We start from the raw sequence: 144179 nt of genomic DNA on the forward strand, positions 1-144179 counted from the left end.
GAAGACCATCGCAAAGTGAAGGTCTCTCCTGGGAGGCTGGGGAAGAGGAGTGATAAAGAGGGAGGGAGGTATAACCGTGGAGATCTTTTCTACTCTGACTAGTCTATGGGCAGCAGCCTCGCTCTCAGCCGGGAGCACTCCTCATGTGGAGAATCTCAAGCACTACCCAAGGCCCAGGAAACCACACTTGGCACTGATCCCTGTTTACGGTAGAGGTTTAATTGTAGCCATGTGGGCAGCACCTGCGCCTGCACAGTCTAGTTCTCCATGTGAGCCCTGAAGGAGTTCAACTGGTGCCAGGATTCCCTTCGGTGGCTTTGGTGTCTCCCTCCAGAGTTTTGCCGAGCTCAGCATTCTTCTACTGGGTGGGCCGATACTCTTTGGAATTCTAAGACTTCAAGGAAACCTTAGCAATTTGTGGTTTGGCCCCAAGGAAGCTGAGTTGACTTCTGTGATCTCGTCTAAAACCTCCTCTGGGGGACCTGCTGGCCTCCAACATCAAGCACCGTACCATCAACACCATCTTTGGCTCCTCGCCCACCCGGGAGGTACCATTTTAACTAGCCAGAGACCAGGTAGCAGCAGCGAGAACTCCAGTTCTTTGCAGCACACAGGGAACTCAAGGACACTTAATTGGTATTCTGAAGAGACTCTAGTCTCTCAACCCCTGGCGTGCACACTCCTCGTCAAATGTGGACTCTAACATAGTGTAAACTGTAACAGGATCCAATTTTGGCATCAGACTCCGAGCCAGCTTGCCATCCTGTTGTCTACCTTGGGCTACAACTGGTCTTAAGAGTTCCCACAATGCTTTGCAGGGCTGGATTTCAAAGGAATTGGAGCCGGACAGACTTCAGCTGAAATCTTGGCTTTGCCCTCCGGGGGAGCTGCCATTTCTACTTTGCTTCTTTTCCAGGCTGTCCTTCCCAGATGGTGGGGCTATGTAGGCCAGCCGCATGGAGCTGCTGCAATGAAGACTCCTCAGGTGGGGGGTGACCTCACCGAAGTCAAGATCTCCAACCACTCGAGACCGTCACTCGTGATGGCGACAGCTCAGGTCTCTCACTGCAGCCACAGTGACCCGCCTACCCACTACTCCATAGTTACTACAGGCTATAGTCAACTCCTGGGCACTGACCCAGCTGGCGGCATACGTGTACAGCCAGCACTGGACACTGGGTGCTGCCTAGGCATGAAAAAGAGAGATTAAAAAGACATGGAGAGGAAGATTTTGTGACTCCTTTCTCCACAGACCAAGTCATCAGTTTCTGAGAAGGAAGGAAGAAAGGAAGGGAGGAAGAAAGAGAGGAAGGGAGGAGAAAAAGGAAGAAAGGAAGGAAGGAAGGAAGGAAGGAAGGAAGGAAGGAAGGAAGGAAGGAAGGAAGGAAGGAAGAAGCATGCTTCTGCATAAGCCCTGGGGGCAAGGTAGATCAGATTGATTTCTTCTGTTTAACATGAAATTGCTGGAAGTCGATTCTACTGATTCCCATAAAGATACAGACTCAGTATTTGGGAAGAAACAGAAAGGATAAATATGAAACATACCCATCCGTTTCAAAAGAGAAGACAGTGACAATACTATATAGCCAGAAGTAACCAGATGCTGACAGGACCAGCTGAACGCCATCACACACAGTGTGAACCAATGAGAACCACAGACCTATTCTCGTGATCCAGTCTCAGTACCTAGAGAACTTATTATTAATCATCCAAGCTATGAGTGTTTGCCGGGTGGACTGATGACCCTCGTACTCAATAAATTAATAAAGTGGAGAAGATGATCTGTGTGAACAAATGGCATGTCTAAATGTTTAAATGCGCCAACCCATAAAAATGTGCAATAAGACCTTGCCTGAAATATGATCTAAAATAAGTGTGTTTCTTATAGTTTAAAAAAAATTAAAAATCTACAGTTGTCCTCAGTTTTCTCAAGTATTTGAAGGTTTACAAGAGTTACCATTCCACCATATCAGCTGTGCCTGCTTCAAAGACCCTTAGGGTCAGGACTGTGGGCTCCTGATGTTCCTTCTGAATATGAGACAGCAAGGACAGTGACTCTCAGCCAAGACTCTGGATCCTCCCTTCTGTACCTGGTGCCCTTTGTGTACAGTTTGGCCTTAATGACACATGGCCTCTCGGGTGCTAGAATTCAAGTTCAAAGGCTAACTGGAGAGAGATCCACCTATGTGGCCATCAAGAAGCTCTCGTTCATGCTGAGTGAAGACTTTCCTGTGTGGCAACTGCAGGTCACCCTTGCTCCTACAAGCAACCCCTCACCCATGCTCTGTAACTAAGCCCAAGAAATGGATTGATCTCCCAGGCTGCACTTTGGTGCAGTCATACTTGGGTTTATTGTTGTGACCTTTTAAGGGGGGGGTTACATGTTGTTTAATGGTCCCAGCAAAATAATTCTCAAAACACAATGTGATTTCTTTTAAGGAGGGGGATTACATGTTGTCTAATGGTCCCAGCAAAATAATTCTCAAAACACCGTGTGATTTCTGTGTCCAGGGCTGAGGACTAGACATCAAAGGGTTTGACACTAGTCCCAGATGCCCACATTTTCCTGCTGAAGACCTATTCAGAGTAACATCTCTGAAAACTGCTCATGGTGGCCCACGGGCCAGGCTGACATCCCCAGGAACTTTGAGAAGGGAGAGTCACAAACCACACCCCCAACCAATGAAACCAGAATTCACATTCTAACCAGATGACTTGCCAGAGATTAATATGGTCATGATCTGCTAAGAAGAGTTGTTTTAGAACCCTGGAAACCAAAGGGGCTGTTACTGTACCCGGCTTGAGGTAGTCGGGGCAGGCAGGTTCATTCCATCATATCCATAGGAATAAGTGGAAAGAAACAACCCTGATTTGCAACATTGCGCACAAGGGAAAGAAAAAGATGCATTTGTTCAGTGTTGTACAGTAATTTTTTTTAAAAAAAAATAAAATGTTCCGGCTTAGTGGGAAGCACCTTAAGATTCAGGATGTTCTATAAGTAGGAAACATACCTTTCATCCTGCAGGGAAACTCCTTACATTCTAAAGGAGTCTCTTTAATACTCAGGAAATAAACAACTCAGATGCCCTAGAAAGTCCCTGAAACTGAGCAGATGCAGTAGCCCCCTCACCCACCCTAGCTTACATAAGCAGTAGGGACTGCTGAGAGGCATTCTCAGACCAGCTGAGTTACATGAGAGAGGCTGAGAGACCAGCCAAGCTGCCCTTAAGAGGCCCAGACCAGCTGCACTGCCTAGAAGAGAGATTCTCTGACCTGTCAAGTGGCCCGCCGGTCACATAGCTGTCACTCATACTGGGGTAGGCTTTTGGCGACTCAGTTGCCTGTGAATCACTCTTGCTCCGGAAAGTAATCCCTGACTCATGCTTTTATAACTAACCCCAGCAAACTCATTCATTCACCAAGTTGGACTTTGGTGCCATCCCTACTGTGGCCTGTCAGTAGCTCCCTATCTGGAGTGAGTAGAGGCTTGTCCGCTTCTCCCCAGGAATAGCGTCACACAGCGTGATAGACTCCTGAAACATTCCTACTCAGATAAGTTGATAGTCACAACCCAGAGGTGAACTCCAGGCAGGAACAAAACGTTCTCATGAAGAGTACCCCCACAGACACGTGACCTCTGCAGACATCCCACCAGTGTATTTCAGGGCTCACAAGGCCTGTGGGGTGGCAAGTTCATCTTAGTCCCGTTCTCTTTCTTTATGGCCATTCTCATTAACCTTCACCCAGCAGCAGCTGCACAGCAGGGGAGGGCTGGAGAGCACAAGGATAATAGATTATGCAATGTCCGTAAAACTGAGATGTAGACAAAGACCAGGAGAGGAAAGGAGCGGGGTTTCACAACACGCCCAGCAATCACAACCAGCATGACGCGTGGAATCGCAGGCTTGTGGCAGCGATGGGGAAACATAAAGAGGGGTTACCAATGAAATGCTGGTCTCAGGCTTTCGTGAGATACGTTCAGCTGGGCTCCCAGAGCCTTTTGAATTTCTCAACACTTCTGACAGTCTGTGATTAGGGTGTTTAATGGACCCGTTTAAACGGATAGAAAGGCTTCCATGCTAGAACATTTTTAGCAGACTTTTTTTTTTATTTTAATACATCCAAAGCCTGTGTGTAATGAATAAGAATAGGCAAGGTTATTTAAAAGTGAAAGTGAACCAAACTCCATCTATGTAGCCAGCAATCTTCCTTGGCTCTCCTTGTTTGCCCCCATTGTGATCTGCGTCTCAAGGAACAGCCGGAAAAATCACACTGCTCAACTTCCTTCAAATCTTACTACGGAGAGAGAAATTAAACACTACGGAAAGCTGTGGCTAAAGACAAAACCAACCAAACAAACAGAAAACTTTTTTAGAAGGCCTGTAGTACATTCTTTCTCCCGAGTTCATTTCCATTCATTGACAGACGTTAAATCATAAGACGATCAATCAGTGGCACTGTTTGTCATCCGTCCGTATTTTATTTTCTATATTCACACGCATATCTTCCAGTCCAAAGTCCTCTCTCAAAATTCCCAGAAGAAAAAAACCTCTGCTCTTTCTCCAATGGCAGGCACCCTTACACCACCCCCTCCACCCCCACACACCCGCTCCAAGAAGAAAGCCCAGCCTACCAGCGCAGCAGACTTGAAAGACTCCTGACTGCGATAAGGGGGCCGGAACAATGTATGACAACATGTGACATCTGAACAGCCTGGCCCTCGTTTGCAGCCCTCCTTACCATGCATCATCTCAAGTTTCTGAAGAGGTATGGATTGTGTTTCATCAAAGCCTGAGTGATGGGAGCGGACAGAGAGTTATTTCAACCCCTCTTAGCAAGTTTTCAGGGCTCCGTTGGAAAAGGTTAGGGGGTGGGAGGAGGCAATTACCTCCTTCTCCAGCAGCTGCCAGAGACTACTGCCGTCAGAGTAATTATCACCAAATAATTGTCCCCTTTCTTCCCTGCTGACAGGGCAGAATGGGAACAGGGACTGAACTGAAATAGATTTTGTGCTTGCTGAATGCGAGTTGGGTGGCTCAGGTCAACGAGCATCCAGAGACGCTTTCGGCATCCGCGCCTGTTGACCTTCGAGAGAGACTAAAATTCACATGGTACGAGAGACAAAGCCGTCAAATGTCACCTGCTTGGGCTTACACGGATCTCTTAAATTGAGCAACCGTGGTCGGAATGAGTGCTTATTTTAGTCTAGCGTAAATTGTCCTCTTCTGAGGGTGATTCCAGGAGATGGGAAGAAGAGGGGAGTTTTTCCTGAGTCCTGAACTGGAGAGGACCCCCTGACTTACCTCTGTAGTGGTGATTGCAAGAAGACAATGCTCCCACCCCCTCCCCTCTGCTTGGCTTTATGACACTCACCGACGGGTTATTAAATCTCTGTTTGGCTTGTGGAGATCCAAACTGTCCACAGGACTTCTTAAAGTTGCCGTGAGACTGACAGAATCTAACCAAGTGAACAGTCTTTCAAGATTTAACAGAGTCATCTTTCAGGCTACCGTCTACCCAGGAACGGCCTGAACTGTTGGGAAATAATTTTTACACCCTAAAAGATATGTGGGTCCCATCCTACACAGGATGGAGGTGTGAACAAGGCAGAATGAACTGTTGTGGGGTTCTGTAAAGTGGAAGCAAGGAGAGGTGAACGTCTCTTCATTTCTTTTCCTTGAGGGGGATTTGACTCACGTGTGCTCATGAATACACATGCACATGTGTGCCAGTACACATACATTTGTACATGTGTGGAGGTGAAAGACAACTTTGAGTACTTTTCCTCCAACACCACTCACTTAAAAAAAAAAAAGGTAGTATTTATCACTGGCCTGGCGCTCACCAAGCAGGCTAGGCTGGCTGACCAGTGAACCCCAAGGGTTTGTCCACCCCTCACCATCCCTGCACTGGGGTTACAACTGCTCCCTGCCACATCTGACACAGGTTCTGGGGATCCAACTCAGGTTCTCATGCTCACAAGGCAGCGCTTTATCAGATGAGCCATCTTCCCAGCCGAGGGGTCGCTGTCACTTCCTGTAACCATCCTAAGCCATCGTCTGATGTATGTCAGACATCATCAAGAAGCTCTGTGGGCAGGGAGAAAGGGGCCTTGGGGTACCAACACAAGCTCTGCCCACTGGGGAGTCCACAGCGGATTCCTTAGTCTTCTGTAATGGTACAAAGACTAAGGAGGAGAGTCATGAGGGCTTGGGGCTTGCCTCTACTTCCTGCCTCTACAAATTAGGGCTGGGGATGCTCGCTGGCCCCTCACTGATCTCCCAGGGCTGCTGTAACGAGGAAATAAAACCGTTCACGCACAATATCTTTCTAACTTGCAAATCATTATGCAAATATGAATATTATGATAATTATGGCTCCCAGGGAGAGCCACGAGATCCCTACCAGCAAGGCCGCCTGCCTGCTACATAAACAGTAGCCCCACCCAGAAACTCCCATCTCCTAAATCCCCTACAACTTAGCACAGAAGAAAAACAGGCTGGCTCTCCTCACAAGGCAGGGTATGTTCTAAGCATGTGTGTGCGCCCAGCACCCAGAGTACATGTTGACAAAGGGGCTCATTTAGGTATCCCACCATCCCACCAGGGAAAAAGAAACCAGAGTGGCCCCTATCACTGCCACTAGGAAAGCTGGCCTTAGACCGCTCTTGCGTTTGTTGTTGTTGTTGTTGTTTTTTTAAGGGATGGTTGGGAGTGGTTGGGACAGGGTCTCCATATGCAATGCAGGCTGAGTTTAAAATCATGCTCTGCCCATGTCAGCCTCTTGAGTGCTGGTATTGCAGGCATGCAGCTCCACAGCAGCATTCAACTGCACATGTTAGTGGCTGCGATTAGTCAATTGTCTTATGTAGTGTGAGCAGGTAAAACTTGCAGTGGTTTACCATACACCTCAGCCAGAAGAGGATCCCCCATCCCTCTTCTCTGAGAATAGCATTTCTTTAAATTTTATAAACATGTGTGTGTGCACATGTGCATGTGTGCAAGCGTGTGCATGCATGTGTATGCATGTGTATGTGCATGCGTGTGTTCTTGTGTGTGCATATGTGTGCGTGCATGTGTGTACACGTGTGTATATGTGTGTACATATGTGTGTATGCATGTATGTGTGTATGTGTATGTGTATGCATATGTTCTTGTGTGTGCATGTGTGTGCGTGCATGTGTGTACATATGTGTGTGTTTGCATGTGTGTGCATGTGTATGTGCATGTGTGTGTTCTTGTGTGTGTGTGTGCATATGTGTGTGCACCGGCCATAGACACGTGTGGAAGTCAGAGGATAGCTTGCTGGAATCAATTCTCTCTTTCTACCCTGTGGGTTCTGGGGCTCAAACTCAGGTAACCAAGCTTGGTGGCACACACCTCTATCCACTGAGCCATCTCAACACCACCCACACCACAACTTTTTTCTTAGGAGTTTTCATTATTGTTATGTTTTACCCAGACCCCCTCCCCCCAAAAAAATCAAGACTACAAGAATTTTGAATTTGGGCATAAGTCTCAAGTCAACTTCAAGTGTGTAAAACCTAAGTAGAAGAAGAAGTTACTGTCGGATTCCACCTTGTGAAGAGACAGCACAGGGGCCCCAAACACATAAACACATGGCAGCTTCCACTGCATTGTTGGTTTTTTTTTGTTTTTTGTTTTTGTTTTTGAGGAGGGTAATGATGATGACATTCTTTTTTTTTCTTTTGATCTTTAAGAGGTAACTTAAATTCTTTCCTCTATGTTTTCCAAACCTGCCAAGTATATATGTCAACTTTCTCAAGGCATGCTCACACTCCCTCATGAAACGACCGCCTTCTCCACCAGCAAGAGCAGTAGCAGCAGCAACAACAACAGCATCATATCACCACCACCATGGCCATCACACAAAACAGGATTCATGAGAGCCGAAACGAGCGCTCATACCTGTTCATTCCGACACCTCCCACACTTGTCAGGAAGGCCAGGGAGCTGGGCTTGAGACCTGGAAAGAGAGTCCAGTTGACAGCATCAGTAAAGAGGTCCAGAAGCTGTGTGACAGAGACTTTTACTTTGAAGACTCAGCTCCAGACTAAAGTGGGGGTCTAGGGAAAGAGTTCAGTGTGAAAAAGCATTTACTGCATAGACACGAGGAATGAAGTTCAAATCCCCACAATCCACAGTGCCTGGGACTCTCACCCTGCAGTCTTCCACAGTGGCAGGAGACTTACTGGGACCTGCTGGCCACCAACCTAGCTCCAGGTTCAGTGAGAGACCCTGTCTCAAAAGATTAAAGGAAAAGTAACAGAGCAAGTCATGGGAGATCCTCTTCTGGCCTCTGAGCTCACACATGGGTTCATGCACTCTCTCGCATGTGTCCCTGATACACACACACAACCCAGTGTCTGTGAGGAGTCCGTCTACCCTGCAATGGCCAACAGAGAAGCCCAGTTACATGTGTGAGAAGATCACTAGCAAGGAAAGAACTAAACTTGTGCACCAAGATCTAGAGCAGCACTGAGCAAATCTCCCCGACATAGAAAACTGGAGATGTCTAAGGTCAAACACATGACCCACACACATCCCCGCTCTCCCTTCTCAAGTCCTCTTCTTTTCAGCTACTCTCTGCAGCATGAAGTTTGTAAAAAGGGAATTTTAAAAGGGAAAACTCTCCTAAAACAAAAGAAATTCATTTAGTCTTGAATAAAGGTGATTATTTGGGGGAGGGGACCACAGGAAAAGAAACGACTATGGAAAAGTGCAGACGAGGCCGTGGAATCAGACCTCAAACAGTGTCGACAGGAAGGCTTTCAACTCTCACATTTGGTCTCTGCAGATGTCAGCCTGGCGCCCTGAACACACACGCCTGCTGAACATGCCACAATGGACAGACTCCTGCCAGCAGGCAGTACAGCCTCCTGACCCCAGCAGCATCACCAGAACACCAAAACTGTAGCAATGGCGAGCCGTGTCACTAAGAGCAATGGCAAGCAGTGTCACCAGGACACTAAAACTGTAGCAATGGCGAGCTGTGTCACTAAGAGCAATGGCAAGCAGTGTCACCAGGACACTAAAACTGTAGCAATGGCGAGCTGTGTCACTAAAAGCAATGGCAAGCAGTGTCACCAGGACACTAAAACTGTAGCAATGGCGAGCTGTGTCACCAGGACAGTAAAACTGTAGCAATGGCGAGCTGTGTCACCAGGACACTAAAACTGTAGCAATGGCGTACTCCTTTGCACTCTCCTGGTTCTGCAGATAAGGAAACAGGCAAATGCTGGAAGGACTCACTCAGACCTGAGCAGCACCTCCCATCCGCTCCCACACATAAGTCAGTAGATGGTGTCTGGTTTAGCTTTCCTTTGCTCTGGGAAGGACCGGGCTTTCTTTCCAAATGGAACTTGCCTGCAAGTTACCAGATTGTCAAACCAGTGGGAGAAATAATGGTTGATTTTCAAACCTGTGCATTAATTGTGCTTTTTGTTAGGTCGCCAAGAGCAGAATGCCACAAAGGTGACCCCAGGAGTGGATGTGGACCCAGCGAACCCCCGGACAGCTATGCACACAGCGGATGTCTTCCTCCCTCCTGCTGGCCTCTGTCCCTCTCACTCCCACAGGCCCCCTCACTCTAGGAGTCTGCCACACCCAGCCACCATGGCTGAGGCTGAGGGCACACGAGGACTTCGTGTTACTCACATGGAAAGGGATAGAATGGGTTTACTGGTGTTCTAGTTGGCGTCTCGGCTGAACAAGCAGCACCTGTGGGGACCCTCTGCACAGGTGTGCACGCACAGACACACGATTTTACTAAGAGTTTAATATAAAGCTGCTGAAAGCAGATTAAGTCCTAAATCCCTGGGGCTTTAGGCCCAAGCCTGACGCTGCATTCCTTATGGGCTACGTTGCTGGTGGAGACTCAGCTCATCTCCTGGCCCTGACTGTCCTCTAGGATATGCCCCATTGCAGCCAGGCTCTCTCTCAGTGCAGGTTCCAGACTCTCCTCTGCCTGGTGGTAGGGGCCTTCTTCCCCTCTCCTGAAGAGCACTACGGCTGTGACCTGGATGCACATCCCTCCACTTCACAGTCCTCCTGGGACTTGTCTGGATTGTCTGAGACTTGGTGGGTCCGGTCCTCATTGAGTTCCCTCTCTTGCTGTTGGAGCTTTGCCCTTTGATTTATTTGCTTTGGGCTTTTCCTCAAGGATCCATCCTTATTGCTCATCTGATGACTGAGCTTCACTCTGTCCAGTTCACAGGCTTAGCCACGGAAGGCTGCTTCCTACTCCTCCCCTTTCCAGCTTGCTTCCTTTAAGGAGTACAGGTGAACTGTTCTCATTGATAGTCCCAGTTCACACCAGTGGTCAGGTATTTACCCCTGGCAGAGAAGCGGGGGTTGCTTAGTCTATATCTGAACCTTGGGAGTAGCCAAGGGAAAGCAGGTGGACCAGCAGCAGCCCCTGCTCCAAGGACAACCATTGAAACTCCTAGTCATTTGCTCTGTGTGGTCTTCCAGGGTTTAGCTTGACATGTATCAAGGGCCTGCCATATAGAATAAAGCAGACTAGACTCTAGACTCAGCAAATACAAAGATGTATTTGCTGCACGTATTATCATGCAGAACTTGTGTGTGTGTGTGTGTGTGTGTGTGTGTGTGCCTCTGTGTGTATTCATGCTTCTCTCTGTGTGTATGTGAATGCCTGTGGTGTGTGTGTGTGTATGCCTGTGTATGTGATGTGTGTGTGTTCACACATGCCTATGTATGTATGCCTCTCTGTGTGTATGTACACCTCTATGTGTGGGGGTGTGCCTGCCTCTATGTGTGTGTACCACACATGTATATATACATATGGAGACCGGGGGTCAACATTAGATGGATTCTTCAGTTTCCTTCAACCTTACCTTTCGACAGGGTCTCCCACTAGACCTAGCCCTCACTGACTTGGCTAGACTGGCTGGCCACCAATGATCAGGGATCCTCCTCCCGACCCCACTGCTGTACCCATTTCCCCAGGGCTGAATCTGTCGATACGTGCTGCCACACACAGGCTGTACGTGAGTGCTAGATCAAACTCAGGTCCCAGGCTTGCACAACCAGTCCTGAGCCATCTTCTCAGACTTCGCACGCTTTTGATATGATATAGGAGACCAGCTGAAATACAGGCCAAAATAAAAAGAAAGAGAACATGAGAAGGGCCATAGCTTCCCCTAACTGTGTGAGCCAGGAGATGATGAGATTGACTTTGACCAGAGGCAACAAACTATCAGTGTTCTTTCTAGTGTCAAAATATTCTCAACATATGCCAAATTGACAAAGAGCCACTTCCCACCAAAAGCAAGAAAGGGAACATTCTTTCACAGGGCCCTAGAGCTAGGAAACAGCAAGAAAATGGCAACCATTTTATCTCCGTCCATAAAAGGAAACAAGCCACGTTTTTGCTATCGCTCAGCCTAGAAACCCTTATAACCGAGCCATGAGAACATCATATTTCTTCTGCTGCTTATTTGATCATGATTTTGTAGCCTATTCCCACGTGTAGAAGTGAGTTGTTAGCTGATGTGTGCTCACTCAAGGAGCAGGGCCTTTTCCTGCCGCCCCATAAGCCAGCCGGTCTCTGTGGCCTCACCCTGGAAGGACAGCAGTGGATTGAGGCAGAATGAGACCTCAGCACTTTTCCAAATCCAGGTGTAGAAAGTGGGTAACTCCACCGTGAAAGACGAGGGCTGCGGGCAGGGGGTGAGAGCAGAAAACAGACGGGTGACTCAGCCCGCATTCATGGAAAGCCGGGGCTGTGTTGGGAGAATCTAAAGCTTTCATTTTGTGGTATTTGGAGGCTTAATTCCCAGCTTCTAATTAAACGTATAAACTATAATCACAAAGGTATTTCACAATTAGTTTCTTAGATCTGGAAGAAATTCTGTGAACCAACTTGAGATGTGGGGGGAGAAAGGGGAGGCATGGAAAAGGGAGGAGGGGGAAGAGCGAGCAATGTGGCATCCGGGAGGCTGCTACCGGACTCAGGGCTGGGGTTCCATACCTACGCCCCATCCTAGAGAATGGCAGATGAAGAAGAGTGGAAAGGAGGTGAGCGATTTCTTCATTCCACCCCGCTCTTGCTTTCCCGACCCTTCCAGCTGTCTCCATCCAGACCAGACTCAGAAGCAGCATCTGCATCTCCAGGTCACTCAGGTTCACCCGTGGGCATGCTCTCGCTTGCCACCTTCTCCAAAGGAAGAGGCTAGTGGGGATCGGTGTGGAGCAGGGCTGTGTGGGGCTGGAACTCCCCGCCCTTGTCATGTTCTCCCAGTCCTGAGAAGAGACCCTGGAGTACTAATATGTCCAATCTACACAAGTCTCCCACTCCAAGGAGATGTTCCCACATAACCAGTCACTATAGTGGTATGGATGGGGGAGGGCATGTCAAGGTTCAGGGGAAAACTGTATGCTTTCTGAAAGAGAAAAATATCAAGGCCCAGCTCAAAATGACATGTGAGGTCTCGGAACCTCAGCCCAGTCTGCTCCGTAGCCACCTTCCTGACATATCTTGACAATCCCACAGAACAATACAGTACAGACAGACCTTAGGTCCCTGGGGCTCGACCTTCCTCCCCAAAGAAATAGGCTCTTGTTGCTGACATTTGAAACTAAGTCTGGTCTCTCTCCTTTTCCATACCCTCCAAACATTTAGGGATAAGGAAGAACAAAATAATAACATATGTGATGTACAGAAGGGCCCAGAGTGCGCTGGCTGCTTCCAGGTCATTATCTCAGACCACAACAACCATGAAAGTGTAAATATTGGCCTCCTCCACCTTGCAGATGGGCTCACAGTCAAGTCCCAGGAGTGGCCTGGGTGCTCTGGGTGGAAAGAAGTCCCTAAGCTCCTCCCACTCCAGCACACGCGCACTGTCTGGTCTTGGAACCCATTCTAAAAGATGTTGGGACTTTGTGTATGAGAGCTAGCGGTGAGGGCGCTTTGTCGGACAGCCCGAAATCTGGTTCTACACACTGCCCTGGGATTTGGAGAAAGTTATTTAGCACTTCTGAGACTCGGTTTCCTCATTTTCAGAACAGGAAAGAAATAGTACTCCCTACCCCATAAGGCCTTGACAAGGACCAAGGGAGATTCTGTTTGTGAAACACACAGTTAGGTCCCTGGTGTGTAGTCACACGTGATATGTTGTTGATTATTAGTCTTAGTGTCTAGACTTAGAATTATGCTGAATCTCTTTTTTTGAGTGTGTGTGTCCAGGAATGATTGACCAGCACACACACATACACACACACACACACACACACACACACCTCAACAATATTTTTTGTGTGAACATTTTTGTCTTATTATTCTTTTGTCTGTTTTGATTTTGTTTTGTGGGAGGGTTGTTGTTTGTTTCTTGGGTTTTTTTTATTTCTCTTGTCTTGCTTTGCTTTGTTTTTGTTTCTTAGGAGTTTTGGTTTCTGTTTCTTTTGAAAAGAGAGAAGGAAAACAAAGTTGGCCGCTAGGAAGGTGGGAAAAATTTGGGAAGCACTCTGAGAGGGATAACATGGTCAAGATATATGAATTAAACACATACGTGAGCGTGCACACACGAAAGCCGTCTGGGAGGAGTCATCTCTCTCCTGCCATATAGGTGCTGGGATTGAACTCAGCTTTTCAGGCTTGGCAGCAAGTCTTATCCCCTCTGGGACTGCTATGAACATAGGGATTTCATCATTATCTAACGCTTATTTTTACATACAATCCTCCTTGCATGCTAAATGTGGTGGCTTTTTGAACAAACTCAGTGTTTATGAAATAAACATTGCATCAATGAATACAGGACTTTTTCGTTGATTTTTGTTTTGGTTTAGTTTGGTCTTTGGTTTTTTGAGACAGGGTTTCTCTGTGTAGCTTTGGAGCCTGTCCTGGCACTTGCTCTGTAGACTAGGCTGGCCTAGAACAGCGATCTGCCTGCCTCTGCCTCCCAAGTACTGGGACAAAAGGCATGTGCCGCTACTGCCCAGCTCATTGATTTGTTTTGTGCTGAGGAACCAACGGATGACACCCGCCCTCTAAAGCCGGAAGTGAAACTACACAGCAGAGTTGTCATGGCGATATCCATGCATAATTCATGCTGGCTCCTTGCTGTGACCTTCGGAAGTTGTCAGAGTTATTTGGGCTGGGAGCATCCAGCGCAGGACACACCTGGGGCTCTGCACCCACACCATACAGATGTCATGTGACAGCTAAAGTTATGTCTTAAGTTTAAACCACTGTGCTTAAGAGATCCAGAAAGCAAAAATGCCTTTAACCTGTAAGCCCCAGCGGCCCAAGGATGGATAACTTCCTGGAATGCTGAGGGCTCTTCTTCGTGGGAGATAACAAGCCACATGTTTTCACTTCTGTAAAAAGCGTGGGTTGCCCCCACTGCAGCAGATGTGCTTAATCATGCCTCAGCAGGAAGTATGTCAGGATATATGTTTGCCCCGGCTTGGATGAAGGCAGGAAGTAAGTTGCCTTGTGGGTTTTGCCTTTAAAAGCACTTGACTAACATGGTTCACAGTTATTCTCTGGGAATCCCAGGTATGGTCTTGGCCAGCGTTCATCATCCTGGCCAGTATTTAATAAAGCTTGCTTCAAATTTGGCTCAAAACTTGTGGTAAGGGTCTTATTCTCTCCCGGTGGGATTCACACTCATCGCCAAATCATGCTGCAATATGGTGGAAACCCAGTCCCTCGTCTCTGCTGAGGTGACATAGGCAATCTAGATTTCACAACTGTCTGCAAATTCGGCTACCAGTGGCACTTGTCTGAGATCACCCATTGCTCCTTTTCTCCTCTGAGCTGTCTAGTCCCCCAGTTTCTTAATCGTTTCTTCCCAGAGTGCTTGAACTTACTAAATCACTTGCATTTGAAACCCTCATCTCAGGTCTGCTTCCAGAAGCGCCACCTGAGACAAATTGTTAGGCTCCCTTTGTTTTAGCAAACTGTCTGCCTTATTACTCTGTACAGTAAACAAACCAGGAGGAGACAGAGTTGTCCCTCAGGAGGGCAGGAATGCAAGTTACAGGCATGAGTGGCTCCGTGAAATGTAACCCAGCCTTCCCAGAAAGCAGCTCTGAAGGAGACCACCCCACAGCAGGGGCTTCCTCTCAAACCCTGAATTCCTCACAAACAACACCCCAAATCCTGTTTTCAGAGAGATCCTTTATTGGGGGGTAGTGAGGCTAAAGTGTCTGCCTTCTGTCTCAGGCACAAAAACAGGAGCAGATGACCTTATAATTTCTAAGAAGAGAAAAGGGGGCGGCCTGTGTCAGAATGGGCTAGGATGTGGTGGCATATGTTAATTAGGTGAACCAAAGAAGACTTCTGGTTGCTGGACTTTAAGACCTTGGTGGATAGCTTTAGGAATGCAGGGGAGACCCGGGAGAAGAGCAAAGCCTGCGCGAGTCACATGTTCAAGGGGGCTAGTGTCCCTGCAACCTTCATTTCGGGACAGCAAACCTCAGAAGGGAGAGTGGCTCCTCAGGCCTCTTACAGAGGCTGCACTTAGGGACATTTGTCATAGACATTTATTCAAATCTGTTTTCCCTCTCCCCTTGGCTTTTAAAATCTCTGTTGACTGCCATTCACCATTAATCCTGAGGAGATTGAACAAACAGTCCCGTGAGAGCGCACTTTTTAAATGCAACTACCCCTGAAAATTCAGAGACCACAGATAAGGGACAAGAAGCCTAAGATGAAACTGAGTGAAACCTGTTATTTTATATAAAATGGGTGTAGAGCAACTGGCTTGGACTAAAGACAAAGCAACAGTCAACAGAAAATGCAATAGAAGTGCTTAGTCCACCCATTTAAAGGGCCATACCCAAAAAGAAAAAAAGAAAACAGAGAAAGACCTAGCCCACCCTGCTCACTGCCCTGACACAGTGGGGAGACGGCAGGTGCTCAGTATCCTAGAAGGAGGGGGCTCTGAGGTTGGGTGGGTCACAGCAATTTAGACGCGAATGCTACTTCCTGACTGTCCATCCGAGAGCAGTGACAACCTCTGTCCCCCTCTCACTTCGCACAAAGAAGGGCAGTTTTGTGGAGGGGACGATAGTAATGACGTCACACATTTCTGTTTAGTCCGGAGTTACCTTCTTCCAGTTTGCTCAGCACCACCAGAGTCCACGTGAACTAATCGCCAGGTTCCTCCCCCTACCCTATCCCTGAACTCTGAGAGTTGACATCATGGGGAAACCTTTATCTTAGAGGTTTGCATCGTTGGGGAAGGGAGCATCAGCTGGAGGACTCTAAGAAGCCAAACAACTCAGGGAACTCAGGGAAGGGATTAAGTGGGAAGGAAGCCAGGCTGTCAGTTCAAAGCCACCAGCAGCTGATGGGCACTGTGACTCTTGGGCCACATTCCTGCACTTTGTATCCCTCCCTTTCTTCATCCTTCAAGGTTAGGACAGTGATAACTGGGACTTTATTAGGATCGCCAGGCTGCATGCCCGGCTCACGGCAACCACTCAGCAAGCATCATCTGCCTTTCTACTGGGGCACTGTCACTCCCTAAGGCACCCTCGTCTTCATCCTCATCATCCTCTTTGTCGCCATCACTGTTATCAGCAAACCCTTCTTTAAAAAAATTTTCAAACAGGAAGCGGTGCATTTTAATTGAAGAAGAATATCTGCCCTGTCCCAAGGCGCCCCCAAATCTGAATAAATCCCTCAAATTTTCTTTACTGGTATCTTGATCAAAAGACTTATTCCATAGCAGTATTAAATGATACGCTACTTACTTTTTAGTCTATGCAGCTCCCCTGAGGCACTCAGGAACTCAAGAGGTCTGAGCTAGGAAGACTGTTTCTATTTGAATATCGAACAAACGGTAAATCAGTTCAATGCCTTTTTCCCCTTCCTGTGCTCTTCAGCATTGGCAGAGCCGAGAATTGATATCTTCACTCTACTTCCCTTCCTATTGTTCTACCAAGCTAAGGAACTTTTTGACATAATTTTTATTGATTCTTTGGTCATGGCACATCATGCACCCCAATCCTACTCATTTCCCAATCCCTCCATATCCATTCTTCACCCCAGTAGTGCCCCCCAAATAAGAAAAATTTAAAAATATTAATTAAAATCAAAACAAACAAACAAACAAAAGTCCCTTTTCCCTCCATCTTTCCCACCTCTCCAGCAGCTCTTCATTCGTCTTAGGTGGTGTGGGGAGCTGCGGCTGTCACACATGTTCCCCTAGTCTACTCTCAGCTTTACCAGCAAATGTTCACAACAATGAGTGGTTGGTCTAGCTCAAGCCTTTCTGGCTTCGTACACCATCCAAACCTGGACCCTCACCAAAACTCCTCTTGGTTATCCTGTTGCCCTGAGTCATGGCAATCCTGTGGCTATGGTTCTGCAGAACCAGTCCCTTCTCACACCCCAGCAGGTCATAGATGGGGTAGATGTTGGGCTGGACCAACTCAAAGCCCTAGATGTGGATCTGTGTCGTAGCTGATTTGGTCAGTCCTGGATGCAGGGACTGCACCCCCTCAGGTAAGGGGCAGAGTCAGCTCTCCTATGCCTGCTTTGAGGGGTGAAGCCCTCTCTCCTGTGTGTTGGGCCAGCTTTCCCATGAGGGGCAGAGCCGGCGCTTCTGCAGCAATGGCCATTGAGGAGCAAGGCCAGCTCTTCCAGGGTCACCAAAGAGTGGTATCAGCTCAGTATGGCCCTCAGATTTCAACATACATGGTTCCTATGGTAACATACATGTTCCTGCGGTAACACGGGCCATGGGGATTGACACAGACACCAGCTGCCGCAGGACCACGGGCCCAGACATGATCATAGGCAGCTTAGACCCAGACATCACTATGGCAGCACAGGCCACCCACAGCAGTATGGCCCGGGCAGCAGCATGGCCCTCTGACACCATCGTGGTCTCAGGTGGCTGATCAGACCCTAGGCATCTGCCTGAATCTCCGTGGTAACAGGAGCCACAGACGTCAACTCAGACCGTGACTGTAGTAGGGTCGTGGACTCAGGGACAGCCCTCGGCAGTAGCTCAGACTGGCATAGGCCCAGAGATGGCACAGCCCTAGGACATCAACATAGCCACAGATCCCCGGCATCCATGTGGTGGCCTTTGGTGGCAACACAGACCATATTCATCAACATAGACCCCAGCTGTGTCCAGAACACGGACCTAAACATGGTCTTCGGCAACAGTCTAGGCCTGGATGTCACTATGGCCCCAGGTGGCAGCACCGGGTACTCAGAACAGTATGGAACAGCTGCAGCATGACTCTCAGGCACCAACATGATCTCGGGTGGCAGGCTAGATCCCAGGCATCTATATGGCCTTGGGTGGTTACAAGGACAATGGACATCAACATAGATCCTGGCTGTAATAGGGCCATAAACCCAGAGATGTTCCTCGGCGGCAGCCTGGGCTCAGACGTCAGCATGGTGCCGGGTGGCAGAGTAGGCCACTCAGATTGGCATGGCCCCCAAGGTGGCACAGCTGGCAGTCCAGACCCTGAATATCCGTGTGGCCTTAGGTGGCAACATGGACCATGGATGTCAACACAGACTCTGGTTGGGGTAGGACCACGGACATAGCCCTTGGCAGCATCCTGGGCTGGACACCACCATGACCCCAGGTGGCAAGCAAGTCACCCACATCAACCTTGTCGCTACCCCCTTCATTCTTCAGTTCCCTGGCACATGAACCAATCTACTTCTCTTTCCCTCCTGTTTCTCTGCTATGTGTTTACTCGTCATAACGGTGCTGTGGCCTTGTGGATGTCTTTGCCCAACCCGGGGCCATCAGCTAAGGAATTCTTTAAAGTCAGCTGATGTAGAGGGAAATATTTCCTCTCCTCCTCTGCCTTCTCCTGGCAATCCATCACTTTAATACCCATAATTCCACACACTGCTCTAATGCTCCATTATTCTCCTAACACTGGCACCCAGGCACCAAAGCTGCAGAAACAAAGTAAAGAACCTGGCCAGGCCCTGCCCATTGTTACAAGGGGCAAAACAGCAAAACACACAGTAGGGCCTGCTGCCCAAAAGAAAAGACTCCCAAGATGGCAGCAGCCGAGCATTCATCCAACGGCTGGAAACGCTGAGCATGGGGCTCCAACAGATGACTGAGTTGAGTTGGTGACCCTTCTAGAAGACCCGCCCTGCTCTGGGTCACAGAGCAGCCATTCACATTGTCACTTTGCCCTAACCCACTTAAATCTGCCCGCATCTCTTGCTTTAATCCGTCCTTCTGTCTTCTTGGCATTCGTGTGGAAGGGCACTGACAGGCCAGCCACTATTCTCATCCCACTCTGCACAAGAAAGGGCAGTGCTGTGGAGGGGACAATGGTGACACCATCTCCCATTCTACTCAGTCCTAAATCACACATATATGAATATATAATGATGAGAATGGATATACATGCATGTATGAATATATGCATATATACACATGTACATGTGTGTATGTATGTATGTATGTATACACACACATATGTGCTCATTTTGTTTTTACCGGAATTTTCATATTACTTCCTCACCCTTCAGTCTTTAAGATGTAGAGAAGAAAGCCGCGCCATAGAGACACAGCTTTTTGGTTCCTAATCTTGGCCCTCACCAGCTTTGGCTCTAAAGACCAGTAAGTTGGTTAATCTTTCTAAGTTTCAATTTCCTCATCTGCCAAATGGAGTCATGGATGCATACCCTGTATCACAAGACTGAATAAATCCCCAATGAGGTGTGGTATTTGGACGCAACCCACAGTACACAGGGTCTCTACTCGCAACCCCTTATTCTGATCTCTCTAAACATAGCTCTGTGCTAGTGTTCAGTACGCTTGAATGGATTCAAACCACTAATAATCTAGGCAGGCAAACCTTGTGAGAACAAAGATTGTTTATTTCCAGTTGAAATGCGCCAGATCGCAGAGCTCCTTCGTAGAGGCCTAAGAGCAGGCCCTCCTTAACACAAACAGCCACTTGCTCTTCTCTTTCCTTTGGTTTTGGAACAGTAACATGAGTTCACAGTCACTTTGCTTTCCCATTCTCTACTCTTGCTAATTACACGGTGTCACGATCCAAAAGATAGACCGCGAGATCTCGACGCTGCTACAACTTGCAAGTGACGCAAATTATCATTAGCAAACTACATCCGAAACCGCGCGAGAGCGCGGCACCCAAAATGCTCCCGGGCAAAACAGCCCACTGTCATGACAGGGCCAACGTGGAGGCGGAGGTCACAGCTCCTGGGGCACGCCAACCTGGAGATGTTTGGAGAAAGCAAATTATTGCTACTGCAGGTCTTGGCGGAGGACTAAACTAACTGCACTTATCCGTAATCAGTTTTCACGAAAATAACGCTACCAACGCAGTTCACACACATAGTTGCAAACTCTGGGCTAAGCCGGCTTCCAGACACAAGGCCGTCAGCGCGTTCGGAGAAACAGCCACGGCAATGGCAATTACGACTAATTAACTGGCCTACACAGTCGGGAGCCGGTTGGAGAGGTCTGAGCTGAAATGTAAATGAGGAAGGAGGGGATTGCTGCAAAGCGACGTGTGGCACCTCTGCTTTGTTTTGACTTCTTTCCAGACATATTTCAGTTTGCATAAGTATTTGAAGGTCGGATCAGACAGGATTTACAGCACAATGGTATCAGGAATGTCTTTATGAAAACTTTGATATGGTTTAAATTAGGTTTCAAGAAAGGGTGGGGCAGCCGTGGGAGCACGAGTCTACATCAGCGTCACCTCTGCGCCCCCACAGGCACCTCACACCACTTCACCAATCCCGGTGCCCAGTTAGCCTTGAAGTCAACAAGTGAGCCTTTGGGAGCCTGGATTCCAACTATTGATTTCTGCAGCAGCAGAGGCAGCCTGGAGGGAGCTGACCAGTGCTGCCTGTGTGACCTTTGGTTGACCTTGGGCTCTGTGAGTGGAGGGTTAAAGTTGTCTTTTGGCTTGGGACCCTGACTTTTTCTTTTTTCCAAATGTTATCAGAGAAATCAGAGAGAACCCCACCCCTCCGCAGTGGGCAAGCTGTATGCGGTAGAAGCAAAGAGTTAGAGGCTGTCCCACCTGCTCCTGAGAAAAGAGGTTCTTCAGGACAGAAATCCCTCTGCCTCTGATTCCCCAGAGGGCTCCCTTGGAGTCTTCTCTGTGAAGACAGCTAAGACAGAGCAATGTGGAAAGGGCCAAAATCTGTGTGTTTGGTAGGTGAGCTGAAGCCAAGCTCTGCACCTGACAGACTGAACCCGAATAGAACCTTCTCCTGCACAAACTCAGATTTATGAGCAATTGGTCCCCCGTGAAGGAGATGGGTGAGGGGCAGGTGAGCCAGGCGAACTTTAGACGGCAGGAGCATCCCTTTCATAACGCCTGTTTTCAGCGCTCCCGGTGGTTATTTTGGGGCACACCGTGGAATGAGCAGGAAAGCCTCCACAGAGAGGTTTAATTGTTTACATTCAGTGAAAGGAAAAGTCTGACTTGACGAGCTCAGATTTAATCTCTTGTGGACTCAAACGGTACTATTGTGCTCTGACCAATGGCTCTGTGAGAAAGGTGAGGGCAGGCCTTTGCCCAGCCATAGGCACCCTCTCACACAAGGGAGCTATACATGCGGGCGTGGACGGACAGACATGCCTGGTGGCTGACAGCCATGCTCATTGCAAGAGTTTATTTTCCTTTAGGAGCCCACAGCTGAGCAGTGTTCTGCTGCCCGAGCGGTTTCATAACTTTCCATGTAATTAAGCAGCTGGCATGACCTTCCGCAGCAAGATCAGGAGCTAGCAAAGACAGAGCTGGTACACAAGAACCCTTTGGGCTGCTCGAACATTCCAACAAACGCAAGGCCGCCTCTCTAATCCAGAGCTCCCACCGCGTGTGCACACGTACACACAACCATGCCCACAAATACTGCAAGTCAACATGACACTATTTCCCAGAACTCAGTAACTACGAGGTACAGGTCAAGGACCGAGGGGAGGTGCCCTGTGCGTCATTTCTTAAAAGCTACCAGATGACCTTGAAGGTGTGCATCAAAGTTAGCCGTTTACAAAAGGCAGATCACTATAGATTTCCAGAAACAAGTTGGTTTAAAAAAAAGTACATATGACTTAAAAAGAAAGCACATCAGGAAAGCACAAATTACACCGTCACAAAACACTGAGTGGGTTTTAATGGATGTACAAAAAATGTGTACCTTCCTGGAAGGCACCTGACTTTATCTGTCTGCTGAGCAGCACAGAAAGCAAGCAGCAAATGGGAGAGGGGACATCCTACAAAGATGTCATCCCTTCCTGGGTTCATATGCGGCTTCTGCACTGGAGATGGAGATGGTGCATTTGATGCTCTGAGCCAAGCTGAGCTGTGTGCCTAACTGGACAAGAACTATGGCAGAGATGTGTGTGTGTGTGTGTGTGTGTGTGTGTGTGTGTGTGTGTGTGTGTGTGTGACTTCTGAGGCTTTCTGAGTACCAGCTGTTCACATTCTCCCAGGGTCTTTTGAAATATCGGCTGGTAGGATGCTTCTGCTTGGACCTAGGTTCTATGCTGCGTGAAACCCGAGCCTCATATAAAACCACAAGTCATTTCCAGCAAGCAGCCAGAAGCAACTGCAGGCTGAGAAGGAGCCTTCACAGGAAGCGTACACCCTCACTTCCATCTGCCTGCAACTGCAAAAGGATTCTAAGTGAGAACTGCCCGTCTGAGCCCGGTGGAAAAAGCACCGAAAACAACTGATAATTTCAATTTTGAGCATATGTGGGACTGACATATGCAGAATCTTGGGGTTTTTGTTTTTGTGTTTGATTGTTTGTTTGAGACAGAGTTTCTCGTAACTTTGGAGCCTGTCCTGGAACTTACTCTGTAGACCAGGCTGGCCTCGAACTCACAGAGCTCTGCCTGCCTCTGCCTCCTAGGATTAAAGGCGTGCGCCACCACTGCCCGGCTTCATTTTTTTTCTTCATAGATTCATAGCAGCCATCTGTCAATGAGGGACGGTAATGTCTTACTTGACATTTTAAAATATATTTTACTAATTTTTGAGAATTCATACATGTATACATACAATATATTTCAGTCGTATTGACTCTCACTTCCCCTCCCCACCAACTCTTCCCAGATGCACCCGACAACTCCCTGACCTTTTAAACCTTGTGCCCTCTTTAAACAATAATAAGATTAAATTATATATACAGTGTGTGTGTGTGTGTGTGTGTGTGTGTGTGTGTGTGTGTGTGTGTATCCACCAAGTCCAAGTTCCCAAGTTCCATTTGTGCTGCCATATACCATATACTCCTGGGTGTGGGGTCCTCCACCAGAGCACAAGGACCACACTTTTAAAGAAAACCTGACTCATTTCTCGGAAGCCATGAACTGTTGAAAGCTCCTTGGTCAGGGGTAGGGAATCTCCATGCTGGAACGCTGACTGGCCTGATGCTGTATAGGGCTTGTATAATTTGCCTGACATTTTACTGTATTTTTTCCCATTTTCCCCATTGCCTTTCCTCTTCCATACAGTTACTTTTGGTTGGGTTGGGCTGTGATATAGTCAGTTTTCCCATATTTGTTTCTATGGCTTCTGCTTTCCTATACTGTTTCATAGGCCTACTCTGTGAAAATTCATTTATTTGGCCGTATATGTATATATGAAGTTAACAAATACTCATTACTGGGCACCTCTTTTGTGTCAGGTACTCTCCTGGTGCTAGATATATAGAGGATAAGATAGAAGAGTACCGTGCCTTCAGTGAGCTCGCGTTGACCCACGGCGGGAGGAATCTGAGCACAGACCTCCTATTAAGAACAAGAGGGAGGCAGCGGTGGTACATGTTTATTGTGTGTTGGTTTTGCTCTTTTCACTCTGTGGGGGCCTGCCACCCAGCTCACAAATAAATTACATACACGGAGGCCTATTATTACTTATGAATGCCCAGCCTTAGCTTGACTTGTTTCTTGTCAGTTTTTCCTCTCCTAAATTAACCCATCTACCTTTTCTCTCTGGGCTTTTTTTCTTTCTTACTTCTATATATCTTACTTTCCTTCTTACTCCGTGACTGGGGCTTGGTGGCTGAGTGACTAGCATCCTCCTTTTCTTGTCCTCTTGTTCCTCTTTCTTCTCTCCTTCCAGATTTCTCCTTCTGTTTATACTCTCTGCCTGCTAGCCCCGCCTATCCTTTTTTCTGCCTCGCTATTGGCTGTTCAGCTCTTCATTAGATTCGGGTGTTTTATACAGGCAAAGAATCACAGCTTTAAAGAGTTAAATGCACCATAAACAAGAGTCACAAACCTTAAAATAATATTCCCCAACACATGCCTTTAACCTCAGCACTCAGGAAGCAGAATCATGTGGATCTCTGTGAGTTCGAGGCCAGCTTCATCTACAGAATGAGTTTCAGAATACCTAGGGCTACACAGAGGAGCCTTGTCTCAAAAACACAAATCCAAAAATCCCAAGCAAACAAACACACACACAACTTTAAGTAGTGCTTATTCTTCACACATTCCATTCCCTTTGTTTTGTTTCTAACATTTTTTTTCAAGTTGAATCATTCAGTATGTTTTTTCGCTGTACTTCAAATATATGGCCATACCAGTTTGATTGCACCATGTATCTTTGCTTCTGTAATTTCCTTTTATGGTTCTACATTATGCAGTATGCGTGTGTGTGTGTGTGTGTGCGTGCATGAGTGCACACACAGAGATATTCAGATATACATGGATAGGTAGGTAGTTGAGATGATAGATGAAATACTCATTTTCACTGGTTTGTAGTATTCTGTGTGCATACTTCATCTTTTTTTAGCCAGCTGTTGATGAATATTTGGATTGCATAGAGATTTTCATTAATAGGAATAAAGCTTCTGTGAGTATGTTCTGGTTTATAAATAGAAGTTTCTCTGAGATACATAGGACAAAAATTGCTGGGTCATAGAGTATGCATATATTCAGTTTCACTAGTTGAAGCCAAATTGTTTTACAAAGTGATCGAACCATGTTATCATATCCCAAGCCAATTTTAAAACCTCCAGTGGTCCATATTCTTGCTGACAATTAATATTAGCTAACTTTTAAATTTTGGCTAATTTGATCTATATGAAGATGTTATTGTACTTTTGGGGGTTTTTAAAAACCTTATTCAGACACAGATTTAAATTAGTCTTAGAAGGGAGAAACTCCCACTGATCCCACTGAAATCAGGAACAAGACAAGATTGTCCACTCTCTCCATATCTATTCAATGTAGTTTTTGAGGTCCTAGCTAGAGCAATAATGCACCAAAAGGAAATCAAGGGGATACAAATCGAAAAAGAAGTCAAACTCTCACTATTTACTTATGATATGATAGTTTACATAAGTGACCCCAAAAATTTTACCAAGGAATTTCTACAACTCATAAACACTTTCAGTAAGGTAGCAAGATACAAGATTAACTCAAAAAAATAAGTAGCCCTCCTGTACAAAAATGATAAATGGGCTGAGAAAGAAATCAGAGAAACATCACCCTTCACAATAGCCACAAATAGCATAAAATATCTCGGAGTAACTCTATCCAAACAAGTGGAAGACTTGTATGACAATAACTTTAAATCTCTGAAGAAAGAAATCGAAGAAGATACCAGAAAGTGGAAAGATCTCCCATACTTTTGGGTAGGTAGAATTAACAAAGTAAAAATGGCATCTACAGATTCAATGCAATGCCCATCAAAATTTCAACAAATTTTTCACAGACCTCGAAAGAATAGTACTCAACTTCAAATGGAAAAGAAAAAAGAAACCAAAAAACAGGATAGCCAAAACAATCCCATACAATAAAAGAACTTCTAGAAGCATCACAATCCCTGACTTCAAAACTCCACTACAGAGCTACAGTACAGAAAACAGCCTGGTATTGGCATAAAAACAGTCAGGGGGACCAATGGAACCGAATCAAAGACCTGGATATTAATCCACACACCTTCGAACACCTGATTTTTGAAAAAGAAGCAAAAAATATAAAATGAAAAAAAGAAAGCATATTTAATCAATGGTGCTGGCATAACTGGATATCAACATGTAGAAGAATGAAATAGATCCATATCTATTACCATGCTTAAAACTCAAGACCAAATGGATCAAAGACCTCAACACAAAGCCAGCCACACTGAACCTCATAGAAGAGAAAGTGGGAAGTACACTTGAACACATTGGCACAGGACACTACTTCTTAAATATAACCCCAGTAGCACAGATACTGAGAGAAACAATAAATGGGACCTCCTAAAACTGAGAAGCTTCTATAAAGCAAAGGACATGGTCAACAAGACAAAATGACAGTCTATAGAATGGGAAAAGATCTTCAGCAACCTCACATCAGACAGAGGTCTGATCTCCAAAATAGAAATAACTCAAGAAATTTGTCATCAAAAGAACAAATAATCCAATTTAAAAATGGAGTATAAACCTAAAAAAGAGAACCCTCAACAGAAGAACCTAAAATGGCTGAAAGACACTTAAGGAAATGTTCAAAATCCTTAGCCATTAGAGAAATGCAAATCAAAACAACTCTGAGATTCCATCTTATACCTGTAAGAATGGCCAAGATCAAAAGCACTGATGACAACTTATGCTGGAGAGGATGTGGGGTAAAGGGAGCACTTCTGCATTGCTGGTGGGAATGCAAACTGACCCTTTGGATGTCAGTGTAGCGATTCCTCAGAAAATTAGGAAACAACTTTCCTCAAGACCCAGTAATACCACTTTTGGTTATATATCCAAAGGATGCTCAATCGTGCCACAAGGACATGTGCTCAACTATGTTCATAGCAACATTGTTTGTCATAGCCAGAACCTGGAAACAACCTAAATGCCCCTTGAGCAAAGAATGGATAAGGAAAATGTGATACATTTACACAATGGAGTGCTACACAGCAGAAAAAAAAAATAATGACATCTTGAATTTTGCAGGCAAATGAATGGAGCTAGAAAACATCATTTTGAGTGAGGTAACCCAGAATCAGAAAGATAATTATCACATGACTCACTCATAAGTGGCTTTTAAAAGTAAAGCAAAAAAAAAAAAACCAACCTACAAATCACAATCCCAGAGAACACAGACAATGAGGACACTTACATAGATCTAATCTACATGGGAAGTAAAAAAAGACAAGATCTCCTGAGTAAATTGAGAGCAAGGGGACCTTGGACAGGGGGAGGGGAGAGGTACGGAGGAAAGCAGAGAAAAATGTAGAGCTCAGTAAAAATCAATTAAATTGAAAAAATTATTCTCATATATCAATGGGTCATTTTCATTTCCTCATCTGGTAAATGATGGCTCATAGCAATGGGCATCTTATATTTGTGGGTTGAAGTTTACAGAGAGGAAAAATTAGGTAATGGTGTTGCTTAATGTTTCTATGATTGAGGGTATCCTCCCTCCTATCTATCTCTCTCTCCCTCCCTCCCTTCTCTTCTGGTGTGTTACTTAACTTCATCAAGAGTTGCCCTGACTTAAGTTGTAATTTATTAAATGTTCTCAGGTCATCATTTCCCTAATGCATTAGGGGTATTAAAAAAAAAAAACACTGTTCTTTATCAAAAAAAAAAAGAGTTGTCAAAGAGCAGCTTATGCAGGCATGCACAGGAGGAAAGTTAGGGAAGCCAGAGTATTTTATATTCTTAGAATATAAATGAAACACTAAGAAATCCCAGCACCCAAGGGCCCTGTCTGTATGCGAGTTATCAGATATCCCTCCCACCACACTGGGATGTCATAGCTTCTGCCCTGAGAATGAACAATCCCAGCCATTCCATGACCAGTCCTCTTTAAAACTGGAGAATCTGAGATGCAGTGGAGGGGAGCAAAATAAAAACGTCAGCCAGAGAGTCGTGTAGACCAGAACTCCTGTGTCTGTGTACTTTAAAAACCCATATGGAACATGCAGTGGGGAGCAGGGGGAAGAACTAGCGCAGAGTTGCCATTTTCCAGGGAAAAGTGTGTGGGCAGCTTCCTTTATGTCTGGACAAAGCAGAGCTGCCTGGGTTTCAATAATTAGTATGTGGTGACGGCTCTGTTCAGTTGCCTCAAGGCTCCGATCAGAGCAACACAAGAATCTTGGAAAGTTTCTTTTCCAAGTATAATACCTGAAGAAAAGACGAACAGGATTAAAATTATTTGACATGGACGGGAGAGTTCTGAAGACTAAATTTGTTATTGCCAAACAACTAGAAGAATGACATGTCTGTGTGGTGCACAAAAGAGAAAATCAGATTATGGCATCAGGGACTGTCTACACAAATAAGAACTTCCCAATTATAAGGTCCAGTTTAAAAAAAAATCAACAGGCAAATTACAAAGTAATAATGACAGTATCAATAAGAATAGGGATGAATTGCTGGACCTGCTTGGTACCATTTCAATATAATGGCTCTATAAATAGACATTCCCCCCCTTTAATGTCATAATAATGCTGCAGTCGATAATGTTGGTTCAATTTTAGATCAATTTACCTCAACAGAGAAATGAACGCTGTTCAGTACTTTTTTGTTGTCATTTTTCTATCAGTTCTCACTTCCTACCCTTGAAAGAACATTAGAAATTAATTGTCCCAAATATCCAGAAGTGTTCTGTGTTGCAGCCTTCCCGCAGACCCAGCATTGATCTAGCATATTCCTCTATTCAGCACTAAGGTATTGTCTATCCTCAGTGGTGCATTTTGTACTGCATGCTGTGTGAAGCTCTCTCCTGGAGAGCATTGCCCGAAACTACTCACCCACAACAGGCACAGGGGCAACAGAAGGGCAGAGTTCTCTGGAAAGTTCTTTTGTTAATCTCATCTTGATATCCATACTGCAGTGTCTTTGAGCTTAGTAGAAAAGGTTTATTGACTGACATTTCAGGCTAGTTGAACATTAGTTTATACACAGAAATGCTTTTCAAATCATCTCCAAAATACAGGAACACAGCCTCCTCTAAGACAAACTCTATACCAGACTGTCAGGAACCCTCTGCCTCCCCACAAGGCTTGACACTTTAATCTAGAGTTTACTGCTGGAGGAGGGTCAGAAGCAGACAGTAGTCCTGTCTAAGGTACAGAGCACATGAAAGGCTTCAAGTTGAAGAGGGAACTTTTAAAATAGTTTTCCATTAATTGAGTCTCTAGCCTAAGCACAAAATCATATTAGAGAAACTTGAGGCCAGTGACATTCTAGTGGTAACCATGACAACATTAAAAACGGAACATAGTTTAGTTTCTGACTTCAAATTGATTAAAAAAAAAACAATACTCTCCTACACACAAAGGGCCTAGTAGAAGACACAAGTCCTCTTTTTTTTTTTTTTTTGACACAAGTCCTCTTTTGGTCAGAAAGTATTTACTTCAGTCTTGATTCTTTTACATATACATATAGTTTCTTAAAAGTTAGAAGATATATATTTTTTTAATAAATATATGTACCTCTCTCAAAAAAAAAAACTCTCAAAAGAAGAATTCATAAAACTCTCAAAAGAAAAAGCAACCAAGAGAACAGGATTTCGAGATGAACCAGAGGTTGGAAGTCAAAGAAAAAAAGGTTAAAGCAACTGATTAATGTCTTAAAGGCAGTAGTCAAGGAAAACAGATGAGACATTTCAGTACAATGATGGATGTGATGAGGAAAACATTTAAATGCTGAAAATGACACAGTGTAAGAGTATTAGAAGTGCCTTCACCTAACTCATCCGTGCACTCAGAATGTGGGGTTGTTCAGCGAGCATGGACGTATGCCAGCATATGCTGCACACACTGGAACACACAGGATAGAGTTGAGGAAGGCCAAGCACATAAGCTTTGTCTGAAATGTTTATATAGATAACAGGAATATCTGAATAAATAAAAACTGGCAGTTTTCCAAAAAGGAATAGATTAAACTGAGGGAATCGCAAACAGGTTAGATAGCAAAGTTAAACTTTGTTATCTAAAAAGAAGAGAGAGTAAGCTCACAAACAATTAGGCCAATAATAGTCAAGTGGCTCAGAAAAAGAAAGACAAAGAATTAAGAAATTGCATACAGAGGAACAAAGCTAAGAATGATGGTAGGTTTCTCATCTAAAGCTAAACAGGCTAGAATGTGCTGCTGTGACTGGTGTAATAAAAAGCTGTACAGTCAGTAGGTAAGCAGGAGATATAGGCAGGACTTCTGGACAGAGAGGGGGGGCGAGGAGAAATCTATGTGTGCAATTTAACCAGCAGACTTGGAGCAAGTCAGATGTGGCATACTAAGAAGTGGTAACCAAGTCACTGAGAAGAATGTAGATTAATATAAACAGATTAATTTAAGTTATAAAAGCTAGTTGGGAAAAAGCCTAAGCTAAGGGCAAGCTTTCATAATTAATAATAAATCTCTGCATCATTATTTGCAGGCTAGTGGTCCCAGCAAAAAAAGTACTACTACATATGGCACCCAACATGGGGCCATGCATATCCACATAAGGCCTGAGAAAGCTAAAAAAAAAATTGACTGCAGTCTCTTGGACAGGCTCAGCATACAGAGGCACTGCTTATTAAAGAGGTTCTGCTGTGCAACTGAGCACTTGAGCAACCAGCACTGAGTGAGTACAAATGCCTGGCTAGGCGCTTATGGAACTGAGGGGAGCAGAGCCAGTTTCCAGAGTTGTGCAGTGTTAGCCTAGCAGTTTAGGATTTGGCTCATGCACTCAAAAAAATGTTAGAAATGCATACACATACAAAAGCCAGGCTCAGGCCAATAAAAACCTCTGAACATGTTACAGTGTGTTTAAAATGTTAGATGAGAAAGTAAGAGAAAGAGAGGAAGAAAGAAAGTGGGTATAGACAGTTATAAAAAATAGTTTAAATAAGTAAAGTCTTTTTTTAAATGAGTAAAATAATATTTTAAAAAATAAGCCATGTAAGGATGGGAAGTACGCAAGACATCTGGATCCTGTATAGTTCTTTGCTGACTTTGAATTGTTTGAATGCTGATGAGTGAACAACAACTGCTGAGAGGTATTGGATTACAGGAAGGATTTCTTAATTAAACCAGCCTATCCACTTTAGAGATGTCTTAGCTTCAGAGTGGAAGTTGCAAAATATGTTGGATTGGAGGAAAGGTTATGCCTTTGTTTCCACAGGAACAAAAAAAACGCTATGGATTCCTTCAAAGTTAATAGAGATCAGATTTGACCAGGGGAGAACTCTTGAGGATTTGGGCTACAGACATGAGAGAGAAAGAAAAAGACTACAAGACAGGTGACAGATAAACTGATTCCTCTGCTTGGGGATAGTTCTGTGACTATATAATAAGATAAATCTTATTGGCTTGAAAAAACAATAAAACTCATCTTTCCATTGTCAGATAGTGTCTTCCTGAAGATCAAATACATGGTTCATCATCCCCAGAGGATTATAAGAGTAAAGAAGTCAGAAAACTGGTACAGAGTCTTTCACAGAAGATATTTTAAGAAACACCAAATAAAAGACTTTCATCGCTGATCCAACACGGAAGGCCTGCTTCATATTTGTTTATCTTAGATATTAGAGGAGGGTCTGCAAAGACAGCTCAACTGTTAAAAGCAGTTGCCCTTCCAGAGTTGAGTTCCCAGCACCCACGTGAGAAGGCTTGCCAATGTCTGTAACGTCAACTTCAGAAAATCCATAGGCATACACGCTGATAGTTATATATCAACAGGCACATGCACACACACACACACACACACATACACACACACACACACACACACAAATAAAAATAGATTTTTAAAAAGAAAGGTTAAAGAATTCCTTGTACAGATTTTTCTTTGAGCTGCCAGCTCACAAGGAAAAAATGACACAGAGACTTATTAATTAGAAAAGCTTGATGTATAGCTTAGGCTTGTCCCACTTGTTCTTATAATTTAAATTAGCCCATTTATATTAATCTACATTTTGCCCTATGACTTTTTATTTCTCTTCCATCTTGCACCTCCTGTTTTCTCTCTGTGTTTTCTGATGTCTCCCCACCTGACCTAAATTCATCTCCTCCTCTTTTCTCTCTACTTGAAAGTCCTACCTAACCTCTTCCTGCCTAGCTATTGGCCATTCAGCTCTTTATTAAATCAATCAGAAGGAGCCTTGGCGAAGACACACCTTCACAGTGTACAAAAAGTCTATTCCACAACAGTTCCCAAAGTGTTATCCTAGAATCATTTCATCACTAAATCTTTGTATTTATTAATGGAGAAAGAAGTATTTGTCAGCGTTCTAGCTAGACATTACAGGAATGTTCAAGCAGGGAGTAATGTCACTTCGTGCCAGTACTGAAAGTACACATGAGGGCTGGTGAGATGGCTCGTTGGGTACAGGTACTTGCTACTAAGCATGATGGCATGTTTGATCCCTGGGGCCCACATGGTAGGAGAGAACAGACCCCCTCAGGTTGTCTTCCAACCTCTACATGGACTATGGTACTCATGTGTTCCTCACACAATAACTAAATAAATGTGATTTAAAAAGCAAATGTCCAAAATAATCAACTTATAAAGATAAAGCCTTGTTCTTCCCAATAAGGTCCTACTCCCTGTCTAGTTGATATTATTGTTTTGGGATCTGTGGTGACACAGCCCATCATGGTAAGAACACATGACAGGGTAAAAACCATGAACCTCAAAGCCAGGAAGTGAAAGAATTCAGCTGAGGTCCCTTCAAGGACACACTTCAAAGGCTTCCCACTAAGCTTAATCTCTTAAAATCCACGCTACCTTCAGGTAACGCCAACCTGGAAACCGTGCCTTTAACATGGACCCCTGGGGGACAGCTAAGATCTGAACTATAGCAGTCATCAAAGAGCGCAAAGGCTCACAAACTTGGTGTGATGGGTACTTCGTGGTCCAGCTAATCCACTCTGTCTCTAGTGGCCCACAGTCCTGATATGACTGGTGGCACAGGCTTTAGCTACAAGGTTAAAAGACTTCCCCATCTGTTACCCAAGGCAAATGCATTCGTGCATTTTCTGCTAAGCTCCAAATTCCTCTAAGGTTGTGAGAGCATCTTGTCTCTCTGCTGTCCTGTATCTTCTGGCAAAGTATTAATGATGCAAGGGAATTTTGTTGTCACTGAATTAGAGATAAGCGACCCCTTAGGAAAGGCTATATTATTCCACTGAAGAAAGTACCCACATGCTATTGAAGACAGAGATGCCCTGCCTGGAGAAACCCCAGTGAACTCTGGGACCATCCTCTCTAACTTCCTCTCTGTTGTCCTTCATTGATTTATGGGAGCTCGTGCATAAGGGACAGCTTTCCCCTGAAAGTTCTGAACCCTCTGCTGTGGAATAAATGCTCTCTAATCAGATCCTCCGAGAGCTGCTGACTTGCAATTTGATTTTTTGAGGAACTCTCCCGTGACCGAAAACGATAATCATCTAATGAGAAGACCATCCATGCCTTCTTTCAGATCAGTTCACTATTACCAGAGGAAAGTGACCCCTCCCTCAGCTGTCCCTGACTCGCTCTGTTCTTCCCATCCATCATAACTACATTTCTCTGAACCCTCTTCTTGGTGATGTGGTTAGTATTGATTTGCCGCCAGGAGCGTCTGCTTCTTCCCCTGACTGTAATTGCTCCAGTTTAGGAGGAAACAAGCCGTGGAAAGAGCTGCTATTCCTTGCACTCCAGCCTCTTACCTTCCGTCAGCGTCCTGACCCTAAGCAGTGTGGTTTGAATCATAGCGTGTTAGGTTACACCGCTTTATCTAGTTTCATAGAGCTCAGAGATCGCTGGAATTTGGTGCTGCAAGGAACCTTAGTGATGAGTCAGCTTCTCATTCTACAAAAACTGAGCTCCAGAAAAAAAAAAATGCCTTAACATTTATTAGATCTAGAGCTAGGATTGAGATAATTCAAATGAAAACATTACATCACCCTGAGTGCACGAACTAAATCAGACAGTTAATCAAGTAGGACTTCACTCTAAGTTGCCCCCAATTCCCTAGAAAATGGGGAGGACCCCTAAGCTTCTCTCCTGGTATCTTAAGGAAGAAGTCGATACTCGCTTTTAACAGACAGGTCCGCCTCTCCACACCCCTGGATCCTCCACCCTGCTGGCATTACAGCTCTACTTAACTAGGTCTCAAATCTCTTAGGAAGTAACATTTTTAGGAGTCCTTCTCTTCCACTTGTCCTGTCCACTCACCCTCATACCCTGTCCTCCATGGTTAGTTCTACAAAGGATAGAGCAGCCACTCCAGGCTGTGAAGAGCACCTGCTGAGAACTGCCTTCTGGCCAATAAAACGTCATTTTGTCTGGGCACCACGGGAGCAAAAGCTTAAAAACTTGAACTTGGGGTTATTATCCAAAACCTGAAATTCTCTTCATTCCACAAGAAAAGATAAGGCTTACAATGTAAACACAGCCGGAACAAGCATTCTCTAAGCTCATTAGTGCCCTCAAAGAAATAAATGGCTTGACATGGGTCATTTCTTAGAACCGGTTTTGAAAAGGAGAGACGGGCAGGACAAGGGTATGAGAGTGTAGAGGGAAGATTGGTGTGTCTGTAGAGAACCCGGCTCCTCACCATCACCCAGAACAAGGCTGGATTTAGCTGCTTCTACATCGCTCTGCATATTATTTTTAATTTTGTTTGACCACCAAGCCAACTGCTCTGGGTTTTCAAATGGCAGGAAAGTCTTCGGATAACACCTACTCCGACAAAGATGAACAGGACCTAGGTTCTTATAAACCTACCTAGTAGAAAAAGATTTCAAATCCTGCTTTGAATCCTTATATCATCTAATCAGGCTAATATTCATGTTAATATAGCCCATTTGGCTGAAGCATTCAGAGCGAAAGAGGAACTGTCGTGGGTTTACAGAAAGCAACAAAATCGGTTTCCTGAGCACTCGGCAGTATTGCCTTAGCCGCCGTCAGAAACACATGGGAGGAAAAAGTCAACACTCTTGCTAGAGGGCTTTTCGTACTGGCATGCGTGTTTCCAGAAATGAAGAAGTTTGGTAAAGAAATTCGGTTGTTTTTTTTTTTTTAAATTTTCTCTTTCATGGTAAATAAAAAGCAAAGCAAAGGAAAGGAAACGGTAAAAAAAATGTATTTTTTTAAAAGGAAGATTGTACTCCCCTTTATACACACCGCCTGGGTTAATGTGTAATTGACAAGATTAATGGCTGCCTAATCTTTGGCTCTATTGTTTACTGGCTGGCTGGCGGCCAGACATCTTCCTGTTCTGCCCACCAGTGGGTTCGGTTTGTAAGAAATGTGGTAAGAGGCTAATAGGGTCTGTGTGCCACGTGTGAGCTTACTAAAGACGGTCAAAAGGAACCTCCAGGGAGGCCTGGAGCCTTTGGCTCTGGTGGGGCGAGCCTCCTTCTGTATTGTAAGGAGTCTCACTTCTAAACTGCTGGGTGAGCTGTGCCAAAACACAACCAAGTTCAACCTGGCTGAATCCTGCCAGCGAGGGGGAGGGGGAAACAGAAAGTCTCAGGGCCTATGGGACGACCTGTCTGCTGCCCTGCGCAGTGACTGTTGCGTTCCTCCTTTCCTCTGCTCTTCTGCTCTCTGGGCTGTACTCCGGAGCTGGGCTTAAGCCTGCAAGTTCTATGGGAACGTAAGAGGCCTTCCTGCCTATGCTGCCCGTCCTCTTCCTAAACTCTTACCTCCTGCCTTGTGAGATATGAGACAAGCAAACAGACCAAGACATAGAGTCATGAGGCACACATGAATGGGTACCATGAGCTCACTGTTCCCTGGCTCACCGTACCTCCTCTGGCCTGTCACAGTGATTGACATGGTTTTCTGTACAGAAACAAAAGCCCCTGTAATTCTTTCTCATGTGGCTTTATTCTGGTCTGGGCCACAAGTGTTCCCCTCAACTTCCATGACCTTTATAGTTTTCCTTATTTTCTAACAAGTCAGGTTCAGACTTCTGACATCCAAGGAGGCCCTCCCAGAACACATCCTGATCCATCTTTCCTGTCTTCTCTTCCTACATGGCTTTGCTGTATACCTCTATGCTTTCTTCTTTCCATCCACCACTTCCCTGTAGAGATGGGCATCCCCAGTTCAAAAACCTGAAACGCTAAATGCTCCAAATCTGAAGCCTTTAGAGTGCCAACAATAAGCAGAAGAGGATAATTCTACACTTGACTTCATGTGACAGACTGCAGCCAAAACTCAGACATTCTAAAAATATTACGTAAAATTATATACATACATATATATATATATATATCGTGAATCGTGAATAGGTTTGGGCCCCTGTGACCAAGGTATCTCATTATGCATATATAAACGGCCTAGAATCTGCTGGGGGAATATCCAAAATTTGAAGCCTTCACGGTGCCAGGCCCTTCAGATAAGGGACGCACACCTGTCCCTTCAGCTCCTGTCTCTCTGGCACAGACAGACCCTTTCTCCATCTCCTCGCTATTCCCTCTCACACACCTCATACTTCTCCTTTACAATACTCATTTCTCCCATCATTTGAGAAATTACTTGTGTAGGGTTGAGCGTGGTAGCTTTCTTCCTTGCTGGGCAGGAAATTGACCAGAACCAGGGCTCACACATATGGTGTTGCACGGCATGGGTTAACATGATATTAATGAATTGAACGCCATCTTCAGCCTCTCTCAGTATGTTCTTACCGCCAATCATCTGAAGTAACAGGCAGATGTTGCGATTCCTGCTGCGTGGTCATTCTCCTGGCCTTATCGTGACTGTCTGATCTCATCGCTCTTGCTGCTGCAAGTTTTCTTGACAGAAGCCCCCTTCTCTGACCCTTTGTGTGGTTCACAAGCCCAAGCACAAATTTTAACTGGCTGGAACTAAGAATACTGCTGGTTCATTGATCATTATTATCTGATTTATTTGACATCTCCACTTCCACACTCTATACACGAAAGGAAAAAGAACAATTCTTTTTTTTTTTTAAAGTCAGTCTACAAATCTTTGGGAACTGGAGACATGTTCCAGTGGTAGAACACTCGCCTAGCATGGGCAACGCTCTAGGCTGAACTTCCAACCACAGCCCCTCTCTCTACCCAAAGTGAAGTTAATTGTATTCCATTAAAAAAAAGACACCTCTTTTTATTATTTCAAAATTTCAGCCATTCCATGGACACTTCTTCAGGGACGTTCCACTCCAGACAGCTGTCAAGCTTAGCAGGTAGAAACTCAATGTTTCTGTCCAGAGACAGCAACAGATGAAAGACTGGAGTATTGGGAAACAATGTTAAGAACAAGTCCATGCAACACAGAGTTTAGTGGGAGAGAAATGGAGAGCCTGGAGAAACTTGAAAGCTTGGTGGGCTTTGGACTAAGTCTGGTTCAGTTTGTATTGAGTCTGCGCTGTCTATATTCTGGGGCCTGAGTGTCACTCTGCTCTCTGGGCATTTTGCTGGCAGAGGAAAAGGCACCAACAATGCCCGTCTTTCATACCGTACAGAGGAAGGGTCATGCATGTGGAATCATCTCCAGAGTGGCTGAGAGGAAAGAAAGTGGAGAGGCTTCGTGACCATCGGCGGAAGCTCAAGCACCATCATTAGAGCCAGAGGGAGCTTCAGTCTGAAGACTGTGGAATAATTGAGAATTGGAAAGTGAGAGGGGCAGAGGACCAGGATATGGGGAAGGGCGATGGGGGGAGGGGCAGAAGGCACAGCGAATTGAGTATGTGTTAGGCATAAAGTGCCCAGTGTTGAGGTCAGACCCAGAGCCGCTGTTTTAAGTGGTGCCGAAAGGGAATAGCCCGTGGCAGGAGGAGAGCGGGACACTGGGGAGGCTGAAGTGAGCGCACACAGGGCTATGCTGTTCTAGCTTGTGCTGTGCACTGCCAGAAGCTAGGAGGGAGGGGAGCAGATGCCAGAGAAGCACCACTCAGTGGACAGGGGAAGGCTGGGGGTCTGGAGGCTCTCACAGAAAATGAGCCCGGAGCAAGAGCAAGTGAAGAATCAGGTCAAAGTCTCTCTAAGACTGCTTTGCGCAGCCTAGAGAGAGGACCGTGGGGGCTGGACAAGGAATCCCTGGCCAACCAACTGAAGGTGAATAAGGCACAGAAACCAAAGCTAGAAAAAGTGCCTGAGGCAGGGAGTCTGGAGAGATAACAAACCCGTTTCTTCTTCCTGGAGAAGCAGCCAACAGCCCTGTAGGAAGATGTGACCCTGAGACACAGTTCCAGCCAAAGTGATTCGAACAAAGGGACAGGGGTCACTTCTAGAGTAGGTGCTCCATGCTCCACTTGAGCCTACCTGTCTTCCTCCATAATGTTTGCCTATGTGGAGCCTGAGTTTTGTATCCAGGATAACACAGGAGGCCACCTATAGAAGACAGTGGAGCCCCAGAACAAGGATACTGGGGTTCAAGGTCGCCTTCTGGAGAATAGAACCCTGCCAATCCAGACATCCATTTTAGACTTCATACCAGCCACAATCAAACAGCACAAAAGAAACTCCCACAATTCTACAATGTCCAAGCCAGGTCCAATCAGGGTATTTATTAAGCAGCTATTATCACTTTAATGAGCACAGCTCGAGGAGATGCTGAGGTGACTGGGAGCACGGGAGAGCTATAGGGGAGGGAGGAGAGAAGACCCAAGAGAGCAGAGGAGAGTAGATGGGGCGGATGCTTAGCTTTTAAAGCCGTCTCAAGAATGAAAATAACAAAATTGCGTTTTTACACAAAGCGCACTACCACAGGACCTGAACACTAAACTGTTCAGTTGCTGCCGTCTAGTCTGTGACCTTGACCATGGCATTTAATCTTGCCTTGATGTCTATTTATAGAAACGAAAGGAAAACGACAATCAAACTTTTTCAGTTTTTCTTTGTTGTTGAAGTATTTTTAGACACTGTATTCTGATCACACTCTCTCCCTCTCCTCCTAGACTCCCCCACCTCCTCACTCACCCAACTCCACACTCTTCATTTCTCTCTCTTTAGAAAACAAACAGGCAAAAAAAGATAACAAAAACAAAGAAAACAACACAGGAAACCACACACACACAAACCACAAAATCAGAAACTGTTATGTGTGAGTAAAAGACCAACAAAGCACAAAACAAAACACCCAAGAAAGCAATATGAGACAAAACGTCTACAAAAATTACCATTCAGTTTATTTTGTGTTGGCCATCTACTTCCGGGCATGGCGCCTGACCTTCAGTGTGGTTAATATACCCAGTGAGGCTCCACTGGAGAAAACTAAGTTTTCCTTTGCACGTGGGTGTCAGTTGTAGATAGCATCTTGGTTAGGAGTGGAGGCCTATGTCCACTTGGCCTCTCCGTGCAGGGTCTCCCACCGGTTCAGATCCATGCAGCCCTGTGTGTGTTTCCACAGTCTCTACAAGCTTGTATGTGTATCTGTCCTGTTGTGTCTGGAAGACATGGTTTTCCTTGGTGCCCTCCATCACCTCTAGATCTTAGAATCTTTCTGCCTCCTCTTCTGCATATCTCCCCTGAGCCCTGAAAGGAGGGGTTCGCTGAAGACATCCTGTTTATGAATGAGTGCACCAAAATCTCTCACTCTCTGCACAATGTCCAATTGTGGATCTCTGTCCTGATTCCCACTGCTGCAAAAGGAAGCATCTCTGATAGTGGCTGAGCGAGGCACCAATCTGAACAATCACAGTTTTATACAAGGTTTTTTACTCCTCCAAGCTCATACTCTCCGACAGTCTCTGTTTCTCTGTGTGTGTCTGTCTGTCTGTCTTTCTGTCTCCGTCTCTCTCTGTTTCTCCCCCATTTGATATGGGGGAGTGTAATATGGGAATGCCATTCCTTTCTAAGCGTCTGCCTGGGTTATTGAAAAGTAAACAGTTGACAGAACATTAACCTGGAGGGACGTTATAATACCTCCTTCAGGGCAGCTGGGGACTACCGAAGAGTATTAATGCTCCAGGTCAAATGATCTGGCTTTCCCCTCGTCTCATCCCTAACAGGTATACTCCACATAGAGATGATACGTCATTAGCGCTTGGTAGTTCCGGGTATTGCTAAAGTGTTCTCCGATTCCTATGTAAGTCATAGACCAGTGAACCACGGTAGATGCCAATGGCTAACTCTGCAGAGACTCTGAACCCAACCAAGCAAAGACAAGGTGTGAACGAGCTTTATCACAATTATATTTTATTATTATTTTAAGCAAATAGGGCTAACCATGACGGGTAAACTTAGCTCTTGAATCTTGGTCGTGAACCTGCAGGCACTTCTCTAGTCCTGTAGCACAGTGCCAATGAGAGATTAAGCCAGAAATAAGCCTACAAATGAGTAGCTATCTTATAATTAGTAAGCACTCACCTCTATATAAAATTGCATGCTGGGCTCTAATAGCAACCCTTTATACTCACCCAGAGCCTTTCATCTGAGGTGCTCAAAGCACTTCTTGCTTATACTGGCCCTAATGTCTCCAGATTCCTGTGAACCGGAACTAGGATGCCTACCCACAAGGCATCTTGGCTACCGCTGAAGCCAGAGCCTTTGCCTCCCTCCCAAGTAATCACAGATGCCCTCACTGACATCCCAACCCCTGAAAGACCAATGAAGAAACTTCTGGTTGAAACCACATGGTAAGTGATGAGATGAAAAGGAGGTCCTGCCCTTGGAGTTGAATTTGATTGCACATCCTGGCTCTGGCATTAGTACATTATCTACCCTTTCTGAGCTTTGATTTGCTCATTTAGGGTTAAGAACCTAAGCTGTTACATGTGTTTGGCTCTCAGTATTGATGTAGGGGACACAGCAGTACTATCCTCCCTACTGTGAACTTCATTGACTCTTGAAGTTAAGTGATGTTGTATCTGGCCAACACTGACTTAAGGGGTTACAGGAGAGTGCTCCCCAGAGGAAGCACCCAGTGAATATCAGTGAAGATGGCTTGTGTCTGAAGACATCCATACCACTCAAGCCAACTTAGATTTTTTCCATAAGATCATGTCCATTATTATTTCAAGTAAAGGCTAACCTACAATATGAAAATTTTTAGAGCCAGACATGTTGGTCCACTGTAACCCTGGTACTTGAGAAATAGAGGCAGATATATGGTCATTGGATACTTCGCAAGTTCAAGGCCAACCTGGGCTGCATGAGAGTGTCTTAAAACACAACAATAATAACAATAACAACAACAATAAAATCGTAAGCACAACTATCATTCTCTTATAAATAATCTGCATTGCCTTTCCATCTGCCCTCACATTCTGCATTTATAACCAAAGAGCTGTTATTGATAGTATCATTTTGTTAAATAGCAGAGAAAGACCAAGTTAGGACTGGAGGGATGGCTCAGCAGTTAAAGAGACTGGCTGCTTCTGCAGGGAACAAAGGTTGGGTTCCCAGCACCTACATGGTGGCTCACAACCTTCTACAACTCCAGTTCCAGGATCTCTGGCGCCCTCTTCTGACCACCAAGGGTACCAGGCACACATGCAGTGCAGGCACATACATGTAAGCAAACATTCATACTCATAAAATAAAAATCAATCAATCAATCAATAAACAATTCTTTGTTGTTATGATTTTTTGAAATGGTCTTGTGTATGCTAGAGAGTATTCACTGTTCCTCATGTACTGCTTTTAACAAAAATTGTTTTCAGGATTCCAAACTTCTATAATAACTCAAAAATGAGTCTCCTTCCTTCTTCTACAACATGGATTTCAATACAGACCACAAATAATAATAACCTGAGATATCTAACATTTTTACCTCTTAAACCTCTTACGAAAGGTTCTTATGAGCTTCAAGAGATCATTATAGACCCACCAATATCATCACAAACTCAGATAAGAGAAACGAAGCCCTGGCAGTGGGAAACTGTTTTCACACATAACCCAAAGGCATAGGAAATGGTTCTGAACTGTAGGAACCAATTCCCAAATATGTAACTGAAGGGTGTAGTAATAGGAGCGGTGGGGCTGCGTCCCCAGCACCCCGGCCGCCTGCTAGCTTATGCTCCGAAATAACAACACACAAACTGTATTCTTTTAAACACTGCTTGGCCCATTTCTATCTATCCTCTTCTAGGCTAATTCTTGCACCTGGACTAGCCCATTTCTAATAATCTATGTAACCCACGAGGTGGCTTACCAGGGAGATTCTAGCCTACGTCCATCCTGGGTCGGAGCTTCATCGCATGTGCCTCAGAGAGCAGAGCTATCACGTCTACCCAGGGGAGCGGAACATGGTGTCTCTGCTCCAGAGAGCAGAGCTGTCGAGTCTGAGCTCACTTCCTCTTCCTCCCAGCATTCTGTTCTGTTTACTCCATCCACCTATGTTTTAACCTATGAGGGCCAAGCAGTTTCTTTATTGCTTAACCAATGAAATCAACAGATTGATATATGACACTCCCACATCAGAAGGGGAGATAGCTACAGTGAAAATCTGTAACAAAAGACAAATACTTTATTCACAAAGCAATAATGCAGAAAAGCCTTGCCTTTTGATTTAGCCTTTACCAGGGCCCCTGGCTCTGATAAGCTGCTTGTGTAAAGAGGGATGAGCAATTACTGTATAAGGTTATGGCTTAGAGCACCTTAGGGACTTGTTTGAATTTGTTTTAGGAAGAAAATGTTCCATCCCTTTTAACTATTTAAAAACAAAATAACATAGCTTGGACAAGTATATTTTACTAAATTTTTTCATAACTACCAAAAAATCCAGCCAAAATATTCATCAGTCAAAACCTAGAATGTCATAGTAAGTCCCCATTTTCCCAATTAGAGAATGATTTTAAATGTATGAATGTGGCGGCTATAATGGCAGCATTGCATTTACTCAGAACTTACTGGTCTAACCCTGGCCAGTTCAGACTAATCCAACGACGAAAAAGGAAGAACAGAGAACAAAGAGGGAAAACTTCTGAGTAAGAAAAACTAGATTAAAAATGTTAAAATTTTGTGTCAAATGTTGGGAATTTTATTGCTAAGGGAGTTTTCAATTTCTCATACTTAAGTTGCTCTTGTCCACAATTCTGTAAAGGTTTCTCTCCAATTTCTCCCATTATAGCTGGTCAGAAGCCTGAGGACTCAGACCTATCAGCCTGTAAAGCCATGAAACCAAGTACTTTCAGAGCATCAACAGTTTGGTCCTCCCTCCCAAGTTCACATTTTGGTTGGAAGTAGAAACAAGACTATAAAAGTATAACTAGAGCAAATGAAGAGAGTTCCTGTTCATAATCTCCAGAAACAGGAACGAGAAACCACCACAGATTCCACTAGACTGAATTGTTTGAAAATATTATAAAGGAGAATTGTCTCTGTGTTTCTAAGCAGTAGAACTGATACCTTGCTATTGTTGTGGGGAACCTTTCTTGCTATTCGACCCAAAGATGAATTTTGGACTGCTTACATTTTCCTTTGCAAAGTTAACAAGGTAGTTGGGACTGGGGAACTTATTAGCACCATCTTTTTCTCCTTCCCAAGTCTGTGTCTACTTCAATGCTCAAGTCAGGCAATGCTAAGGGATTCTGCTAATTGTCGTGTTAAAACCTAAACCACAGGTAGCTTTAGGACTGGAGTGTGAGTGTGGCTTAGAAGCAAAGCACTTGCCTCACACATGAGAGCATCAGATGAGCTGGGAAATACCTGAAAGGAAAAGGTGTTCCTCAAAAGAGAGAACACACAGCTTTGGAAACCTCCAGACAGCCGGGTCGTGGTGGTGCACGCCTTTAATACCAGGACTCGGTTGGCAGAGGATGTATCTTTGTGAGTTCAAGGCCAGCCTGATCTATAGAACAAGTTTCAGGACAGCTAGGGCTACACAGAGAAACCCTGTATGGAGAAAAGATGGAGGAGGAGAAAGAAGAAGAGGAGGAGGAGGAGGAGGAGAAAAAGAAACCTTCATATATTCAAAATATAGTGATGACTTCTTTGCACATACCTGAGAAACTGAGTAAAGGGAACTTAAGGTGGAAAAGGAGACATTCAGAGTAAGCTTTGGGATGTGTTCTTGAACACAATGTTTTTTTTTTTAAGTCTTCTTTTCCGTGATACTCTTGTTTGGTTGGTTTTGGTTTTTCAACACAGGATCTTTCTGTGTAGCCCTGCCTGTCTTGGAATTCCGTAGAGCAGGTTGGCTTTCAACTCAGAGATTTGCCTGCCTCTGCTTCCCAAGTGCACCACCACGTCTGGGTCTATGCTACTCTGCGATTTGAATGAAAGAGCAGAGGCAGAGCAGCAGAGTCAGTGGCCATTTCAGTAGTTCCAGACTAAGTGAGCTGTGTAGGGCTGCTGCCAGCTCCACTCTGCAGACCTGACACTCCACAGAAACACTGGGAGCTTCTGAGGAACAGCTGTCCTTCAAGGAGTTTCCTGATGGAGGCAGGTGGAGCCCTTGAGAAGAGATGCCTTATGAGAAGGCAGGACTCTCTATAGGACAGGCCTACGCCACCCTTACAATGAGCTGCTTTAGGTCCAGTGGAAAACATGGGCATGAAAAAGTGATAGTTTTCATTGAGGGGACTGGGGATCTAGTTTGGTTGGTAAAGTGCTTTCCTGGTATACAAAAAGCCCCAGGTTCAAACCCCAGCACCACAGAAAGTGGGTAGAGTAGCATGTGCCTGTAACACCAGCATTTGGGAGGTGGAGGCAGGAGGATCAGAAGTTCAAAATCACATTTGGCTATCCAGAATCTTCTAGGAGACTGATAAGATCTACCTGTGGGTATGTTTGTGAAGTTCTGTCTACAGAGGACTAAGACCCACCAGAATGTGAGTAGTACCACCCATGGACTAGGGACCTGGATGGGATAAAAGAGGAAATGGGAGGGGCAGACCTAGAAAGGAGTCCCTGGGATTCTGTTTCCTGCCCACCTTGAGATGAACTGCTCTGTCCTGCCATACCCTTCCAGCCATGAGTGGCGGGCACCTCTGAAACGAGGAGCCAAATTCGTTCTTCCTCCTTTGTGTGTCTAGGGCATTCTGTCACAGCAACAAGAAAATCAGCGAATATAGCACACAACCTAACTGAACAGCACTGGCCAGAACCCTAAGTGACAGAGGATAGGAGAAAGAAAGGGGCCCTAATCAGGGCTGGCTGTGGTAACTCAGAGAAGGCCGTTAATAAACAGCGACCTCTGCACACTGTGTGTAGGAACTCTGCACTGATTTGACAAGAGGAGATACAAAAATAAGTGCAGAAACGGAGCGTTACACATTTGCTTTCCGAGCAGAGAAGCAAAAATAAACAAAACAGATCCCAGGGATGGTGGCCAAAGCTGCCTCACCCAAAGCTAAAGGAACCTGGGTGGAACAAACTAGAGATAAAAGCTCAGCCTGGTCTCTGAGCCGAGAGTTACAGGCCACAGCTTTTTCCAGTCCCCTGTTGAATATAAATATAAAACAATGGCCAACCACTGATTACCTTTCCCTTAAGTAAAATACAAGTGGTTAAAAGAACAAACCTCCTGATAATAAACTAATGGTAAATGTTCTAAGCAAATGTCTATTTGCAAGTGCATCCTAGCTCAAAGATCACAGAGCAAGGGCTTTTTCTGTTGTTGCTCGGTCTGTAGACTGCAAGACAACAACCAGGGTTTCCTAGCTACACAATCCTACAGCAAACCAAAGGCATAAGTAATCAAAGATAGATAGATAGATAGATAGATAGATAGATAGATAGATAGATAGATAGATAGAGAATCAAAGACATATATTATGTATATAAATATGTATATAACCAAATATATAATGTATGATTATATATACTGAGATATTTATACAATTATATATATATGATTATATATATAATCAGAACTTCTTGGTAATATATGGGACCAAGAATGTGGTGCCCATTATCTGTTGATAGGCAAAGAGGATAACTGATTTTATAGGTGCTCCTCCCTAAACATGTCAATGCTTAGATGAGAATTTTTCCTGCTATGTTAAAAAAAAAAAGCTGCATGGGATGCTTAAAATGTTGTAAACGTTGGGAAGACACTTGTCCTGCAGGATTTGCATTCTAGGAAATGTCCCCTAAACTTAATGCTCTAATAGCAATTATTATCCTCTGGATACTTGCTTGTGTGAAATACTACGTTGTGCCAGCTTCTTTGCGTAAACTTGACACGAGCCAGAGCCATTTTAGAAGAGAGCATATGCCCACTCCAGATTGTTCTGTGGGCAACATGTGGTGCATTTTGTTGATTGCTGATTGATGTGGAAGGGCCCAGCTCATGATGGGCAATGCCACCCCTAGGCTGAAGGTCCTGAGTGACATAAACAAGCAGACTGGGCAAGCCATGGGGGTCAAGTGACTAAGCAGCACTCCTCCATGGCTCCTGCATCACTTATGGCCTCCAGGATCCTGACTTATTTGAGTTCCTGCCCTTACTCCCCTCAGTGATGGACGTGGAATTGTAAAATGAAATAAACCCTCTCCTCTTCTAGTTACCTTTGATGATAGCTTTTTATCACTGCAACATAGTCCTAACTAAGATACACAGGTACCTTACTTTACTTAATCATCTCAAGAACCCTATGAGATGTGTTACATTACCTACATTTTCACTGAATCTTGAAAAGATAAAAGGATGGGCTGAAACTCACATGGTGGAGGGACTTAAATTCCAGCTATGAAATGCCTCTCTCTTTTAGCAATGTGAGCCCACCCATGTCTTTGAGAATGTGTTCTTTTTTATGTATCTATTTATATATTTTACATATATAGGTGTTTTGCATGCGGGTGTGTGTACCACATGTATTCTTGCAAATGCCAGAAAAGGATGTTAGATCCTTGGGGATTAGAGTTAGAGTCACCATGTGGGTGCTGGGAATTGAACCTGGGTCCTCTGGAAGAACAACCAGTACTCTTAACCACTGAGCCATCTCTCCAACCCCATAAGATAAGAGATCTCTCTCTCTCTCTCTCTCTCTCTCTCTCTCTCTCTCTCTCTCACACACACACACACACACACACACACACACACACACACACATGCATGCCACACATACTTTAGTTTTTGAGACAGGGTTTCTCTGTGTAACAGCCCTAGCTGTCCTGGAACTCTGTAGGCCAGGCTGGCCTTGAACTCACAGAGATCCGCCTGCTTCTGCCTCCCCGGTACTGGGATTAAAGGTGTGCGCCACCATGACCAGATATGGTTGTAAGTAGACCCGCACAGTCAGTGTACACACAGCACAAACACACTGCCACCATGTGCTGCCAGGAGCTCAGGGTAGAAGCTGCACACCGGGCCATGTCACACAAGTCACACTTGAGTTCTTCACAGTATGGCAGCTTCCAGCTGGAACTAAATAGAAAAAGCTCCCTTTTCCCAGCCATCTGGTGAAAGGAGACTGGACAGGTTGACCTTTGAAGTTCCTAATATATGTGGCTTCAGCCTCTTGGAATATGATGGTTTAAGAACATAAGCCCATCACAGAGAAACAACCAGAAAAAGATAAGAATTGCCATGACATCAAAGACCATGGTGCCACTAAATGAAGGACTGGAGAATGTCTAACAGCCAAGTGGAGTTCTAGCATGGCTGTTGGGCAATCATTTATTTATGTAAGAAGAAATTGAATCAGCACAGGCTGGAACTTGCTGGAACTTCACTTGGTGTTCAGCAACGCAGCTGACCCCTTTGCTAAATCAGGAGTTTTTAAGAACAGAATTAATACTCTCTCAGTTTTGCATGCTATTCGACTATACACACACAGACTAAAGCAGTAGGAGACAGTGACACAGAATAATGTGTGTCATTATGATATCATCACACAAGCATGTAATACATCTTGATCATGTCCCATGTCCCCCCATTATCCCTACTTGTTTTACCACCATCCTCTTTCTGATTGCATCCTCTTCTCTAAAAGTTTTCTTTCATTAGACTTTAAAAAGACTTTTTTTAGATGAGAGTTTGTTATGCAGCCCAGGTTGGTCTAGAATTTGCAATCCTCCTGCCTCAGCATCCCAAGTGCTAATGTGCTTGAGAAACCATGCTCAGCTGTGGGCAGAAAGTTTTAACTGGCATTTTCCCACACCTTCTCCATCATCTCCCTAAATTTAGACTCCCAGACAGTCCTAAATAGGTCAAGCCCTGCTTCGCAGCATTTATCAATTTCAAATGTAGGAATGCCTGCACCATGGCCAACATCAAACTTCCGTCGTGACAGCAATGTCCTTACAGAGAAATGACAATGCTTCACCATTCCACAGTGCTTCCACACCACAGAGTGTAAACATAAATAATCCAAAATGGAGAGAATGGCAAAACACAGTGAAATCATGAGGAATTGGTGAAGTTTCGGGATTTATTGACTTTGTGCCTAAAATAATTTTTGTCCATTTTTTAAAGTTTTAATAAATAGCATTACTTAACAACTGTGTTGAAACTCCCACCTCTGAAAGCCAATCTCCTAACCTACTTCGCTTCATTTAAATACAAAGCAAAAACTGCCCTTCCCACCTTGTAAAAAGAAAATGCTTAGCTGTGGAAAACCCGGCAACACTACGCAATGGTCCCTTTAAAAGCCTTCCCTTGAAGAATGTTTAATCAGCTGAGCAGAGGTTTCTTCAGGCCTGCAGGAGCTGGGAGGATGTTAGCAGCTCATGGCCACAGGCTCCCAGGAGCCTGCATCATTTTGTGAAACCACACAGGGTGGAGCCCAGCCTTTTCCCAGGAGAGGAAGTGGCTGCAAGAATACCACGTGTGGCATTCCCACAGCAGCTGAAGGAAAGCTGTGACTCCCAGGGCAAGGGGCAGTACAGGAGACCGTGTCCCGGAAACCTGTCGTTTCCACAGGCAGGGAGGACCCGCGGTTTGTCCTATGGGGCTTGAAGCATCAGGAATGGTCAACAGAACAGTATTCAGGGCTGGTTCTCTCACTCAAGTCTTTGGTTTTGGTGTTTGGGAAACCTGCTTAAAGGGTTACTCCAAGTGTTTTTGTCAAGCCTCTAATCTGTCTTCAAAAATATTCTGAAAGAGGAAATAGTCAGAGACCAGGATGGAAATGGCCGTGGAAGGTCTCGCCAGAGCGCCTAGCTGAAACCCATCCGTGAGAATGGAGAGGATGGGACAGAAGCCAGACAGGGCTACGAGGCTACAGCTTTCTGCTTGTCCTGTAGCTTCAAGACGTGGGGAGGGGTGGAAGATAGCTGAAACTCTCTGCTGTGTGACAGTAGGGGGGAGGGAGGAAGAAGAGGAGAAGAGGGTAGTGGGGGTGCCATGAATGGTGAGGAAGGGCCTGTAGGAATGAAATTGGGGAGCAGCAAGAAATCTGTTCTGTAATCCGCAGCAAATTGTGTTTAATGTGCATCCTCTCGGGGAGGTTGAGCTGGACCTTTCAACCATACATTCAAAGTTGATTAAAACCCTGACATTTCTCATAATTGGACCTCATTAATAAATTCCTTAGGGGTCCAGGAGGCTGTAAAGAGGTAAAACAAGGAGTTAGAGAGATGAGGGCAACAGGAGATTGTAAGAGCCCAGATGGGGGAGTTAATCCCACTTAGTCAGACTGGATGGAAACTTTACCAGCAACAGCCTGCTCCCAGCACGCCCCACTCCCCAGCAGGGCAGGCTTTTCCTTAACATTTAAACCCACACCCACCATGCTGACAAGTTAGGAATTGACACTTCTTCTCAGGACACTCTCGTTGTTTCGAAGCTTGACCTGAACTGTATGTCTCAAGTTGACTAGGTTAAGGGATGCCCAGAGAGTTGGTAAAAGGTTATTTCTTACTATGTCTAGAAAAGATAGTGTTTGATTTGATGGGTAGAGAAGATACTGTCACCTCCACAGGCTAGCATTATTGTATATGCATTGTTGCTATCTATGGTCCTTTATGGCTAGTTAGAACAAAAAGGAGAGAATTCACGTTCCCTGTTTGAGCTGTCCTACCTCCTGTCTTCTGTCCCCAGATATACCTGCTTCTTCCTTCCTCAGGCTTGGACTGACACTATGCCACCAGCAATCCTGTTTCTCCTCATATGGATGGTAGACCAAGGAACTTGGTGGTTTCCATAATTGCTGGAGCCAAATTACATAATAAATCAATTTCCATAGGTCTCTACATAACCCATTGTTTCTCTGAAGATATTAGATCATACCATCCCAAACCTTGACTGGAAATACTTATTTTAACTTGCTCTTGTTCCAAATCATTCATGATTAACAAATGAAAGTCTCCTTTAGTAGCAGCTTGCTCAGTTTGCATTGTACCATTTCTTTTTCCTCCAATAGAATGATAGAATGAGTCTGTGCTATGAAATACCAGAGGCTCATATCTCTATGAATTATAGAAGACAAATCACCTGAGTGACACCCAGAAAGAGGTGTTAAAGTCTAATCAAGAAAAGACCAAACTCAAGTGCAAGATTTTCCAAGACTCCAAATGGTTTGTTCTCATAGCATCTATATCACTAATACGTGAAGCCTTTTCTAGGCATTTCAGTGGGATTGATCATCTGTCAAAGCTGTGTGGTAAGGGAGAGGCATTGTCATTTGACCTCCTTTTCCGAGAATCATCAGCCTCCGTCTGCAGGGATCCCAAGGTCACTAGTTCTCAGCATGGCCCTAGATCCAAGGAAGAACATCTTTTATCAGATGTGACTTTTTGTCTTGGTCTGCATTAACATTAAACCGTAAAGAATTAAACCTCAAATTGCTGCAAGTTTGAATTCGTTGCTCTCTTCCCAAACACTGTAAATCCATCTCTCCATCCCCCCAAAGTTTCTCCACCCTATAACATCCTCTGGTTTGTTACTATTTCAAAGCCTAGCATCTGCCTTTCCTTATAGACCCTACAGACCTATGCAGCCTCAAACTGAGTGGCTTTTTGATTTATTTCGTTCGTTCATTTCATTAGGTGAGTCACCTGTCTAGGTCCTGGAACCTCTGGCCAGCCATGTGCCCTCCAATCTCTTATCTGATGACCTCTGTCATGCCAAGTCCAGTGTCTCCCCTTTTCCAGACATACACCGGTGACTGAGGTTGCACAAAAAGCCAAAGAAAGATTCTCAAAATTTGTCATCTCTTGTCTAGTGTGGCTCAGCAGTTTTTCTGTCCACAGTCCTTTGAAGCAATGGACTCACTTGTGTCAATTAAACAATACATGTGACTGATGCTTCCCGGAGTCTACGATGTGGGAACTAAAGAGTATACAAGGAGTTTCTTATTAGCCGGCTCAAGGACCTGAAGACTTTATGGATGAGGAAACTGGAGCTTAGAAAGATTAAGACATGCAATCCACTAGCTCAGTTTAATGGAAGGTTAGGTTAGACCTCAAAGCAATGAGATCTCAGCATATCAAGTGTGACAGTTGTGGCTTCTCATGCCTCATTCTTAAAATTAGGAATCTTCCCAGTGACCAAACCTGTCTTTGTTTAAATAGGAAAAGAGGACTCATATCAACTAGGTGACATCCAAGGAACAGAAAAAACACCATCTTCAGGGAATCGTCTCCACAGACATTCCTCTAAGACAAGGACAAGTCCCTTCCTTCAAGATACCAGAAGTCACAGAGCTTTCGCCTCTGTCTTCCCTCCGTCTTTGGCCCTGAATAGGGTATCAGGACAGTTTGAAGTTTTGAGAAGCTTCTGTTGACATTTGCTGTCTCTCTTCCATTTGGACTTTATCTCTAATTGATTTGATTGACAGTCAATCTGATAGTACCGGTTGTAGTAAAACATGATCTACTTACTTCACACAATTCCATGAACTTCTCATAGGTTTTTAAAAAAAAACCACAGTAAACAAATCACTTTATTGTTGAACTGTGAACTGAGAAATGGCCTTGGCTGGGCTGGTTTCCATGTAAAGGGACTTGTGAGCACAGTGTGCTTCTGATAACACTCACATGCTTGGGACTAGCAAATCAAGACCTCCCCAGTCATATCACTGCCCTTGCAGCCCATGAGCAATGGACAGATTGTCCACAGAACCTGTTGCCCACTGAGGGAGCTCAAGGGGACTGGAGGCTGCCAGAACTTAGGAGGCATGGAGGCTGCCAGCCAACGGTCTTGACAAACTCTCTCCAAGGAGAATTCTCCTGATTGAACTCGGATCATGCCCTGCTTGCTCTGAAGCAGGATCAGAGGTCTGCCTGCTGAGTGGATGGCTTCCCAGAAGATTTGGAAATATGTTTGATGTGGCTATGGGTTGAGGACAGGGCAATTCTTGAGGTCTGGTGGGCAGAGAAAGGCTCTAAGCACGATGTTAGGATTTGGCAAAACTCAAAAACATCATGCCAAGACCTTTTGCCTTCACTTTTAAACCCGTGTGCTTACTCAAAAACCAGCTACTGAGAATCTATTCCTTCCCTACTCTGTGCTTGATATAATAGGCAAGACGGCGAACAAGACTAGGCCTTAACACTTGCCCCACAGTGGAGAACTCCTCCTCCACTGGTGTGACAGGGAATTTTAACTTACACGCTTGTCTGAGTAATAACACTGAAAAGCCAATAACATAGAAAGAACAATTTTAATACATTCCCCGTGAAGACATGCCACATGAAGTGGACATGCCTCATAACTCAGGACCTCACATTCAGTGCTGGGTGAACACTGGTTTCTTGTGTGAGAGTTAACGGGGTTGATGGCATAGCAACATGGTGAGTCTGTTGGTTGATTTACATATGCCAGAAGAGCTACTTCCAAGAACTCTCTAGTCTCAGGGAAGACAGTTTCTCCCTGAAAAGCAAACATTTTAAGACAGTAAAACAGAAAATTCAAAAATAATAATTACAGCTAGGTTTAGTAGAGTGGGCCTGTGACCCCAGCACTGGGGAAGCTGAGGCAATAGGCTTTATCGTGAGTTAAAGACAGCCTGGGTTATATAAGGAGACCCTGAATGAGTAAATGCTGTAGCCACTGAGGTTCCGCGTATGCAACAAAACTTATTCTGGGCATCAAATCAAAGGGGAGTTAGTATAGGGGTGGAGTGTTTACAAAACCACCGAAGGGCCAAAGAAAAAGCCAGAAATACCCTGGGAAACAGCGAGGGGGCCTAGCGGAGCCTGTCTAGCCAGAGCACACCAGACACATGCATCTTCTTTCCATCAAGTCTGAGATTTTTTTAATGACGTTAGTGCATCCTATCTCTGGTACTGCAAATTATTGAATAAGGGTAGTCTCAGTGGAAAGTTGGAAGCAGGAAAAAATATATCTCTGCTGTTGCTCAGGTATACTAGTTTCAGTTGTAGCTGACGGAAATCCAGTTTCAGCTGCATGTAGTGGTGCAGGCTTGTGGTCTCAGAAATCACATGAGGCCAAATTGGGAAGGTTGCGAGTTTGGGGTCAGCCTGGGCTACATAACAAATTCAAAGTTCAACTGAGCTACATAGATGGCCATATCTCAAAAATAAGTCGGGGGGGGGGGGATGAGGCGGAGAAGGGAGACAGAACAGAACAGAAGGGAATAAGAGAGAGGTGGGCAAACTCCGCTCAAATGACACAAGACAATAAGAAGGAATACGCTGACCAACACAGCACAAGGACCAGAGCTCCAGCTTCAGGAATCCTGTCTCCACCCTGAGTTATCAGAGAGCTGTCGCTTTGGCTCAGTTTTCCTCTGTGGATGTCTTAGTTGGGGTTTCTATTGCTGTGGTAAAACACTATGACCAAAAGCAACTTGGGGAGGAAAGGCTTTGTTTCATCTTATACTTCCAGGAAATAGTCCATCATGGAGGGAAGTCAGAGCAGGAGCTGATGCAGAGACCATGGAGGGGAGCTGCTTACTGTCTTGCTCATCATGGCTTGCTCAGCCTGCTTTCTTATAGCACCGAGGACTAGCAACTCAGGAATGGCACCTCGCATAGAGAGCTGGGCCCTTCCACATCAATAGCTAGCTAAGAAAATCCACCACAGGCTTGCCCACAAGCCAATCTGGTAGGGACATATTCTTGATGGATGCTCCCTCTTCTAAAATGAGGAGGGAAGTTGTCAAGTTGTTAAAAACTAGCCAGCTTTCTTCTCAAAATAGCCTTTCTCCAGTGGCAGCAGAGATGATTGTCATGGCTCCCCAGTTAGATAGTACCATTTTGGCAGCCTAGTAGACATAGTCTCTTTCTCAATACTTCCAGCACAATCTTTCCAGGTTTCAATGACTCAGCCCAGTGTAGTCCCAACTATCCACTGTGCAAACCCAAAAGAGATTGCCACCTACTAGCAGAAGTTTTGTCTTCTCCTAAACCCAGGGCCAGGTCTCCTAAACCGAAGTCCATTGGCTGGATGGATTAGGATGAATGAAAACCAAGGTAATGCCACCAGAAAGGGTGGCTGGGCAGTAAGAGCAGCAGGTGTTCCAACAACAGGTTCTGGCACTAGGTGTCTAAAACAGCCAACCCTACAGCCATTCCTGTTCTACTTCTTAAGCCAGCTGCCTGAGGGGATTGCTGCAAAAAGGAAAAACGAAAATGGCATTGTTTCCTACCCGATGCAAGACTGGAGAGGGAAAGGAAAAGCCCACGACTCTGAGGTCTTGAGTGGTGAGAGAAGAAAGAGAAGGAACAGGAAAGATGCCTGGGATGTGAAGGCAATGAACAACAGACATAATTAAGGAGGAAGCACTTCCCCTCATTTGTCAGCGGGGCCTGTGAGGAACAAGAGCAGCCCCTTCCCTGGAGCGTCAGCTGCTCGCTGCCTTTGCAGCCACCTCCTGGGGAAGAATGAAGCCTTAACAACCAGCATGGGGTCAGGGCTGGCCTCCACCCAAGCCTGAACAGTACCCCCATTGAGGGACCTCAGGGGCAATCCTGGATGCCTCTCCCTTCTCCCACTCCCCTCAATGGGCCATTTGTGGGATTAACAAGGACTGGGAGACACGCTGCCCATCTCCTCCAAGGCCCCAACAGCTGCAGGATTCCTCAGGAACTCCTCAGGGCCATGCACATCCTTGCAAAGAGACTAACGAGAGGGGTGCCGGATTCTGAGAAGAGTCTCCAGGGGCCTGCTAGATGAGGGGAGTGGGGGAAACACTCCCCAATTTGCCCCTTCCTTCCAGACCTTTCTTCCATCTCCTGAAGAAGCAGCTCTTCTGTTGGTTTCCTGTCTTCTACTGTCTCAGGCACCCTGCCTGCCCCACCCTCCTTGCTAGCAGAGACAAAAGAAGGGAACTTTAGTCTTTCTCCAAGCCTGAGAACACAGCAATGCCACCATAGCCAAAATATTGTCTTCGTAGTCTACTTCCTCTGCTGAAGTAAAATGAACCCAGAAAGGGCCCAAGTCCCCTCTTCCACAGAAGAACAGCAGTCAGGGCCATACTATTTCTCCTGTGCCCTCTGGAGATGATCCCATCACTCACGGGAAACTGACCAGCACAGTTTCCAGAGCAGCCAGGGAGCACAAACCACCTCTGATTTCCTGCTCCCACAGGATACAGAGATTTCTTTGTGTTTTCATTCAAAAGATGCAAGTCAATCCCCTGCCGCAGTCTCTCTTTAAAATCTTGTTACAGATGGAATCTATGAAAGATGGCAAATCTACAGGAATAGAAGTATGGCTCTTCGTGGAAGATGGAAGGTAGCTCAGTTATAGAGTGCTTGCCATGGAAACATGTGGACCTGTGTTCCATTCGCAGTACCTACATACTGTCTACATGTAGGAGCACAGGCCTCCTACTCTGGCCCTGGGGAGGTGTCCACAAGATCCCAGCAGCTCCTGGGGGAAGCCAGCCTCTAGATACATTGGCGAGCTCAGGTTCAGAGGGAGATCTTGACTCAAGAAGGAGGTGGGGTAGAAAGAGATTGAGAAGAACTCCAGACATCAACTTCTAGCCACATGTGCGCACGCACACACACACACACACACACACACACGCACGCACGCGCAAAAATGCAGGCACTCAAGCAGGTATGCACGCACACGTGCACATAAGCAGACATGGACACTTACTTAGTAAAAATTTACCAGAGTGTAACAGCCCCGGACTCCAGATGTGAAGACTTATAAGTCATTAATATTCACGTGTCCATTCTTTGTTAATGGTGTAATGAAGGAAAGGGGTTTTGCAGTGGACCGAACCTGAAAAGGAGAGCTGGCACAGCTCTCGCTGCCTCTGTTAGTTAGGTGTGTATGTGTGTGTGTGTGATTGTTACACATCTACAAACTGTCACCAATATGACCATGACTGCCCAAATGAGAGCCGAACAACGATGACACCGAAGAACATGCCCAACTGGATGGAGAGAGCCTAGAGGCTTCAACCCTACACAGAGAGCTACAGGCAACTGAGAAAAGCTGGGGACAGGAGAGGTGGCCTTCCCCAGAAAAAAGCACACCAATTGGCTGTCCAGGGTCGAATGTTCAGTTCTGAAACACATATGTAGGTAGCATTGTACAGACTGAGCAGGTTGTGTGTAGGAGCACACACACATGTACATAGAGGCATACAATAATAAGTAGGGGAAAAAGAGGCCACAAGTTAAAAGGAGATCAGGGAGGAGCATGTGGGAAGGTTTGGGGGGAGAGGGGAAGGAGAAATAGTATAATTAAATTATAATCTCAAAACAAAAATTTAAAAAAACCACCTGGCAGACAGAAACTAGTTATGCTATGGAAGGAAGTCTTTATTTTAGCTTGTGGTTTCAGAGTCCTGGTCCATCACGGCAGGTGTGGTGGCTCATTTTGGCTGTCAACCTGACAACATCTGGATAAAAACCTTAGCAGCTGAGCATCCTGTGAGAAATTTTCTTCCCCCCAGATTGGATTGTTGAGGTGGGAAGACCCACCCTTCATCTCTGGAACATCTATTGGCAGCCCACGTACAAGGACATGGAAGAAGGCCTTTGCTTTTTGCCTGCTTGCCCTCATACTTGCTGGCAAGTTCATCCATCCTGCTGCTGAGTAGTTAGTTCACTGATATTATAATCAATCTGTTTCTTCTGGGCTCCATTATAGACTGTCTGGCACCAGACTGGGACTGAATAACTACCAGATTCTTCACCCTTCTTTCTAGAGACAGCCACTATTTGACTACCTGGACCTCAGCCTGCAAGCCACGCCAATTTTAATATGCACCCCCCTTTAATATGCACATGCATGCTATCAGGCCTTTAGAGAACCTCACCAGTAAAGGGATTCTACAGGAGTGGCTCAGTCTGTCACCTGGTAACAAGCAGGAAGGGGGGAGCTAGATCAGAACCGGGGATGGATATCACCCTAAAAGGCCTGCCCCTTGTGATCCACTACCACCAGGTGGGCTCCACTTCCTAAAATATAGCTGCAAAATAGCGCTGCAAGCTGGGAACCCAGTCCTCAAAGCAAGAGCCTGTGGAACCATTCCAAATTCAGACCATATTAGCCTTCCTGATAGCAAGCTTGGGTCTGACTTTATTCTTCAGGATCCAAGGGGCTCTCTGCTGCTAGCCCAGCCATTTTGTTTGTGGTTTGTTTGTTGACAAGGTGTTGCTATGTAGCCCAGGTTGGGCTTAAACTCGTGATCCTCTTCCTTTGGCTGCCTGATTTCCGGGTTTCTAGGCATGAGCAGTCATGCCTAGGTTCTACTCCACTTTTGAACAAACCTTACTCATTAGAGAATTCACTCCTTCAGTGAGATCACACATGGACCTTGGCCTTGCCCAAACATAAGACGAATTTCATTTAGTTCCATTAAACGTTCAACCTTTCAGATAAAAATTTCCACCTTCCCCGAACACTTCCATTGAGTGCCAAGTTATGACTCCTTCCGTGTATTGCCCCACAGTTTCATAGATGATACGGTTACATGCCTGGTGTCACCTGGCTGTCTCCAAAGTGACTTGTTTATCTTGGACCCTCTAAGTCTTAGGGAACTCAGCCAAGACAAGCAAGACAAAGTTAGAATCACTTGGGCTGTCCTTGATGGAGGGTTCTCCTTGCTCCAGTGTACCCTAAGACTTCACTTCCATCGTATGATCGTGAACTCCCCTAGTGATAAAGCACATGAGGCTTTTCACATGAACTGCTGTTAAGCCAATCAGCTGATAGTCTGAAAATCTAAAGCCTAATATTCATGTCTCTTTTAACTCTAGTCTCCTGCCAGCCTGTTCATCTAACCTGTGGAGTTCTTTTAGTACATTGATAGAACTCGAGGACTCTCCCAAATGCATGCCACCTACAGATACTTGGCCATGCCTTCTGGATTTCATTCAAGTTGTTCACAAGAGAGGAGGTAAAACTGAGAAAGAAAACCAATTGCACAATAGTGTCATGTTCAAGCCTCTGACCAGGTAATATAAAGTAATGCCCAATGCTGGAGAGTTCTACTTGCTTCCCAACCCCAGAATGTAGTACATAGAAAACCTTATGGTTGGCCGTAGAGAGCTGCTTAACATTTTGCAATTGACTTTGGGTAGGAGGATGACTCAATGCAGTTTCCTGTGCAGGGAACATAGACCCTGTGGGCACAGAGGCTACTGCTTCTTAACTTCTCTAATGTATTAGATGATTATCTTCTTTTAAAGAGCTTATTATTATTATTATTACTATCATTATAACCTTTTTACCAAAGTCCATGTGCTCTTTTCTAGGACAGATTTCTAAACCAAAGCCTTTCTAAACCAATATGACCCTCAAATCCACATCAAAACTTGAACGCTGCATTTCCCCAGAATTCTCTACAGAGGCTTCTTGCAGGGAAAAGAAAGCCAGGCTCTAAGTTATGTACAGAAGTTAGCAGGGAGCCCATGTCTGTTTTCCGGCTCCCGTGTGCTCACCATATGACACTGGGTTCCCTTGGCCACTTGTGAGCAGGAAGTCAAGGCAGCTCTCGGGTGGGAAGTGTCCAGTTGAAGTCCGGAGTCCCATTTGTCAAGGCCATCAGAGGCCTAGCCTCAGCCTTTCCCGGGCTTCCTGATGAACAGAGGCTGAGTGTGAGCTGAAAAATGAATTGAAGGATAACATGAGAATAAATAAGTTGCTTATTTAGGGCTTGATGGAGGAGGGAAATGTCACTTGATGTCATGTACTCACACGCCCACACAATCTCTCTCTCTCTCTGTCTCACACACACAGAGGCTCTGCATGCTAAGTTTAGACTTTAAACTATTATAATTATGGGATAAATGATGCAAGCGGAAACCCAAGGAATTGTATTACTCTTGGAGTTCAATCCCAGTGCAATGTTAATTCATTTCCTATAAGATCTTATTACAAACAATGCGCTGGATTAGTGCACCATGATACATTTCAGCCCTATAAAATCGTGCTTTCTAAGCTGGGCGGGTGACACAAACCTGTTGTCCCAGCAACCAGCGGCTGAAGTAGGAGGATTGCTCCATCCCAGGAAATGAGTCCCTGGCTTAAAAAGCAGACAGACAAAAAAAAAAAAAAAAAAAAAAAAAACATCACCAGTGAAAACCTAGAAGCCTTCCAGAAAGAGTTACCACGTCTCCTTTCCAAACCCCTGCCCTAATTCTACAGTCTTATCACTCGCTTCCAGGAGCTGGCCTGGAAAGATATCACCTGCCTACTTCCCTTCTAACGTCCATCACTTCCCGACACAGTATCACTGAATCCTTCCCATATTGTTGTTGTCCATTCATCTCCTCCTTTGCTTCTTCCGATAAGATCCGGAGCTGTCCAGGCTTTGGGGTCACCTTTTCCGTGGCTACATCAGTATCATTACTTGAGCTGTAGAAAGTCTGGTGAGTGTGTCAATATTTCAGAGGCTCAGCCACAGGACGTTCTTGCTGTGAGGTTGCCAGTGACTCCACTCCCGGCCCCAAGCCCTTCTGATGTTCAGTATCAATTCTGTTGTTCTTGGCCATGCTCTGAGCTCTACCTCCTTCATATGTACTCTGCCCTTGCCCTTGCAATCTATAGGGCATCCCCAAAGTAAGGCCGTGCTCCGTGCAGCATTCCCACTGAGGAATTATGATGGAATACAAAACCTCAGCATCGCTGTTGCAAATATAAGGACTCTTCCTGCCCAAGGTAGTGTGCCTGAGGTCCAGACAGATAGTCCTTGTACTATCTCTACTGCTTCACTCACCAACGGAAAACTCAATCTTCAAGAAGAAGAGGGAAGATGAGGAAGGAGGAGTAAAAAAAGAGAAATGATAACAGATCATAATTTTAAAAAAAAAACTAACAAAAACTCAACAATCCTGAAACACTGTTATGTCTATAGTTGGGTCTTTTAAAATTGGGGATAAGCAAAAACATATTAATGGTATAAATGTACAAAATTACTAGAATACTTTTTAAAGTCTCAGTTTATAATGTGGTGGCCTTCAGTTCTTTGTTCTGTTTATATGTTTGAAGTAGAGTTTTATGTAGCCCAGGCTGGCCTTGAACTTGCTTTGTAGCTGAAGATGACTTGGAACTTCTGATCATCCTGCCTCCTCCTTCCAAGTGCTGGGATTCCAGCTGTGGGCCACCCTGCCTGGTTTACACAGTGTGTGGCTCCATGCATGTTAGACAAGCGTCCTAGTTAGGGTTTGCATTGCTGTGAAGAAACACCATGACTAAAAGCAACTTGGGGAGGGAAAGCTTACACTTCCATATTACTGCTTATCACTAAAGGAAGTCAGGACAGGAACTCAAGCAGGGCAGGATCCTGGAGGCAGGAGCTGATGCAGAGGCCATGGAGGGTGCTGCTTACTGGCTTGCTCAGTCTGCTTTTTTATAGAACCCAGGACCACCAGCCCAGGGATAACACCACCCAATCAAGGCTGGGCCCTTCCCTGTCAACCATTAATTAAGAAAATGCTCTACAGGCTTGCTTACAGCATCATTTATGGAGCCAATTTTGTTTTAGTCGAGGTTTCCTCCTCTCATAAAGCTAGTCAACACAGCAAGCGCACTGCCAATTAAGCCACACACCCAGGCTGCATTCAGCTTTTCCGGCTAGCCTGCCTTTTCTGAAGGAAGGAACCTCCAAATAGATATTTGCAGATTCTTTCAGTGAGGGGGGAATTAGTTATATAAGGTTAAAGAAAATCATAACCCAAGACTTCCATTTCTGCAAGGATTCCAGGAAAATGAGCCAGATTAGCAGCAGAGATTTCAAAGGCAGAGTGCCATTTGTCTGTGCCTTCCTGTGCCTCTTAGGGCCACTGGGTAATCATCACAGCTTGTGACCAGGAGACCACTGAGAATTACTGAGGTTGAGACTAGCCTGAAAGATGAAAAACGGTTTCAGAGTGGGGCTTACCTTCATCCCGGGGAAAGGTCTCATCCTGCAATCTCAGATCAAGCATCACCCACCACCCGAGACGGAGTCCTGTGTGACCACCTATACTCCTTTCCCGATTGCTTCCTCCACTTCCAACTCCCAACATTCTACACAAGCCTGCTTTGGTCCTCACATCTATATAAATCAGGGGCTCATTTGAAGAGAGTGTAACCCAGAAACCATAAAAGATAATCGTGCCCCACAGCAATGAAGCATGATCTCTTACTACCAGACTGGCAAGGTGAAAGGAGCGACACTGTATGACAATCTTTTTGTACACTGTAAATATGTATTCCTCTCGTTGGTTAAGAATGAGCTAACTGGCCTATAGCAGGGCAGGAAGAGATTGGGCAGGGAGAACCAGACTAAGAGGATGCTGGGAAGAAGGAGGGTGGAGTCTGAGGAGTCTCGAACCACTTGCAGGCAACGTGTTCAGGGCTGACCCAGAAAAAAATATTTCCCATTCTTAGGTACCTACCAGTTCATCCAAGCGCTTTTGTTAAGATAACAGTGGGCAGAACAGAGCACAACTCCCCCAGAACCCAGAAGTTCCTGCACTAACACAATGCTAATACTTCTCTCAGCAGGCATCCTGAACCCGATGATCGTTGTACCAACACACACAGGAGAGCAGGAGGCTGAACGGGAAAATCGCTGACACCCAGCCCGGTGACTTGGGTGAGAAGAGCTTTCATTACCAGTGAGGTTCAGAAATAGGAAGATAGAGAAGCTGGCATTTCCAATCAAAGCCAGGAAATCTGTCCAAGGTAAAGGCATGGGTGGAACATTTACAGGGCAGGCAGCAGTGGCGAGAATGTGTGGGCCTTTATAATGAGTTCACTGTGGAAAACTTGCCAGCACCGGCAAGTGGACAAGGGTCCCTTCACCCCTGTGCCCAGGACAGTTTGGCCAAAGGACATCTAGGGTGACTAATCTCCATATCCCGGAATAGCCCAGAGAACTCGTCCAACCTGCCTGTCTGCCTTAAAAAAAAAAAAACAAAAAAAACAAAAAAAAAAAAAACAGCTTTTGGAATTCTTTGTCCTGCTCTAGTTGGTAGACCCCGGATTGATTCTTTAGGGACTTCGCTGGTGCGGTGACCTGGTCGTCACTACAATGACATGACATCCCCCAACAGATCCACCAGCCCTCAGATTCTCCCAGACCCTAATAATAGATCCAGTTAGAAGCAATGATTCAAAACAGATGAGGCATACATTGATATACATGGTCTGGCTGCTGTGGTTCTGTTTCTTCCCCTGGCAGAAATGAGACCAAACCAACCTTCGGGGAGGAAACCTCTTTCTGAACAGTTACCATGACAACAGGAACTCCCTTCCCCCCCCCTCCCCAGGGCACCTGCACACAGGCTCCCACCTGCCAGCTGGTAGGGAGAGTGGATCGGCCACCTCTGTCCCAAGTCACGGTGCTCATCTCACCAACAAAGGTGCCAACAGTGCCAGTTGGCCTCATGATATGGATACCTGCCCACAAGGCATTGGCTCAAAGATTGGGGACTTTCACAAAGGCCAGCCAACAGCTGGCAGGCAGGAACTACCAGGTCATTGTCATCTGGGGCCGAATTGAAACATGCCTACAAGACACAAAGGCTGTGTCTGTAACCACAGCATCGCTCCCCCCCAAGGGTTTTGTTTTCAGCTCCAGGGCCTCTGCTCTGGGAGGGGCATGCGGCTGAAGGTGCCTTTTATAGTCCCACCCCCCTCCCCGTCACCCTTTTTTTAGCAGTGCCCTGCCTTCCGCATGCCAGTGTAGAAAAGGTTTCCCTGCCCCGCATCTCGTTATTGCAAATGTGAAGGTTCACCGTAAGTCACCCCAGGCCAGTGGGTTCAGAGGTGGAGCCGTAACCAAAAGCCGTGTCAGACTTCCCCTCCTGGCCCCACACCAAGGCCTCCAAGGATTTCTTGTCACATGAGGTTAGTGTAGTTTCACATCCTCTAAAGCAAAGCTCTGTCGAAACTCTCTAGTCTCACATGGCAGTGGCTCAAAATAACCACGGCTCTCAGCTGCCTGGCTCACAGTTTCAAGAGAGGGTCAGGAGACCTGGGTTCCGGTTTCAGTTCAACCTGCACGACCTTTACAAGGACTGGTCATCAGAAAATGAAGAGGCCAGAGTAGCTGTCATTAGGGTCACTTTCTTCTCCTCCATCTTCTCCACCTCAGTTTTTTTTTTTTAAAAAAAAAGATCTTTCCTGGTGTTTTTTAAAGTTGCTAACAATTCAAGAATCTCTAAAGGCCAACTGATATTATTTCAGCTTTTTAAAAATGGCATCTCAAAAATATTATGTCAAGTAAAAGAATATATGCAAGAAAGCACATGTTTTATGATTCTAATACAAAATTCCTAAACAGGCTAAACTAACCAATGGTAAGGCAGAGACATACACACGGCTACAGATTGCCTCTGGGAGTTGTGTTGGACCAGGAATTACTTGGAAAGAGCTGAGAAAGAACTTTCTGAACTGACACTCTACATCCTTCCTAGGTATGTTTGTATCACACAGCCTATGCAGAACTCATAAACTACTGCTCTCCGGATGGATCCATCAATGCGACCAAGTAAGAATAGTGAAATGTAGATGTGAACATGTGGGTGTCCTTGACACAAAACTTATTACATGCACTATAATAAGTGCCTGATCCATCCGCTTCATCCCTCCCTACACCCCGTCTCTCTTTCAGGACTCCTGGGAGTGGGCAATACATCCCTGGTGTCCTCTGATGATCAAACACTCCATCCTAGTCTTCGAGGGCAAGAACAAACTCTCTGCATCCACAACTCGCTCTTGAGCCTCAGCTTCCTTGGCTGCCCAGTGTTGTTGGTCTGCATATGGGGGAAGATCATCATCACACAGTATGAGCCTCCGCTCCCTGATTACCAACGTGTTTGATACGCTTTCAGTCAGCATGTCCCAGTGAAGGCATTTTAAAATTAATTCTAAATATAATCACTTTGTATATTTTTATAACCTCTCTAAGAGTTAGTGTATCAACTACCCAGGACAGAATACAAACATATCTTTTCCTAGAGTAACTGCCCTATTAGCCCAATATATGCACATATGTACATATACACATATAAAATTAGTATTTCAGGGACATACACACACACACACACAACCACGACTGGTTTATATAAAACACACATATATGTGTGTGTGTGTGTGTATATATGTATATCCCTGAAATATTAATTTTTGTGACCACTTCCCTTTATAATCTCAAACACAGATTCTTTGTTCTTTCCCAGTTTGATTACTTCTCTCTAAAACCTTTAAATATGAAAATGCATCTACATTTCTATGGTGCTATGCTCTGGGAAAAAATCCACACTGGGTCTGCAGAGTGGCAGCTAATATTTGCCAGTGTCACTCGCCCGATCATGTGACTGTCACATGACGGATTCAGTCAAGAAGAGGGAAATGGATGGAATACTTGGATCTAAATTCCACCTTTCCTCTCGTGACTCTGAGCCAGATTGAGACCTTTCTGAGCCTCAGTTTCTCCTGACATGTATATTACCAACAGGACCTTTCTGAACCTCAGTTTCTTCAGACGTAAACACCATCAACATCAGGTGCTAGTGTGAGGATGAGGTGGAACCATTGAGAACCTTATGAAGGATGCCAGTTCATGTCTGTCCAGTCAAGTCTAGAACCTGGTTTGTAAAGTTAGGAACACGCTGCATTGATCAGAGACCAGCTCTGAGCTTATGCCGTTGTGCCGTCCCCTCTGGCCCGCTTGCAGCCATTCTTCTCAGAAAAAATTAGTCCCCACCTGTTTTGTTCTGACTGGTGTTTTTGTTTGTTTGGGGATTTGTTTGTTTCTTATGCCCATTTTGAAGGCTACGTCTTTGAGGAGAACGGGGAGAGAGCTCAGCGGTAAAGTGCTTATTACATAAGTGTGAGACCCTAAGTGTGACCTCCGGAGCTCACACAATAGGAAAATGAATAACCAAGAGTAGGTGTGTGTACTTGTGATCCTACTGCTAGGGAGGCTGAGACAGGCAGGTCACTGGGGCCCACAGTCCATCCAACCTGTCCTAATGGGCAAGCCCCAGACTATATCTCAAAAACTAAGGTGGAAAAAAAATTTAAAAAATTAAAAAATAAATAAAAATTAAAAATAAAATAACTAAGGTAGACAGCTCCTAAGAAATAGCCCCAAGGTTTGTTTACCTCTGGCATGCACAGGCACCTGTGCTCGCGTGCGCGCACACACACACACACACACACAAAGGACTGTAAATTTGATAAACATCTTTCCAGAAACTTGCCCCCACCTTAGTCCAGTGCCCACGCACATTTGTTAAACATTAACCTGAAGTTCCTTTCATGAAGGCTTCTGTCAGGACATCTCAAACACAGCACCAAAATGAGGTAGCAACACTTCTCTTTTCTTTGTTTCTGCACCTGTGAAACCCAAGGAACACAGGCGTGTGCAGCCCCTTTGAGCAGTCAGCTGAACAGGCTACCAGCCTGAATCTCCACCCAGAAACTGTCACAGGATTCAGAGAAGCAGACCCTCGGCAGGAATAGGCTGCCGTTTCTCAAGTGAGCCAGAACTGAGGCTGAAGAGGGAGGTCGGCATTCTTATGTCATCAGTCTCTCAAGGAGCCAAGCTTAGCTCTCAGGAGTGGGCTCTACTCCCCAGCACTGTTCCAAGGCATGACTGGCAGTCACCTACATAAAAGTTTGCATGTGTAGGCCTCATCTTCTATGTATATGTGTGGCCACAACTTCAAATAAGTAATCAAAAATATAATTAAAATGACAGAAAAAAAGGGAGAGGGGTAAGAGATTTAATGTCACAGTGGCTATATGGGGGGTGGGGCGGAATCCAAAAAGCATAATGAAAATAAGGAGAAAGCAAAACAAATTTTAAAACCACACACAAAAAGGAACCTTTAGAATCTGCTTTAGGCCAAAACATCCTTTCCATTTTGCAGAGAAAGAAGCTGGCCCTCAAGGAGATTTTCAATTTAACAGAATATTTTGTAAGATTTATTATTTTTATATATGCATCTGTGTGTGTTTCTGCATGTGGTTGTGTACATTGTGTGCAATCAGATGCCCGTGGTGGTCAGGATATCTGATGCCCTGAAACTGGAGTGAAAGGCAGCTGTAAGACATCTAATGTGATTCTTAGGACCACATCCTGGCTCTCTGCGAGAATAATACATGCTCTTAACAGGTCACCCACCTCCCTTTCTAGCCCTTTACAGAGGTTTTATCTGAGAATCTGAAGGTGAGATTTTTCTTAGCATCCTTGGACAGGTGTGTGGGGGGGTGATAACTGCCCTCATAAATACTATATTCTAAGCCTCTCCCTTCACAGATAATGGAATTGAAGTCCATAGAAATGAAGTGGTTATTCTGAAGTCATGCAGTTACTGAGTGCAATGACTCTATGTGTATTTATCCTTTGGAGGGAGATGGCTTTGGTCCCTCCCTGTCTCCATCACTCATGTTCCTTAACACGGTTAACTGGAATCTTTTCTATATTTGTATATAAGTTATTGCATCAGTACAGGTTAAAGGTACTTATGTCTTTAAGACATTAGCAGCGCTCTTGGAAATACAGTAGCTCCCTAGCAGAGCTCACTGGAGTGTGTGCTCAGCCAGCCAGGTTATAACCAGGCAATTTTAACGATCTCTGTATTTTATGACTACCTAAGACTCATCAACCTTGAGAGGTAATTTAATCAGCACTCCCAGTACCTTTCCATGTTCAACTGTGCAAATAAATTTAGAGAAATAATAAAGTAGGATATTGAAAGATTTCAATAAAAGCATTCTATTTGGTCTTACAAGAACCATTTCAAGCTCCTGCTCTTGGGGGCAAATTTTCAGGGCCATTTATTTAATGGCTGGACAAATAATCAAATACTATCATGTGCCTAGAACTTTCTAGATGCCGGAGCTAGTACAGAGAAGAAAGCCTTGCCTTTTTAAATCTGGTATTGATGTGAAAGACAGACTACAGTTGGGTGAAGACATGTCGGATGCTGACAAGTGCCACCGAGAGGACAAACACGAGGAAAGAAGAGCGTGGGCGCCAGACTGAAGCGGCACAGAAGGCTGATCGCTACATACTGTGCAGACCATGATCTTACTAATAACAGGTGGAAAGAAAGGAGGGAACAAGCTCTGTGTGGACCAGAAGGTACTAATTCCAAAGGTGAGCCAGTGTGAAAGCCGGAAGCAGAGGCGGTATAGTCTTGGAACAACACAAGGAACAGTTCATTCAGTTCCTTTGTATTGGAAGGTGTAGAATAAAAGATTTTCCTCCTTAAACCATGCTTCTCAAGGTTCCTAATGCTATGATCCTTTAACACAGTTCCTCATGTTGTGGTGGCCCCCAACCATAAAATTATTTCATTGATACTTCATAACTGTCCTTTTGTTACTGTTATGAATCATAATGTAAATATTTTTGGAGATAGAGGTTTGCCCATGGGTTGGAAAGCACTGACTTAAAACATCATGTCAAAGAACAGCTACAGCATCCCACTGACCTGTTATAGTCATATGATGATGGGACAATGGGATGGTGACGGTTCAGAGGGGAGTGACTTGAACTGGGACAATAACAGCACAGAAGCTATGAGCCGCGCAGGGAGAACTGAATGGATTTCTTGGTGAGTTGGGTGGGGAGTGTGAGGAAAAGAAAAGAATCAAGGATGATGTCAAGGTTTTCCATGAGCACAGTCTGAGATTGAATTGCCATTTGCTAGAATGAGAAAGGCTAAGAGAGAAGGATTTGGGTTCCAGGAGATTATGAATCATGGGTTCAGTCCTAAATGTGCCTGGTAGACATCCAATTAATAAAAGTGATTGACGTAATTAGCAGACACATCCTAGTAGAGGTATGTCTCAAGATTGCAGCTGGTTACACAAAGATCCATCTCCAGCCTGGAGACATGGATGCTGGTATCATTCACAGGCAGATAATAGTGAAAGTGATGAGACCAGATGATACCACCTAGTAAGAGTGGACAAAAAGAAAAAAGCGGGGTCCTAGAACCCCTCAATGCTTAGAGGTCACTGAGATAAAGAGGAAAAAGCAAAAAGGTAGAGAGATATCCCAGAAAGAAAGATAAAGATTTGAGGCCTTCCCAATAGGCCATGCACAACACTGAATAGTCCAAAAGAAGGCTGAAATATATATATGTATATATATACATATATATATTAAGGGGGAAGGAGACACAGGAGGGTATATTTTATTGTTTAATTTTCATTGCATGTGTTTATTGTCTATGGTATTGTGCTGTATGAGAATATGTTTATGTAAGTATATAAAATTATTTATTTATTTATATACTTAATTCCCCCTCTCCTCTCCATTCTTCTCCCTCCCCATTGCGTTAGTTCCCTGTGCTCCCCTAGAGAGTTTCATTACTGCTTTCATGTCATTACATACATGGTGTCATGTAGCTATGTAAAATCTAGGACCCACAAGTCAGAGAAAACATCATACTTGCCTTTCTGAGTCTGGCTCAATTTACTTAATTTTATTAGCTCCATTTCTATCTGTTTCCTGCACACAACATAACTTCATTCATTTTTATGGCTTAACAACTTCTTCTTTGTATATAGAACACATTTTCTATCCTTTTTTTTTCTTTTAGAATGCAGTTAGGAATGATGCTGCTCTAGTAAAGTGATAGATATAGGTTCTTCTCCAAGACCCATGACTTCACAGGCCCTGAGTAATTGTAGGTTTCTAGTACCCAGCATGGCGTCCCTCTTGTTGAGCAGTAGATTGCATGTTCTTTATCTGTTCCCCTGTTGGTGGACACCTAGGTTGGCACCATAGCTGCTGTGGACAGCGCTGTAGTAAACACTGATGTATAAGCATCTCTGCTATGTTGGCTTGGTACTCTCTGGGTAAAGACCCAGGAGGATTATAGCTGGGTCATATGGTAGACTTAGTTTCAGTGTTTTGGGAGGCAGGTACTTGGGATCACCTTTAGAATTTTATGACCTGAAGACCTCACACCTCTACAGCAGTAATGTAATCACCTCTATTTTACAAATGCACAGACCTAGTTTAGTGCTGATCCACACTAACATATCTAAGTGTGGCAAAGGAGGGACGGCCCAGAACAACTGACCTTTGACACATAGTAGACAGCTTCTTTCTCTATTACATCAGAACAGCGCATGGACTTTCAGGTCTCCCGGGATGCACCTATTCCTGTTTAACTTACGATACAGGAAGCTTGCAGTCAGCAATACAAACTTCAAATGTGCTGGTGCAAAGAAAGCATGCTGCAGCTGCTCTCATGAATGGACTCGGAGATAGATATGCTTTCAAGTTTATATGCAATTGAGAAAGAAACAAAACACAAGATAGGAGTAGCGGATAATTCAAAGAGCAAGCTTTACCATCCCAGGGCAGCTGAAGCGGACACAGTACAACACTGTAAGAGCAACCATTAAAATATGACTACTAATGTATCTTCATCATCCCCATAGCAACCTAGTATTCCCTGCCAAAAAAATAACTCAGTAGGCACCAAGAATTTTTCAGCTACTCTTACAGCAACAAGCTCTTCCCACAGTCATTTGTATTAACATTTGCAAAAGATTTATTTCCCTTTGATTCGAATAATTCCACATTCCCAAGAATATCTGGACTGGAACATGGCCAACTGCCTGCAGGGTCTGCAGCCGTCTCCTCCGTCCTGGGTAGCTCACTCAGTGCCCATGAATAGCTCATTGTTGAAGACAAACCCACTGCAGAGAACAGAAGAAACCCAGAAGAGGAATCGGTGTCATGATCTAGAGACCCAGTCTGGACGTCCAGCAATGAAGCTGTTGGCAGTGGCAAGTACCCGAGGCTGTTGTGAGTCAGGTTAGTGCTCCCTGAAGGTGTTCCCCAGTTCAGAATCCACCAGCAACTTACTTCTAGATGTATTGAACTCGGGTCCTTCCATGTGACCAAAAACTATCTGCAAGCATTTGGATCCAGGGTTAAACATGGGTCTTCAAGAAAAAGCCAAGATCACTTTCAAATAGTCCACATGGCTTAAAAACTGGCCAAGAACCCAAGAAGGGTGTGATCTCTAGACTTTTACTTGATGGAGACTGAGCCACATCTTCTCTGGCTTTTGCTACTGACTTTCTATGAATACTCCTGTTTATCCGCTCAAGCTAACTGGCACATCAAAGAAGAAACCAAGTGCCCACTTCAAATCAAAGCTAAAAAAGACTATACTTTTCAGCCATTTGGGGGTGATCAAAGAAACTCATAAACTCTTTGGTGCTTGACCCAAACTCAACTGCAGAGTGAAATAAACGTGGCTTGGTGCGTTCTTTTGACATATGGATCATATTTATTATCTCAGGGATGTATTAATAAATCCACAGTTAATGTTTGGTTAGCATAATTTAGTAGCCACAAGCTTATATTTTTTAGCATATGGCTATTATGTTAAATTATGCCTGCTGGAACTTATCCAGCCCTTTTATTGTCCTTATTTAAGCTTTTACTTTTTAAATAAGTCAGAAAACTACCATATTTAAAGATACATTTCCAGCCAATATTTCTTCAGCATTCACAAATGCCCAAAAACATACCAGAGAAAAGTGACGATGTGATCCAGTATGGTCTGGGCATGTGACCTAATGGAACTGTGCTTGCCTGGTATGTACACGGCCCCGGGTTCGAGTCCCAGCACCACAAGGTAATAGAAATGGCAGTGTAATTCAGTGGTGGTCACAATCTGTCTGCAGATCCAATGGCCACATCTTCCCAAGTAAATACGTGTGTGACTTTACACTGGGGGGAGGGTGTGACAAACTTGCTGTACCATGCCTCTGTTCTCCAGCTGCCCTACTTGCTGTCTTGAAAATAAGGCCAAAAGTCTATATAGAATCTGAACTTCTCCCCTATGCATACAACTTTGCCTTCACTGAGGCCATTAGTGCATCAAAAAACACAAGGAAGGGCTGCTGGTTGAGCCAAGTCATTTTTCCTTTGACATTTAATTATCAGTAGAAAAGCATTTCTGTTTTAATACCCACATTCTGGCATATAATTACTGTAATAAAGTCTACTTCTTCACTTTGGGTGACTGCTGCCAGTACTATGAAATCATGGCAATGGTTGTAAAAATAAGGGAGGTCACAACCCTTCCACACACACACACACCCACTCTGCAGCTGATATTAAATGGCTTTGGTGGGAAAAGGCAGACCTTTAAACTCTCCAGCAAACTCAATGCATTCTGCATTTAACTTCTTCTTTAAAACAGTTAGTGGTGTAAGAATTCAAACCCTGCATATGGCCGTGGGGAGAAAAGAAGGCACTTATACTTAATTAGCTACTAAGTCCCCCTCGGACAAAGCACAGTAACAGCCATGGCTTTGTGCTAAGCATCTTTAATGATATGCATTACATGCATTGGCCTGCCGGCTGCCCAGGCTCTTCCAACACTCATTTGCTTCAGTCTTCGCATCTGGCAAAGGGCAACATTGTGGAAAGTCTCCATTTTGACATCCTGCCACTTTGGCAGAGATCACTTCTGACAGCACGAGGACCCTCTGAACCTTTTCACTGTGGTCTGTCTTGTGCCCCCAAGATGGTCAACATCCGAGCACATCACATACTAGAGGGGGATAGTCACCTTATGCCTCGGACAGCACTTCATATTTTGATTTGTCCTCTCCAACATAGCCAGCCAAATATTTTAATCCAATCACTTTCAACTGTCCTCTTATATAATTTTTCTGCTTTCAACCAAGACCCAAGTCAAGCTAATTCAGGATCATAAAAAGAACAGATAGGCCCATGAGGAAATAACGTGTGTGTGTGTCCTCTAGTTCTTTATGTAATGGAAACATCCTTAAGGAACTCTCTGGCTTAAAGCATCAACTGGAGTTGCTCCTTTTAAAATCAACCTCAGCAAAGATGCTCTTTGAGAGCCGAGGAGTCAAGATCTCTTTTGCTCCTTGGAAGTTGGAAAACCACTGAAAACCACTGTTTTACACCCCAGCATTAAAGCACTGTAGACTACCAGTAAACAAGACACACGTGGATCAAAACAAAGCATTACAGCGCATGTAACACTGAGAAGACTCCAACTCCACCTTGCTACAAACAGAGCAGCCCAGGTGTCATTGCTCTTAGCCTCTGTGTAGAGCACTGTTTATGGAAGAAACCAGGTGCTCTGATCACTCAAGAAACAGCAAGGAGTGGACCTAAGTGGTCTGTTCCTAGTTATTAACCCTCCAGTAGTCTGTGTACATATGACCCAGCATATATGGATATGAATGTTTGCTGACTATGCTGGTCCATAACGGCTCCAAACCAGAAGTGACCTAAACGTCTATTGAGGTCACAATGAATCAACACGTCATACCGTGGCAAAATCGCACAACAGAAAACCATACAGCAAGGAAATTATCAATCCAGAGTTTTAATGTGCCACATCTTGGGTGTGTCCTGCAAACACAATGTTGAATTAAAAGAGTAAGAAATGAGAAAGCACACGAATATTATAGCAAGAGGAAAGTAAGCACAATAACCTACATTATTTAGGAATGCCCACATACATAATAAAAGCCACATAAGAAAGTCAAGGAAACGATTACCAAGAAATGTGAAGCCTACTGGAGTGGATAAAGAAGTCATAATGTGGATTCAAGGTTAGGAACTAGTGGACACTTTCAGGATCTTAGAAATTTTGGTTCTCATCTTTTAATTTTTCATATGTAAATATTTGACCTTTGATTTCACAGTTCCAAAACTAAACAACAACAACAACAACAAAGCTAAAATTCAACCATTCCCAAAAAACAACAGCTTGGGGGAAAAAAAAACTGTTTTACTCAACTTCTTTGTGTTGATTACGAGGCCCTGGAAGTCGGGGGACAGTTTCCCACCTGTCCTGCACCCACATGCCATTTGTGGCTCCCTTTACTCCGAGGCTGGGGCTTGGAGAAGCCACTCCAAATAGAGGCCTGTTAATATTGCCATGCCCCCAAACAGTCCAGCCTGCTGGTGCGCAGACACGGCTCGCCACCCTCTGAGCTCTGCTTCCATCTCCTCAAGGCAAGGACTCTTCTCCTTGGAGGGGAGAGTAGAGGGTTGTCTTTCTTCTGCAGATGACCTTTATAAGGAGTCTGGAAACTCCAAGGCCTCTCATTGTCCCATTGGACTTTTCTGTACTGTGTGTGGACTGACACTCTCCTCCCTCTCTTCTAGTAAAATCCACCCTTCCCAGCCTCTTTGAACAATGCTCTGCAGTTGGGGTCTTCACCCCCAACTCACTATCCACATATACATATGAATGCACAGCCCCCTTCCTGCCTTTCCTGATCCCAGTCCAGCTGACTTGCCAACACTGCGTAGACAGGATTTACTTTCGCTTACACCCTAAAACCTATCCAATTCTGAAAGGATAACTGGATGTGTTACGCTTTTGTGGACGTCTTTAAATCAACCTTCCCATGAATAAATCAAAGCACCACGGTCAGTTATAGACTTACCCTTCCACCACTGAGGAAGTCTCTTTGTGAAGTCTTCCTCGGGCTGCTTAATTTATAATGTTATTAGTCAAGTTCCTAAGACATGTTATCTTCTTTAAAACGAAAGTCAGTTGCTGAGAAACATGGAGCCAGAACTTTACTCAGAAAATAAGACTGTGTTACAAAAGACCCTAAGTAATTGATCCCGGCATTGCAAAGGTAAATAAACAAACAAGCCCCAGAAGGCCTTTGGGAAAGGTACCATACAGGGGTGTGAAGCAGAATGCAATTTTCACCTTTGACCCAGGAGGGCTTTACCAAATTTCTCCAAGCCAATGGCATTTCTTAGGTTTTGAAGACCTAAACAGAACCAAATAAAACCAAGAAATCTACAACTGAGAAGGTCAAACCTAGAGAAGCAGATGAAAGAGTCGCAGTAAAATCCAGAAGAGCTGGAAACTGTTCACTTGCTTGCTGCAGGCAGTTACCCAGCAAGAAGTTCAAGGTAGAGAGTCTAAATTTACAGCAGCAGTCTGTGCACAGGCCACTGCAGGGGCTATCAAGCCTGTCTCACATCCTAGTAATGGGGGGGGGGGGCGAGAAGGAAGGATAAGGTCAAGGGACAAATAATACTAAGGTTGCTTGATAAAACCTCAAGGAACTATTATTTTCTAATTACCTAACATTATATACAATACATATAAGTGTGTGTGTGTGTGTGTGTGTGTGTGTGTGTGTGTGTGTGTGTGTGCGCGCTAAATCTTAAAGGAAGTTAAACCATTTAGGCTGACAAATTCTCAATACTAGGTAGGCACAAGAAAACCCATTTCCTAAGGTTGGTCAGAGAATCCAAGTGGCTCCTAAAACAGTATAAATCATTAATGAAGCTTGTTGTTGCCTCTCAGCAATTGAAGGTGGCCCTGGTCGCTGAAAACAACTTATACTTAGGACACAGAATTCAATGATTTGCGCTGGACCTGACCTTAAAGTTTCTTTTCTGCAGTCTAGACTCTATAATTCCAGAAAATAATATGCAAGCTGCGAAGGGAAGGAAACATTAAACAGTCCTACCTAGTTGTAACCCCTATGAACCACGACAATGACCTGCATGGTCAGATATTCATATAGGGGCAATGACCAGTACTCAAGTGGCAGTGGCAGCCAACAGCTGTTTGATTGGATTTAAGGACCTCTCAACAGGAGGGAAATCAGGCCTGGTAGTAGAAACCTAGCCAGCTTCCTGGTGCTAGTGAGGTCATGAACCTCAGCAAAGAATGTGTGCCCACTTACATGTGAACATGCATGCACACACACATGCATACCACACATACACACACACACACAAGCTTACAAAAAATATTCACAGGCAATTATCATTCCAGGCTGAGAAATATCAGATATCACAGATATCATTACTGGGAAAAAGTAGAAAACTGAATTGAGTGGGAATTCTGGGACAGATCTTCTGAAAATGAAATTCCAGAAGGAACAAATAAACCCAAGGTAGCCCCACCACCCAGCAGAGGGGCAAGTTCAGAAGAGAGGAGCAAACACAACCGTAGGCAACAGAAGTGTATTACAGTATGAAAGGCCAAAATGGGGATAATTTGGTTCTAGACTCATGGACAGCTTCTCTCCAGATAAACTTGCTGTTACCCTCAAAGACACCATCTACCTATAGTTTTCTACCCATGAGTCACAGAGAAATTGCATCATTTCCAGAAGAACTAACCTTGAGGCATGGGGGCAGGGATTCTCCTGTCAGGTGCACAGCAATAGTTCCAATTTCCCACCCTCCGTAAGACAGTTTCAACAAAAACCTCCAAAGAAGCCCAAGTCCTCGGCTGTGTGGAAGTGATGTTATTACCAGGTAAAGCAAAACAAGGGCCATTTCCCTCTTGAAAAAAAAAAGACCCTGTGCACAAAGATTTGACTTGCTTCCAACTCGGCACCTCCAATGGAATGAACTCATTGAGCTCAATTTCCAGATGATATTAAGTCTTTAAAAAGCGTCCCTCGGGAGCCCGTTGTCTTACTGTATACTTATCTTCCTGCTATGTTCTACTCTTCCTTCACAGGGCTGCTTAAGCCCAGCAGCTTCCCTGAGATGCTCTCCTATCCTTGACTTCCTAGGACCTTGTGAATGCATCACCGATTCAGACCCTATTTGCACAGCAATTCATAGAGACCTCTCTGCTCTCAGTTCTTCGCTAGCCAGGCTCTGACTCGTTGTCTCCATTAGGGTCTCTATTGCTGCAACGAAACACCAGGACCAAAAAGTAACTTGGATCAGAATGCGTTTATTTGGCTTACACTTCCTCGTTGCTGTTCATCCTGGAAGGAAGTCAGGGCAGGAACTCAAAGCAAGGGAAGCTGCTGGAAGCATTTCGTGAAGGGAGACTGCTTGCTAGATTCCCAGCTGCCTGGACCCAAATAATCACAGGGAGACTATATCAATTACAACACTGCTTGGCCAATGGCTCAGGCATATTTCTAGACAGTTCTTATATCTTAATTCACCCATTTCTATTCACCTGTGTATCATCATGAGGCTGTGAATTACGGGTAAGGTTTCTGGCCTTTGTCTCCTTTGGCAGCTACATGGTGTCTCTCTGACTCCACCTACTCTCTATCTATATCTCTGTTCAGATTTCCCACCTGGCTTTACTCTGCTAAGCCTTTGGCCGAAACAGCTTTATTCATCAAACAGTAATAGCAACATATAGACAGGACATCCCACATTATAGATGGGTGTTGCTTTCTGGCTTGCTCCTACAACTGTTTAGTCTAGTTCTTATAGAACCCAGGACCACTAGCTCAGGAATGGAAACACCCACAATGAGCTGGATCTTGCCCCATCAATTGCTAATTAAGAAAATGCCTTACAGCTGGATCTTATGGAGGCATTTTCTCAATCAAACCCCCTCTTTTCAGATAACTCTAGTTTGGGTGTCAAGTTGGCATGAGAACAGTCCGCACAGTCATACAAAACAGAAGTTATTGTTGTACTTTCTTATCCATTTCCTATCACAGTGCTCATAGTAGGTGCTCAGACCTACTACGTGCCATATAGCCCTCCCTCCATAATTTCCTAACCCGGAAATAAACCCCATCATGGCAGCCACGGTGATTGAGTCCCCTACTTCAATATATCCTCCTTTTCTGTTTTACTTCAGGCAAACAGTAGACAGACACTAAAAATACTTTCAGGTCCAGTGAGTGTCTACTTAATGGAAAACAATCACTTTCAAAACCAGAATCTGGGTCAAGTCACCGTGAAACTTCAGCATCGCATGGAGCTAACAAAGGTTATCGCCACCCTTTCTGGTAGGCAAGGGCAAAAATCTGCACAGCCAATGCAATAGGTGGATGTTCTCAGACCAGTTTGGAACTCAGTTCACGAAGCGTCCCACAATAACACTCTTTATCACTCTTGTATTACAATGTGATAGTATACTCCTAAAAATAGCCTCTTTTATCTAGAATTGCAATACTGAACTGGCTGTTTTAGCCAAGGCAGAAAGATTGGAGCTAAAGTGAAGATGACAAGCATGGTAACAACATAGAAACTTCAGCGTGACGTACTATCATCTCACCTCCAAATGTATGTAGGCTTTGATCAGAGTTCACAATGGATGCCCTTGGCGGTCTCATAGTTGGCTCCATCCCCTTTGCCCCTTACTGGGGGATCTGTTTACTGACCTTGCGTGCTTTACCAAAAGTAAAGGGACATAGCCAAATTGCAGAGCAGCTCACTTAAGCAAATATTTAACAGCATCTGCCTGGGCTTTGTGGGGCCCCAACTTCTCTCCTCCTCCTCATCAGTTCACTATAACCAAATCCAGCTGTGTAAGGTAAACATGATCCTTCATTACTAAAACAACTCGTACATATTTTCTACTATGCAAACTCCTGATGTAAGAAAATAGCTGAACTCTAGACTCAGAATTAAATCTGGGTTCTTTGTATTCATCACTGACTTCCTGAAATCACATTAGTGATGTTCATAGTGAGTCTTTTTATTCGTACCGCCAACTCCCAAATAATGACACAGAGACTTACTATTAATTATGAAAGCTTAGCCTTTAGCTTGGGTGTGTTTCTAACTAGCTCTTATAACTTAATTAACCCATATATATTTTTTTATCTATGCTCTACCATGTGTCTCCTTACCTTTCCTCAGTATGGCACGTCTGACTTGTTTCAGGTCGGCTGGCAAAATTCATGCACCTAGATTCCTCTTCCCAGCTCCTCTCTCTGCCTGAAAGTCCTGCCTACCTTCTCCTGCCTAGCTATTGGCCATTCAGCTGTTTACTAAACCAATCAAGAGGTATCTTAGACAGAGACATATCCTTACAGTGTACAAAAAGATTACCCCACAACAGATGCTTCCATAAGACATGAGTAAACCCAAGCAACCATGATGGCTATGAACTGAAACCCTTGGCCCTGGCTGCTTTGTACAATGTCATTTTGCAAGCTCTGTACAGCCTGAGCGTCCAGGGGCTTTAGCTGCAAAAGTTCAAAAGAACCAAGCTGACCATCACTGGACTGTCATGGCTCAAGTTCAGAGTCAATCATTTCTCTTTGGACTCCTCCTCTCCATCCAAATTTCCCTCCCAGAGGAGAACTCGCCTTTAAGAATTGCTTCTTTTTTAAACACTAACCCTGGTATTTTCTACTTAGTGTTTCAGTTTCCAATCTCTCTCCCATCTCTTATTTTTCTAGGTATCCCCTAAGCCGTCACTCTAGACCCTTCAAACAGGCAGCCTACAAAGGCTTTCTTCCCTACCCTTTCCCTCTCTCTACCCCTCCCTTCCCCTTCTTTCCTCTCCCTGTCCTCTTCCAGCAGCTGGGGTCCTAATAACCTTCCAACTCTACCACATAAAGCCTTCATTCATGGATCCTCATGCATATTTTCATGTTAATAACACCCACCCCTTTTCCCCAGAAAATTCCCATTAGTGGTGCCTTCAATCTCAACATACAGTGAGAGTTCACATTGACATTTTAAAATGGCATCTTCTGTCCCAGCTGCTCAGACCACTGCCATTAAGGAAGATGAGATGCCTTTCACATACTCTAAAAAGCAAATTCAACCATGAACAAATAAGAATATTTCTCTGTACATGTCTGTTCCTGAACATCCCCTTGGGAGGCTAACAGACCTGCTGATTGGATCGGCTTACTGGTGAGACTGCTCCTGATTTCCATACAACAAAGAGAAATCTGTGATCTGCTTCTGACACCATAGAGATATTCTTTTCCAGGACCAGGGCTTGCATATCTAGGCTTGCCCAGCCATCTCACAAACTCAAGGAGAGGCCAACCAAGAAGGCACGATGGAATCATCTAAGAGCACTGTGTAGCTGAAGAGAAACCGGCCTGAGGAGTAGAGAAGGCAGAGGAGAGGGCAGCTCCACCCTTGCTGCCGTGCAGTAGGCTGTGTTCATTCTCTGCAAAGAGGAACTAAGAGGACCATCTGAATATCCATCTGTGGTCAGCTACGCGCCCTGGCTAACCAGTACTGGAAGGACATTTCCCTTCTGTAGAGATAATAGGACATATCTTGGCAGGATGTTTAGAAAATTAGAAGAGACCTCAAGAATAAGCTCTCCGACTGCCTCCATCATACGGATAAAGAAACTGAGGTCTTGAGTAATAAATCTGCCCAAGGAGAAGTTCATCAAAGCTGGGCAGGAAACTGCTTCTCTCAGGATTCTGCCCAGACACCACACTATTCTCTGGTGCCGTCACCATGGTTATTTGTAATTCTATACAATGACTATAGAATTCTATATAATGAGTGCATATTTTCAAAGACTTATTTATTCCTATGAGTTTGGATGGTTTGCATGTCTGTGCAGCACATGAATGTGGTGCCAAAAGAGACCAGAAGATAGAATCGGATCCCCGGGGACAGGAGATGGTTGGGAGCTGCCACATGGGTACTAGAAATCAAACCAGGGTCTTCTAGAAGAGGAGTTTGTGCTCTTAACCACTAGCAAATTTTTCCAGCACAGAATGTATATTTTTAAGGAAATATGATCAAGAACTGAAAAGGAACAGCGTTGTTGCTTTTTTAAATAGTTGCATACCAGTGTATTATATAGGCGATCAACATATCTGATAAGAAAGTGTTTAGGACCAAGAATTTATTTGGCTGTAAAGAAAAAAAATAGTCAGGTAGAATAGAGAAGAATAGAGAAGCCGCAAGTGGGAGACTTGTGTATCATGGACAGAAGAATGGAGTTGAGAAGAACACAGGGGGGGAATGAGCCCTCGGGAGAGACAAAGGCCTGGGATGACTGAGAGGGTCTCTGGATGACACAGTGCACAGCGAGAGAAGCCATCTCTATTAGCAGGTGACTTACATATTCTTTCACTCGGTCTTCACAAAACCACACCACTGGCTATTGTTTTAACCATTTAACAACTGAGAAATGAGGTGTCAGAGGCACTGCCTATGGACGCAACCCTAAGAACGGATGAAAGCGAAGGTCCTAACTCAATACTAACGTCCATACTCCATTCAGTGACCTAAGGCACAACTTCTTCTCCAGTAGAAATAATAGCACAAGTTGTGGTGTAGAGCTCTAATAGGAGAGCTACGCTGAAAAACATATTTTTCTTGTCATATGGATGACTCTAACTTCACAACCTGGAAATGCTCTAGTCCACCCACCTTGTACTGGGCCATACATTGCCATCTTTAAGAACTGTAAGAATTTGAATTTTAGTTTAGTTCCACTCAAAGAATAATTGATGTGGGGGGGGGTCCTTTAATGTGCCTGCTTGATTAAAAAAAAAAAAACAACTTATGCCTCAGTTCAAAGTGAGACTATGAAATGTGTGCTTTCCATATGGTTTAAATTGGAATTCATTTCCATAAATGATACAAAATGTTTCAACTAAATTCCTTCATTCTTGTGTACTCATTAATTAAAATAGTCCCAGTATAACTGAACTCTGTTTTAGTTACTTTTCTAATGCTGTGAAGAGACACCATAACCAATACAACTTATGAAAGAAAGCATTTAATCGAGAGCTCACTTACAGTTTCAGAGAGTGAGTTCACGGCCATCATGGCTGGGAACAAGGTAGCAGGTGGGCGGGCATGGAATTAAAGATCTCACATAATGAGACAACAACCAGAGTCAGTCAAAAAGAACTAACTGAAAATTGTGTGGGCTCCCAGAAACTCAGAGACCACCCCCAGTGACACACCTCCTCCAACAAGGCCACACCTTCTCCAACGAGGCCACACCTTCTCCAACGAGGCCACACCTCCTCCAACAAGGCCACACCTTCTCCAACGAGGCCACACCTCCTCCAACAAGGCCACACCTTCTCCAACGAGGCCACACCTCCTCCAACAAGGCCACACCTTCTCCAATGAGGCCACACCTTCTCCAACAAGGCCACACCTCCTCCAACAAGGCCACACCTTCTCCAACAAGGCCACACCTTCTCCAATGAGGTCACACCTCCTCCAACAAGGCCACACCTTCTCCAATGAGGCCACACCTCCTAATCCTTCCCAAACAGTTCTCCATAACCATGGAACAAGCCTTTACTCATATGTGCCTACAAGAGCCAGTCTCGTTCAAATCACAAATTCCAAGATTTCTGACATCTTTCATCCAGAATGGATCATTAAATGTACCCATGCTGAGGAACTGACAATGGACTGACTAACAATTCAGATTCCCTTGCTAATGTTTGCCATTCCAAGAGAAATAATTAGATATATACCCATTTCTTTAGGAGCTATATTTTGCTTTCTATTATGATTACAGCACAAGTGGAAATTAATTTCTTCTTATAGATAATCCCAAAGCTCTTCACTCCCTCCCCCAAAATTACAATATCAAAATAGTTGATGCCAACTTGACAGGTCTAAGATGACAAGAATTCTTACTGTTACCAGAAGGAGATTCTGATGCATTTAGTTGATTCCAGTGTACTGTTTATATTTTAAATGACAGCAAAAAGGACATGAAGAGATTGGAGAGAGGAAAAAAAAAAAATCTCAGATTTCCAGAAAAGGAGTTTCCTCAGCAAGACCATTTTGTCAAGTTGGTTTTTCTTTTTTGTTTTGTTTTTTTTTTTTTTAACCCAAGCCGGAATTCACATTTTATTCAAAAGAAATGATAAACAACACGTTCTGGGTGTTATTTTTAGATGTTTTTAATTTGTCGCGTCTAATAGACAACTTACTTACACTGTTTCCATGTAGGGTGTGACAGCTCCTACAAGCAAGCCCTGTTCCTGTTCTCTGTAACGTGGGTGGATCAAAGGACATCTGCGCAGATAAGGGGGCCCGGACTGTGTGCTTCCGGCAGTTCAGACAAGGAAAGGGGAGGTTCTGGGAACCCTGGCCATGAAGAATTCCTTGCCTAACATGCCAAAACAGTTGTTGGTAAAAGTTGCCTGTGGTTTGCTACATTTCACATCTCCGTCTTCAAAGCCCACAGAACCAAATGCTGACTGGGCAAGGTTTTGAAACCCAACTTCCATTTATTCTTGGCCGAGCCCGGCAGCCTGGTTCCTGAGATGAGAATAGGGAGGGCCAAGCTGGTGAAACGACTTGTGATGATTTCTGCATCACTGGGAACCCTCAGAGAAGAAGTTTGAAAACTTTCCCGGCCGGGGGTGGCCTGGGATGTCACATGCTTGCAATGCGGGCACTAGGGACGCAGAAAAAGGAGGTTGGGTGCAAGTTCATAGCGAGTTCCGTGCCAGACAGGAATTTGTAGCAATGCCCTATTTCACAAAAGACAGTCGCCCCTGCCCCATTGAACACGCTCGCGTGCATAACGTACACACACACAAAGGAGTTTTTTAAAACATAGGTTTGAAATAGAACTAAAATAGATATTTTATGTTTTCATAGTCAAGGCCTAAAGTATTCTTGTTGTGGAAAAGGCCCTCAACCTCAGTAAGTCGCTCCCTCGCACAGTATTGGAAACTGCCATCCACAACCAAGGTCTTGAAGCACTCAGAAGCAGATCCCAGCTTGCTAGCGTGGAAGAGCTCCCATGTTTATTTAACGTTTTTGCCTTTGTTTGCTTAGCTTTTATGATAGTGACCTCGTGAATCTGAGCTGACCTTGACTTTTCAGGATGTAAATAAAGAGAACCAGCCTGAGGTCTCTGAGGCAACCCCAGGGTGATCCACACCACCACCCGCAGCCCACACCCACCAGTCCCCAGGCTGCTGTTGTGTTTGAGAAATAGTGATAAAAAGTTATCGAATGTAAAAAAGAAAAAAAAAGAAAAAAGAAAACCAAACTAGGGCTGGAGAGATGGCTCAGTGGTTAAGAGCATTGCCTGCTCTTCCAAAGGTCCTGGGTTTAATTCCCAGCAACCACATGGTGGCTCACAACCATCTGAAATGAGATCTGGTGCCCTCTTCTGGCCTGCAGGCAGACACACAGACAAAATATTGTATACATAATAAATAAATAAATATCAAACTAAGAGAAAGAACTAAGCAGCCTTTTTTTGTTTTTAAATCTTTACGTTGCTGTACACAAAGCAGGTGTGTTGTTTGAACGAGTGACCACCACAGGCTTATGTCTTGAATTCTTGGTCACCAGCAGGTGGAACTGTTTGGGAGGGATTAGGAAGTGTGGCCTTGTTGGAGGAGCTGTGTCACAGGGGTGGGGGGTGGGGGTGGGTTTTGAGCTTTCAAAAGCTCAAGAATTTCTCAGTTAGCTCCCTCTGCCTTGTGCTCATGGATCAAGATATAATCCTACTTTTCAAACATCAAACTTCCTTCTTTTTCCCTGCCCTGGGTTGATTTTTTTTATCCTCTTCTTTCCTTCCATAATTGAAAAAAATAAATAAATAAACATGTACATTTGCTCCAGCTTCATGGGTCTGACATTTTGCCATTTCTACTCATTACATAAAGTTTTTGCCTTTCATTCAAACCAACTACCTTTTTCTTAACCTCATGAAACGCATTTGTCAAGGGAAGCTCCATCCCAAGAACAGCTAGAAACCAGTGTCATTTTCCAGAATTAAACCACGCTGTCACCTAACCGTCAAAATTTTAAAAATCTGTTTCTTAGAAAAGAAGTCTTGAAAATGTGTGAACTGAAACGCTGCATGACCGTAACCTCATGGGGCACACAGTTCTGTGGAAAGTGAGTGGGAACAAACTGGAAATTATAGGACAGGCACAAGGACAGGGGCTGGGGAGATACAAGAGCTCTCTCCGAGGAGGACACAATCGTGAGGCAGCAGGCCTCTGTTAACACAGGACACTTGCAGTGAGATTGCATTATCTCTCATGCCCTCCACCCATCAGAGCACAGTCACCACCCATCAGAGCACAGTCCTCCACAGCCTCTGTGTGAGCACATCCTCCAAAGAGGATGCCATGGTAACCCTAGGACTCCACTCTTCTCAGGTGATACACCCTACAGCTTTGCCTCAAACAAGACCTCCAACCTCAGTGACACTGGACAGACCTGCTATGGTGTAAAGATCTTTCCAAAATTTACACATTGAATTTGCTCCCCATCCCCTGTCAAGGTGAAGTACAGGAAGTAGCTATTTGGAAAACTACTAAGACATGGAGGCAGAACCTCCTAGAAGGTACCATCTGAGCAAACCTCACTGGTACCCTTTGTGCCAACCCCCTAGCCTCCGGATAGGCCCCCGTCCTTTGTAAACAACCAGTATTCTGCTTTGGCAACATTCTGTAAAATAAACTCCTTAGCATTTTATTATCTTCAGTGTGAAAAATGCCAGCAAGGATGTCATGTATGTCATATCCTTGCCCGTGTTCCAAAAAAGCATAGATCCAGCTGGTGGGTAATGGTACATATATTTAATCCCAGCACTCGGGAGGCAGAGGCAGGCGGATCTCTGCGACTTTGAGGCCAGTCTGGTCTACAAGAGCTAGTTCCAGGTCAGGCTCCAAAGTTACAGAGAAACCCTGTCTTGAAAAACTGAAAGAAAAAAAAAAGAAAGAAAGAAAAAGAAAAAGGATAGATCCAAGTTAGGAAAACAAAAATCAGTCTTAGTTCCTCTTTTTTCAGAAAGGGAAATAGAGCTCTGGAGAGAAGTGGTGATGTCCTAGAAACCACTGAGTTGTCTACAACTGAGTCAGACTAAAGGCCCAGATCTCTCAGCTAGCGTCCAGTTCTTCAGGGAAGGATCAGAGAGGTTAGTGGTGGAGGACAGGCCTGGTAGTGCGCATCTGCAATCCCAGCACACTGAGGCAGAAGGATCTGGTGTTTGAGGCCACATACATTACAAGTTTACAATCAGCTCAGACTGCATATCTGTCTGAGGAGAAAAAATAGCTTTCTGGGGACAGGTAACTTATGCTCCCTCTTGCGTCCCCTTCACCGGCCATGCATAAGAATTCTGAGCACCTCTCCTGGGATCCATGTTAGAAACCTCATCCCCAGTCATTCGCTAATGGGACATTTGGGAAGCAATGAAACTTAAGGAAGGTCACTGCTAGGTGCCACCCCACCACATCCTGGTTCAGTGAGAGAACCCCCTTTGATCTCCATTTTCACTCATTTGGCCTCATGTGAAAATAAATCTTTTGCTTTCGGGTAGGTCACGGGAAAAGGATTTGAAAGCCATTCCTACTGCACTTGCCTGTGCTGTTTAGACAAAAATATCAGAGAAGAGGAAAAGTAAAATATACTGCTTTTCTGAAGAAAGCAAGCAGGAAGCACATAGAATAAAATTTAGCATAATTAAAAGAGAAATGAGACTTTTCAGTCAAGCCCACCGTAAAGATCCCTCAACGTCAACTCGGACGTTTGGATTCATGATTGACTATGAAGTCATTATACAAACCCCCAAAAAGGAAACTGATGGCAAAAACCTCTATCTACACTTGGAGTTATGTCTTTAAAGTGAGATAGAGTTAGGAATGTGTCTGTTTTATTTTTTTCTGGTTCTTGAGCATCCGCAGGCTCCTCGGAACCGAAGGGTCTCTACAACCTCAGGGCTTACCTTTACTGAGCTTGTTTTGGGTGCGACTTGGAAAAGTAGAACATTGCTTGTCTGTGTGCTTCAAAGAAATCTCGGTGGTCTTTACACATACGCACACACGCACACACATGCACGCACGTACGCAAACACATGCACGCACGGCACACCCGCGCACGCGCACACATGCAAGCCTCCCATGCTGGACCCCAGCTAACAGACAAGTTTTATGTTGCCTGTTTATTTTTTTTTCTTAGCGAAATTGTGTCTCTCTATTTGAAGTTGAAAGATTTCCTCTTAGAACCTGACTTCCTGGCAGCCTGTGCAAAGTCCTGGGAGGACGAGAGGTCGGGTCAGAGCAGGAAAGCAATGTGCACAGAGCGTGACTGTGGCTGAAGACCTTGGTTCCACACCTTGCACACCAACAACTCAAGCACACCCACCTTTCACGCGTCAGAGCCCTGTGAAATGAAAGAGGTGTGTATCGCTAAAAATGGCTCGCAAATTTAAGAAGATTCTGCCTCTCGTTTGCATCATTTCAGCAATGCCCAACTCATGCGCTTCCCAGTTGTGTGTGGAGTTCTCGGCAGCAATAGCACACACTAGGAGATTCTCGGAATGCAAGAAAACAAGCCTAAAGCTTGTTTTCAAATGTAAGGAGAGTTCTGAAAATAGTCAAAGAAGTAGCTAGTGAAGACAAATAATAAGTCGGTTTTCCCGACTTTCTTGAGAATAAAAACTTAACTCAGACTTTGTACACACATAGTTTACCTGCCTTGAGTTAAGTCTGTCTGTGCCTGCTCATCCCTCATTCCACATTAAACTTCACTTACTTATCAGCTACAATACCGGTCCTTAAGCTGTGATGGATAGAAGAGTCCTCTAGAGAGCATATTAAAAATCAGACTGCGGACCCCGCCCTCCAGGAGACCAATAGGGTAGCATTTCCAGTTTCCCCGTGATGCTCAGCTACATGTCTGAGGACCATACTCTGAGAGCTGCCCTACACCACAGGGCGGGGCCCTGCTTATAAATGATGACACTCTCTGCTTGCCAGTGAGGTCAAGAGCTGCGAGCACGCCTTAGGGAAACTGCAGCTGTGTGGCTACTCTTAATGGCAGTTACTGATTTCTTAGCCCATCTCTAGCCACGCTAGGATAATGAAGAAAGCAGCAGAAGCACCTACTTCAATGAATAGCTAGCAGCACTTACATGAAAATCCTGCATCCGTGTATAAATGCCGGTCATGCTGGTATTGCTATTCTCAAATCAGTTCAAAGTCAGGGTCTTCCTTTCATTTCTCTCTTAGGACCCCACCAACATCATAAGCTGTGCCTCGTACATAACAGATGCAGAATAAATGTTCCCTGAAGGAATAAACCAAGACACACATGAGTATATGACCAAATGGTATAGATTAAACAGATTGAATAGGACAAGCAGACAGGGGTTACGTTTATAGAGGTCCTTCAAACCTGGCCCAAAGCCACATTAAAATGGATACTTCTCCATCAGAGTGTAAACCCAGAGGTGACTGGTAAAATATAGTAATTCCCCAGGCGGGTATTAATAGCCAGGCTTTTTGCACATTTACTCAGTGTCTGGTATTATTCCCCGCCTGCACTGTGTCTATTAAGACCTAGGGTCCAGTCTCTGTTAATGTTAAACCTTGATAGAACAGTTAGCAAACTGCATTTTATTGCTCTGATGCAGAACTTAAAAACAGCGACTTAATGTGCACAAAGGTATTTTTCTTTCGGGAAAGGAAAGAAGGAAGAAAGAAAGGGAGGCAGGCAGGGAGGGACCAAGGAAGGAAGGGAGGGAGGGGGAGGGAAACCTTAAAGCAGACAGGTCAGGACTTGGTGCAGGCATGACTCAGCAAATTTACAAGGCCTGAGAGCCCCTCTACCTCTGTGCGTCGAGCTCAGCGTAGGGTTTATCTGAGAATTGCCTCAGAATGCTGCAAGACTACACAGAGTGCTGCCCTCCAGTCTGTTCTCTGTTCTGCAGCCACTCGGGGAAACTGAGCACCAAGGACAACATTGCCTCCCTCTGCCCGCCCTCCCTTCTAAGCCTTCCTGGAAGCCTGCAGAACACTCTAATCAGCCAGAGCCTGGTCACAAGGCCACACCCGGCTCAAGGGAAATGTGAACTGGCATTTAGCTGAACACAGGGCCACCCCAGAAATCAGCTTCTGCTAGTTAGAAAGAAGGGAGATTGGCTGTGTCTCTGGGCGCTCTGGCCCAGCTCACAGGCGCGTTCTCCCGGTGAACAACGGACCACAAGTTATATTTGCTAAGCCAGCTTCAGCTTCTGTGAGTGTACATTTCACTCCTCCGTTTTTCCTATCACATCCTCTGTTGTGGGGAAAACATGAAATTTCAGCACGGCTCAGCTTTGGAGAAAGCAGCTGGGCCGGCAGCGGGGCCACACGGTGCGCAGATGCTCCGTGTAAAATTGGATCTCGCATGCTGTGACGATGCTGGCGGTTGGGATAAAAATAAACATCTCCCCACACTCTCGGCGTGGTGATTATAGTATTCAGCCCTCAGAGCAAGAGGGCGGCCGGCACCAGCAGAGCAGATTGAGCACGGGGTAACACCTCCTTCCAGGGACTGCAGTGGGATGCTCTCTCCTGCTCTTTTTTCTTTTCCAGCCTAGCGCCATCCATCCTGCCACAGCGCTGTCATTTTACCTAGTTTTCCCAGGCTAAACTGTAAGGTGCCTGGATGCGAACCTCCAGCGACAGCTTTCCCCCAGGGGCATGCTCCAAGCCACCCGCTAACCTGGATCTGCTCTCCCTCCGATCCCGGAGACTCAGAACCAGACAAAAACTCCTTTACAAAAAAGTCTGGAAAGGACCCGAATTCCGAAGCGATAGGGTCTCTGTGTCCTTTGTGTCCCATGGGCAGTTTCCCAGCAAGGTTTCAGGTTTCGCAGTTAGCTTTTGTAATGACAACAACAGAGAGATAGTCACCTTTAGAGTGAGAGGCAGAGTACCCTATTCCTGGGCTGTTTGAAAACTGGTGGCCTTACTTGGAGGGGCACTTTGCAGCCAGGGATTTTTGTGCAAAACTGGGTTCCATGAGAGGCAGCCAGACAGCTCTTCTTCAGAGGGAGGACATTACACCTGTGTGAAACAGAGTCTTTCTCTCTCTCTCTCTCTCTCTCTCTCTCTCTCTCTCTCTCTCTCTCTCTCTCTCTCTCTCTCTCTCTCTTCCAATTCAGCTGGTGGACAAAGTCACTGCTGAGTGAATTTACACGGGGAGCTTTAAGGGACTGGAACAGATCGTGCAGGACAGTTTGTAGGGGTCAGGGATAAAAAGACACAGCCCATATAAACCACTGGGTGAATTAACTCGAGGTTAAACTGTTCTGTGATTCCTCTTTATGTAACTTGGTGGAGAAGAAGAAACTGGGGGGATTGGCTGTCTTAATCCAGCCACTGGACACCCTGAAAACTGCTGGTCCCTCTCAGTTATGCTTCCTGGCGGAATAAATCAGGAACTCTCTTCAGCTGGGAAGAGTTGGGTTTGGGTTTTTTTTTATTTATTTACTGTTTTTGTTTTTAGACAAGATCTGTGTTTCACAGTCTAGCCTCAAATGCCTTTGGACTTCTGATCCTTCTGCCTCCAGCTTCTTGGGTGCTGGAATTACGGGCATGTGCCAGGAGACCCCGTAATTCCTGGGGGCCAAACTCAGAGCTTTATGCGTTCCAAGCAAGCCATCTGCCAACCGAGATAAATCTTCAGTCCTGGGAATGATGTAGCTCTTTACACTTGAGTTTTACCTATAATGATATCGTATCTAATAAATGCCAATTTAAAAAAATCACATCATAATAAAAAAAAAAGTCACCCTTCAAAGTGAGCATCTGCAAGGAGAAAGACTATGCAGGGGTGGTTTTGATCAACCAGTGTTGATGGTTTCCTCTTTCTCATGTGGAGTGGACGGGATTGTGTGGAAGAGACAGTGAATGATGGGAATCCGGGACAGTCAGACACCTTAGTTGAGAAAAGACATAGAAAATGTGCTGTCAGCATGGAGGAGACTGGTTGAAATGCAAGCAAGGAGGCAGTGTGCATACAATCGTTTCTCTCTGCTCTTGGCTGTGCATGTGATATGACCAGCTGCCTGAGTTCTGGCCTTAACTTCCCTCAGTGATGGACTGTAATCTAGAATGATGAGACAGGCTCTCTCCCACCCTATGCTACTTCCATCAGGAAGTTTTATCATGATAACAGAACAGCGACCTTCTGTCCTAGGGACGACAGAAACAAGACTGTACCCAACACACTTGCTCACGCACGATAACATGATGACTACACAGGAAAAACAAGATGAGAAACCTGTCACTGTCTTTCCAAGTCTGTGCGTTGCTCCTTCTAAAGAATCGATAACAGTAGAGTGAAGGGAAATAATAATAATAATAATAAATAAGCAGATGAGGTAGGGGTACAGGGGCAAAGAGGACCACCAAGGGGTTCAGAACAAACCACTCTAGATACAAAATTTCCTCATGATTCTTTTTTGACTTAGGAATGCGCACATTTGGGGCTTTTATTCTACTGTATGTTTGTATTTGTTCAGTCTCAATCAAGTAATATGTGTGTATGTGTGTGTGCATGTGTATAATATTTGTTGTCTCATTTTGCTTGTCATTCCGAAATATATTTGGTGGTGGTAGTGGGAGTGTGTCTGTGTGTGTATTTGTACATGTGTTAGCTGAAAAATAACTTTGATATCATTTCTCAGGCACCATATTTGGTTTTGAGTTATGGTCTCGCATCAGCCTGGAACTTACCAAATAGGCTATGCTGGCTGCCCAGGAGACCCCAGGCTCTGCCTGGCTGTGAGGCCTTCCCAGCACTGGGAATACACGCATACACCACCATCCCCAGGTATTTTATGTGTGTTCTGTGGATTGAGATCAGGTCTTTAGGCTTCAAGGGATTAATTTACCAACTAAAATATCACCCCAGTCCAAGACCCCAGTTTTGAAAATGAAACTAAAGGTATTCTCAAGTGTTATGAAGACTAGAAAAAAAAAGAAATTTGGAAATGTGGTTAGGGACCCAGAAATCCTACATAGCACTATATTCTGTGCCCAAGACACAGTTATTAAGGTATAGAATGTGACTAAGATACTCTCTACATAAATATAAGCAAGGCTGTATTACAGAATAGCATTTAAGTGTCCAACCTTCATCTCATTTTCTGAAGTCTACTTTGTAAGGACGTGTGCACATCTGGAGCGAAAAGGCACAGTCCAAGAAAACTGGGGGTGGTTAAGATCCAAGAATAAAGTTATTGTCGTGGAGCACAAATGGGTGGTTCTTTGGAACAGCCTTTCCTTTACTGTATAATAATTCATTATTCACTAAGGGTAAAGTACAATGTTGCTGTTCTGGAATGCATTGCAGAGATGACTCCAAGAGTTGGTGTCTGCATGCTTCTAGCCATAAACTGTTACAGATGGGTTCTTAGGGGGTCTGTGGATTGCACGATGAAAAAAAAAAGAAATTACTTGCCTTGCCTTTTATTCTTTGTATAGTTGCACGAGTTTGTAACTTACTAGTGCCTGAATCCTCTACAACAGACTTTCCCCTAAAGGGCTCTGTATTAGATGGCACCTGATATTTGACCCAATCTCTAAGCAAAGGGAAGAGCTTAGTACATAGTCAGGTCATGTCTCACATTTGAAAATAGCTAGCGTGAGTCCCTGGTATTTCTCTTGCATGCCAATGCATGTTCTATTCCAATACATGTTCGACTCCATGCATGTTCCATTCCAGTATATGTTCTAGTTCATACATGTTCTATTCCATACATATTTTCTTCTATGCATGTTTCATTCCTATGCATGTTCCAGTCCATTATGTGCATGCTTTATTTCTTGCATCTTCCATTCTGTGCATGCACTAATTAAATGCATGTTCATGCATCTTCTATTCCATGTACCTTCCATCCCATGACATGTTCTATCCAAGGCATATTTTTCCAAGGCTTCATTTGATATGCCATCTAGGAAAAAGTGTCTTTCTAGCAAGAAATAAAAGCAGCCACGGAATCAAATACTCTCACCAAACACCTACAACAGAGATGCCAATACTGGCACACTTGCACAAAAGATTTCTAGAAGTAAATTCAGACGTGAGTTAGCAGTAGATCTCAAATGGGTGCAGAACTGACCTTGTACCCACTTCAAACTGCTAAAGAGACAACATCCTTAAGCCATGGGAGGAGGCAGCTGAATTGGCAGTGAACTTCAAATGTTTGGCCTCAGTCTCTCCCAAGAGAAAAGCTACCCCACCTTCCCTTCTCTTTCATCTCTTTATTCTGTCCTCTGAAAATATTGATTTTGGAGCCAGGGGATGGTTCCATGGGTACACTACCACAGCACAAGCAAAAAAAACCTGAGCTTGGATCCCCAGAACTCACATAAAGCCGGACACTGGGGATGCCGAGATGGACAAGCAGGTAAAGGTACTTGCTACAAAGTCTGTTCTGAGTCTTGTCTCTAGGATGCACGTGGGGAGGAAAAAAAACACTTCTGCAGGTTGTCCTCTGACTCCCATTCACAAACCGTGGCATGCACGCACGCGTGTACACACAGAGAAGAAACAGATATGTGTCATTTCTTTAAAGGACTTAGTAATACACGTCTGTAATGCTAGCTCTCCTACGACAAGGTAGCTAGGAGAATCCTCAGAAGCTTGTTGGCTAGTTGCCTTGGCATACACCACAGTAAACAATAAGAGGTCTTGCCTCAAACAAGGCAGAAGTCAAGAACTAACATCCTGTATTTGGGCATGCACACACAGATACACACATGAACATTCACACGCACAATTAATCATTAAATCACTTGCTCTGATGCCCCCATTCATGACTTCTCTCCTCCTTGGCTGGAATGGCCTCTGAACGCACCTGCCTGCCTCTCGTGTTCTCACTCTGTCTCCCATTCCCGTTGCCCCAGATCACAGACACTTTCCAGATCTCCTCACTTCCCTGACCAAAGGTTTGGGAGGCTCCATTGCCTGCTGAGGAAAGTCCAAGAGCATCAGCATAACAACGCATCAGGCCTTCTGTCAAAGGCATTTCACTTTTTCCCTCTAGAAGATCCCCACCCCACCCACCCCTGCTCAACGTCAGTCACACTGCTTAACCCGTCACCCACTGACTTCTGCCCGCCTCGCAGAAGACAGCCCCCCCCCCTTGTCTCCGCCTGCTTTGCTCATATTCTTCTTTCAGGATTCACCCCAAACATTTCTCAAACCTCTCCCCAGTTCCACTCAGAACACTCAACATCTCTACTTAGGTTGCATATTTTAATAATTACATTTTAACCATTTCTTCTCAGCCCCCTGAGCTCTCAGGGTATAAGAACTGGATCCTTCATTAATCGTGATATGCCCCTAGCTGCCTTTCTTTGGAGAACCCTCTGGGAGGCTGCAAGGTGTTACTGCCCTTGCTTGACCTGGCTGCTGGCTGTAGTACTGGACCTTCCATAGCCGCAGCCCAAGGCAGAGAAGCAGAGGCAAGCGGCTCTGAGCACAAAATCTGTCTGTGGCAGGCATGTCCATCTGTGGAACTAGGACACTTCGGAGTCAGGATTTGCACTGTGAACGTCATCTATGGGTCTGCTTCTGGAGAACCCAACAGAGGCACAGAGGCCAGGGCAAGAACGTCCCAAGGATGAGTCATGGCAATACTCCATCTAGGGCCCAAACGCTCCTCCACTTCCTGCACTATCACTTTACCAGAAAGTCCCCTGGGAAAAACAGACAGCGAGTGGTCCAGGCACCAAAGCATTCCCATCCCCTTCCATAATAAACACGCTTCCATACCATTATTCCCAGGGCCTGGGGCACCCATCTTGCCCTACGTTTTCCAGTTAAAATTAAACACATGAAATGTTTACTCCTTCAAAACTTTCCTATTTAATCCATCTGTTTCCTAACCCTGTGTCATTACAAAAGTAAAGAATTCTGAATATAATATAGCAAGCTATTGGACTTTAATCCTACTTTAACAACAACAACAAAAACCTGGAACCATTTCTATGGTCAAAATATAGCACCTACATACACAAAGTGTCAAATTGGTAATAATGGACCTTACCAATATGGGATTAAGTGGTGATTACATTAATAAGATCTTACCAATTCAGGAAGCTAGAGACATCTACTGTGTGCTCATTAATAACAAATCCCTGAATATTCTCTTCTGGAGTTCTTCAGTGAATTTAACTCTCCTCTAAAGGTCCTGTATTTGCCTCTGATCCACCTCCTTCTCAACATCTTCTACCGCAGACATTAACAAAAGTCTAGGCATTGCAGAGTAACTATACTCAGCAAACATTCCCCAGGGTGAGCCATGCCACACTGGCTCAAAGCACGTTACTGGGGAGTTTAAGGCTCATGAACAGCTGTGTGGGATCATCACACATTACAGCATTGCCCGTGTAAAATGCCACTGTGTTTTCTGGGTCAGAACAGTAGTCACGTGGCCACGTCTCCAGCAGCCACTGGATGGACTTATATAACTTATTCAGACCGTCATGAGCACTTACGGAAACCGAACCTGGGGCTTTCTGATCAAAACTAAGGTTTTATTGACAAGGAGACAAGAGAACAGCCACTCTGTCCACAGCAATATGCACAAGCATTGTGGTTTACTGTGTGCTCTATAGGAGGGGGGTGGAAGGACATGCAAATACAGTATACATATATGAAATTTTTAAAATGTATTTTCAAAAATGGTAGACACTAGTAGAAGAACAAATAGATGTTGTTTACCTTTGGAGTCCTGTTTCTTGGCATATTAGATCACTTCTGCCAGGCCCTGAGAGGTGAGAAAACTCTGATCCATGGATCTACTTCCATGTCCACTCTCTCCCAATGACCCTACTCATTCTCCCAAATGCTTGCCCTTCCTTCCCCGGGCCATGTTCCTGTGCCATATCTCAGAGTCCTACATTCTACATCACCTCTCCACTTTCAGTAGACAATGAGGGATTTAACATGAAGTTCCACATTCAGTATCTCCCCAAACCCAAGGCAGCTCTTATTTATGATCCCTGTTCATTTCTGAGACCCTCTTGTGAGCCAGCTGATTACAGAAAACCCTATGAGTTCTCCCAAAATTAGATGACGTATAGGATACAAATGAAGAAGAGATTGAACTATCAATACAAAACTCACAGCTCAAAACATGCAAAAACCCCTTACTGTGCTGTGTGGGTCAAGGCTTGCCCTAAGTGCCACGTGCAAATGAAGCCACCTCAGGCTCTTAACCAACCAGCAAAAGGAAGCATTCACTCCCAGCAAACACCTACCCAGTCATTTTTATAGATAAGAAATCTGAAACTTCAAAGGGTGAGTAGTTTAAACTCATCCAGCTGGACAGTAACAGGTAGTATTTAAAGCTGGCCCTACCTCCCAAAGCTCGCCCACCACAATGCTGCAGGAATCTGAGTTTGGCCTCTGATCTTCCAGGTTTATTTCATACTTGACATCAGGACGCTAAGAATTGAATTTGTTCTCCATATAGCTCACAGTCAACCTGGCTGAAGAAGGCAGAACTGGCAGTCAGTGAAAAGATATTTAACAAATTTCCTCTTGAGAGTAGGGAGCAAAGATGGTCCCTGTCAAACTTAGAAGGGGTACCCAGGGGAAGACACACCACTGGCATTTCCTCCCTTTGTCCCCTTCAGGCCACACACTAAATGTGACTCCATGAATTAAGACAATTGCCCATTTTACCCATTTTAAGTAATATCCTGATGAAGGGTTCTGCTATAAAAGGTTGGAATCTTTAGTTCCCCATCAGACTAGAGCCCTCTGGAAGAGAGAGATTAAAAAGTCACTATGCTGTCTGAGGTTACCCCTGCAGGAAGTTTCCTGTCTCTGCTTGTCTCTTCAATGTCATTTTATTCTTGTAGCCTTCCCACAGCAGAGGCTGCCTGCAGGAAAATGCAGCTTAAAGCCTGTTTCTATCGCGCGCGCACATATACACACACACACACACACACACACGCACACACAGAGAGAGAGAGAGAGAGAGAGAGAGAGAGAGAGAGAGAGAGAGAGAGAGAGAAGACTTTGGCGCACCACCTTTGTCTCTTGCTGCTATTGTTTGGCTATAGATACTTAGACTTTTAAACAGGGTCAACACATGACTGAATCTTTTCTCCAGAAAGATTTCTCTTCCTGAAAGGAGAAGATTTCAGAAAGCCAAACCAGCTATCTAAGGATTCCTCTAAGCCTGCAACTCTCCAGGTCCAGCCTCCAGGAGAAAGCTAATGTGTGCTCATTAGTACAACTATTTAAACAACCCAAAGAATTAAAAGGAAATCAGTATGATGGTCTCAAAGACAGGGGCTTCTCAGGTAGCCTAAAGGACTGTGTAAAAATATGGAAAATAATATAATAATCTTTACCATTTGCTTTCACTCAGTCACTAACACAGACATACACACACCATCACCACCACCATCACCACCACCATCACCACCATCACCACCACCATCACCACCACCACCACCACCACCACCACCATCACCACCACCACCATCACCACCATCATCACCACCATCACCACCATCACCACCACCATCACCACCACCATCACCACCACCACCATCATCATCATCATCACCACCACCACCATCACCACCACCACCACCACCATCACCACCACCACCATCACCACCACCACCACCACCATCACCACCACCACCACCATCATCACCACCACCAGCACCACCACCACCACCATCACCACCACCATCACCACCACCATCATCACCACCATCACCACCATCACCACCATCACCATCACCACCATCACCACCACCACCACCACCACCACCACCACCACCACCACCATCATCATCATCATCACCACCACCACCATCACCACCACCACCACCACCATCACCACCACCACCACCATCATCACCACCGCCAGCAGCAGCACCACCACCATCACCACCATCACCACCATCACCATCACCACCATCACCACCACCACCACCACCATCATTACCACCACCAGCAGCAGCAGCACCAGCAGCAGCAGCACCACCACCACCATCACCACCACCACCACCACCCCCAGCAACTACAACTTCACAGTGTCATTTTAAAACTTTGTGTAGACTACAGAGAAACCCTGTCTCTAAAAACCAAAAGAAAAAACAACAAACCCCACAAAACTTGGTGTAGATTAAGCATCATGATGTATATATAAAGTAGTTCCATGCAAGTAAAGATCTAAAAGTCTTCCCAATTCTCAACCCAAATTTCCTCAATGTGAGATGAATATTTGATAGACTAGTGGATCGTCTGAGGTTCCTTTTCTGTAAAAACCAAACAAAATACTCATTTCTTCACCTCATTTCCTATGCTTTTTACAAGATCATCTTCTATGGTATTACCTGCATCCCTTGGTTCTAAAATTAGCACAAAGATCTGTAGCTATCTTGTACCAGTAGGCACAAAGGAAAAACAGATATTAACCCAGCACTGGCCCAAGATTGGTGCTTTTTAAAAAAAAAATTAATTTGAAAACTCAATCCAAAGTTTGACGGCTAGTACAATAGGAAAGTTTCAGAATCTTCGTGACTTCAGGAAATTTCAAGAAAGCACCAGCCAGCTGTTACCGGAGACTGTGAATTAGCAACACCTGCATAAGACCACTGGGTGCTCACTCTCTCACAGTCTTGACCGTAGTTACGATGCATGCAACCGCGGCTTATAAACAACCTGTGCTCTTAACAGCTATAAAATGTGTACAGATTTAGTTTTTAAGGTGCAGGAGAGAGAGAGGGAAGGAGGGAGGGAGAGGAAGAGAAAATCGGATCCAGGTCCTTGTAGATACTACACCACTGGGCCACAACACAAAGTCGTGGTCCTAACTGCAGATTTGGGTTCTGGTTGTTTTCTGTTTATGTTTGTCTTGTTCTGGTTAACTATGGAACACATTGGGACTATTGAAGCAACTACGTAAGCTGAATCTCTAGCAGGCTATAAGATTGCTATGAAGCCAGCACCTCGATTTCTGAAACCGCTAACTTGTGCTTTGATTGAGAGGCCTATTGCCATTTGTGATCCTGTAACCTGTCTCCACAGCCACCTCAGCGTGCCCTCTGCAGTTGAAAGGCAATACCCCCCCCCCCCCCGTCACTTTCTACATGCATCCTACCTGTGGTGGTTGGTCCTGCTTTTCAGGTGGGTGGGATGTGGATCACCTAGGAGATAAGCAGCTGGTGTGTCTGGGAGAAGTACATCTGAGTTGGGATGACCCAGCATGACATGGACAGAATCATCCCAGGGGCTTGAATCCCAGGTTGTATGAAAGGGAGGAAGTGAGCCAAACACCAGCAGGCTGCTGTCTCTCCCCCCCCATTCTTGACTACAGATGCCATGTGACCAGCTGCTCCACATATCTCCCCCCTCCCATGGACTGTGCCCCCAAACAAGCCGTCCGCGCTTCCTTAGGTGGCTGTTGTAGGTTATTTTGGCACAGTAGTGCAGAAACTACCGCGCCACAGCTACCTCAAGCCGTACACCTCTCCATCCTTTCTAAAAGTGAGAACCACTGCACCCTCTGACTTTGTGGTTACAGAACAGAAGACAAAGTGGAAGTTTATAGAAGGGACAAGAGGGAAGAGGAAAAGGGGAAGGAATCTCAGATTCTAGTTTAGGAAATCAGTATGACAGGAAATGAGAGAGGGGGTGGTTTTAGTAATAAACCTGATATAATGGCAGCTTTCTTTTAAAAAAAAACGGAGAGTCTGCTCATGTGTCCAACTCTAATGGGTTGATGAACCTCTCCAAACAGGTCCTCCCTGAGGCTGAGAGAAGCAACTTTGCTGTCTGTTCGCGTATGTGCAGTTCTCTGAGTTTTGCCTATCAGCTGCCAGACAAGAGCCACATGAATGGAAGGATGTACCCCCTGCATCAGGATACTCCTGCTACCCGTGCACATGGAATGAAGAGAGATAGGCAGGCTCTCATCTTGCCAGGGCTCTGACCCTGTCTGTGGTGGATCGCTGCCAAATCTCCAGAAGACAGACAGAAAGAAAAAGGGAGGGGGAAGGAAGCGGGGAAAGAGGAAAAGAAGGGAAGAAAAAGGAAGAGGGAGAGAGAGAGAGGAGGGAGGAAGAGAGAATGGAGAGAAGAAGGAGGGAGGGAAGGGAGACAGAGAGAAAGAGGAAGAGAGAGAGAGACAGAGAGAGAGAGAAAAGAATCTGTTGACTTACTGAGTGTGAAGGAGGATTGTTGCAACAAAAACCCAACTCACCAGGTCCCTGGCCATAGACAGGAAAGAACCCAGACAAGTTCATCTCTCAATCAAAAGCAGTTTCCTCCAGGTAGTTGGATGCACAGACATCTACGAAGACTTTCACAAAGCCGGAGACAGTGGGATCCGAGATCACTATGTTCCACCATACTCCTCCCTCCCACCCTTTTCTTTCCCCATCCCCCACAGCACCAAGAGAATGTTCTCTGCCTAAAACAGATTTCTGTTCTACAAACGGCAGCATGACTGCCATAAGGGAAACCATCCTACAACCCTGAGGGACGGTGTGAGCTCGCAGTCTGGGGATTTAACCAAGCAGGGAGACCTAGCACCTGCTGAGTGTCCTCTATGTGGGTGACGCTCTTACACGCTTTCTCTTTCATGGAAATCCTATCTGGAACTAAACTGAGTTCCTTCTGTGATTTGTGCACAGAATCTATGATGGAGGCCCTTGTTTTCCAAGAGATTATTTTGCCACAATAACTATACCACTTCTCCAGCTGCTTTGCAAACTGTGTGTTTCTTTTTCTTCCCAGCCTTGGCTCAGAAGACACCCAGGAGCCTAACACTGTCCTCTCAACATGAAGGAGTCCTTGTTCCAATCTTATTCTCTTGTTCCCCAGCCCAACCTCCTTTACATAAGAGGCAGACCTCACTGGGTGTGGCCAGCATGCCCAGACAGGAGACAAACTGCACATTTCCTTTTGGAGACCAGTCTTTGAGGGTAACCTCAGGGCAGTATCATAATATGCCCACTGTCCCTGGTCCCAGGAAGAAAGCTGAGGCTCTGATTGGCCACAGGCTGGTCTGGAGTAATAGTCAAGTCTGGAGCTTGCTGGGCTGAAGGGAGGGGATGGAGGCATAGCTCAGCAAGTGGTGCTGTGCTCACCTAAGGTGCATGGGTCCCTGGGTTACAACCCAGAGAGCAGGCACACAAAAGAGGTAGGCTGGAAGGAGGCCAGAGCCTCATCCCGAGACAGCTGTGGTTCAGTGGGCCTTCCAAAGTGATCCTTTGGTGCATCAGAGGAAACTGGGTTGCGGATAGGAGCACTACAGGGGACAGATCAGGGTGCTGCTCAGATGTGCCCAGAACGCAGTCTGTCCAGTCAGCAGTCCTTGCAGGAATGCTCCTTGCAAAGGCAGCAACACCCAGGCGGCCTCGCCAGGAGCAAACTGCTTCTTCTTGAGATCCTGACATTAAAAGCAGGCAGCTCTGTGGTGACAAGTCATTATAATTTTTTTAGTGTTTTGAGATTATTTGCATTTTCCTCTCCCCTTTCCTTCTTCGAACCCTTCTCCTGTACCTCTTCCCTTGCTCATTCTCTTTTAAGCACATGGCCTCTTTTTCTTTAATTGTTGTTACGTGTGTGTGCGTGTGTGTGTGTGTGCGCGCGCACAGATATATTTCCTAAGTATTGGACTGCAGTTTGCTCAGCCTGCATGTCACTTGCATACGGGTTTTCAGGGCTCAGTGCTTGGTATTAGATAGACAGGCAACTAAGGAACACCTAGAGTGGGAGAAGTAATCTCCCCCACGGAAGAGCACACCAGGGATTCATTTTTAGGAAGACAAACGTACATGGCTGGGGAAAGCTAGGCGGGGTCTAAGCCTGTGACCCCTTCCTTACACCTTCTTCCCAAACACCCCAGGAACAGGTGCCCCCTAACTTGGAAGAATTGGTTTCTTCATGATGACATTTGACTGTAAAGTTAGATAATATTTTAATTAGTGTCCTCGATGACATTTTTCTTATAAAAAGCTACATAAAAATAGATAAATGGTCACCCCCTTCAAGATGCAAAGAGAATTAAATTTATACCCAATTCTAAAATTTGGATGGGCACTATTCATCTTATCTGTCTTTATTAAAATTTTCAATCTTTTTGTTTGTATATCTACCTGTCTGTTTATATGTGTGTGCGTATATAACTATTTTTGCAAAATCGGGATTACTCTAAAAAACAGTCCTCCGATCTGCTTCCCCTTCACTATAATAAAAATCTTCAATATGCTTTGAAACCACATTTCTAAAATGACTATATAATTATCGTTCCTTCTCGAACCGTGACAGTCTACACCTAGTACATTAAGTAGACTAATATATGGCTTTGTAAGGCAGCATTGAGCCGTTTGTATTTGATTCTACCCACTTAATGCACGTCTCATTCTTAAGTTCAGACACTTTAAGTGCAGCCAATTAGATTTTAAAAAAACACTAAAGCGAAGGCAACCAGGGAAGATTTATAGGAGATCTGAACTATAAAGAAGCCTAAAATAGCTGTGCTTTTCCAAACAACCAGGTATACTTACAGTCAGCTAGAGACTGCCTTCCGTAAGAGATTGCTCCATCTGTATACTTCTGGGCGGTGGAACCGGCCAGCGAGGCTGCATCAGGAACTAAAATGACACTCTGCCGGCAAAGGCATCATTTTATCCCAACACATGTTGCTTGTTACCATCAGAGCGCCTGACCACCTAGAACAATCTCAGCTCAGAAACAGGTGTTGTTCCTGGGGTCGCTTTTCACACCGGCCGGTTGAGGCTCTCAGACAACACACTCCTCCAGATGTAAGAGTTAAATGGTAAGTAGCTGTCTGGGAGCAAATGAAATCGAAGCCCTCTGATGTGATCAGTGGCTTCCTTCCCCCACCTTTCACAGCTGCCCAAGAGAAGGGAAGGGAAGGGTCAAGGGCTCCAGGGAACCCCTTCCTCTAGTGCTTCAGTTCATGGGCAGCCGCGCTTCTTGGAGCACTTCCGGGTGGGTCTCCTTGGTGCATCTTTCTGCCGTCATCATTTGACACCCCTGGAGTTTTGCTCCCATCCTACCCACTTCCCGATTTATCTCCAGCTTTCCTTTTCCTAAAACAAGTTTAAAATCTTGTTTAAAGTTTCCTAAGCATTTGTGTCGCTGAGAAGGGAAAGTTAAAGGCCTGCTCCACCCGTGATTCTTGCGCTGTAGCGAGGAAAGGCGGGGGTAGCGGTAAAGAGCAGACCTCACAGTGTGCGGAAGTCTGAAGCAAAAGATGCATCTATCTTTCAAAAGAGATTTCTGTTTCAAGGACTCCTCTGAAGTGCGGAGGCCCCAGAGAGGAAGAATGAAGAACAGACGATAAGGTCGAGTCTAGGAGTTCTGCCAAGAGTCTAGGAGTTCATGGTCACCAAAGGAAGGATGGGACTCTCCTCTCCTTTTGCTGTTATCATTTCTGCCACTGTGTGAATGAGAACTAAGGAAGCCAAGGTTAGAGGAACAGTTCCTAAGATTTAGGAGACTTTGGGCAAAGCTTTGAGACCTTGCAAGGGAGAAATAAGACATCAAGAAGATTATACGGAAAGGACAAAGTGAAGCAATAGAAACCTCAGCAGGGACAAAGCCAGAAACTACAAGACATGGATCAACGAAGCCCCTGAAAGCATCAGCCCCCAAACAGCATACTGCTCCCTGGCTGGAGGGGAGTCGGAGTTGTGCCATCCCAAAGATGGCTTCAACAGAAGGCATAGCTGTTGGGAGGCGTCTTCTGCCAGACTGTGTTATATTTGGGCATCACGTGCACACCACCGTGGTGCATTGCAGCATCTGCTAAAGCAAAAGAGGCTCCAAATAAGTGATTTATAATTAAGTTCTTTCTACCAGGCAGCCAGTCCTCCCTGTCCGGGCTTTGCTGTCAAGCTCCATGATCTTGTTCCAGCTCACTTTTGAAAATCGAGCTGTGATTTCATCCTAACTGGATGAGACCATAGCCCTACATTCAGTTGTTCTCGTATGGACTTCATGGGAGATTCTCTTTTGTTCTTCAAGATTTCTCAATTCTGGGTTTCATGCCTTCCTTCTCTCCCCATCACTGGTTACACTGCTTTTTTTTTTTTCTCTAATGGATTAAGTTGATTTAGTCTAAAGTCTTCCAGTACAATTATTCATTCTCCTGTGACCTCTAGAAGTAATTTTCTCGTGCTAAGGAATCTACAGTATTACCATCTTGTTCTAATAAATCACTAGTATTTGCTGCTATTCCTATTAACAGATAGTTGTAACAGACAAAAACATTCCTAAGCAAAGTAGATGGATTAGAAAGCTTAGGCAACATGCTGAAGACGGGAGTGCACACTCCTAAGGGTAAGGGAGGAGCCCTGGCAGGTCTGGGAGGAGCCTAGTGCTTTTGAATTGATTGTGCTTTCTTTCTGCTTACAGGTACCACCAATGCTAGCATGGTTGGTTGTATCAATCAAAACAATGGGGTGGCTAAGAGACTCTTACCTGTTGATTTGATTGCTCTACAGCTGTAGAAATGGCCTTCTAAGCAGAGATCCCTGGATCACTATCTTAGACAACTAGAGAGCTGTCAATCTCCTAAAAATAAAACAGTCAAATCCTGAGGACTCAGAGAGCCCCATTCCTCCTACGAACACACGCTGTGTGGCTGGTGCCCTTTCAGACACACAGGGAAGGAAGGAAACCGTTTGTGACAAGAACAAACATAATTCTCAAGTTAAGCTGTATTTTCTGAGTGTCAGAGAATGGTATATTCTTACAGTGTTGTGTGTTATTTATGATCTTTACTGGGACAAGAAGTTGGCAGTGAAATTTGCTTTTCTGGTTGAAAAATTTGAGGCTCAGAAAACATAACTATTCTTCTTCTCCTCTTCCTCCCCCTCCTCCCCCCTCCTCCTCTTCCTCCTTCTCCTCCTCCTTCTCCTTCCCTTCCTCCTCCTCCTTCTTTTCTTTCTTGCTAACCCAGAGCTCTTCATATACCATGCTGGATACGCACTTCACCGCCAAGCAATACTCTCAACCTGTTACTGCCTTTCTTCGAGTCACAGGGTTACTAATTAGTGGAGATGAGACCAGACTCCAGATTTTCTCACTTCTAGCCATGGATTCTTCCCTTTGCCCTAACATAATGTTATCAATATTAATAAAATGTGCTATGTAATGTTTAAAAAAAAAAGAAAGCTTAGTCAAGAGCTACCACCTTAATAAATACTCCTTCATACATGGTAAGTCACTTTCTATTGCTCAGGGTGAAAGAGCTAAGAAAAGATGATAAGGAAATGAGAGGCCTATAACAGTCAGAAGGTAACTGGGTGATAGTCAGGGAGGAGCCTGAACATAATGTTGACCGCTGGATTCAGCCATCTTCAAGTGTTTCAGAGTACCACAAATGCACATAGAAAAAAGAACACTGCACACCCTAATGAATACCTGTGGAATGGGAAGTGTGTCTCAAACAGGATGTCACATTCCTACACCAATACCAATCCATCTACAGATCCAGAAGTAGATATTTTAAAAAAGAAGTTGAGAAACTTGAAGCTAACACAGCCAGGTATTCCCTGAGTCTCGGGAACATGCTAAAAGCTGGCATCCCTTCCAGATCATTGAGAGACTTTGGGGCATGCAAGAGTCTTTCCTTCCTGACAAGCCTTATGGAGAATCACTCCTCATTTTGAATTAAATTATCTACAAAACATAATGAGCCACAGCTATCAAAATGCCAGAGGGGGAAGTCAAAACCCATGGGCACCAATGTCAGGTCACTGAGGCTTAGACCCATGTTCCAGAGGGAATTGTTGACATGCAGGGTGCAGAGCAGGAATTTCTTAAAAGGAGTAAATATGTTCCAAAGTTGGGAGAGAAATTCTCCAAATGCCTGCATTTATGCCCATTTCTATCACTTACACACACGCACGCGTGTGCGCGCGCACACACACACACACACACACACCATTTCCTAGTTCTTGAACATTTAAAGATAGATTTAATCAGTTGATTTGATTTACAAAGAGGACAAGTCATTCCTCCGACACTGAATGGGGAATACAAAGGTTCCAGAACCTAGTAGAGCCATGGCAATGTGGAAATTTTGTTTCTTAAGATGCATTAACTTTAGAAATGCCAAGTGGGTGGAGCACTCAAGTCGACTCTTGAGCGCCTTCATAATAGCACCATTGTGCATTCTGTCTACTCAAAGTTTAATGAGTTTTAATGTTACCCCTCCAAGCCAGGGAGTGCCTTGTATCCACAGAAACATCCTTATGAATCTGAACACAAGTGTCTTATTTACTTTCCCCTGTTAGATAGAATCTTGGTTTAAAGGTCGCAATGAAACGTTGCATTGCGTAAGGAAATAGACCCTAGGTTCTCATCCTTTCAACGCGGCCTAGTTGCCGCTCACGTGCACCAAGATCTCCACCTGATGTCAAATGGGCTGGCAGTTTGGTCAAGGATGGTTAAGTACAAATGAGAGGAAAGAATTCAGTCCGGGGAAGGGAAGTGCTGTTCTTCACTTACACGGGACCTGCAGGATTGGAAGAGATCTCCAAGGGCTGCAAAGGCCCTAAGAAACGAGCAGGAAAGGACTTACGATCTTCTTCACCCCACAGAACCATCTGAACACGGAGGTGTCGGAGACCAACAGCTCGCTCTCTCCCCTCCCCAACACAGCACCACGTGGAACCTGCTGGAACCAGAGGGATCTGCGAATCTTGCCTTTGGAATCTCGGCACATCTGTGCCAGCAATCCACTCCACACATAATCTTTTATTTCTTATTTTCTATTATCTGATTCCTACAAAGGCAGTTTCGTCTTTGTAGACTGCTTGGTTAGGTTTCGGGACCATTGCTCGGGTTTCTCTAGTGGTTCACTACCAGGCAGTCTTTAAGTTTCAGACACATCTCGTATATGCCCCCTCCTCCTCTCATATACTTTCTTCTTTTTCTTATCTGTATCCTCTCCCTCCTCTTTTTACTTCTTAATTGTAACATACATACATTTAAATATTAAACATCTGTAGTACCTTAACAGTACCCCAAACTTTCCCTTCCCAGGTATTTTACCTACCTCAATGCTATTCTCTTTCTTTTTCAAGCAGGATCTAGTACTTAATTCTTATCCTCGCCCACCCCACCCTCCCACTTTGAAACTTAGCTAAAATGGATGTTTGCTTCATGCCATTCTTCAGAGAAGAACTAATGTTACAGTACTTCTCAAACTATTCTGTAAATTCCTAAAGGAAGGGCCTGCTACCTACGCTCTTTCTGGAGCTACTATTACCTGATACCAAACCAGACAAAGATGCAACAAAGAAGAAAAATTACACACCAACCTTCATGATGAATGCATATGTAAAAATTCCCAACAAGATGCTTGCCAACCAAATTAAATATATAAATATTTATAAATATAAATTAAATATATAAAAATATATATAGTCATTCACCACAATTCAGTTTTTTCAGAGATGCAGGGATGGTTCTATATATGTAAATTAATAAATGTTATAAATTACATAAATGGTCTCAGAAATTACATGGTCATCTTAACAGATGTAGAAAGGCTTTTTGACAAAATTCAATGTCCCATCATGTTAAAACTTTTGAAAGAACTCAGAATAGAAGGAATATGTTTTCAACATAATAAGGTTATATACAACAAACCTATAAGGTGACATTTTATAAAATGGGAGAAACTCAAGGCATTCTCCTATCAAGAGCAAAAAAGCATGTCTATATTTTTGCTACTAAAAAATTTGTTCCTGGAAATCTTAGTTAAAACAATAAAACAAGAGAAAAAACTACAAGGAAAAAGAACAAATAGGAAATTAGTCAAAATGTGTCCATTTGCACATGATTTATACAAAAGAGGCCCTGAAGACTCTGCCTTAGACTCTTATAACTCATAAACATGCTTAGCAAAGTGGCAGGATTCAAAATCAGCATACTACAGTCAGTAGCCTTCCTATATAGATACTATGAAAAAAAAATCAGAGAAGCAACCTTCAGAATGGCTTCAAACAACATCGTGGAGGCAGGAGAGTTTGCTCAGCCGTTTAAGGAACTGATTCCTCTAGCAAAGGGCCTGGGTTCAATTCCCAGCACTCACAAGCTCACAACCATCTGTAACAGTTTCAGGGGACCTATTACCCTCTTCTCTCTTCCCTGGCACTAGGCACATATGAAGGCCAAACGTCCATACCCAGGATATAAAAAACAAATTTAAAAAATTTTTAAATGCTTTGAAATAAATCTAACTAAGGAATAGGAAAGATCTCTATATGAAAACTTGAAGATGCTAAGGAAGGAACTTGAAGAAGACACTAGAAAATAGAAAGGCTTCCATACACACATGAACTGGCAGGATTGATGCTGTGAAAATGACCATCTTACCAAAAACAATCTATAGATTCAATGAAATCTCAATCAAAATTCCAATGACAGTCTTCATAGAATTTGTTTTTTAAAAAAAATCTTAAAGTTCATAAGAAAGAACAAAAACCCTTTATAACCAAAGCAATCCTGAGTGAAAAGAGACTTCTGGAGGCATCACCACACCTGATTTCAAGTTATACTAAAGAGCTGTAACAATAAAAACGACTTGATGTGGGCATAAAAAGCTAATGGACTAGAGTAGAGGACCCAGATCTAAGGCCATGCAACTACAGCCACCTGAGTTTAACAGGTACCAAAAGTAGAAAGGACAGCATTATCAACAAATAGTATTGAAAAACTGTAAATCTACATACAGAAGAATAAAACTAGATCCGTATCTCTCACCGTGCACAAAACTCAACTCCAAATAGATCAAGGACCTCAGCATAGAGCCTGAAATTCTGGAGTTGCTGGGGACAGGGGACAGAACTATACATCAAGATACAGGCATAAAAAAAGAATGTTGTGGGGCTGGAGAGATGGCTTAGTGGTTAAGAGCATTGCCTGCTCTTCCAAAGGTCCTGAGTTCAATTCCCAGCAACCACACGGTGGCTCACAACCATCTGTAATGAGATCTGGTGCCCTCTTCTGGCCTGCAAACTTACACAGAGACAGAATATTGTATACATAATAAATACATAGATATTTTTTAAAAAAGAATGTTGTGATGGGGCTCCAGTTGTTCAAGAAATAAGGCTAAGAACTGACAGCTCAAGCCTTGTAAAATTCAAAGACTTTTATGTAGCAACTGACTGAAGAGGCGGCCTATAGAATGGGAGAAAATATTTGCAGGGATATATCCAGCAGAGGATTAGAACCCAGATTATGCAGAGAACTCAAGAAACTAAATACGAAGAAAACAAATGGCCAGTCAAAACGTGGGCGATGGCCCTGAACACGGAGTTCCCAAAAGAGGATACAAATGGCTAATAACACTTTTAATGTGTCTAACATCAGCTATCAATGGGAATTAAAACTACTTTGAACCAACTGCTTTCTGGTTAGATTTAAGGCCTGCTTCTGTCTGTTCAACAGAAGAATCAAGATAATAACTATACCGTTAAGGGAACATTTTGCTTCTGCTGTCTAAGTTGTATCATCTCCTTATATATCTCTGCCTGTCTTTTAAGGGATTTGCTGTCGTCTTGCTAAGTGAGAAGACAGAGCTTGCATATGCCTGTAATTCTAGATGCTCTGGAGGATGAGACAGAAGAACCATAAGTTCAAGGCCTTCCTGGGCTACAGTGTGAGTTCAAGACCAGCCTTGGCAACATAGTGAGAGTCTGTCTCAGAAAATAAAATAGAAAAGGGAATCTGAGGATGTAGCTCATTGGTAGAGCAATTGCTTCACATGCACAAGGCCCAAGGTCGATTTCCAGCACTGCAGTAGTAACAATAATAATAATAAATTTTAAAAATAAAAGGCTGTGGATACAGCTCAAGGCAGAGCACTTTCCTAGCACATGTAAGGCCCTAGGTTTGGCCTCTAGCACTGAAGGGAGAGACAGAAACAGAGACACACAGAGAGAGAAGAGCAAGCAAGCACAATGAGGCTGGGAAAATGGGAAAGTTTGAGAACTTCCTCTGACCCTCCTTTCAAAAGCTCTCTCTGAGGAATCCCCTTTACAAAACTGCAGTTCCTCCCCCTTATACTTGTCCTGCTTTTCCTTCCTGCCACGCTTTTCTCTTAGCTATAACATAGATTTACATTTTTAAAATATGAGGCACTTTTATTAATTCTTTGAGGGTTTCATACATGCATACAATGTATTCTGCTCTTACTTGTTCCCCATTCCTCCCCACTAACTCCTCCTAGGTTTTATTTACTTTTTTATTGCCTATCCGACCCTTTCCACATATCAAATTCATTAGAGAACAGGGCTGTCTTTGTTTGCTGCTGTTTTCCCAGCACACAAAATACCTGGCATGGAGTTAATACTCAATAAATATTTGCAGAATAAAAAAAATAACGAAAGCTGCCTCTGGCTGCAGATCTAGTAGTTGGTGGACTCAGTATTTGGACTCAAGACTATCACCTGCTGTGGAATAATCCTTCTGTACATTGGTTTAATCTCATTGGTTAAAAAAAGAAGCTGATTGGCTTGTAGTAAGGCAGAATAAAATTAAGTGGTACAATCAAACTGAAGATACTGGGATGTAGGGCAGAGAAAGAGAGTTGCAGGCAGATGCAGAGAGAGCAAGATGGGCATTCCATGCCAAGAAAAGGCACCAAGCCATGTGGCAAAGTTTGGATAAGAAATATGGGTCAATTTTAATTTTAATTTTAAGAGTTAGCTAGTAATAAGCCTGAGCTATCGACAGAGCATTTACAGTTAATATTAAGCCTCTGTGTATTTATTTGGGAGCTGCTGGTGGGACAGAAACTTTTGCTTACAATAACCCTCAAACACAGTACTGTACATATTGTCATCAGTAGAAGTCTTTTAGTGTTCATGTGCTAGAACTTCTATCACAGAGAGAGAGAGAGAGAGAGAGAGAGAGAGAGAGAGAGAGAGAGAGAGAGAGAGAAACTAGAAATGTATTTTTCATTCTGGAAGTTTGAGAAGTCTGACTCAGGTAATTAAAAAAAAATGATACCTGAAATGAAGATCCACTTCCTGGTTCACAGATAATGTCTTCCTCACATGCCTAATGGGACAAGCAACATTTTTCTTAGGCTACTTTTACAAATAATGAATACCACTCATGAGGCCTCAACTCTCAAGACCTAATAACATCCATCCATAAGGCTTCACTACCTAGTACCATCATCACTTTGGGGGCCTGGGATCATAACATATGAATGGGGGGGCATGCAAATAACCAAGCTCTCACACATAGGCTACTCCTTCTAAGGGTTCATCTGATCTCACACCATAACACTCAGCAGAAATTCCAGGTTTCCCAAGCCTTTCTCTGGTTACCCATCCTGTGGGGACTATCCAGTTAGATATTTACTTGAGCACCACAGAAGGATCCTTGGATGAGAGTCCTTAGATTAAGTTCTAAACCCATCAAACAAGGCAACCGAGGAAGAGGCATCACACTGTTGTACATCTCAACAAATTTGTCAGCAGTGGATGCTCTGTCCAGCCCAATTGTGCTGCATCCCTAGGGTCAATATCAACGATGGGACTCCAAAGCGTGGCAGGAGTCCCCAAAACCAAACTAATTTTTATGAAGTGAGAGTTGGAAAATAGGTGTGTACATTATTGCTAAGATTCCATTCCTACCCCCACTAAACCAAATAACAACAACAAAAATAGGGAATTCTCTAAGAAAACACACAAAAACACTAACAGCAGAGGTCTTTAGAACTGGGAATAATTTCCTTCCTTTTTACTTTTGTGCATTTATTACATTATTTTTGCAATAGAAATACACTGCTTTTTAAAAGTTTAAAAGTAAAGCAAATGCATCTGACACAGCTTTTATGGTTAATAAAGTTGTACTGAAAGAACAACAACCATCTGCTCTATAATTTATTGACTGCCATTATGTGATAAGCGTTTTAGTTCCTCTAAGAAGACTTTAAGTTATTTTATAAAGCTTAAAACATCAGGGGTGCAGGACATAAAGGTTTGTTGACTTTTATTGCACTTCAAGCATGGATTAGACTTATTAACAATATGGAGAAAATATACCCAGTCCCCTACTCTGACCATCTGATACTTAATTCCTTTTCTATAAACAAAGCAAATTATCACTGCTGGGTTTCCTCCAATGCCAGGTGAGGGTATTCACATTAATACTGACCAGATGCTAAAGTCTGCTGTGGATCTTAGGTGACAAACACACTCACCACTCACATGAAATGAAAGTCCTCAGTTTGAGTTCTGTCTTTATCCCTGGACCACCCCCTCTTTTGACTACATTGTCTCTGCCCTCTCTTTGCTATTTTCTGTGTGTGAGTCTTCTCTACTACATTGACAGCCATCATCTCTCTTCCTATGCCCTCATATTTTACCAAAGCAGGACCACATACCTAATGAGAAAGAGGGGCAAGAGGAAAGCAGATCCAATTTATAGACCCACCAAGAGTCTTGGTGTCACCTTATCCTCCAAGAACAATAGGGCAGTAATTAGCTTGGCTTGGCCGGCCAGCCAGTCCGTGATAAAAGGCAATGAATGGCAATAAAAGGAAAGACAAAAAAAAATAAGTTTATAAGCAGCATAGCTTTAAACATTTTATTATCATTTTAAATGAGAAGGTTCAGACCTTTAATTACATAATTAATAGCCCAAGAAGATACTTGTCTGGACAGAAGGCATACCAACATCAAGCACCCAAGGAAGGATGCCCAAAAGCAAGTTGGGCACAGCAAGGTACAAATTATAAATTCTTTTACAGACAGCAACATCTAAACTCCTCTGATCTGCCTCATGAATCTGCTTCCAGAAAGCAGGGTTCTGTTATCCCTGAGGGAGCCATCATGACTGGCAGTCAGAAACCTGGAGGGTGGGGGACAATTAGGAAGGCGCTATGTGCCTTTAGTGAGAGCAAGAGTGTTTCTTTCCAGAATAAAGTGCTCATTTAACAAAAACCCCAGTCACATCGGGAGGGGGTGTGAGGGTGTGTGAGTGGGTGTGGGTGTGTATGTGTGCGCATGTATGCACATGCATACAAGTGCAATGCCAAGCATAAATCCCATCTGGGCCTAGTGTCAGTGATGGATTTCAGCTCCATTGTTCAGTTTTCTTTTGTGATCATCTTGCTGCCAAGGTATGGTGAAGAATCGAGAAAGGTATCCTACACCAAAAGGGAAAAGTGGAGGTCTTCTCACCACCACAACCTGGCTCATCTCCAAGTCTGTTGGCTTCTTGTAAAGTGGTTGATGATGATGGTGGTGGTGGTGATGGTTATGGTGATGATGGTGATGATGTGACAGCTGTTAACAATGATGGCCAAGATGGCCTTCGCCCAGTGGTTACATATGAGTAGGAGCTGATGCTGCAGAATCTTGGCTGGGAGAAGAAGCAGTGAGTTATCCTGAGCCTTTGATGTCAAGCCAAAGGCAGAGAAGAGAAAACCAAATGAGGGAAGTGCCAAGGTGACCATGTAAAATGGAAACCTCTAATGGAGTAGCCAGCTATCCAAAGGGACAGGGTGCAGAAGGATGAGGTGACATCAAGTTCAATGTTGATCCATGTTTATGTTGACCTGAATTCAATGCCCACAGCACCTGGGACAGACAAACCTTAGCACAGTAATTCTTGAAAGTTCTGGGTGAAGACTGTAGCCTATACAAGAAGACTCTAGAGAGACTCTTTTTCTTTCCTTTTCTTCTTTCTTTCCTTCTTTCTTGCTTGTTTGCTTTTGTTTTTTGTTTTAAATTTTGAGACAAGGATTCTCTGTGTAGCTCTGACTGTCCTGGCACTCACTCTGTCAACCATGCTGGCCTTGAACTCACAGAGATGTGTCTTTCACTGCCTCCCAAATGCTGGGATTAATGGCATGCACAATTATCATCTGGCTTCTCTAGAGAGGTTTAAGGGGTCTCAAGAAGCAAGCTGGGACTGAAATCTAATTCTTAGAGAATAAAAAGTAATAAGAAATAAAGAGAAAGGTGGCCACATACACAGCCATGGTCAGGCAGCTCTGCAAGTATAGAGAGCCAAGTATAAGGCAAGAAGAAACCAATGTGGCTTCAGCAGGACTGGCTCAGGAGCTGACTCTGTGGGCCTTGATGTTGTAGCAGAGCTCACAGTACTGAGGGGAAATCAGACATGGGCTCAAGATTCAGCAAATGGGCACGAAGTAACAGGCAAGCTCCCAGAGGAAAGAAAATGCATTGAAATAACCATGTAAGATTAAAACTTGACAGCTACATCTCCCCCAGGCTGAGGGTAATGGAAACCTATTTGAAAAGTCCTTTGTGTTTCTGCAAAGTGAGCATTTATGTAAGAGTCAACACTCAGAATTCTTCAGCTCACCCCTGCTATAGATGGATAGAAAGCCTAGTCCTCAGGGCCAGGTGCCCCCTCCTTTGATACGAAGAAGATTGGGGGCGAGGATAGCCATCGTGCAAGAGGTACCTCTAAAAAGAAGGCTGCCTCCAAAGTCAGAAGGGACTCACAACCAGGAGAAACTTCGACAAACAGGCACCTTGACACTTTGGGGAGAATCCTACAACAGCTGAACATCTGCCTTTCGCCAGGCACTTCCTGACCAGCTTTTGGATGAGGACAAGCACCGCCTCACCCAGCTGTGGGCTGTCTCTTGTCTTGGAAGCAGAGGGGCTCCCAAGAGCACAGGTCAGTGGTTTTCAGCTCCAGTTGCACCTAGAATCATCTCGAAAGTTTTCTTTAAAAACAGCAATTCCGTGGCTCTGTCTTTAGAGAGCGTGATGGTCTCTGCCTGGGAAAGCTATGTCTAGGGATGTTTTGAAAGCACCACAGTGATCCACACAGCTGGACTGAAAGTGCAGTTTCTCAAAACTCTAGCTACAAATGACTCTTCTACAATCTTACAAAACACACAGGCAAGCCCATGTCTTTTCAGCTGCCTCCCCGTTCATACCCGAACTATTTGTCCACAGGCCATATGCTGAGGTGTCAGAGAACAAGAATCTGTGACAGGAAAGAAAGTTCCACCCAGGGCTCTTGGTACATGAGTGCTCCGTAGACAGCGCACACCCTGCCCATCCCGACCTGCGGCTTCTGCTTCAGCAGTCCGTCAAGTCCATTAAGTCCCAGGACTCAGAAGCGACCCTCTGAGTTAGTTATGAGAATAAGCAAAAGCCCAAATGTCTGGTGAGTCTTCAAATAAACCAGGACAATGGGAATGGGAATCCAACAGTTGGGGGATTAGTCAAGCAGTGAACTTTTGAAAAATGAATCTGCTTTTGTTACCCGTTGGCTCTGTTTGTAGGGAAAGCCCACAAGCAGAAGCTGGTGCAGTCCTGCCTGGCTCAGACAGATGGTAACAGGGCCGTAAATAAGGAAGACGGACAGTAAGGATGGAGGGCGCCTCCCGTGCAGTGTGCTACAGACCTTAGCGATATGTCAAAACCCTCTGCTGACGGGCCGCAGTCACACCTAGAGTAGACTCTCTGAATGCCTCCTGCAGTGACGGCTACACTGTGCATTTTCATCTTTCTCACCACTGCTTCCTTTGACTACCATTCCCGGCCAAAAGGGTACAATAAGATGAACCGTGTGTCCCACTGGCCCATCAGATGTGTGCGTTCCTTCTGTCTGACCCCAAAGCTCAGGGACATCTCCTTACTGGAGTTCCCAGCACAGATCACCCGTATGCAACAGTCTCTCTCACACACTTCCAATGGCTGTACTGAAAACACCCACCCTGGAGGTCCTGTCTCGCTCGTGTGTTTCTCTTCTTTTCCAAACCACTGCCAGCCCTGACTTTCTTGGGCACATCTAGAAGATTCTCTTGTTGCCTGTGGCTTGACCATACTCTGTTTCTCTCAACTTACCATCTTTTCCTAAGAATATGGTACATCTCTGGCCGCATCGTAAACTTCTGCTTGACGTCCATATCCTTCCTTTATTTCCTTGCCTACTGGGGTTCTTGTCAAAGAATAGATGTTTGGTAAAATCTCTGCCATGTTCATCAGTTTCTGAAGTTGAGATTTCCGGAGACAGAGAAGATTCTTGGGCATTTGTACTCAAGGCCTTCTAACCAAGAACACACATCTTTGTCGCCTGAGCGCCCCTAGAGCGCCCCTCCCATCAGAAAGTGTTCTGCTGCTGTGTGGCACCTCACAGTTCCACTCTGGATTCCCACAAAGCCCTGCTTTAACTTCAGACAGACATCCCATCCCGGGCAACCTTCGCACTGGGCTATAACATCTGTTTCCATAACGCAACCCTCAGGCTCCTGCAATTTTCACTCCTCATAAGGATGTCTGAGTTCCTTGCAGAGTCAGGTCTTCAGCCTGTTCCTCTGAAGAGAAAAACAAGAGGGTGTGGTCAGGAGAAAAGCCGAGTCCCAGCCAAATAAACGTCTCCTGGAAAAACCACTCCTGCAGAGCAAACAGGTATGACCACTCTGCTCACCCTGTGCCCATACAAGGCTACAGATGTGCCCATGGCCAGTCACCCAAATTTCTCTGCACAGGCCCATAAAACGTCTTTATGGGGGAGGGGGTGCCTCAAATAATAACAACAAACAACAGTAAGAACGGTCACGGAATGCATCCAGAGGAATACTTTGGAACAGTATTACTGGCGGCGGGGCGGGGGGTCTTCAGAATGACTTGGTAGCTGGTCGGTCTTGACAAGCAACAGCAGGGAAATTCGATATCTCTGCTATACATTTCACTTCTGCCCCAGGGCTCAGAGCATGGAACACTCCATATCCCTCCCCACCCCCTGGATACAGGGCCAAAATCACTGCACTGGGTTGTATGCATGACTTTGCCTTAGCCAGATTGTGTATTGGCATTGTTCATTAAAAGCTTCCCTAAATCTTCTCCCACCCCTCACCACCACCCCCCCAACCAACCAGCCCTGGCTTTCTTGTCTATTAAGACAGCTTTTCCCCTTACCCGATTCCTCTTTCATTCTAGACAGGTAGGGCTGAGGAAGGAGGAAAAGACTCTGCGATTCACTGGCTAATTAAGGGAGTACCAACCTGAAGAAGCTGATGTGCACTGACCTATTTAAGATATCTAGCAGCAAATCACACATGAATTGAGGTATGGCCCTTGTAAGCATCAGCCAACTGGCTCTCTTTCAGAATCATGACTAGCAATACTTCCACCCTGAGGAGCGTCTGATAGATCAGCCACCGGGCCCTGGAATGCCAGCGTCCCCACTGCTCTGTTTTCCCAGTTGTCAGCTCTGTCTATAAATTGTCCATTTATAGCAAATCCAGCACCTGCTAGGAACACCTCACCCTGCCAAGTGTTGGAGTGCGTCTCAGAAAAAGCCACTCCAGACTTTTCCCCACAGCTCTGTTTTAACTTTTTCCCAACCTGGGAGTTTGAATATTTACATAGGAATTCTGAGGGATGGCTTTTTCTGCACGAGAAAACCCAGAAAATCAATCAAAAGTGAGTGTTTTGCTCCACTATAAAGAAAAAACAAAGAAACAAGAAAGAGTAAGTTATCGTTCTTGTGGGAGAACAGCGCTGTCTTTCTGAATTAGCCAGCCTGGGACACATTTAAAATAACCCTGGAAAAATCAACAGGCTCCAAAAGTCCTGGAGGGGCTCCCTTTAAATTCTATTCTGTAGCTTTTAAGCTCATGGTCGCCTCCAAACCTATGATGCTGTCCACTATGTAAAAGTCTTATGTAAATACATTTAAAGATGCTTTCCTGGTACTGGAAATGTATTGCACTACCTAGCTTGAATTGGTTGGGCTTTTTTTGCCTTGCCAATTATCCATTTGTAAGATAATTCTCAAAGTCTTACCCCTCTTATGCTTTCATACACTATTTTGTTCTTTGCATAATGAAATATAATCAATAGCACGTCGAGCATCTATGGGATGAATGGTGGTTGCTTTTCTGGGGGATTATGGTGGCCAGATTAGACGCTTTGCCAGACGAATTTGCTGAGTAACCTTGGGAAGATAGGGAGACCTCTCGGTGCTTCTGTTGACACATTCCCACAGTAATCCTGCTCAAGAATAAGATTGTCACCCTTTTAAAGCCCGAGAGGGAGACCTTGATTAAGACCATGTGGCAGAGGCAGCTGGACTGAGCTAAGGACATTCCTGAGTCCCAGCTCCACATGCAAGAAGGCAGCCCTGTATTTTCAGGGGAAGATGAGGGCCTTGATCTTTCTTTTTTATAACTGCTGAGATGTCTGAATAAAAATGACACGTGCAAGCTTATTGCTAATACCAAATCAGTAAAGTCAGGTGGTCATAAGATTTAGGAGAAACAGGGGTGGTTTCAGAAGGAGAATTAGAGGGCTGGAATACCCTTCACCCTTTACCAACTCTTCCCTGACATGTAAGGCAAGGTGTTTTCTTTTTCACAGCCACAGTCTCCAGCATTTTGGTTCTTATCCCTCCAGGGTTTTGCTATGCTCTATATACATCAAGCGGATCTCAGACTACACAGGCACCCATTATTTCTTTGCAAAAGGCAACTGGATTTTGTCAACCCCATGCTCCTCTGAGGCCAATCATGCTTGCTTCCGACTCAGCCGGTCCAGGGCCATCTATTTTATCACCCAGGATTCTTTCTCTCAGCAAACAAGTCAGCCCCCATGGCTGACTGATCTCTGAGATGCCCCTGCTGGAGAAAGGAATGTGCAAATGAAGACACTACAAATCAGTTTGAAAACTCACTGACTCCTGCCCATAAATCTGCGTCCTTAATATTAAAAATCATTTGGAGGTGCTGAAAAGACAGAGAAGCGATCGCTACAGAAAACAGTAGTCCTGCTCTTTCCGGGGCACCAATTAGCAGTGGAGAAGGGTTAGGCAGAGCCAAATCCATATTCTGGTACCAAAAATAGAAAAGAGGAAACCTTTGAAGCTAAAGAAGGCCCAAGAATAACTGTCAGCAAAGAGAGAGCCACGCAGACAGGAAGCTACACTGGAGTGGCAGTTCTGTGCTGCCGTCCCCGCCTGCCCCTGGGCTTTTCACCTCCATCCTGTTAAAACAGATAGCTTTCAAAGCCCCCGCTTCAGCTCAGACACGTTGGCCTGCACAGCCCGCCCTTCCACAGCAGTGCAGGGCCAGCTCTGAATGCTGCCTGCACGCAGCCCTGGAGTTTGGTGTCACTTCCCTGGTGGCTCATCTCAATCTGTTTAAAGCAGAACAGTGACCGTTTCAGAGACTGCGCTGCATAGACAGCCCTCAGTAGGAAACAGCTGGCTGAGAAAACATTCATTTCCTGTTTGCCTCTTCGTTTTACACTGCAACCCAACCTAGCTTTCATCTCTGGGTTGTTCTGTACTCGGGAAAGTCAAAATGAATGCGTCAAATTCATGAGGGCTGCGCGATCGTTAGGGCCTTAAGTGACGCTAGACAAACATATCATTGACTATATCCTATAAAAGCTATTAGTGTTAGATGAGGCCTTTGGGGAGGGCTTTGTAAGAACTGGCTGAACAAGTGGAGGACCAAGTGGGAGAAAGGGCTTGGATTAAGAGGTGGAGAAGGAGCCTGATGTCCACAGTGAGAAAACAGTGGGTAGGGGCTGAGAGATAAGAAAGGCAAGGAAGGAGACATCAGGGGTTAGTGAGTCCTTGATGTACCTGAAGCACAAGTTGGAAAAGTGTGCTTCTTCCTTTGAGCACCCATAAAGCCCTGTGAGTCTGAGATTTTATTCCAGGTTCTTCCACAAGGCATAGCCTGCACCATGCCTTACATGGGGGCTTCAGACAAAAAATGTTCACAAGAGACTGAAAGGCCCAAATGGGGAACTAAAGACATACTAGAAGAGAGAGAGAGAGAGAGAGAGAGAGTGATAGATGCTTCAGTAGCATATCAGAAATCTGGCTAACGTCAGATTTTTTTCTGACCATTGGAGTCTAGCGGAGGAGAGTTAGCAAAATTGAATTCTTTGAAGCAGTAAGGTGAAATTATGTCTCACTTTTCATCTGGTGCCAGTAATATTGGTTTTTCAAGGAGCTCTGCTGTCAGTCATTCTCAGTGAACAAGTTCTAGAACTAATATGATTTTTGTATTTGCTTGACAGAATCAAGATCTCTATTTAGAGACAAACAGTTCCAATTATCATCTAAGCATGACTCTCAACTAAACTACAAAATTTGAGCTTCATATGGTGACTGGAAATTCTTTTTCTTTTTAAAATATTCTCATATATATGTGTCTGGGTGGGTATACGCCACACTTGTGTGTGTGTGTGTGTGTGTGTGTGTGTGTGTGTGTGTGTGCAGATCCTCCCTAGGGCCAGAAGAGGGTGTAGGGTCCCCTGGAGCTGGTTACCAGCAGTTGTAAGCTGCTCAAACTGGATGCTGGAGATCAAATCCTGGTCCTCTGCAAGAGTAGCAAATGCTCCTAACCACTGAGCCTTCTCTACAGCCCCTACTTGAGAATTTTTATCTGGCCTTATCTCAAAACTTAAGGAATGTTCTACTGAAACAAGTGGTTAAACATCAGTCAGAAGTTACATTATTGCTAGAAAAATAGAAGATGGCAAAAAAAACACATCTGATAGAAAACAAGAAGAGGAAGATTAAAACAGATCCTTACACATTTACTATTAAAACACAACATTTAAGCGCTGAGGCTGAAGCTCGGTGGTAGAGCGCTGGTCTCCTGTGTAAAATGTGGGCCTGGGTTCCTCCATCACACCATCGAGCATCCATACTCACTCACAACAGTGTGTCCCTCTGGTGACAGGTGACATGCTGAGAGAGGTTGGGAAGTGGGCAGGAGGCACCTGGGAGCTCTACACTTTTTTCCTTAATTTTGTTATGGGCCTAAAACTTCTCGCGAAATTAAAAAAACCTATTAGGCAAACACAGTCGGTAAAAGGCTTGTCTTCCAAAACATATCAGATGCATGAGCCTGGGGACAGCCACCCTCTCGAAACTGTCATTGGCCCTCCACTTCTTCGTGCATTTTAGGCAGTATCTACTCTGAACCTGTTGGCACGATCGTCAGCGGTAGTCTTCTGGATTCCCTCCTCCTGTAGGCCAGGCTGGCCTCAAACTTGGAGAGGTCTGCTTGACTTTTATTTATTAATTTTTTCTAACTTCACCAAGGTTCTTGAGAACTAGGGTCTGTGGGCTTCTCACTGAATCAATGTGTACTGTTCAGGCCACCTTCCAGAATCGTCCATGCTTACGTGGAATGAGTGTCATGGAAACAGATTTCCTGTCCACAATTTTCCAGGGACTCTCTGTGTCATCTATGAAGCAGGGAACAATAAATATGGTGGTTCCTGGGGGGGGGGGTTCCACTTAAGGAGACTACATAGTGTGAAATAAGTATATACATACATAAAAATTTGGCTTACAAATATTAGACTTTTTAGCTCAAAATTTCCCTGGCAAAAACCAAAGACTATGAAATATTAGTCACAAGAGGCTTCTGTTGTGCTTTAAGTGGAGAGTTCTCCAGTGGTCTAGAAAACCCCACTAATCGTCCTGTCTGAAGTCTGGGTTTGGAGGCAGCTGCGGACATATTAGTTCATTTGTTTTACTTTGTTCTAACCTTTACTTTCTCTTTACTATTTTTTCCCATGCAGCTTCTCTTCACACAGTCTAAACAATCTATTGCTTAGGCCTTCATTTCATGACTAAGAGGGAGCCATTAGTGTGTGTGTGTGTGTGTGTGTGTGTGTGTGTGTGTGTGTGTAACCATTTACAGATCCTACTGTTCCTTTTACAGATACCATCTCACTAAGAGCTCAGACAGCTCTTTGAACAAAGCATCATCTTGTCACTACCGCTTAGTAGATGGGGAAATAAAAGATGTGGACAGGCTGAGAGTCTCATCCATGACCATGCAACAGCAACTGACAGAACTGGGACTCAGTCCTGGCCTTCCACTCGGATCGGTGATCCTGCCCACATAGCAACTTTCTGGTTCCTCGGAGACATCCCCCAACAGTCTTGTACATCATGGGCAGGTCCCTTAACTCCCAGGATGACAAGCATTCAGCCTGATGGGTGAAGGGGTGAGCAGTAACAAACACTGGCAACCTCATGACTCAGCTTCCGGAAGATGTTAGCGTAGACTACTACATTCTCTATTGCCACTGACTCAGGAGGGTGACAACCAACATAAAAGATCTGATATTGTGTTAATGGAATCATAAAGCCAAAAGCAATATTAATTAAGGTTGTACTTCAAACTGGACAGGTTTCCTGGGGTTTTATGTTAGTCTGGAACTGGTTTGGTGCAGTTAAATGTGATAGTTGTTCCAACCTGATTGCATTTAATGGAAGCTACAGTTTGGATCTGGACTGTCTCCCTAAGGCCTATGTATTATAGAAGTTTACTTAACAGCTTGCTGCTATTGGGGAATGGTAGAACATGTAAGAGGTGGGGCCTGGCAAGTAGTCTTAGGTCATTAGTATACGCCCTTGTGGAGGAGAGTAGGAATCCCACCCTTTCCTCTCTCTCTTTTACAAGACCCCACCATGAAATGAAAAGTTTGCTTTTCCACACAGTTTCCATCATGATGTGATGTTCTGCCTCACCAGATGCCCAAAGTAACAGGATCAACTGACGCTGGATCAACTGACACCTCTGAAACCATGAGCTAACGCGAAGCTTTCTTCTTGATAAACATATTGTCTTAGATTGTTTGTTACAGTATTGGAAAGCTGACAACCACAATAAAGGTGAAAGCAGGCCTTGTCAAGTACTCATTGGGCCAGTGAGATGCCTCAGTGAGTAAAGGAAAGGTGCTTGCCACCAGGTCTGACAACCTGAGCTTCGTACCCAGGACCCACATAACATAAGAAGAGAACTGACTCCCATGAATTGTCCCCTGACTCATGTGCACATGTATGTACACATGGACATTTAGAAAATATAGTTTTAAAAGGTTTAAGACATTTGTGATGGTTTGGGAATGATTTCCATAGGCTCACATATGTGGCATTGTTGGAGGAAGTGTGTCACTTGGGGATGGGCTTTTGGGTCTCAAATGTTCGAGCCAGGTCCAGGTCCCTGCTGCCTTCAGATCCAGATGTAGAACTCTTAGCTACTTCTTCTTTTTTTCAAGACAGGGTTTCTCCGTAGCTTTTGGTTCCTGTCCTGGTAGCTACTTCTTAAGCAAAACATTTGCCTGTGTGCTGCCATATTTCCCACCATGACAACAATGGACTAAACTTCTGAATGGAAGCAAATCCCAACTTCAATGTTTTCTTTTAAAAGAGTTGTAGTGGCCACAGTGTCTCTTCACAGAAATAGAACATTGGCTAAAACAATGTTAGAAACAACCTAGTTGCCTCTTATTGGAGAAATAAATTTAAAACTATAAGTCAGTTTGGATAGAGAGGAATGCTATACAGCAAATAAAATTAAGTACGCACATTCCAGAATGATTATAAAATGTATTGCAAAATAAAGAAACACAACCTCTCAAGGCAAGCCTACAAAGCAAGTTCCAGGGCTGTTACACAGAGAAACCCTGTTTCTGGGGTGGGGGGTGGAGTAAAAATAGAAAGAACGAAAGACAAACTGAAAAGGTCTGATTATAAGCTAATATTTGAATAGAAACTTAGAAACTAATAGATACATGCTGCACAATATTTCTTTACACTGTGTAAATATATGTTACTGTGACTGGTTTAATAAAGAAACTGATTGCCAAAAGCTGGACAGGATAAGGTTAGGCAGAAAAATCAAACTAAGGACGGGGAAGAAGGAAGACAGAGTCAGGTTGCCAGCCAGATGTAGCAGGAGCAAGAGATGAATGTGCTATGCTATATAAAGGTATAAAGGTACTGCCATGTGGCAGAGAGTAAATAAGGAATATGGGTTAACTTAAAATGTACAAGCTAGTTAGTAATAAGCCTGAGCTATTGGCCAAGCATTTACAATTAATATATCTCTGTGTAGTAATTTGGAAGCAGCTCCTGGGATGGGAAAACTCTACCTACATATACATAAAAATGCGATAAATGCGTGAAAATACTCCTGGGAATTATGCACACCAATTTCAGAGGTGCCCTGTAGAAAAGGATGGAAACTGTAAAGCAAAGGTATTCTATCAATATTCTTAGAAACTCTGTCGATGATTTTACTTTTTACAATATTTAAAATAGCACAGTATTTGCATGAAAGTAGGCAGATCAACAAATAAAATAATAAAATAAAATAAAAAAAAAATAAGGGGCTCTAAAATGTGTCCTCAAGGCATAGTCAGATGACTTGCAGGAAGAGAACAGGCACCAAACTGGGAAAAAGTCTGCAGCAAATAGCACTGAGCAAACTGGACACCAACATTTAAAAGGATAAAGTTAGGCCATCATTTATTCCATATTTATAGATAAAGTCAAAGTGAACCAAAGCGTTAAATGTAGACGCTTAAAAGAAAGGATGGGAGGAGAGCATCACAGTTTGGGGCTCAGCAATGATTTATTGCAAAACCAAAAGTTTAAGCCACAAAGCATATCTAAATTGAGTTTCATTAAAATTTACAACTTTTATACTTCAAAGAATACAGTCAAAAAATAAAAATAAAAAAAGGCCATCCCCAGTGCTGGAAAGCATTCAAAGGCAATATATCTGGTAAAGGGTTAATTTCCAGGCTTTCAGAGAAAAATATAAAAGCCACAACTTTAAAATAGCCCTGTCTCAATAAATAAGTAACTAAATGGTTAAAGGACTTGACGACATTCCCACAAAGAAGATAAATAAATAGCTAGTAAAAAGGTGCTCACTACCACCGGTCACTAGAGAATGCACATTAGTGAGATGCCACTTCCCAGCCGTGAAGATGAGACAGGTCCAGAAGAGAGGACATCTTGAAGATACTTGAGAATGGAAGCACAGTCACTCTGAGAAACAGCCACACTGTAAAACTGAAACTCGGAGCAGTTATGGGACCTGTGTGTTCCATTTCTGGAAGTTTAAAAAATAAATTGATAAGAGGACTGAAAAAGATATTTATACATCAATATTCATAGCAACAAAGTATGGTAGAAATCACCCAGTAGTTCACCAAACAATGAATACACAGATAAACAAGATATGATGTAAACATGCTATGGAATATGGTTCTGCCTTTAAAAGAAAGGGAAATTACTGGTGCAAGTCAACATGAACGAACCTTGGAAGCATTATAAGTGAAAAATAAAAATACCACACCCAAAAGAACACTTGCCTCCAACTTAGTGAAGTTACCTAGAGTAGGAAGATTCACCCAGTAAAATAGTAGTGGCCACAGGCTAGGGGAAGGAACAATTGCTATTGTTGATGGGTCAGAGTTTCGCTTAGGGATGCTGATTGAAGGTTCTCGGATGGACAGAGGTGGCATTGCCTCAAGTGTGAGCATGTTTATTTGACTGTCTCTCTCCCTGCTTTCCATCATGTCACAAGATCAAGGTGAAAAGCAGAACCCCATGCGGGGACTTTGGATCCGCAAGCTCTGTCTCAGTATCTGTATTGGGGAGAGCGGAGACAGATTGACCCGGGGCAGCCAAGGTGTTGGAGCAGCTCACAGAACAGACACCTGTATTTCCCAAAGCTAGATACGCCTCTAGGTCCTTAGGCACAAGAGAAATGAAAAGATTGCTGCTCACTGCCCTGTCCGTGGAGTCAAGGCAGAAGGATTCCTGGAGAAAGGCCTGAAGGTGCAGGAGTATGAGTTAGGGAAAAATAACTTCTCAGATACTGGAAACTTAGCCTTTGGAATTCAAGAACACATTGACCTGGGCATCAAATCTGACCCAAGCAATGGGATCTACGGCCTGGACTTCTGTGTGGTTCCGGGCAGGCCAGGTTTCAACACTTCAGACAAGAAGTACAGGACAGGGTGCATTGGGGCCAAACACAGAATCAGTCAAGAGGAGGCCTTGCCCTGGTCCCAGCCGAAGTGTGAGGGGACCATCCTTCCTGTCAAATAAATTGTATTCAAAAGGCCAATAAAATTTTCTCAGAAAAAAGAATTTATTTGACTGAATTATACATTTTGTTATACATACATATTGTCTGTTATATATATATTGTTATGTATTTATACATATAATCTCAATAAAAGTATTTTTAATAAAGAGAGATAAGTCAGATAATGACAAGTAGTTAAAATTAGACCTATCTATACCAAGCGGTGGGCAGTGCTGTTTCCGAGTTCCTGCATTTTCCCTGTGCACTAAAACACCTCACCTTAATTGTGAACTGTTGGCAATTTTGAAAGAAAGTATCCAAAAACTCCTTCTGAAGAATCTGGGGCTCTGCTTGTCTGCTGGGTGCTCTGATCACATGATTAGCTTCCTGTGGCCTAAAGCAGAGCCTCCTAGAGCCGATATTCGTTGTGCAAACAATTGACCTTGGGATTGTGTTAAAATGCCAACCCAGTTGGTCTGAAGGGGTCTGAGAGTCTCCGCTTCTAATTCCCAGGTGATAATGATGTTAAGTCCAAGTTGTGAGTAGCAAAAATCCAAAGAATGATAGTTAGATTAACTAACTTAGATTAACTTAGAAAACCTGATGTTTTCCTTTTATTTGCTTGGTTTGGGCTGGTTTTTGAGATAAGGACTTGTGGGATATCTGGGCTGGCCTGGAACTCACTATGTAGCCCAGGATGCCTCCCACTCATGAAACAGTCTTAATGATTGTCCTGGTTCGAGTTTGGGCAGCTTGACACAATTTCGAGTCCCTCTGACAGGAGGGAACCTAAACTGAGGAAATGCCCCCATCAGATTGGCCCGCGGGGCATTTTCTAGATTGACGGTTGTTGTAAAAGGGCTAGCCCAGTGTGGGCAGTGCCAGGCACCTCTGGGGAGCTTACCAAGCCGTGAGGAGTAAGCTAGTACACAGTGTTTCTCTGTAGTTTCTGCTTCGGTTCCTGCCCCCACTTCCCTCAGTGATGGAGGGTGACTTGCGAATTATCCGATTCTCAATGAACCCTTTCCTCCCAAGTGGCTTTTGGTCATGGTGTTTTATCACAGCAATAGAAATGAGTCAATTACATACCACTAAATAATAAAGAGCTAGAATGAGCCATTAGGACTCTTGCATATAAAATGCTAACATCTGCTCATTTGTTCGATAGATAAGCATAAGGTCAAATTAGAATTAAACCCAAACCATATTGAAAATGTTACAAGCTTCAGCTTACTGCCTGGAAACTTCTGGCTCTGCTGCCAAAATCTAAAACAAATGCATAGCTTGGACTATACAATTCCTCTTCCCACAATTGATTTTTGCAACAGGGATTGTTATGGCACACACTCCAATTGATGACTTTACGTAATTACATAGGCCTTGAACAGCTTTCCTGGCATTTTTTTTTTAAACTGTAGGATAAACCCAGGCTGGAACCTAATAATTTCACCTGCTATAAAATGACTGATTAATTCCTAAATTGAAAACAGCCGTAGGAGAAGATTTCTTGCCAGAACTGTTTAGAATCTATTCTGTCTCGTAGGCCATGGGTGCCAATCTAATAAAGTTTTCAGATGCTCTGACGTCCAGAATGAGCCTACATGTCACCCAGCTAACTTACACACAGGTTCAAGCCCTCTGCATCTCTGGTTAGTACCCCAGCGGGTTCCCTCTGTAACCACAGTGGTCAAGAGGAAGAACATCTTAACCGTAATCATCCTGCTGTTGAACTATTTTTGTTGCCTCCGATGATAATCTGGGCAGCACAAGGCTGTTCGCAGCCTTCGTCAATCTTTCCTTAGCCTGTCAGGCCATCTTTAATCCAAACTAAGAATCTGACCCGTGTTCTAGGTCAATGGCACACCAGGGCTTCCAAACAGAATACTAGCTTTAATAATAATAAGAGTAAACAGCTAAACTTCATGGTACCCTCAATACTGTGTCAGTCCTCCGTAGACAATTCGTGTGAGTTATTCCACAGCCCTTGAAAGAAAGACATTATCATCTTCAACTCCTAAGTTCAGGGAATCTCAGAAAATTAAATACATTCAAAGCCACAGAAGCCTATTATGTACCACGATATCATTTTTACTTTCTTTTATCCCTTGCTCTCGCTCTATGACATGGTCACCCTGCAGAGCCCAGGCTGGTCTGCAGCTTGAGACAATCCTCCTGGCTCAATCTACGTGCTAGGGCTGCAGGAATGAGCCACTGTGGTTTTCTACTAGTAATTGCAATTGCCAACTGCTACATAAATGGTGTCAAACTGGGCTCCTCCAAACTGCCTCACCGAACGATGACAAACAGGAAGGCAACTTCTTAGCAAACATTCTCTTCCATTCACTCTCCCTCAGAGTATTTATTAGGCTCACACCGACTGCTAACTAATTACTGCCATGGGAAAAAGTCCTTCCTTGTGGCAGAGAACCTGCACTGTTTAACCAGAGGATCACTGGTGTGTCTGTTAAATGCTTCAGTTCCTTCTATAATGGCCACTTAGCAGCTTAAAGCAGGGTAAACGCAATCTAGGAATTTGCTGAAATCCCTCCTTTTACTCCTTATTGTGTGTGTATGTGTGCGTTTGTGTGTGTGTGTGTGTGTGTGTGTGTGAGAGAGAGAGAGAGAGAGAGAGAGAGAGAGAGAGAGAGAGAGAGAGAGAGAGAGAGAGAGAGGAGCTCAGTAGACAACCTCCAGGAATCAGTTCTCTCCTTCAGGTTCCAGACATCCAACCCCAGTAGTGGACTGAAGGAGAATGACCATTGTATGATGCTTCAGTCTTTGGATTTTGAACTCTTATAGGGGGTGGGGGCTGCCACCCTGCTCCCAAATAAATCACACGGGGAGACCTTTTTTAAAAAAAAAGTTATAAGTACCCAGCCTTAGTTTGGCTTGTTTCTTGCCATCTTTTCTTAAATTATTCCCATCTATCTTTGGCCTCAGGGTTTTTATCTTTATTTCTATCTATCTTTTATTTCCTTCTTACTCCATGTCTGACTGTGTAGTTGGGTGACTGGCCCCTGAAGTCCTCCTCCTTCCTCTCTCATTCCCAGATCCTCAGATCTCCCTCTCCCAGATTTCTCCTTATATTTATTCTCTCTGCCTTCCAGCCCCGCCTATTCCTCTCTTCTGCCTTGCTATTGGCTGTTCATCTCTTTATGAGGACCATCAGATGTTTTAGACAGGCACAGTAACACAGCTTCCCAGAGCTAAACAAATGCAACCTAAACAAATGTAACACACCTTAAAATAATATTGCCCAACACTTACAGACTCATATGTCTGAATATTTGGTCCCCAGTTGTTAGAACTATACAGGAAGGATTAGGAGGTGTGACCTTGTTGAAAAACCCCACCACCACCACCTCCTACTTGTAGATCAAGATGTCAGCTCTCAGCCACTCCAGCAAACATGGCTGCTTTTTGCTGCCACACAGCCCTGCCACAATGGATCCATAACCCACTGAAAATGTAAACCCAATTAGTGCTTTTTTTATAAGTTGCCTTGGTCATGGTATTTTATCACAGCCATATAAAAGTCACTAAGATAACAATATTATTTCAAAAAAAAATTTCTCAATAAAATGTAATTCTACGACAATGTCCTTCCCAAACCACGGCCTTATTTATTTCTCTGGGTTTGGGCAACATTTTTATCAGGCCCTGAAGGCACTAATGATTCACCGAGATGAAGTAGCTCCATACGGGCACTGAAAATGAGCAGAGGACCTTTTAAAATGAACAACTTGAAAGCAAATACTTTCCGAATCCTACCTAAAGGCAATTGTGTTGTCCAGTCACAGTGGTCAGCTAGCCAAACCTTAAGCGGATGTCTCCTAATTACATGTTTCATTCTCACCCATTTAGAGGGGAAAACGGCAAAAATAAAAGCATGCCTTTTGATTGGGATCAGAATTATAGGGTGGCCATTAAGTAGAGAACATAAAACATTCTTTTTTTTTTTAAATAAGAAAGAATTGGAACCCTTTGGTCATTTGGTGGGGGGGAGGCTCTGTGTATTAGTGACAATCCGAATCGGAGATCTTCGGGAGACTCTCATCACAGATACAAATTCCATATCTGTGCATTGTGTTCGTTACAGTTTTCCACACTGGACTGTGTCGGCAGAGAGGAACAATCCAAAGGATACCTAGGTGATGTAACATAGCGTGCAAGTCATTCACGCTAGATTACGTAGAACTTGCCAGTGAGTCCCGACTTTATGCTTACCCGACTAGTACATTATTCTATGTAATAGAATAATGCTTGTCAAATTTTGGTCCTGGGACCTTCTCACATACTTAGAAATTACTGAAGACCCTTAAAAGCTTGGGGTTCTTTTGTTTGTTTGTTTGTTTTTATAAAAAGGGCTACATTTACCACTAGCTACTGTATTGGAAAGTAAAACCGAAAAAAATGAATTTATTTATTAAAGATTATACATGGTGGATGCCTCCTTCCTGTATTAGAGCTTTCATAGATCCAGAAGGTGTTATGCAGCCTGCAAGGGAAGGGAGAAATCAAAAGTCCTTTCCAACCACAATTAGCAGCATGACCTATAGGAACAATAGTGGCATACGCATCTTGTCAGTAACCAATAGCTATATAATTGGACTATAAGCCTACTCAATGGGGGGAAACCATGCCTGGCTAGGGAGGAAAAGAAAGGGGAAAGTCTTAAACTCACAGATATCTGCCTGCCTATGCCTCCTGAGTTCTAGGATTAAATATACGCTACCATACATAGTTGGGATCTTGTTTTTGGTTTGGTTTGGCTTTTTTGTTGGTTTGACTTGGTTTTTTGTTTATTTTGTTTTGTTTTTCTTTTTTGGTTTTCAACACATGATTTCTCTGTGTAGCTCTAGCTGTCCTAGAACTCATTTGTAGATCAGGCTGGCCTTAAACTCATAGAGATTCTCCTGCCTCTGCCTCCCAAGTACTGGGATTAAAGGTGTGTGCCACCAACACCAAGTGGTTTTATTTTGCTTTTGGTTTTTTGTTCGTTTTGTTTTATATGCCAAGGAAAAATACTTTAGTATTCTCAGTTTGGGAAAAGATTCGGTATTGAGAAAATACAGTTCATAATACATCTTTGTTCACGATAGTTAAATATACATATTTATAGGATACAATGTGGTATACATGTGTATAGCGTGTAATGATCAAATCTGGGCAGGTAGTGGTGCTTCCTCTTTATCTTTGCTTTGTGTTTGGAGATTTCAAACTCCTGTCTTCTGGCTATTCATAAACTAAGTAATAGGATATTATGAACTATGGTTTCCTATGATAAAGATTACTCGAGCTTGCCATTCTGTGTTTGAGAGGAGCAATTCTGTAACCTCGTCAGATAACTGTGACTATGACTTTTTGATACTACACAAAACTTCAGTAACAGTTTCTTTAAAATTAACTGTAATGTGGTTATAAACAGTATCCATGAAGTTTTCAGGTACACTAAAATCCACGGGCCTCACATACTTTGGATGAATCCTTCACTACCATGTTATATGTGTATTATGTAATCTATGCCAATTAGAAAATATTAACTCTCTGGTTATGAATGTCTTCCAAGCACTGAGGCATTAATTTACAAACAATAAATTATATAAGTCACTAATAATTTAGTAGGTGCTATTATAACACCGAGCTCAGAAAACTCTTTAGGAATTATTTGGTAAGCTTCATCTCATGGTGACTGATATATTGTATTAGAATTGTATTTTTTGCTTGAAATTCCAGATTTTAACATTGACAAGCACATTACTGGTTGTTTTCTTTGGAACAGTAGCGTTGGATTATTCTGGGGAAAATACCTGCCAAACACCCAGATTTTAATAGTCACAGTTTACCAAGTATTCTTTCAAGTAAATATGCTATTCCCAAAATAAAATGAAACTGTTATAATGCCTTTTTAAAAAAATATGACCTTTTCTGACAGCAAAGCAGAACTCCCATACCATCACCAGAATCTTTAAAAAGGATATCAGTTGTGGCCAGCAAAGAAGACAATGGCAGCTAGCACCACCAGAGGCTTATTCACATTAGAACATCTGCAGATTTGCCAACCACTGCTCTGGAGCCCACAAGTCCAGATGACAATATGGTTTCCAAGGGAAAGTCTTGTGGGTGGAGAGGTGGCTCAGTCAGTAAAGTGTTTTCTGTGCACACAGGAAAACCTAAGATGGATACACTTGGAATACCAGCACGGGGGGCGGGGTGTCTCTGGTGCTTGCTACTATCCTAGCCAACAACTGCAGCTCTGCTGCTACCAGCAGCACTTCAGCCACAAGAGTCACAGCCTGAGGATTAGCAAACAGCTCACTAGCTCACCTTCTTGAGTCTCTCCAGAAGCCCTCATGCTCCTCCTTGCCCCTCCTTAAAAACCCTTCTCCACCTGGTTCCTCCCTACAACTTCCTACCAAGTAGTTGCTGACTCAGTCTCCTGACCACAGGTGAATTTTATTTAATCATACACATCTTTGAGTCATAAAACAAATATTCCATAGCATAAACAAAAGTAACACACCTTAAAATAATATTCTACAGCAATTGTAGTACAATCATGCCCACCCCCATTTCAGGCTGTTTGAATTCTCCCCTATTATCCTAGGGTCTGTATTGCTGTAAGGAGACACCATGACCATGGAAACTCTCATAAATAAAAACATTTAATTGGGGCTGGATTACATTCAGAGATTTAGTCATTATTGTCATGGTGGGAAGCAGACAGACACGGTGCTGGAGAGGCGGCTGAGAGTTCTACAGATGGACAGGCAACAGGAAGAGAGAGGATTCAGAGACACTGGAGTTGACTTGAGCTTCTGAAACCTCAAAGCCCACCCCCCAGGGACACACTTCCTCCAACAAGGCCGTGCCAATCCAACAAAGACACACATTCTACTCCTTTCAAATAGTGTCATACCCTATGATCCTAAGGGAACCATTTCTATTAAACCACCCACCCCATGAAGAAGGCTGTAGAAAGTATTATCCTTACCCCCTTACATATTGCCTTTCATGGGAGAAGGCTACTGTTGTTTACCTTTTCAGAGTCACAGAAGTTCCAACGCCAGAACACCAGAGCCTCAGCCTGACCCTTTCCTTCACTGATGCAGATTTCAAGAACCACAGACAAATAAGATGTTGGAAGGTGAAAGGATTTTGCAGTTCTCTATCCCCCCTCACCCATAAAGAGGTTTCAGATCATAAACATCATTTCCTTGCCTTCCTTTGAGACAATGGCAGGGGATCTAGAAGCCAGACTTACCCAGAATGTTTCCTCACAAGAGCACTCACAAGGAAGAAGTTCCTTTTTCCCTTCTGGGATGTCCTCTTACCTATTCTTGATGTCTGTAACTATGATGGTCATCTGACCCAAGGAAAGACATCACCAATAAGATGGCAGCACCATGGAACAAAAGAACCATGTTCTTGATCCTTGAACCATGGGCTGGCCCCTAAAATAACTCAGAGACCTGGATTTTATGTGTGGCACGTTTCTTATTTTTAAAGCCATTTTTATTTGGGCATTCTGTTTACATCCCAAAGCATCCTGATCAGGAATCATTTCATCAAATATTTTCTTTCATAAATAAAACAACTGAGATTCACATGACCCTGCCTTCCCAAAAGAGAAGCAGAGAAAGAAACAGGCTCTAAATGCCTAAACAACTTGCCCAACAGCACAGTGATTAGGTGACACAGAACACAGTTGCTAGTGTACGGATTCTTAGGGTGAACATTTCCCAGCAAGTCCTAGAGAACAAACAAGCTATAGTCAAATGGAAAGAAAGCCGGAAAGCAGCCTGGCTCTGCAGGGAAGCCATTCCAGGCACTCAGGGAAAAGGGATTCCTGTGAGTGAGTATAGACCAATGGGACAGGATCAGAGCCAACTGTGTTTCTTCTGCCTTATTCTGGACCTAAAGCCCACCCTTATGTCCCAAGAAAGTCAATTAAAAACATTGACCATGTCATTGTCCTAGATACACAAAAATAACATTACTGTACATGACCAACAGTAAACCAGATTCTCTGCATTTTTTTCCAACTTCCAAAAATAGTTAGGACTCACTGCCAAAGAGAGTGGGGCCTGAATTCCCATGAAAAACTTCAGTCCATGGCATTTGCTCCAGTGTAGAAATAATTAAATACACAGCGAAGAATGGAATTCTCAGTGCTCTTTCACCCGATCAGCTTGCTTTCTGAAAGTTAAAAAAAAAAATCAACAATGTAGCAACCATAGTGTTGCCAAGAATGTCCTGGATTTGTAATCAGGGTTGTAGTCTGAAAAAAAAAAAAGGTTGCCACTCTTCAGCTAGGATATATCTGATCTTTTAAAATTAACTTAATTTTTTGGAGATTTTAGGAAGCCCTTGTCTTAAGACAAAAAACCACATCCCACTGCTGTGTACACTTAAAGAACCAGATACTTACATTTCTAGCCTCTCTTGCAGCTAGCTTGGGTGTCTGACCTAAGTTCACTGTGATAGAAAATAGCATGTTCCAATTCGACCTGGGTACTGGGTACCCAAATATTTGGTTAAACTTTATTCTGTGTCCATTGGTTCTTCTGAGTCTCCCTCCAGTTTGTCCGCTACAATCTTAGACTCCTCTTATCCGTAACCATGTGTGCCATTTACTTACTTACATAGTCCCTCTCTTTAGGTTCCAGGCCTTTTTCTCTGGGGTGCTTTGATGTAGCTACCAACCAGAAGTACCATCCTCAGATTTTAAATTGGGAGTTGGGGTGGCAAGTTAGTCAGAAATAGGGGTTACCAAAGAGGGAAGGGAAAAGAGTGGACTAGAAACTCCTCATTGAGATTTGACTTGGAATTATAATAAACAGTTGTGAGTTTTACAGAAAAGATGGTTTTTGTTGTCTTTCTCAATGTTGAGACACTGGACATGACTGATTCACACGTATGGCTTTGATTATTGTCCACACAAGAAGCTCCAGGAGGAACAGGCTGCCCTGGCCAGTTTGCCATTAAATCCTCAGGAACTGCCTCAGTGCCTAGAACTCCACAGCTGCCCAAGAAAATCTGCTGAACAAATGAAACCCATTATACACAAGAACACATCAGCCCCTTGTTTTTAAATTTTATTAGATGGTGATGATGATGATGATGATGATGATGATGATGATGATGATGATCAGGAGAAACAGCAATGGTCAGTCAGTGCTGCTAAGCCCGACAGGTACCTTGTATCTTTAAGGTGAGGTTGGAGTTTTCTGTATCCAGTTGGTCACCTTGTCCAGCACCTCCTTCTTTCCTCCCATCGGCCCTCTCAGCCGTATCTCTAATCAGTTCCCAGCAGTGGTATCTCCCGCCATGTTCCCTTCAGGGCTGACCCAGCGTTCTCCACATATTCCCTCCTGGCTTCTCTGCTCATGGTGAGGTTTGGCCCTGGAGGTCTGTTGGACAGGGACAGCCTGAGTTGAACTTCAGGGAATGGGAAGTTCAGCGTTTGCCTGAGGCATAACTAGTCATTCAGCAGTCAAGAACTCTGACCTGCGAGCACTCCATCCCAGCTCTGACTTCTCACAGCACCCTGGTTCTACGGAGGCGGGTCGACCCCAACAGTCTACTTCTCCTTCAAGAGACATGAACGAGATTGCCTTCTATAGAATCTTTTAAGAGGAAACATCAAAAGTCTATAAAAATTTTACCAAACTATACTTCAATACATTTTCAAAAATAATCTGGACTCCAAAGATGGCAGCCAATCTTTGTCACCTTCTCTAAAAAGCACATGCCACTCTTCCTTGCGGACTCTACTCCTTCTCATTCTTGAATCAAGGTTGGTTGGAGACTGTTGTCTATTGTAGAATATGGCGGAAGTGACACTGTGCTAGATATAAACCCTCGTCTTTAAAAGGACTGTCTGGGCCGGGCGGTGGTGGCGCACGCCTTTAATCCCAGCACTCGGGAGGCAGAGGCAGGCGGATCTCTGTGAGTTCAAGGCCAGCCTGGTCTACAAGAGCTAGTTCCAGGACAGGAACCAAAAAAGCTACAGAGAAACCCTGTCTCAAAAAATAAATAAATAAATAAATAAATAAATAAATAAATAAATAAATAAATAAATAAATAAATGGACTGTCTGCTTCTACTTCCTGCCTCTTGGAGCTCTGAGTACCATGGGAAAGAACCTGTTTGTATGAACCAGTCATGTCAAATGCCCCATTCTTTCTGACTCCCAGAGGAGGGAAAAACCTGAGTTCAGCCCACTCACCCTACAGAACCACCTGAGGGGACAATAAGTTACTATGTTAAGACACTAAATTTTATACTAACTTATTATGTAGCAGCAGATAACTGAATTATGATTGTTCACTAGAACATAATCTGAAATATAGTTCATGATTCATGAACAAACATGCTGGCTTCATGTTGAAAGTCAACATTAAAAATAAGGAACAAAAAAAAGAATTATACATATGATCTATATTAACATTTAAACAAAAATACATGGCTCTATAATGTTAAAATGTTTTGAAAAAGAAGGCACTAAATTTAAATAATATGTGGCCTTTATCACACGATATGCATACCTTTAGAGATGACTAGCAATAAAAATAAATGACTAGAAATAATTTAACAAAAAAAAATGCCACCGGCACCTTTAGCTGGCAGTAGAGATGGGAAGAGCGCCACTAGCTTGTTTACACTTCTTTTATTTTCCTATGTTTTCTACGATGGGTGTTTATTCCAGATTTGTTATCATAAATTGATTACATGCACGTTGTCGAAGAATTAGAAAGCACAGGATCTACCCGAGGAGAGCTATCAGATCTATCAGCCCAAGTCTACCTGATCCAGCTAACTTCTGCTAACATTTTCATGTTGATTATTTGAGAGTGTCTTCCTCTGGGGATTTTCATGTATAAATGTGCCTTTTGAATTAGACTAGGGTGCTGTCTACTTTAGTTGCTCTTGCATTCTGACTTCTGTTCCTATTTTATTAAAAAAAAATACCAAAAGATATAAAGTTGGTGCTATTTTTCTCAGACAACCCCCTGAGCTTTATCCTTTCCCTCACACGTGGGCTGGCACCAAGAAGGCAAGCCTGGAAATACACACAGGAAGGTGCTAACGTCCTAGGTGTGGTGGACCAAGGCCTCGCCAGGCATTTCCACTCTGTCTGCCCAGCTCCCGTCTTAGGGTGGCTCTTCTGTCCTCTCTCTCCTGTCCCTTATCCCCTCATGGATGACTCTGAGTCTCTTTCCTGAGTGACTGATCTTCCTGTTAAGTTTCCTAGAAGGCGTTGATGGAAGCAGCATCCAATCCATCATGTCAGGGAGCACGGGGGAAACCTCTTTCTCCATGGTACAAAAAGAATTTTAGGGGGAAAAAAGACACAGTTCTCCAGCTCACCAGCCATGCATCATCCCTAGAAACACCCTACCTCATCTCCTTCTCGCACAACTGCCTGGCTGACTTCATTGTTCTAAGAATTCAGTTCCTAGAAGTGTCTAGAAGGGAAAACTTGACTTGTTCACGTAGAGCTCCAGGGCCTGAGAAGATGGCTTGGTGCATAGAGTGCTTCATGGTCCAGAGGACTTGGGTTTGGATCCCCCATACCCTTGTGAAAAGCCAGGAATGATGGCATTCACTAGCAACCCCAGAGCTGGGGGCACAGAAACAGACTGGTCCCTGCAGCTGGTTGATCAGCTAGCCCAGCCCAATCAATGAGCTGCAGGTTCAGTGAGAGACCCGATCACAAAAAGCAAGTTAGAGGGCAGTCCAGGAAGACAACAGATATTAACCTTTTGCTTCCTCTCTCTTTCTCATACATGTACACACACACACACAAGCTCCAAAGTGATTTAATTAATTAATTAATTGCTTTAAATTCATTGTTGTCTCCACTGACCAAGGCCTTCTGTATATTCTATGTCTGTGAATGAACCATTTCCAACATACTACCTTCTCAGGGCTGATAATACAGGTCATTAGTTGAGCAAGCTTTCCTAAGACGTGCAAGGCCCTGGGTTCAATCCCTAATACCAAAAAAGAAAATAAAACACCACGATGAAATCCATTTCTCTGTATGAAAACCTTAAAATAAAATTCTTTAAAAAAAATCAACTTTTTGGAATAGAAACAAAATCCCTAGCTTCATTTGGCCTCTTTGACCCTTTATCTTCGCATTTTAATTGTTGATTGCCCCTGGTAACCCTCACAGAGCAACGATCATTGTAGAATATTTCTTTCTTTTCCCTGATAAACCCACAGAAAGGCTCTTTGGAGATGAATTAATGCTATTCTCTTCCCATCTTTGACAGCTTGACATGACATGGCCCCGAGGAAAGCTTCAAGCAGCCCTACTTCCTCTCTGTGGGTGGGAACATGGGATAAAAATGAAAATCTCCTCAGAGAAACCTGAAGCTAATTCCAGGCTCTGCAGAGCCTTTCTCAAGTTCTGCCCTGGATGAGAACAGGAACACTGTGCTGCTGGGAGGGGTCCTCTTCCCAGGGCTCTGGCTCTCCCGTTCAGCCCTCATTATTAATTTCCTTCTTGAGGGTGCAATAGATATTGTGCGCAAGGCCACAGCCTGGTCCAAGAGGCCCCGAAGCTCAAGCCGAGGCTACCACTGCTGCCTCTGGATCTCAGTCCCACAGCTGCACACAGGGTTACTTCTTTTTTGATTTGCTCCCATATACCCTCTAAAACAGGGAAATGTGAAAAATATATATATATACATATGTATATATACACATACTTCAAGAAGTCACTAAATTAAGCACTCACACTACATACAAAAAAATAAAAATAAAAAAATAACTTCATGATTTGGAAGGCCAAGCAAAGGCCAGCGAGAGGGCTCAGCAGGAAACATTGCCGGGCACCAAACATGACATCCTGAGTTCCGGCCCTGGGACCCTTGTGGTGGAAGAAGAGAGTGACTCCCCAAAGTTAACCCCCACCAACATGTGCTCCCACACACATTCGCACAAACACACATGCAAAATAAGCAAATAAAAATGTAATTGTGATTTTAGAGGCTGGGTTTGAAAGTGAGCAATGGCTACCGTGACGTCGATGTGGGAGGTTCCCATTTGTGGTTCTTTACAATGCAGTGGTTTAAAGAAGAAAAGGGACTGAGAATCTGAATCTTTAAGCTACAAAACTTATTCCTCTTAAAAGTCACCCAGAATGTATTGATTATACCATGGGGATGTGAGGACAGCGGCGTAGATGTGACAACATTGAGATTCACCAGATGAAAGGGACACAGAGAAGCCAAAGTCATCATCTAAGTATTCCTGTGTAAAATTCCTCCCTGGACATGGATTCTGTCTGTGTTCATCCTTCTTCTTAGACTGGCAATTGTGCAAGAAGGTTCTGGTCCTTTTCACTTAAAGTCCAGCTTAAAGTTCTTCAATTGAGTTTGTTAACCTTATGCAAATGACAGGTTTTTAATATAACAAATGGTATCTGAATAGGAAGCTACAGATCATTTTAATTTTTCCCTAGGCTTTTCTAATGTTAAAAACCTGAATATATTACTTTTGAAATGAAATATCATTTCATTATGTTTTCCAAAAAGCTGGGAAAAGGATGACATCACACTTAAGTTAGATTAAAAAAAAAAAACAAAAAACTACCTTGGAACACTCCGTCCTAAATGGAATATCTTCATCAAACATCTTCCCTCAGGGCTCAGGGAATCTTTCTCTAGGCAGAAAGATTGTCTATGAGCCAGAGGGGATGGAGGACATCAAGGAAACAAGGCCTTCCAAAAAGAACACACTGACGATGTACACATGAACTCAGAGACTAAGCAGCACCGGTCAGCTCCAGATGGGGTCCTAGAGCTGAGAGGAAAAGTGGGCACACACTCACCCCTAACCCGGAGCTAGCTCCAGCTAAGAACCACTTGCAAAGGAAAAGTTAGTTTTTTCCAAGGGAGTCTCACTGGATAAACAAGCCACCCTCCAGAAGCTGGCCATCAGAAAACAAACTCCACATCTCAGGCTCTTGGTCTTCTTCTCTCATATGTGTACCAGGCGCTTTGCTTGTTTGTTTTTAAGGAAAGAAACCTTTGTGTATACAGTAGGACTTATGGCTTCGTCCTTAGGGGATTCCTGTGTGTGTGAACGTGTTTGTTTCTACATCTGCCTATGCTTCTTATGCTTCGGCTCTTTCTCTTCCATCTGTTTTCTCCTACTCTGATTCATTCTTTCATTGTTATTCCCTAGATGTTTATTTTCTAATTAGAGACAGGGTGTGGAGCTGAATGTGAGGGGAGCTAGGAAGAACTGGGAGGAGTTGGGGGAGGGGAAACCATAGTCAGAGTATACTGTATGAAAGAATCCATTTTCAATAGAAGAAAAACAAACCTATGTAATAATTAAGTTTAGAAAAATTTGATCTAACGGAAAATTGGCCCAAAGCCCAATCACCATAATTTCCCCTATCCATTTTCTTTAAACAGAAACGTATAACAAAACTTATTTTTTCCCACTGATTATAATATGAACATTTTTCCATACCATCAAGTAAATTTTCTTCTGAAAAAGAAAAATAGATGTACAACATCTACTAATTCAAACAGACTTTTTCCATTTGCGTTTTTACTTTACTGCCTATGCATAACCAGAACATTTTAGTTTTGTCAAAAGCTATTATATTTTTCTAATTAAAAAAAAAAAAGCTCTGAAGTTAAAAAATACCTGAAAGCCTAGAATAGAACTTTTTAAGCATATGGTTATACTTTAACTGGATCTATAGGACAAAAATAATCTGTTTTCATGTAGCTATTTTTCATGTTGATCATAAGTATGCATGCCACGCGCATTCTTGCGCTTCTCCACGGCACACAGAATGTCACTGCTCCCTGCTGTGGTGCAATCCCCAAGACCCCGTAAGTGTCTGTGGCCTCTGCTGAACTTGAAATGGCCATCTCCATCACTGAGGACAGCAGTCCCCAGAATATAGGCGTCTTAGAAAGGCAGTGTTTGCGGCATTGAGCTGCTGAACCCACCGGGCACAGAAGAAATGCCCCCATTGTCCTCCAAAGCAGAAATGACAATTCTCCACAAACAATCACTTGTCCACTGCTGTTATAAATAGACTTTAATACACAGCCAGCTGTCTGAGAGTTTTCGAGTGTTGGCCGAAGGCACAGTAAGGAAGGGAATTGAGAGGTTTCCATACGGCAGGAGAACGGCTTGTCTGCAGGCCGTAGTAAGGAAGGATGGATCCACACAGCACTCCATGTAAACTACGTCAGCGTGCCTGGGTGCAGGCTACAACTGTGGGGGAGTCTCTCAAGAGATGCTGTATTCTCCCCTCACAAGCATCCATAAATTCAAGGTTGTGAAATAAAGGGCCGTTACCAGCAGGCAGCTTCTAAAGCGCCAGTCATGAGATATTCAGATACAGCGTGATGTGCCCCAATTTGGCTGTGATAAGAACGGAGTCTCTGCCACAGCTCTAGTCCATTTCCTGTTCTGTTTTCCTTCATCTTCCTGAGAATGGCTCTTTTTTCTTTCTATTTTTCTTTCACAACTTTTCTCATGGATAGTCACTAATGTCCTGGACAGTTAATTTTAACCAGACCCGGTCTCTTGGGCAAGATGTCTCAAGAATCTGATCAGGTGTGACAGAGAACAGGGTCCAGAACAGCCAGCTACGGACACATGACTATCCTAGCTGCAATTCATCCCACCCACACTGCTCAACCCTGGGGCAACAAGAAAGAACTACACGTGGCCGAGACTGAAGATAGGTGGAAGGGTTGTGACAAAGCCGGCTGAGACCCAACAAGCTGGACAATGGATCCCTAGGGACCAAACACAGAGACAAAGAGGACACGCAAAGACAGAATGTTGAATGCTTTAGAAAAAAAGACAGTGTCCCCTTGCCCAGAAAAAAATAAGTGAACAAGAAGGCAACTCTAAATTGAATGCTATAGTTGTGCATTTTAATGTGTCTCTTTCCCATGCATCAAGGTTGAGAGGCAATCGAAGTTTTTCAAATGCCTTCCTTGTTTGACTCTCCACCTATTAAAAGCTTTAAGAACATCACCAATATTCTAACTCACTTATAAAAATATAAGCTTATCATGATTGCCTTAAACCCCCAGAGCCAGTATCCATCCTTCAAGCCAATAGGTCTGCTAAATTATCAGACATAAGTGTACTGAGACACATAAAGGTTAAGGCCAGGGCCTGAGAATTGATAGCTGCCTGGAGGGCGAGAGTCGGTTGTCTTGAAGGGTGAGGCCTCTGCCTGTGAAACTCACTTGAGTGGGCAGCCACATACCCAAGAACATAGAGGCAAGACTAACAAGACCCAGTGTGTCAAGGAGTACAAAAGGTTAGTTGGGTATGGGATGGCGTGACTATGATCAAATTATGATATATAAAACTCAATGAATTTAAAAAAAATATTTTAAATGCTTCTGTCCCGAGATGACAGCATTCTAACTAAGGAGATAAAGGCTTATTCTCCCATGGCTCTGACTGACAAACTTGAGAATCTGTTGCTCATGTGCAGGTGACCTGTGACCCTGCCTCAGTCTCCTCTTCTGGCAAGCATCACCTCCTTGGGTCTGGAGATCAACTGAGTTTCTAGAAGTTTGCCTTGTTCCCAGCACTTAATAGTCTATCTGTTGCAAATTAGTTCACTTTAAATTTTTTTTCATTGCTTTTCTTTCAGATAATTTTTTTTATTGAAGGATAATATACATGCAGAAGTACACATAAATACACAACTTCAATTTTCACATATCCCCAAGGCCTCTGTTTAAATATCCAGAAAATTCTACACTTTCAGAGCTCCCCCCATTTTTCTCTTCCTGTCTCTCTCTTCAGCGTTTACAGTTTACAGTCTATATCACTGACTAAGTCAGTGAAGGGGTTGGAAACAGGAGCCTGAGGGCAGAAACTGAAGCAAAGACCATGGCCGAATGATGCTTACTGCCCTGCTCAGCTACTTACCTGTCTGACACACACAAAAATCCGTGGCTCTTCCACCCAGGGACAGGACAACTCACAGTAGCCTGGGCCCTCTCATATCAATTCACAATCAAGAAAATGCCCCCACAAACACACCCATTGGCCAATCTGATGGAGGCAATTTCTCAGTTGAGATTCTCTATTCTCATATGATAGGTTTGCCTCAGGTTGAGAAAAGCCAACTATGGCACACTTCCAGCTCCTTTTGAGGAAAGTTAGAGCAGGAACTCAAGGCAGAAACCATGGAGGAACTTTACTTGCTTGCTTGCTACCTGATTCATGCTCACCTAGCCCAGCCACGCAGTCGAGCTACACCTGCCTAGGGAGAGTGTTGCCCATAGTGGGCTGGCCCCTCCTCCATCAATTAATGCCCTACAAACATGCTCACAGGTCAGTCTAATGAAGGCAATCCCCAGAATAAGATTTCCTCAGAGAGCTCTGGGTTGTGTTGAGTTGACAGCTGAACCTAACCAGGAGAAGTCTGTTTCTCTTCTTAGAATGAATGCTGAGGTTCTGGAATTTTCCTTTCCCAGGTGGTCTTGACACTTAATGATTCCTTATTCACGAGGAACCCATAGAGTTCATGTTGTGGTAACCCCCCCAACCATAAATTTTCATTGCTACAACTAACTGCAATTTTGCTTTATCAGGTAAGAATGCATTTGAAGGATAATAACCAAAGAACAGAGGCCAAAACCAAAAGAGATTGTTTCTGATAGAAATCAGCGATCGCTAGTATTGGACCGCCTACTCAGTCATGAACTCATCATCGGCTAGCAGACACGTCTGAGAGCCAATCACTAGTTTTGCTCTGTTGCTATCTTAGTTGGGGTTTCTATTGCTATGAAGAGACACCATGACCACTGCAACTTTATAAAGGAAAGCATTTAACTGGGGCTTCATGGCAGGAAGCATGGCAGTCAATGTTCAGGCAGATAGGTCCTGAAGAAGGAGCTGAGAATTCGACATCCTGATCCACAGGCCTAGCTTGAACATACGAGACCTCAAAGCCTGTCTCCACAGTGACATACTGCCTCCAACAAGACCATACCTCTCAATAGTGCCATTTCCTTGAGCCTTTGGGAGCTAATTTCATTCAAACCACCATAGTTGCAAACAAAAAATAATCTTTATGTAGTTCAAGTAAGCTCTTTTGCACAGGGTCTTCATTCTGTAACTTGGAAGACAGGAACAAAAGACTATTTTAAGACAAATGAAAATAACATTAAATTCAAATTTTAATTCCCACAAATAAAGTCTTATAAACGCTGTTCATTTGTTTGCATTTTTGCACATGACAGTTTTAATATGGGAAGTTCAGGGCAGAGTGGCTGCGATGAGATTCTCAAGGCATTTACTCTCAGGCCCTTTACAAATGAAGCTTGCCCGCCCTGGCCAGAGAAGCCCAAGCTCCATTCAGCTTTCTTTGCAGTTGTCCTCAAATTGCCTTAGCAGTGTGGTTCTTTGTTAGCACAACCTCGGCCCTGGTTCTGAAACCAAAGCCTTCCTAGAATCCCAGCCAAATGCTCTCACATCCCTACCTAGACCCGAGATCAGCATCTCTCACCAGTCAGAAACAAGTTCCAGCAAGGAGAGGGTCTGGAACCAAGACATAGACCTGAGGGCTGCAAGCTACAGAACTCCTGTGGTCTTTTCATAGGAAAGACTAAGTAAATAAGAAACTTGGGATCAATAAACATGAGTGACTAACTTATTCCTGCAAACTCCGTGTAGAGCCAACTGAAGCATTTGTGCACACTTATAAGGCTCATTAAGAGTTGTATGAACTACCGGGCAATGATGGCCCATGCCTTTAATCCCAGCACTCAGGAGGCAGAAACAGGTGGATGACTGTGAGTTCAAGACCAGCCTAGTCTACAAGAGCTAGTTCCAGGACAGGCTCCAAAGCTACAGAGAAACCCTGTTTTGAAAAACCAAAAAAAGAAAGTAGGGGGAAAAAAACCCTCAAAGAATTCAGAAAGGCTTAAGAAATAGTCAAGCTCTTATTTTAAAAAGGTGCAACTTTGGCTGGCGAGATGGCTCAGTGGTTAAGAGCACTGACTGCTCTTCCAGAGGACCCGGGTTCAATTCCCAGCACCCACATGGCAGCTCACAACTGTCTCTAACTCCAGGTCCAGAGAATCTGACATCGTTATATCAGTGTACATGAAATAAAGTTAAATAAAGTTTTAAAAAATGAATAATAAAAGTTGCAACTGAAAACACAATGTTTTCCTATCAGAATATCTTCCCCTATAGAGAAAATGAAGACACAGTTGGGGTGGGGGTTGGGGGTAGAATGGGCAATGTTTAGAGAGAAACTCAAAAGTTGGGCTAGGCCAGCTCGACTCTAACTAGCAGCTCTAGGCCCACCATTTCTGCTTTAGAAATCCTTCTGTAAGGTTTGTGTTCAAAGACAACGAGCAACATAATAGCCTAGGACTTTAAATCCCCATCTGAGTGTCTCCAATAAAGACATTGATTAGATGTGTTGTTGAGATCTTTAAATCAGTGCATAACACTAACACAGCAAAATACTATCATTCTGGAAACTTGAGGGTCATAATTTTGAAATGTCCTCACAGCACCTTGTTAAAGAGTTACAGACAAGAAAGCAGTGTCAAAGGGCCAGTCAGATCTAAGGCTAGCCCAAGTCAGTCTCCCGGAGACAGAACTGCATCTGAACAGGAGGCTTTTCGTGTTGTTCCTCTGGTAGATGGTGCTATTGAAACCTAAGTCAAATGTAAATCACCCTTACGTCT

At 44.1% G+C, this 144179-nt stretch overlaps 1 long non-coding RNA gene and 1 pseudogene across 1 annotated transcript; one reads left to right on the top strand and one right to left on the bottom strand.

Annotated features, from left to right (window-relative positions):
* Positions 1 to 7927: 7927 nt before the first annotated feature.
* LOC142852806 (uncharacterized) lies at positions 7928 to 87475 on the bottom strand. The gene is made up of 4 exons (XR_012910999.1): positions 87389 to 87475; positions 86692 to 86846; positions 58555 to 58715; positions 7928 to 7986 (listed from the first exon to the last, which is right to left on the bottom strand). It is a non-coding gene; the product is annotated as an uncharacterized LOC142852806 (long non-coding RNA).
* A 36460-nt stretch (positions 87476 to 123935) lies between these two features.
* On the top strand, positions 123936 to 124472 carry LOC142852807 (large ribosomal subunit protein uL5-like; annotated as a pseudogene).
* The last annotated feature ends 19707 nt before the right edge of the window (positions 124473 to 144179 follow it).

The sequence above is a fragment of the Microtus pennsylvanicus genome, chromosome 6, assembly GCF_037038515.1.
Source record: "Microtus pennsylvanicus isolate mMicPen1 chromosome 6, mMicPen1.hap1, whole genome shotgun sequence".
Taxonomy (NCBI): Eukaryota; Metazoa; Chordata; class Mammalia; order Rodentia; family Cricetidae; genus Microtus; species Microtus pennsylvanicus.